This window comes from Lissotriton helveticus, chromosome 2_1 (assembly GCF_964261635.1).
Source record: "Lissotriton helveticus chromosome 2_1, aLisHel1.1, whole genome shotgun sequence".
NCBI lineage: Eukaryota > Metazoa > Chordata > Amphibia > Caudata > Salamandridae > Lissotriton > Lissotriton helveticus.
In genome coordinates, this window is record NC_136059.1 from 408,268,574 (window position 1) to 408,412,752 (window position 144,179).

The following is a 144,179-nucleotide window of genomic DNA, read 5'->3' on the forward strand; positions in this document are numbered from 1 at the left end:
GGTGATCACCAACACAGAGGAGGAAGAGGAAGAACTAGAGGAAGAGGAGAGAGAAGAACCACAGTTCTTGGAAGAGGTGCCCCGGGTTTCCCATAGGAAAGCCAGTTTCATCTGGCAGTTTTATTCAATCCCTCCAGGGCAAAAGAAAGTGAATGCGAGGTATGTCACCTGCCTCATCTGCAAAGAGAAATTATCAAGAGGGACTGATAAAAAGTATAGCTATGGGAACTATACCATGCATAGGCACATGACCAGGAAGCATCCACTTAATTACAGCCGGGCGGAAATACGGGATATGGAACAAAACCCAACAGCAACTCCTGTGGCCAGGTCAACATCGTCAATATCATTGACACCAGCAGAGGCACGGGAAACTGTGCCAAACATCCAAGAGAATTTTGGGCACATGAAACATACTTGTATGCACTGTGGTGCGTTGATATCATGTGGTAACATGAGTATTAATGCCATCAACCTGGCTTATGACAATCATAATTGCCCTAACCGCCCCCAGTAATTTTTTTTTGCTCCTGTTGAGCCCTTTTCAACGCCTGTTTTTTGTTGTTCCCCCCCCCCCAAAAAAACCAAAAAAAATATAAAATCGTTCAAAAAATACAAAAAATGTTCAAAAAATACAAAAAAAATATAAAACAACAAAAATATAAAAAAAAAAGTTCTTTTCAGAACTACCTTCCCTTTCCAAAAAAATTGCTAGAATGTTTAGCACTCTGGCAAGCTCTATTTCTTTTGGTTCGCTTCCGGTTTAGCTTCCCGGTACGCGTACCGGGAGCTAACCAAAAAAAAAACTTTTTTAAAAAAAAAGAGTAAGTATAAGGAAAGTAAACAGAGAGTGATGTTTCAAGAAAGACAGCTATAGGGAGTAAAGAAGAGATACTATTTAATAGATCTATTTACCAAAGAACAGACAGAAGATGGTATAATTGTGAAAAACAAAATAGATAACGAAGTGAAAGAAAAACAAGCATTGGCATAGCCAATAGGTATCGACTTTTGGACCTTCTAAGTCTTTAGTTATGCAGCATAATATCCTTGGTGCAGCAACATCAACTGTTGCATGGCTAAACACGTATAAGGTCCCAAAGGCGAGACCTATTGTCTATGCCAATGCTTGTTTCTTAAGTAGAATTGCAATACGTATGGCTCTTCCATGTAAAAAAATCTTATCTTGTGCTCTAAAGATTGCTAAAGTCTCGACAGAGAACAGGCTAGATTGTAAGTAGGGTAAATTGCGCTTGGTGATCTGTTTGAGGGAGCGTCTGCTTTGCCTGGTGTCTTTGGAGAGCAATTTTGATTGTTATACTGGACAATATAGCCCTAATGTAAATAACATAGGGGCATATTATCAACATAGGCAATAAAAGTTTTGCAGCTTTTATCGGCAGAAATGTGTCGCTAAAGCTGCTTTTGCGGCAGAAAACTGCCGCTAAAGCCGCTTTTGCACCAGTTTTCTGCCAATAAAAAGAGCAATAATTTTATTGGCTGCATTCATAATATGCCCCTTAGTGTGCTTCAACTACACAGAGAAAGCATTATGAACAAATAGTGATACAGTGATCAGTCAAAGACACTAAGAGTAATAGAGACGGAGTGAGTGAACAAGAGTGAGGAACTATGAGAAGAGAGGGACTGAGAAAAAAAGTGGAAGGAGTTGAGTAAGTAGGTAATAGAGAAAGGAATGAGGGAAGTAGCAAAGGCAGGAAACTGAGAATTAAAGAAATGAAGCAGTGGAACTAATAGTAGTTCAATGTGATAGAAATGTAACGAAAAGAGTACAAAATACTAACCTTATAATTGTCGTTAAATTCCTCACTTTTTATTTTTATACTTTCAATCTGTGAAAGAGAGAACAAACATTTGAAAAATATAAAAACATGTATTAAAAAATTACAAAAGACAAGGGCAAAGATTGAAGGACAAACAGTTTTTCAATAACTTTGACACTTACAGAAGCTACACAGTCCTAAAGATATACATTTTAAACTAACACTATCTTGATGCAGATGAAGTGAGGCCTATCTTAAAACATGGTGCATCTTTTGCATTGCTGTTGTCTCAGAAAAGTGTCGCAAGACACTAAAATTTAAAATAATTGCTTCAGGATGCCAATAAGATGTCTACTATCCAGAGTTTTGTTTCAGGTGAGGCCTACTCAGGGTTGCAGATGAAATTTCGAGTTGTTGAAGAGAATAGAGGACATAATACATGTGAAGGTCTACCAATGAAGTGAGTCATGTCCACTGCAATCTTCAACAAAGTCCAAACCTCCTATGTTTCCCTGGACAGACCTAAACTTGATCTGCACAATGTGATTCGTAATGATAGGAAACACACATGATGTAATTGAAATACATGCAATTTATTTTGCTCATTTCACAATCACGTCACTTGTGTTTCCTTTGCTTATTTATCTCATTGTGCAGATGTAGTCTAGCATATCAAAGAATACGCAGAAGTGCAGCACTGCATGCAACAACTTTGACACTTACAGAAGCCTCACCTTCTCCATGCCTCCTACACAGTTCTACATATACATCATAAATGCAAACAGTACAGAATTAATTATACATCTTAAATGGTTTATTTTTGCTGTTCTCAGAATGTATCAAAATTCACTAAAAACAGTGACTTGAAGGTATTCATCATGTAACAGCGGGGAAAAAAAAACACAATCAAAATGATTGTGTTTAAAAAACCCATACAACATCAGAAATAAAAATTCAGAACTCCTTAAAGTTAACTTACTTTCCATGACGTCCAAGGATGTCCTATGAACAGCTTACACTCTTTTGTGCTGTTATTACTTTCAGCCCGCCACTTTCTGAAAGAAAACCTCCATCGTTTTTAAAAACACGTTACATGCAATAAATGACTTCTTGCTCTGTACCACTATTTTCCACAAGGCCAAATCTAGTCAGAGATATTTATAACTCTTGGATTTCTTGTAAGCCAATCCCATCATTTGGCATTTCCGCAACTTTCACAATTAAAATGTTGAAGATCATTTTCACAATCCTGGAATAGTAATATCTTCCCCTTCTTGCTCAGTCATGTTCTACATTTCCTATGACACTGATACTGCTTAATATGAAGCAGACTTACACTACCTCTATGAGTAGTACAATTATTTAATTCTCTACATCACTTTTAATCACAAAGCAATGTAAAACAGTAGACAGCATTGCAGACTTACATTCCCTCTACTCCATGTTTTGATTGGCTGCTTCAATTAGCTTATGAAAAGAAACAGTTTTTCTGAACTCATTCAAAGTGCACTTATTTCTCCATGATGTCCAATCCTATGATTAGAAGTTATGTCTCTGAACTACACTTATCCTCAAGGCCAAATTGTGTAGGAGCCATTAGAACTTCTTGAAATTCCACAGAGCACATCCCGAGATTATTTCCCTAAAATTTTGGTTTTAAAAACACCAGGTAAGAGTTTTTAAGGTCATACGGCAATTTTTTTTTGAAAATTAAAACAGAATCATTGCAGAATGACCAGCCATTTCTAGACTTTAAATAAGCTGTGTAATGTCCTGATGATATTGAAGGGCCGTCATGATATATAATTGCTGTAGTTACAAAAGTCCTTCCTGATATTGACAACTGCGAAGCTACAAAATTTTTTATTAAAGTTGTCAATTTTGTTCCATCAGGCCTACATCGTTGGAACATTAAAATGACGTACTGGCCATATGTTCGTATAAATAATGTGGACATCATTTCAGATTTACATTGGCTACACTCCATGTTGTGATTAGCAGCTTTTACTAGCTTATTAAAGGAGACTGATTTACTGTCTGGCAAAGTTAAATATATAAATCTTTCTGAGTCTACACTAGTAGTACTTGATACCATACAGTTCTCGCAGTCATGCTGCCATTGATAAGAAAGCCCAAACAGCTGATCTACATCTACACCTTCAGCATGTAATACATCAAGCATATACATTAAAAACTCCTGACAATCTTGCTGAATATTTTGAGAGAATTGTGTTTGGCCTGAACATCTATCTAACAGATTTCTAATTTCAGACACACTTTCTATGTTTCTTCTATCAGTGGTACATTTCTCTAACACAGAATTTAACAAACTGCAAAATCTTTGATCAGAATTGACCACAATCTCTTCTTTTACATTTTTTAGAGAAAACAAAACATTAATTACTACATTAGCATAGCAGTTGACACCAGAACTGTTTTCAAACTGAAAACCAACAACATCTTCAACAGAATCCTCTTTGTTTCTGCTTGTAATTTTAGGTTCATCGACTTTTCGTCTTTTTGCTACAACCTCCCCAGTATTGGTCACATTTCTTCGTTTCCGGCCTACCACACGTTTCTCAAACAAAGGATACTGAGGCAAATGTGGCGCATACTCTCTTCTTAACCTATTGTATTCCTTAACACAATCTAGATCCGCACAAATGTTTGTGACATCACACTCAATCAAGTACAATCCCGATAAAGTTCTAACTCGTGACAATGCCACGTATGCCATACCCTCCTTGAACACAGAACTGCCAATATTCACCAATGCACAGTCTACACTTAAACCTTGCGATTTATGGATTGTCACCGCATATGCCAAGCAAACAGGAAACTGCTTACGGCGAACATATAAGTCTTTCACAAGCAAAAATCTAGCAGAGCAACGACCAATTAGCTGTACTTCCTCAATGCCATCAAATTTAATTTTTAAAAATTCAATTCCATCTCTATTTCTGTATTTTACAAAATCAACAACATTACCCATTGACCCATTTACCAGACCTCTTTCAACATGTAAATTCCTTCTTAAAATTATACGGCAGTTCAAGCACACATTCAGAGTCTTTTCAAAACCTGCAGTTTTAGATATAGTCTTCTCTAATGAATCCAATTTTGTTTTCAGATTCTCAGACAAAATAATTGTTGATCCCATATGCTCTACTCTGTCAATAGCTTCCAGTTTCACAATCTCTTGCTTTTCTAAATTCAACATTTTGTTGTTGAATTTGGCACATTCTGCAAGAGTTGGCATCAAACATATTCCAGATTTCTTATCAGTAATTTTCTGAAAAATATTCTCAGGCACAACATCTTGTTCTGGATACAAATTTGACAGTAATCGTGCATGTAAAGCTTCTTTCCCATGCTCGGTCACTTTTCCAATTCTAACATCTTGTAGAATAGTCTTGTAAACTTCATCCTTCGCCTGACGCATATTTTCATGCAGTTCAGCATAATTGAAGTTTAACCATATATTGACGTTGCCAATGCTGCCTAGGCACTTCCTGGTATCTTCATGCGTGAGCATTTTGAACACAGGTTGCCCTTTCACTGGTGTCAGCTGCAGAAGATCTCCGAAAACAATGATGTGTTTGCCACCAAATAACACATCATACTCTGTTTTGAGAACTTCTTGCATCCTCAAATGCACAAAGGCAAGCATGACATTGGAAACCATGCTTACTTCGTCAATGATAAGAAGTTTCATTTTCCTCAAGATTCTTGAAACTTCAAAACAAGCATCTCCAGATAGCTTGTGATATTCTAATTTGTTGTCATGCTCCACTGGCAGCATCAGTAAACGATGTAAAGTAATCCCTTTAATATTATGTGCTGCCAGTCCAGTTGGAGCAGTGACAACACAAGACAGCGATGACTCTGTCCTTTCCTGCAAATAGCATGAAATTGCTTTAATGAGGAAACTTTTTCCAGTTCCCGCTTCTCCACTCACGTACAGTCGGACAGGCTTCAACGACGTACATGAGCACTCTTTCTTATCATGACTTAATCCATGATCAATTTGCATGGTAACTTCGTCATATATTTTCCTCTGCTCAACGTTGAGTTGCCTTTCCAACTCTTCTAAGTTAACCGCATCCTCTTGAGCATGTGCCATGGCTCTTTCCACTTCATTCATAGCAGTGGCAGCTTCATTTTCAATAAGAGGTCCTCCTAGTGGATCCTGACTCAATGAAGCAGAACTCTGACTGTCCTGAGAACTGTCTCTGGCAATCTCGGCTGCAATCGTTGCTTCCTGCTCAATTTCCGCATTCAACATTTCTACATATTTGGGAAAAGCAGGACATTCTATGGTCTCCTTGGCGGCATTGAAAGAGTCTTCGTAACAGAGGAAATCTCCAAGCAGTTCCTCTTCTGCACGCCAAGGCTTGAAAAGTTGCAAAAGTGCTAAATAGAAAAACTCCTTTTTTTCAGGAGATTCGCCACTCAATTTTTCGATGGTTTATCAAGTGGCATTTTCTTTGCTTGACCAGACATCCCTCACTTCCTATTACAGCATACACTCCTTTCTCAGTATCTTCTTTGATGTTCCTCTTGAACATGTAATTTTGCAGAACCTCATACAGACAAACATTCTCTAGGTGACTGCTTCGATTTGGATAATATGTATCCAACATGTTTGTCTTCAAAATGTCGGTACTGTTTGGCTCCTTTTCCGCCAAATACTCAATTTCCCGCACAGGTTTCAGAACTCGATTACGCGTTGCAGCAAGACCAAGACTCGCCCAAACGATACTCCTGGACTTGGCATAGAGACTTGCTGAAGACAACCGGTCAGAACATTCGTACGCTCCGATTTCTCGATGCGACAACATCTTCAGACTGAAACTGTACAACTTCTTGCTGAGGCTCTTTTCATGGGAAATGTCCTCCCACATATCCTTCAATTCTGTCTTCTCTTTTTTGGTGATGTAAGACGTCACATACCGAGCAACAGCCATACAGTTATCAGCCACAAACTGTATATCCATGTTAGCATTCCACATGGACAAAATCACCGGGTTGTAGTCGTTGATGTACTTGGACTCTTCGTTCCTCTTCAAATTGTATGTGTTTTTAGGTGATTTCTTCATCACATTGTGTCGCAGCGAAGACATCAAACTGTTTACTCTTCCTTTAGAAATCACCGGTCGTGGAAAGCCGAAACGACATTTGGTGTAGAACTTGTCTTTGTTTCGGAATTTACGACGGCAGTACTTTCCACATCGATGGCTTTGGAAACGCAGAACTTTTTCTCTTAGGCTTTTCTTCTCCTTTGCGTTTGGAACAGCACACGTAGAATACTGTTGGATGAAACTCATCACTGAGTCTTCTGGATCCGTTCCAAATTTAGGTGCATCCTTGATCCACAGCAACATATGTATATGAGGAGCACCTCTTGCTTGGTACTCCTTTCTCCAGAAGAAATCCAACACCTCTCCAAGAGGTGGATTCTTCTTATTCATGATGAAAGACATCATAGCTTCAAATCTATGATTGAAGTACCTACATACATTGACTGGATCCAAAGAGCACAGTTCTCCGGGTGTCTTGAATTCGATGTTTTCTACGTTAGCATTTGCCTCTCGTAGAAATTGAAGTAAGTCTTCCCAGCCATACTCGGCACAACTCAGAGTGAGGAACCATGTGGGAGTACCTAAGTTCCTCAGCATACATTTTAAATCACCATGACGACGGTACCAGTACTCATTAGTACCACGCTGACACGCCATGAGATTAATCAGGTGAGAATCCAAAATACTATCTTGGACATTCACTTTATCCATAAAATCACTTGCCGAGATGTTTTGCATGTGTATACCACTTTTCAAGATGTGGTTCACTGCATATGACAGTCCAGACAGATCGCTTTCAAACAGGAGATGAAACAAATAAGGAATGCATTGTCGAAACCTAGCATCTCCTGCATACAATCGCAAAGTCCGGTATTCAGAAGCAGGAATTTGATGAGGTCGCTCATCATATCTTCCTCCCTGACCTGTTGGAAAAAGCTGTGGGAAACACCGAGCTTCCAAACTTTCCTCCCAAACACTAATGGGACTCCCTTTGGCTTGTTTCATTTGAAACAACTCAATAGCATTCCCCATGACTTCCTTCGAATGCAAAGGATGAACACTATAATGTTCATATATTTCCTCACTAGTAGAGGGTTCTACTTTCTCAATTTGACCAGCACACAAATCGCTATCCTCTTCCTCACTTACTTCCTCTTCTGCAACATATACATTCTTATAGTATTTATTATTTTTTTTCAAATACAATGTTGCCTTTTTAACTTTCCTTTTTTAAGAAACAATGGTTCAGGGTAGGCCTAATAAGGTCCTAAAAAGAAGGATGAGAATAGCGAGTACTTAATAAACGCTAGGGAGCGAAAAGTGTAGGTACAGGTAGGAACTTTTATTTACTCTTTCTTTTTTATATATATATATACACAAATCTTTATACTGTATTTCAGGTGCTCAAGTGAATAATACGGTGCAGGACGTGACATAAGTGATCAAAGTGAACGGACTGTCACACAACATCAACAAGGTTAAAAACACAACAATTATATACAATGGGACAAGTGAAATTCCTTGGGTGGGTCGACGGCGTTTCGATCTATATAACTCTAGATCATCATCAGGACTGTTGAGCCTCCTGAAACTGCAAGATTATGGATTTTAGTTAAAGAATATTTTCCTACATGTATATTTAAACTTACACAGTTTGTGTGCTCCCGGGGAATAATGGAATAGCATGCACATGTTGACTTCACATGCGCGTTTAAACAAAGTATAGAGGGGGCACGTAGTTACCTCACCTATGGTGTGCAGCGCATAATTAACCAAAAAGGGGGGTGAAGCCAAATCATGCACTAGTTTAATAATCAATTAAATGACTGAATTTTTTACATTACCAGATAAAATCATGGCGCAGGTACATCGATGATGTCCTTATGATCTGGAGTGGTGACGAAGAAGCATTACACAACTTTTGTACATGGTTAAACACCAACCAAACAGACCTCAGATTCACCTACTCACACAGCAGACATCAAATCGACTATTTAGATGTAACCATTAAATGTGAAGAAGAACGATTGTATACTACATTGTTCCGAAAACCTACGGAACGCAACACCCTTCTACAATACCATAGTGCACACCCCAGGGCTCTGAGGGATGGCCTGCCCTATGGCCAATTTCTGAGAATCAGAAGAAATTGTAAATACAAAAACGATTTTTTCACTGAAGCAGAAGTTCTCTGCAAAAAATTAACTGCTAGAGGTTACCCCAGAAAACTTGTAAGAAGGGCTATGAAAAGGGCCTGGTATACACACAGGGAATATTTGCTTGAACCTCACCCTAAAAAAACTTTATCAAAAATTACCTGTGTCACTACCTTCAATACGGCCAGCAATAAACTCACTAAAATGATCAAAAAACACTGGAATGTGCTAGACCCTCTAGAGTTAAACACCGGACTTCCCCTCTTCTCATTTAAAAGAGGTCGTAATCTAAAAGACTATTCTCTTCCATCTACTATTTCTTTTGAAATCAAAAATTGCCTTGTTTAGCTTCCTAATTCTATTGATTATCAAAATAAATAACTTTCGCTTAATTTCGAATGCCTGATCAATAATTTTCTCAACTTTTTTTTTTCTCTTATAAAAAACTAGTTTCTGTTGACCTTTCTTAATATTTTTTAACAAATTGCCAATTATCCTGTTACGGAACATTCGTTTACGAATCTCCCTAAACTGTTGTTTCCTTCTACTATCATGCACAGATTTATCTCTTGCTCTAGCAGTAACATTTTCATTTGTCCTTTTCTTTCCATTTGATTTACTTCTCGTGTTATGGATTGAAACATTTTCTGTAGTAATATTTTTTTTATTACAAATATTTCTTATGAAATATTTAGAGCTCTTACCCGGTGCTTTCTTCGTGGCTTGAGAAATCTTTTTGTTAGAGGACTGCTGCGTTTTTTTTTTCTCCTGCTGTCTTTGACGTTTTGCAGCCTTTATCTGTCTTAGTACTGTAGGCATATTGAAATCTTGAAATGATCTGCAGTTGAATCTGAGGAAAAATATAATAAAAAATGTTAATAAACATTATTATCAAACAGTAAATCAGTAATAGTGATCAAAAACATAACACACTACTTGACATTTTAATTTGAAGATTTTTTAGTCATTGCCATTTTTACAATACAGAAATACCAGAAAAGAAATGACATTTATATTTATGTTACCTATGCTATTTTATATGTGAATCTGATCTAATTTTATGAGCATATTTTAATATTTTATTGAAGACACTACACATAACCTGTTTTTGAAGGTGTCTTTATTTTTAAATTAAACGGTTTACCTTTTTACTTTTTATTGATTATAAATTTTAAAAATAAATGTTTATAATTCCAAAGGCTCAAGCAGGTCAGCTTCCCATCCTATATCATATAGTTCGGACAAATCTGCATCCTCATCACGCTCTTCTTCATCCTCAGGATTTAAATCATCCAATGGATCAACATCCAATGATGTTTCAATTACAAGTTCAATGATGAGGTCAAAATCAACTGATTGCAGATTGTCGCTCATGTTGAGGTTGTCTTTATCTTTAAAGAAAGATAACAACAATGAGATGTTGCAGAGTAAGAGACAAATCTCACAGATTATAATAGTAAAATTATTTAACAAGAGTAACATTTTGCAGCTATTATTTAGCCATGTCCAGCGATGCTGAGCAGGTGAAGCCTATGTCTAATTTTTCACTGAACAGGACTCATCTGTTCTTAACCTTGGAGAAGCCTCAACGACTCTGTGTCCCCTGCACATACTCAAATGTTAAAGTGCAGATTTATATTAAATGGCACATCCCCAGGCATGCACCAGTTAATGTGCACCACTGCTTTACCACCCATGGTGTGCCGCATTTACAATCAGATAGGAGAAAGCTGCTTCAAAACCCTGCGCCTGCTTGAAGCTGGCATAGGTCTTGACGCAGCATTGTAGAGATGGGGCACCCCTGAGCCTTGCTGGAGCTGCATCGCACTTACGATACAACTCCAGCAATGCGCCACCTTTACGGCACAGATGCGTCACGCATCTGTGCCGTTTTTGCCCCATGCTGCGCCGCATTGTAAATGCAGCACAACATGGGTGGCGGAACAGTGGCGCAGGATGACTGTCACATCCCTGGTGATGCGCCACTCATCATAAATCTATCCCTAAGCTTCTTATCTTGTTACAGATGAACTGCCATATGTATCATCAAAATATTTTACATTTTCTAAATAGCGAATTTTAAGGAATAAATAGCGATTCTTTACCATTCCTAATTTGCGAAGAGCAAAATGCTAATTGCAAGTTACCCATTCATTTCCATGGCCTAGGAGGCTAATATGAATGAAGGTTTAATTTGCGATTAGCAATTTGCTCATCACAAAGTAGGAATTTTTCCAAGGGTGCAGGGGTGTCTCAAGAACACCTGCTGCACCCCTGAAAAACAAATTTAGGGGCATATGGCACACATACATGCCTTAAGGGCATGTGTTGGCGTCATATGGCACCTTTTCTTTTTTTGAAAAAAAACTTTTTAAAAAGAATTCACAAATTACCACTAATTTACCACAATAGTTTCCAAATCCTTAATGTCATTTTTTACATAGTTTTTGTTTGATACATTGCATTTAAGTAGTCACAAAATTTACAAATGCTTCAGTGCAATCGCAAAATAAGGAATAGCAAATTTTGCTACTCCTTATTTTGCATTAAAGTTGTTTGATACATACCATTTGTCTAATTAACATTCGCAAAGGCCGAAATTCATAGAATTTTGATCTTTGCAAATGCTAATTAGCTTGATACATATGGCCCCAAGTGAGGCCTGTCTTGCGACATGGTGCATCTTTTGCATTACTGCTGATTGGGTTTTATGTGGTACGTTTTTTTTTTACACTATGACATATCTGCCTAAATGCATCAATTTTTAATGTTGTCACCTCATAGCAAATATTATGCACCACCGCTGCATCATAAAAGTGACGCACAGTGGCAGAAAAAAGGCATACACCTATCATAAATCTATCCCTAGCATTTTAAATGATTAATCCAGGATGACAATAAAGTGTGTCCTATCCAGAGGTTTGTTTAAGGTGAGGCCTACTCAGGATTGCAGATTAAAGTTACGCTTGATGAAGAATACAGAGGAGATAATACATATAAAGGACTACCAATGAAGTAAGTAATGTGCACTTTATTGCGCCAGTCATCATAAATGTATCCCTAAGCTTCTTATCTTGTTACAGATGAACCACCATATGTATCATCAAACTATTTTGCATTTCCTAAATAGCAAATTTTAAGGAATAAATAGCAATTCTTTACTATTCCTATTTGCAATGAGCAAATTGCTAATTGCAAATTACCCATTCATTTCCATAGGCTAGGAGGCTCATAGGAATTAATGTTGCAATTTGTGATTAGCAATTAGCTCATCACAAAATAGGATTTTTTTCAAGCGTGCAGGGGTATCTCAAGAACACCCTGCTGCACCCCTGAAAAAGAAATTTGGGAGCACATGGCACACCTACATGCCCTAATGGCATGTATGGGCGTCATATGGGACCTTTTTTTTTTTTGAAAAAAATGCTTTTTGAAAAGAATTCGCAAATTACCACAAACTAGAAGTTGGTGGTAGTTTCCAAATCCTTAATATCATTTTTTACATATTTTTTTTTTGATACATTGCATTTAAGGAATCACAAATTTTGAATTATTGACATTTTAAGTAATTTCCACATGTGCAGTGTTTTCAAAATATAATTTGAAAATCGTTTTTGGGGAAAAGTAATGGTTTGCAAATTTATGACAAGGACATAATGGTGTATGCTTCTCTATAAGGCATTTCAGTATCTCTAATGTCATTTTTCCCATATTACATTATAAGACCTTTCACCATGAAGCACATTCCTTGTAAATATGCTCCCACCTGTGCATTGCAAATTTAGATTTTGACTGTTTCAGACACATAGCCATGTTGAAAGTGACCCAAAACAATTGCAAACGTTTTAAAATAACACATTCATGTGTCTTAAGGACATTTTAAGTCATTTCCCCATGGACAATGTTTTCTAAGTGGCACAAAAGAGGTATACACCTATCATAAATCTGTCCCTAGCATTTTAAATGATTAATTCAGGATGACAATAAGATGTGGCCTATCCAGAGGTTTGTTTAAGGTGAGGCCTACTCAGGATTGCAGATTAAAGTTACGCTTGATGAAGAATACAGATGAGATAATTTTTTGTAAAGGCCTACCAATGAAGTAAGTGATTTCTACTTCATTGCACCAGTCATCATAAATGTATCCGTAAGCTTCTTATCTTGTTAGACATCAACCGCCATATGTATCATATAACTATTTTGCATTTCCAAAAAAGCGAATTTTAAGGAATAAATAGCGATTCTTTACCATTCCAAATTTGCTTTGAGAAAATAGCTAATTGCAAATTACCCATTCATTTCCATGGGCTAGGAGGCTCATATAAATGAAGGTGCAATTTGCGATTAACAATTTGCTCATCACAAATTAGGAATTTATTCCAAAGGTGCAGGGGTGTCTCAAGAACACCCTGCTGCAACCCTGAAAAAGAAATTTGGGGGCATATGGCGCACATAAATTTTAACAACATTCCTTTACCTCAACAACGATTTTCAAATCATAACTTCAAAACACTACACATGGGAAAATTACTTAAATTGTCCTTAAGACACATAAAAGCGTTTTTTGATTGGCTTTCCTGCATGGTAGGGTCACTTTTAACATGGCTATGTAACACAAACATTCAAAATCAAAATTTTCCATGCACAGGTGGGAGCATATTTACAAGCAATTTGCGCCACAAAGAAAGGTCTTACATTAAAATGGGAAAAATAACATCAGGGACAGTCAATTGCCTTATAAAGAACCATACACCATTATGTCCTTCTCATGAATTTAAAAACAATTCCTTTTTCCCAAAAACGATTTTCAAATCATAATTTCAAAACACTGCACATGAGAAAATGACTTAAAATGTCATTGAAACACATGAAAGCGTTTTTTGATTGGCTTTCCTGCATGGTTGGGTCACTTTTATCATGGCTATGTAACACAAACATTCAAAATTAAAATTTTCATGCACATGTAAGAGCATATTTACAAGCAATTTGCGCCACAGAGAAAGGTCTTACACTAAAATGAGAAAAATAACATCAGGAACAGTCAATTGCCTTATAAAGAACCATACACCATTATGTCCTTGTCATGATTTTATAAACAATTCCTTTTCCCCAAAAACGATTTTAAAATCATAATTTCTAAACACTGCACATGGGAAAATGACTTAAAATGTCATTAAAACACATGAAAGCGTTTTTTGATTGCCTTCCCAGCATGGTTTAGTCACTTTTAACATGGCTATTTAACACAAACATTCAAAATCTAAATTTTCCATGCACATGTGAGAGCATATTTACAAGCAATTTGCGCCACAGAGAAAGGTCTTACACTAAAATGAGAAAAATAACATCAGGGACAGTCAATTGCCTTATAAAGAACCATACACCATTATATCCTTGTCATGAATTTAAAAACAATTCCTTTTCCTCAAAAACGATTTTCAAATCATAATTTCTAAACACTGCACATCAGAAAATGACTTAAAATGTCATTAAAACACATGAAATCATTTTTTGATTGGCTTTCCAGCATGGTTGCGTCACTTTTAACATGGCTATGTAACACAAACATTCAAAATCAAAATTTTCCATGCACATGTGAGAGCATATTTACAATTAATTTGCGCCACATAAATCATAATTTTCTCCTTAAAGCACACTATTCTCTATCTAAAGTAAAGAAATATTTTCTCACCTTAGCAAATACTTTCAGTTTGAAAACAGTCTAAGAAACACACCAATTTGTCTTCAGCAGAGCAAAAGGTATGCACTCCAGAGTCTGCAGCTATCAAAAGCACAGAAATGCTGTAATTCTTCACACATATTTCTCATGTCACCCAATCAAAACTCTTCCCTCACTTTTTTTCAAATGAAAACCCTTCCCCCTCTGCCCTTTCTGCCTATTTTCCATAGCAACCACCTCTTGGAGAAACTCTGGTGTTTGCAAGTTCACACAACAATGTTGCAATTGAACTCTGAACTCTCAGTGCACCTGCATATCCAGTGCTTTCTTTCATTTAATGATTTTTTATTGACCACTCAAAATACATCTTTCAAACAACACATCTGTACACCCTAACTTTCTGTTTTCATCAATCAAAATCCACCAATCACTGTTACTACTTCATGAACACAGAAACTCCACAGTTTTTTTCATTTCAAACTCTCATTTTTTCAACTGCCATTTCATTGCCACACTTCATCTGACTGCAGGAGAACCTTCTCTCACCATGTTTTCTGTCTGGATTGTTGGTCATAGTTATATTCACTGGGCTCAAAGGTACGTTGAAAGCAGGAATTTACCTAACCTCAATTTACAAGATGTGGAAATTAAGTGGTTTGGCCACAGAGGATTAAAATGTCACCAATTGATACCATTGGTGAAAACCTTTATGCATTTGCCAAAACCTGACCTGTTAATTGTGCACTGTGGAGGTAATGACTTGGGCACTTTGACTGGTGTAGGTCTGGAAATGCTTTTAAAGGACACCTTTGAGCAATTAATGGCACTTTTTCCTCAGACTGCCTTGGTATATTCAAATATATGCCAAAGACAGAAATGGAGGTGGTCAAACCAATTTTGTCCACAAATTGAGAAGTCGAGGAAGCATGTAAACAAATCTGTTTCAGCTTACATGAGAGACCATGGAATGGGCTCCCTGTACAACAATAACTTGCGTTACTACATGCAAGATATCTACAGAGGAGATGGAGTTCACTTCTCAGATGAGGGCAACAGAGTTTTCACTCTGAATTTAAGAATGTGCATTGCTACCTTCTTATAAGTACCTAAATGTACCATAAACCCAAAAGCTCTTCTCAGAGCTACCCTACATCTAATCACTCACAATTATTATTTTACTCTAACTTTTTTCACTAATTTTCAACAAAGTACGCTCCCGGGGGCGCTACCCGGTACGCGTACCGGGAGCTAACCTCGCGAAATTTTTTAAAAAAATGTTTTTTTTTCGCACATATAAACCTCCTCAGCCACCCTCAGAAAACCTAGGGGGTCAGGATAAGTCTACCGTGCCCCCTTTTACCCATTCTGAACATTATTTGCCCTCCATCTTGTATCTTAATTCGACCGAAACACAAAATGGTGGACTCCCGGAACGCTTAAGGTACGCGAACCGGGGCGCTCAACCGTTCGCGTACCGGGTCGCTCCCTGGGAAGCGCACCATCAAAAAAGGTGGGAAAGTAGTTCACAGAAAAGCCACTTGAGACAATTTCACCAAATATAGATTAGCTCATACTACATACCAATCCCTACCATTTTCACAAATTTGATTGGAATTCCATTTAGCCATTTAGCCTGTAGACCTCTCTAAATACCGTGAGGTAAATTACTTCACAAAACACATCTGAAATGTTGGAATTGACAACCAATTAAAATGTTACTTTCATTTTCTACTTTTTTTACCTGACATTTGATTGGTTATGTACCCGAATATATATAAAGGAAGAGAAGGAAACACAGCCATTTTGACTACTACTTCCTGGTGTACATTTCAATAGGATTTTCATTAATAACTTCAACTTCTTTTTAAAGGTAAGTTGTTATTTTTAAAACTGAAGTATATTGTGCACTTTAAATTAATATGGCAAACTTTTTCTGTTAGTTATATACTATCCCTCTGTAGTACTTATAAATTTAGATACACTTTTTTATATTCCTACTTCCACTCTGATACTATACACTGCCCAAAGATAAATTCTCTGTTAAAAACTGCCTATCTAAAATTAATCCCAACAGTGCCCTACCTCTACTAATATATATTTTTTTTATGCAAATCTCAGGGAAAATGGAAAGTGAACAAAACATTTCATTTGAAATTGTCCTTCCAGAGTCCAACACAGAAATCATTGATCCAAATGAGATTGAATTTATGGATGAAACTTGGGACCAAGAACTACTGCAATGTGTACAAGCAGTAGATAACCTCCTTGCAAATGAGGACATTTTACAACCTCAGAGACTACAATCTATATTACATGATTATTATGAAATTTCTGACAATGAAATGTTAGAAAGTTTAATAAATTATGAAACACAATAAAAAAAGCTTAAAAAATTAAAAAAAATAAAAAATAATCAACAAAACCAACAATCAATTAACATACAGCATTTGAAAAGTCTATCATTTATTTTTCATTGTGGTACGCTCCCCAGAACGCTTCCCGGTTCGCGTACCGGGCGCTAACCACGAAAAAAAACAAAAAAAATCTTTTTTTTTTTTTGCTTCGCGGGGCCCCTTTAAAACCTCCACATTAAACCTAGGGGGTCAGCGAGGATCTACTATGCCCCCTTATAGTCATTTCCCCCTTTGTTTTGGCCTCCTCTTGTCTCTCGATCCTACCGAGAGACAAGATGGCGGCCGCTCCGGACTGTTTAGAATGTTGACAGACACCGGAGAGCCAATCAGCTTCGCTACGCGAAGTTCCGATACGCTTAAGGTCCGCGAACCGGGGCGCTGCCTGGTCCGCGCTTACAGATATATATCTTTTTTTAAACGTTAATTTCTCAAAATCCACTGGAGCACATATATTGAGACCTACAAAAGGCACATCGGGCTACCAGTCCCTACAATTTTGCCAAGTTTCGTGCAAATCCATTTAGCCGTTCGGGCTAAAAGTGAGGCTAACCGCCCTATGGAAAACTCAATGTTAAAAACACGTTTTGGGACCCCCCTTTTTTCTCGGTCCCCCCTGGACGAACCCCCCCCAAATTTTCAGGGGCTGCTCAGAAACAAAATGTTCCATTTTCCTGAAAATTTCAGCCAATTCCGTCCACAAACGCCAAAGTTATTAGACATAGAATTTTCAAAAATCCCATAGGGAAAAAATCCTAACTATATATACCTACTGGCGACCGCCAGTAGGTAATATATATATATATATATATATATATATATATATATATATATATATATATATATATATATATATATATATATATATTCACTGAAAAAACCATAGGTTATAGACCATATATAGTTAGGAATTAGCATTTAAAAAACCTTATTTTACTCACACAAAACCTTTGAAATTCCATATATAGTTAGTTGTACTAACTATATATCGCGCACCCGCAATCCACTGCTGATCATGTCACATATTACATCATTCATGACATGGTCAGTGACATCACTGATGACATCACTGATGACATCTCAAATGACATCACTGATGACATCACTGATGACATCTCAAATGACATCACTGATGACATCACATCACAACTGAATGAGTGGATGTATAAGTGTCTGAATGAAGGTTTTAGTAGGTGCGTGACTGACTGTATGAGTGAGTGATTAAATGTGTCTCACTGAATGCATAGGTTAGTGACTAAACTGTCTTAATTTGTGCATCATTATGTCTGGTATTCTGTAAACTGCTGCATGTGTTGATCAGTAGCTATATGAGTAACTATATGGGTTATTGATTGATTGTCCAAGTATTTGTATGGGAGACTGAGTGTGTGTGTGGCTGGCTGGGAGATGTGTGACTCTGTGCAGATCAATGTGTTCTTGTATCAATGATTTATAAGAGAGTAAGTATGTGTTAGAATATGTTTGAAAATGTAAGGTACTCTATGTTTAACTGTATAGATTAGAAAATGGAAGTGTGATTGATTCTTTACAGGACTGACTAGGTGTGTGAGTAACTCCAAGGATGAGTGGCAGAGTGTGAGTGTCTGTATACGGTGTATGAGTGCATATGATAGTGTTGTAAAGATGAGTGATTGTATGTATGAATGATTGTATGGGTGAATGAGTGAATGTGTGTGTAGACGTAGGAATCAGTGAGTGCGTATGTAGTAACTAGTATTGGTGTGTCAATTGTTTAAAAAAATATATTCTGTATTTAACACTGGGTGTAACAGAGGTTATATTAAAGTGTGAGGAGATGCATTGTATTGTCACATGAATGATATCATCAGTGATGTGACCATTGATGTCAAATGAGATGTCATCAGTGATGTCATTTGAGATGTTATCAGTGATGTCATTTGAGATGTTATCAGTGATGTCATCAGTGATGTCATTTGAGATGTCATCAGTGATGTCATCAGTGATGTCATTTGAGATGTCATCAGTGATGTCATCAGTGATGTCATTTGAGATGTCATCAGTGATGTCATCAGTGATGTCACTGACCATGTCATGAATGATGTAATATGTGGCATGATCAGCAGTGGATTGCGGGTGCGCGATATATAGTTAGTACAACTAACTATATATGGAATTTCAATGGTTTTGTGTGAGTAAAATAAGGTTTTTTAAATGCTAATTCCTAACTATATATGGTCTATAACCTATGGTTTTTTCAGTGAATTTTCAAGGTTTTGTAAATGCTAATTCCTAACTATATATGGTCTATAACCTATGGTTTTTTCAGTGAATTTCATTGGTTTTTTAAAAGCTAATATCTATAGCTGTAAAATGTATTCTTTAAATCCAAAAATATATTTTATATGTTTATTAATAATTTTTTTTAAATATTTTTTTGGTTTCGCTCCCGGTCCGCGAACCGGGAAGCTTCCCGTTAGCTCAATTTGATTCCGCGACCCGGTCCGCGAACCGGTAAGAAATCAACATAGTGACGGTATCGCGTTGCCGCGTAATGCGTCTTATGACGTACTGCGTTAGCGCACCCGGAAGTGCCCCGGGGCGCGGACCGAGGCGCGAAACGCAGCTCCCCGGAAGCGATCCGCGGCGCGAAAGCGCGACGTATCGCGTTGCCGCGAAATGCGTCTTGTGACGTATCGCGTTAGCGCACCCGGAAGTGTCCCGGGGCGCGGACCGAGGCGCGAAGCGGAGCGACCCGGAAGCTAACCGGGGAGCGTTCCGCAGCGCGTAACATGAGCGTGAGAGGTCATGTGACTTGTTAATAAAACTTTTCATTGGTTCATTTCACTTTTGGTTTCATAATGATGGAAGGCTAGGTCAGGTGACTTAAAAATAACACTTTTCATTGGTTGAGAAGTATTGTTTTTTCCCAAATGATGAAAACCCCTCCTTCTTTCCTCACTCTGACTTTCATCATTGTGAGAGGAAGACCTATTTTGCTTGTTGGAAAATGGCTTCATTGGTAGCTTCAGCTGGTGGACCCCCACCACCACCACCACCTCCTCATGGGAAGAGAGGACCACCTCCCCAGGTCCTGACCAACACTGAAGAGGAAGAGGAAGAAATGGATGAGGAGGGAGAAGAACCACAATTTTTAGAAGAGTTGCCCCGGGTTTCCAGAAAGAAAGCCAGTTTCATCTGGCAGTTTTTTTCAATACCTCGTGGCCAAAAAAAAGTCAATGCGAGGTATGTCACCTGCCTCATATGCAAGGAACAATTGTCCAGAGGGACGGACAAAAAATATAGCTATGGAAATCACACAATGCACAGGCACATGACAAGGAAACATCCCCTAAATTACAGCCGGGCGGAAATAAGAGATATGCACGACAATCCAAGACCAAGTCCTGTGGCCAGACCAACAATACCGATTTCTCTAACACCAGAAGAGGCACGGGAAACTGTGCCAAATATTCAAGAAAATTTTGGGCACATGATTCACTTATGTATGCACTGTCGTGCATTATTAGCTTGTGGCAACATGAGCATCAATGCACTCAACCTGGCGTATGAACACCATGATTGCCCTAACCGCCCCCAGTAATTTTTTTTTGCTCCTGTTGAGCCCTTTTCAACGCCTGTTTTTTGTTGTTTCCCCCCCCCAAAAAAAACCAAAAAATATATAAAATCGTTCAAAAAATACAAAAAAAACAAAAAATGGTAAAAAAATAAAATAAAAATATAAAACAACAAAAATATAAAAAAAAAACGTTCTTTTCAGAACTACCTTCCCTTTCCAAAAAAATTGCTAGAATGTTTAGCACTCTGGCAAGCTCTATTTCTTTTGGTTCGCTTCCGGGTTAGCTTCCCGGTACGCGGACCGGGAGCTAACCAAAAAAATTTAAAAAAAAAAAAGTGTAAGTATAAGGAAAGGAAACAGAGAGTGATGTTAAAAGAAAGACAGCTATAGGGAGTAAAGAAGAGATACTGTTTAATAGATCTATTTACCGAAGATAAGACAGAAGAGGGTATAATTGTGAAAAACAAAATAGATAACGAAGTGAAAGAAAAAAACAAGAGAGTATAACATTAACAAAGAAGAGTTTCTTGGAGAATGTGAGTGAATGTTCAAAATAAGATTAAAACATGAGGAATAACAGAGAGAAAAAATAGAAAACAGAAAACAAAAAATAACAGAAAAAGATTAATTGAAACAGCAAAGAAATGTAATTAACATAGAGCCATATCATCAACATAGGCAATACAAGTTTTGCAGCTTTTATTGGCAGAAATGTGTCGCTAAAGCTGCTTTTGTGGCAGAAAACTGCCACTAAAACCACTTTTGCACCAGTTTTCTGCCAATAAAAAGAGCAATAATTTTATTGGCTGTGTTCATAATATTCCCCTTAGTGTGCTTCAACTACACAGAGAAAGCATTATGAACAAGTAGTGATAGAGTGATCAGTCAAAGACACTAAGAGTAATAGAGACGCAGTGAGTGAACAAGAGTGAGGAACTATGAGAAGAGAGGGACTGAGAAAAAGAGTGGAAGGAGTTGAGTAAGTAGGTAATAGAGAAAGGAATGAGGGAAGTAGCAAAGGCAGGAAACTGAGGGTTAAAGAAATGAAGCAGTGGAACTAATAGTAGTTAAATGTGATAGAAATGTAACGAAAACAGTACAAAATATTTACCTTATAATTGTCGTTAAATTACTCACTTTTTGTTTTTATACTTTCAATCTGTGAAAGAGAGAACAAACATTTGAAAAATATTAAAACATGTATTTAAAAATTAGAAAAGACAAGGGAAAAGATTGAAGGACAAACAGTTTTTCAACAACTTTGACACTTACAGAAGCTTCTGCTTCTCCAGGCCCCCTACACAGTCCTAAAGATATACATTTTAAACTAACAGTATCTTGATGCAGATGAAGTGAGGCCTATCTTAAAACATGGTGCATCTTTTGCATTGCTGTTGTTTCAGAAAAGTGTCGCAAGACACTAAAATTTTAAATAATTGCTTCAGGATGCCAATAAGATGTCTACTATCCAGAGGTTTGTTTCAGGTGAGGCCTACTCAGGGTTGCAGATGAGATTTACACTTGTTGAAGAGTACAGAGAAGATAATACATTTGCAGGCCTATCAATGAAGTGAGTCATGTCCACTGCACTCTTCAACAAAGTCCAAACCTCCTATGTTTCCCTGGACAGACCTAAACTTGATCTGCACAATGTGATTCGTAATGATAGGAAACACAGGTGATGTAATTGAAATACGTGCAATTTATTTTGCTCATTTCACAATCACATCACTTGTGTTTCCTTTGCTTAGGTATCTCATTGTGCAGATGTAGTCTAGCATATGAAAGAATACGCAGAAGTGCAGCACTGCATGCAACAACTTTGACACTTACAGAAGCCTCACCTTCTCCATGCCTCCTACACAGTTCTACATATACATCATAAATGCAAACAGTACAGAATTAATTATACATGTTAAATGGTTTATTTTTGCTGTTCTCAGAATGTATCAAAATTCACTAAAAACAGTGACTTCAAGGTATTCATCATATAACAGCGGGGAAAAAAAAACACAATCAAAATGATTGTGTTTAAAAAACCCATACAACATAAGAAATCAGAATTCAGAACTCCTTAAAGTTAACTTACTTTCCATGACGTCAAAGGATGTCCTATGAACAGCTTACACTCTTTTGTGCTGTTATTACTTTCAGCCCGCCACTTTCTGAAAGAAAATCTCCATCGTTTTTAAAAACACGTTACATGCAATAAATGACTTCTTGCTCTCTACCACAAGTTTCCACAAGGCCAAATCTGGTCAGAGCCATTTATAACTCTTGGATTTCTTGTAAGCCAATCCCGTCATTTGGCATTTCCGCAACTTTCAGAATTAAAATGTTGAAGATCATTTTCACAATCCTGGAATAGTAATATCTTCCCCTTCTTGCTCAGTCATGTTCTACATTTCCTATGACACTGATACTGCTTACTATGAAGCAGACTTACACTACCTCTATGACTACTACAATTATTTAATTCTCTACATCACTTTTAATCACAAAGCAATGTAAAACAGTAGACAGCATTGCAGACTTACATTCCCTCTACTCCATGTTTTGATTGGCTGCTTCAATTAGCTTATAAAAAGAAACAGTTTTTCTGAACTCATTCAAAGTGCACGTATTTCTCCATGACGTCCAGTCCTATGGTTAGAAGTTATGTCTCTGAACTACACTTATCCTCAAGGCCAAATTGTGTAGGAGCCATTAGAACTTCTTGAAATTCCACAGAGCACATCCCGAGATTATTTCCCTAAAATTTTGGTTTTAAAAACACCAGGTAAGAGTTTTTAAGGTCATACGGCAATTTTTTTTTTAAAATTAAAACAGAATCATTGCAGAATGACCAGCCATTTCTAGACTTTAAATAAGCTGTGTAATGTCCTGATGTTATTGAAGGGCCGTCATGATATATAATTGCTGCAGTTACAAAAGTCCTTCCTGATATTGACAACTGCGAAGCTACAAATTTTTTTATTAAAGTTGTCAATTTTGTTCCATCAGGCCTACATCGTTGGAACATTAAAATGACATACTGGCCATATGTTCGTATAAATAATGTGGACATCATTTCAGATTTACATTGGCTACACTCCATGTTGTGATCAGCTGCTTTTACTAGCTTATTAAAGGAGACTGATTTACTGTCTGGCAAAGTTAAATATATAAATCTTTCTGAGTCTACACTAGTAGTACTTGATACCATACAGTTCTCGCAGTCATGCTGCCATTGATAAGAAAGCCCAAACAGCTGATCTACATCTACACCTTCAGCATGTAATACATCAAGCATATACATTAAAAACTCCTGACAATCTTTTGGCCTGAACATCTGTCTAACAGATTTCGAATTTCAGACACACTTTCTATGTTTCTTCTATCAGTGCTACATTTCTCTAACACAGAATTTAACAAACTGCAAAATCTTTGATCAGAATTGACCACAATCTCTTCTTTTACATTTTCTAGAGAAAACAAAACATTAACCACTACATTAGCATAGCAGTTGACACCAGAACTGTTTTCAAATTGAAAACCAACAACATCTTCAACAGAATCCTTTTTGTTTCTGCTAGTAATTTTAGGTTCATCGACTTTTCGTCTTTTTGCTACAACCTCCCCAGTATTGGTCACATTTCTTCGTTTCCGGCCTACCACACGTTTCTCAAACAAAGGATACTGAGGCAAATGTGGCGCATACTCTCTTCTTAACCTATTGTATTCCTTAACACAATCTAGATCAGCACAAATGTTTGTGACATCACACTCAATCAAGTACAATCCCGATAAAGTTCTAACTCGTGACAATGCCACATATGCCATACCCTCCTTGAACACAGAACTGCCAATATTCACCAATGCACTGTCTACACTTAAACCTTGCGATTTATGGATTGTCACCGCATATGCCAAGCAAACAGGAAACTGCTTACGGCGAACATATAAGTCTTTTACAAGCAAAAATCTAGCAGAACAACGAGCAATTAGCTGTACTTCCTCAATGCCATCAAATTTAATTTTTTAAAAATTCAATTCCATCTCTATTTCTGTATTTCACAAAATCAACAACATTACCCATTGATCCATTTACCAGACCTCTTTCAACATGTAAATTCCTTCTTAAAATTATACGGCAGTTCAAGCACACATTCAGAGTCTTTTCAAAACCTGCAGTTTTAGATATACTCTTCTCTAATGAATCCAATTTTGTTTTCAGATTCTCAGACAAAATAATTGTTGATCCCATATGCTCTACTCTGTCAATAGCTTCCAGTTTCACAATCTCTTGCTTTTCTAAATGCAACATTTTGTTGTTAAATTTGGCACATTCTGCAAGAGTTGGCATCAAACATATTCCAGATTTCATCTCAGTAATTTTCTGAAAAATATTCTCAGGCACAACATCTTGTTCTGGATATAAATTTGACAGTAATCGTGCATGTAAAGCTTCTTTCCCATGCTCGGTCACTTTTCCAATTCTAACATCTTGTAGAATAGTCTTGTAAACTTCATCCTTCGCCTGACGCATATTTTCATGCAGTTCAGCATAATTGAAGTTTAACCAATGCTGCCTAGGCACTTCCTGGTATCTTCATGCCTGAGCATTTTGAACACAGGTTGCCCTTTCACTGGTGTCAGCTGCAGAAGATCTCCGAAAACAATGATGTGTTTGCCACCAAATAACACATCATACTCTGTTTTGAGAACTTCTTGCATCCTCAAATGCACAAAGGCAAGCATGACATTGGAAACCATGCTTACTTCGTCAATGATAAGAAGTTTCATTTTCCTCAAGATTCTTGAAACTTCAAAACAAGCATCTCCAGATAGCTTGTGATATTGTAATTTGTTGTCATGCTCCACTGGCAGCATCAGTAAACGATGTAAAGTAATCCCTTTAATATTATGTGCTGCCAGTCCAGTTGGAGCAGTGACAACACAAGACAGCGATGACTCTGTCCTTTCCTGCAAATAGCATGAAATTGCTTTAATGAGGAAACTTTTTCCAGTTCCCGCTTCTCCACTCACGTACAGTCGGACAGGCTTCAACGACGTACATGAGCACTCTTTCTTATCATGACTTAATCCATGATCAATTTGCATGGTAACTTCGTCATATATTTTCCTCTGCTCAACGTTGAGTTGTCTTTCCAACTCTTCTAAGTTAACCGCATCCTCTTGAGCATGTGCCATGGCTCTTTCCACTTCATTCATAGCAGTGGCAGCTTCATTTTCGATAACAGGTCCTCCTAGTGGATCCTGACTCAATGAAGCAGAACTCTGACTGTCCTGAGAACTGTCTCTGGCAATCTCGGCTGCAATCGTTGCTTCCTGCTCAATTTCCGCATTCAACATTTCTACATATTTGGGAAAAGCAGGACATTCTATGGTCTCCTTGGCGGCATTGAAAGAGTCTTCGTAACAGAGGAAATCTCCAAGCAGTTCCTCTTCTGCACGCCAAGGCTTGAAAAGTTGCAAAAGTGCTAAATAGAAAAACTCCTTTTTTTCAGGAGATTCGCCACTCAATTTTCGATGGTTTACCAAGTGGCATTTTCTTTGCTTGACCAGACATCCCTCACTTCCTATTACAGCATACACTCCTTTCTCAGTATCTTCTTTGATGTTCCTCTTGAATATGTAATTTTGAAGAACCTCATACAGACAAACATTCTCGAGGTGAATGCTTCGATTTGGATAATATGTATCCAACATGTTGGTCTTCAAAATGTCGGTACTGTTTGGCTCCTTTTCCGCCAAATACTCAATTTCCCGCACAGGTTTGAGAACTCGATTACGCGTTGCAGCAAGACCAAGACTCGCCCAAACGATACTCCTGGACTTGGCATAGAGACTTGCTGAAGACAACCGGTCAGAACATTCGTACGCTCCGATTTCTCGATGCGACAACATTTTCAGACTGAAACTGTACAACTTCCTGCTGAGGCTCTTTTCATGGGAAATGTCCTCCCACATATCCTTCAATTCTGTCTTCTCTTTTTTGGTGATGTAAGACGTCACATACCGAGCCACAGCCATACAGTTATCAGCCACAAACTGTATATCCATGTTAGCATTCCACATGGACAAAATCACCGGGTTGTAGTCGTTGATGTACTTGGACTCTTCGTTCCTCTTCAAATTGTAAGTGTTTTTAGGTGATTTCTTCATGACATTGTGTCGCAGCGAAGACATCAAACTGTTTACTCTTCCTTTAGAAATCACCGGTCGTGGAAAGCCGAAACGACATTTAGTGTAAAACTTGTCCTTGTTTCGGAATTTACGACGGCAGTACTTTCCACATCGATGGCTTTGGAAACGCAGAACTTTTTCTCTTAGGCTTTTCTTCTCCTTTGCGTTTGGAACAGCACACGTAGAATACTGTTGGATGAAACTCATCACTGAGTCTTCTGGATCCGTTCCAAATTTAGGTGCATCCTTGATCCACAGCAACATATGTATATGAGGAGCACCTCTTGCTTGGTACTCCTTTCTCCAGAAGAAATCCAACACCTCTCCAAGAGGTGGATTCTTCTTATTCATGATGAAAGACATCATAGCTTCAAATCTATGATTGAAGTACCTACATACATTGACTGGATCCAAAGAGCACAGTTCTCCGGGTGTCTTGAATTCGATGTTATCTACGTTAGCATTTGCCTCTCGTAGAAATTCAAGTAAGTCTTCCCAGCCATACTCGGCACAGCTCAGAGTGAGGAACCATGTGGGAGTACCTAAGTTCCTCAACTTACATTTTAAATCACCATGACGACGGTACCAGTACTCATTAGTACCACGCTGACACGCCATGAGATTAATCAGGTGAGAATCCAAAATACTGTCTTGGACATTGACTTTATCCATAAAGTCACTTGCCGAGATGTTTTGCATGTGTATACCACTTTTCAAGATGTGGTTCACTGCATATGACAGTCCAGACAGATCGCTTTCAAACAGGAGATGAAACAAATAAGGAATGCATTGTCGAAACCTAGCATCTCCTGCATACAATCGCAAAGTCCGGTATTCAGAAGCAGGAATTTGATGAGGTCGCTCATCATATCTTCCTCCCTGACCTGTTGGAAAAAGCTGTGGGAAACACCGAGCTTCCAAACTTTCCTCCCAAACACTAATGGGACTCCCTTTGGCTTGTTTCATTTGAAACAACTCAATAGCATTCCCCATGACTTCCTTGGAATGCAAAGGATGAACACTATAATGTTCATATATTTCTTCACTAGTAGAGGGTTCTACTTTCTCAATTTGACCAGCACACAAATCGCTATCCTCTTCCTCACTTACTTCCTCTTCTGCAACATATACATTCTTATAGTATTTATTATTTTTTTTCAAATACAATGTTGCCTTTTTAACTTTCCTAACATCTACTAAATCTTGCCATATTTTCTTATTCTTTGTCGGAACCCCATTAACTAAGATAACCAGAGGTTCCTCTTCCACTTTTTCTACTCCAATTGTGTTAATGTTTTTCTTCAAATCTAGAGGCAAATAAACAACTCTTCCCTTTAATCCTCTCTGTAAATCTGATGGAGGCAATTTCCCTGTCTTTGGCTCCATTCTTGCAATAGCCTGAAAGGGATGGATACTTTGAATCAAAATAGATTCATAAGTATTTAAATCCTTCAATTCAGAAGGAATCTCAACCAATTCCAGATTATTATGAACTGCTCTAGCAGGCATCTGGTTTTGATTTAATTTGCAACAACAATAACTACACACACGTTGATCCAATCCCAAATCAAAACAATTTTCTACCATCAAGTATGTTGCGAAATCCTTCCATTCACTATTATTTTCCCTTTCACTTTTTGCATATAAATCCACTAACTTAGTCTGATTCTTATAATAAGTGCGTCGACAACACACACAAGTGAAATTAGGCCTCTCACTTGATTTCACCTCAAACGTCGCAATTTCCCTCTGGAAATTATCTGTACTGGAAACCTGTACACTATCTTCCACATGACCCTCTTCTTCTTGCTCAATTTCAACATTCTCCTCTTTACTTCCAAAGTAACAAAACTCAATTTCTTCACATATATTCTTCACATCTATTTCAGAACCATGCAAAAGAGCAGCGCATAATTGTTTAAGCATAATTGCTGGACTCTTAGCATAATACAACATTCTAACTAATTTCCTCACTTTATTATGATGCACTGCTAGCATCCTGAAATGATGAAAAACACTCTGGCATACTCTCCTGGAAAGACAAGCCAGTGAATGACCATGCAAACCTGTCACTTCTCTTACTCTGCAAGGATCTAATTCTTACAACAACCTTATTTTCTGCTTCAAACTTTTCTTATTAAATGACCGTACAAAATCACAAAGCAAATTGATGGAATCCTGTCGCACACTGCAAATACTACTACACTTCCAGGTGTACACAGGACCCTTAGCACGTCTTCCTAAAACCTCATTACCTAACACCTCTTCTGCCTCTGTTGTCACAAGTTTTTCTTTTTCAACTGGACAACCATCTTTCACTTCATAAGCACGACCACTGGTGTCAACTGCATGCACCAAATCATTATCCTGGAAATAACTCTCCTCATTAAAAAATGCCTCACAACTTGAACTATGCATCCATTCTCCTGAAAAAACTTCACAAAAATTACTACGATTAACTATTCTCTTCCATCTACTATTTCTTTTGAAATCATAAATTGCCTTGTTTAGCTTCCTAATTCTATTGATTATCAAAATAAATAACTTACGTTTAATTTCAAATGCCTGATCAATAACTTTCTCAACTTTTTTTTTTCTCTTATAAAAAACCATTTTCTGTTGACCTTTCTTAATATTTTTTAACAAATTGCCAATTATCCTGTTGCGGAACATTCGTTTACGAATCTCCCTAAACTGTTGTTTCCTTCTACTATCATGCACAGAGTTATCTCTTGCTCTAGCACTAACATTTTTGATTGGCCTTTCCTTTCCATTTGAATTCCTTCTCGTTTTATGGACTGAAACATTTTCTGTAGTAATATTTTTTTTACTACACATATTTCTTATGAAATATTTTGTGCTCTTACCCGGTGCTTTCTTCGTGACTTGACAAATCTTTTTGTTAGAGGACTGCTGCTTATTTTCTTTCACCTGCTGTCTTTGATGTTTTGCAGCCTTTCTCTGTCTTTCTATTGTTGGCATGGTGAAATCTTGAAATGATCTGCAGTTGAATCTGTGGTAAAATATAATAAAAAATGTTATTAACCATTATTACCAAACAGTAAAACAATAACAGTGATCAAAAACTTAACACACTACTTGACATTTTAAATAGAAGATTTTTTAGTCCTTGCAAATTTACAATACAGAAATAGCAGAAAAGAAATGACATTTATATTTATGTTACCTATGCTATTTTATATGTGAATCTGATCTAATTTTATGAGCATATTTTAATATTTTATTGAAGACACTACACATAACCTGCTTTTGAAGGTGTCTTTATTTTTAAATTAAACGGTTTACCTTTTTACTTTTTTATTAATTATAAATTTTAAAAATAAATGTTTATATTTCCATAGGCTCAAGCAGGTCAGCTTCCCATCCTATGTCATATAATTCGGACAAATCTGCATCCTCATCACGCTCTTCTTCATCCTCAGGATTTAAATCATCCAAGGGATCAACATCCACTGATGTTTCAATTACAAGTTCAATGATGAGGTCAAAATCAACTGATTGCAGATTGTCGCTCATGTTGAGGTTGTCTTTATCTTTAAAGAAAGATAACAACAATGAGATGTTGCAGAGTAAGAGACAAATCTCAGAGATTATAATAGTAAAATTGTTTAACAAGAGTAATATTTTGCAGCTATTATTTAGCCATGTCCAACAATGCTGAGCAGGTGAAGACTATGTCTAAATTTTCAGTGAACAGGACTCATCTCTTCTTAACCTTGGATAAGCCTCACCGACTCTGTGTGTCCTGCACATACTTAAATGTAAAGGGGCAGATTTATGTTAAATGGCACATCCCCAGGCATGCACCAGTTAACGTGCACCACTACTCTGCCACCCATGGTGTGCCGTATTTACAATCAGATATGAGAAAGCTTCGTCAAAACCCTGCGCCTGCTTTAAGCAGGCATAGGTCTTGACGCAACATTGTGGAGATGGGGCACCCCTGAGCCTTGCTTGAGCTGCATCGCACTTGCGATACAACTCCAGCAATCACTACCTTTACAGCACAGATACATCACGCATCTGTGCCATTTTTGCCCCATGATGCCCCGCATTGTAAATGCAGCACACCGTGGGTGGCGGAACAGCGGCGCAGGATGACTGACACATCCCTGGTGATGCACCAGTCATCATAAATCTATCCCTAAGCTTCTTATCTTGTTACAGATGAACCGCCATATGTAGCATGAAACTATTTTGCATTTCCTAAATAGCGAATTTTAAGGAATAAATAGCAATTCTTTACCATTCCTAATTTGCAATGAGCAAATTGCTAATTGCAAGTTACCCATTCATTTCCATGGGCTAGGAGGCTCATAGGAATGAAGGTTTAATTTGCGATTAGCAATTTGCTCATCACAAATTAGGAATTTTTCCAAGGGTGCAGGGGTGTCTCAAGAACACCCTGCTGCACCCCTGAAAAAGAAATTTGGGGGCATATGGCACACATACATGCCCTAAGGGCATGTGTTGGCGTCATATGGGACCTTTTGTTTTTTTGAAAAAAAGCTTTTTGAAAAGAATTCACAAATTACTACCAATTTACCACAATAGTTTCCAAATCCTTAATGTCATTTTTTACATATTTTTTGTTTGATACATTGCATTTAAGTAGTCACAAAATTTGCAAATCCTTCAGTGCAATTGCAAAATAAGGAATAGCAAATTTTGCTACTCCTTATTTTGCATCAAACTTGTTTGATACATACCATTTGTCTAATAAACATTCGCAAAGGCCGAAATTCGTAGAATTTTGATCTTTGCGAATGCTAATTAGCTTGATACATATGGCCCCAAGTGAGGCCTGTCTTGCGACATGGTGCATCTTTTGCATCACTGCTGCATCAGTTTCATGTGGTACGTTTTTTTTACACCATGACATATCTGCCTAAATGCATCAATTTGTAATGTTGTCGCCTCATAGCAAATCTTTTGCACCACCGCTGCATCATAAAAGTGACGCACAGTGGCACAAAAGAGGCATACACCTATCATAAATCTGTCCCTAGCATTTTAAATGATTAATCCAGGATGACGATAAAGTGTGGCCTATCCAGAGGTTTGTTTAAGGTGAGGCCTACTCAGGATTGCAGATTAAAGTTACGCTTGATGAAGAATACAGAGGAGATAATACATGTAAAGGCCTACCAATGAAGTAAGTAATGTGCACTTTATTGCGCCAGTCATCATAAATGTATCCCTAAGCTTCTTATCTTGTTACAGATGAACCACCATATGTACCATCAAACTATTTTGCATTTCCTAAATAGCAAATTTTAAGGAATAAATAGCAATTCTTTACCATTCCTAATTTGCAATAAGCAAATTGCTAATTGCAAATTAGCACCGCCGCTGCATCATAAAAGTGACGCACAGCGGCACAAAAGAGGCATACACCTATCATAAATCTGTCCCTAGCATTTTAAATGATTAATCCAGGATGACAATAAGGTGTGGCCTATCCAAAAGTTTGTTTAAGGTGAGGCCTACTCAGGATTGCAGATTAAAGTTACGCTTGATGAAGAATACAGAGGAGATAATACATGTAAAGGCCTACCAATGAAGTAAGTAATGTCCACTTTATTGCGCCAGTCATCATAAATGTATCCCTAAGCTTCTTATCTTGTTACAGATGAACCACCATATGTACCATCAAACTATTTTGCATTTCCTAAATAGCAAATTTTAAGGAATAAATAGCAATTCTTTACCATTCCTAATTTGCAATGAGCAAATTGCTAATTGCAAATTACCCATTCATTTCCATGTGCTAGGAGGCTCATAGGAATGAAGGTTGCAATTTGCGATTAGCAATTAGCTCATCACAAAATAGGAATTTTTTCAAGCGTGCAGGGGTATCTCAAGAACACCCTGCTGCACCCCTGAAAAAGAAACTTGGGGGCATATGGCACACATACATGCCCTAAGGGCATGTATGGGCGTCATATGGGACCTTTTGTTTTTTGGAAAAAAATGCTTTTTGAAAAGAATTCGCAAATTACCACAAACTAGAAGTTGGTGGTAGTTTCCAAATCCTTAATATCATTTTTTACATATTTTTTGTTTGATACATTGCATTTAAGGAATCGCAAAATTTGCAAATCCTTCAGTGCAATCGCAAAATAAGGAATAGCAAATTTTGAATTAAGGACATTTTAAGTCATTTCCACGTGTGCAGTGTTTTCAAATTATGATTTGAAAATCGTTTTTGGGGAAAAGTAATGGTTTGCAAATTTATGACAAGGACATAATGGTGTATGCTTCTCTATAAGGCATTTCAGTGTCTCTGATGTCATTTTTCCCATATTACATTATAAGACCTTTCCCCATGTAGCACATTCCTTGTAAATATGCTCCCACCTGTGCATGGCGAATTTAGATTTTGACTGTTTGAGTCACATAGCCATGTTAAAAGTGACCCAAAAAAATTGCAAACGTTTTAAAAAAACACATTCATGTGTCTTAAGGACATTTTAAGTCATTTCCCCATGGACAGTGTTTTCTAAGTGGCGCAAAAGAGGCATACACCTATCATAAATCTGTCCCTAGCATTTTAAATGATTAATTCAGGATGACAATAAGATGTGGCCTATCCAGAGGTTTGTTTAAAGTGAGGCCTACTCAGGATTGCAGATTAAAGTTACGCTTGATGAAGAATACAGAGGACATAATACATGTAAAGCTCTACCAATGAAGTAAGTGATGTCCACTTCATTGCGCCAGTCATCATAAATGTATCCCCAAGCTTCTTATCTTGTTAGACATCAACCGCCATATGTATCATATAACTATTTTGCATTTCCAAAATAGCGAATTTTAAGAAATAAATAGCGATTCTTTACCATTCCAAATTTGCGATGAGCAAATTGCTAATTGCAAATTACCCATTCATTTCCATGGGCTAGGAGGCTCATAGGAATGAAGGTTGCAATTTGCGATTAGCAATTAGCTCATCACAAAATAGGAATTTTTCCAAAGGTGCAGGGGTGTCTCAATAACACCCTGCTGCACCCCTGAAAAAGAAATTTGGGGGCATATGGCGCACATAAATTTTAACAACATTCCTTTACCTCAAAAACGATTTTCAAATCATAATTTCAAAACACTGCACATGGGAAAATTACTTAAAATGTCCTTAAGACACATAAAAGCGTTTTTTGATTGCCTTTGCAGCATGTTTGTATCACTTTTAACATGGCTATGTAACACAAACATTCAAAATCTAAATTTGCCATGCACAGGTGGGAGCATATTTACAAGCAATTTGCGCCACAGAGAAAGGTCTTACATTAAAATGGAAAAAATAACATCAGGGACAGTCAATTGCCTTATAAAGAAGCATACACCATTATGTCCTTGTCATAAATTTGAAAACAATTCCTTTTCCCCAAAAACGATTTTCAAATCATAATTTCAAAACACTGCACATGGGAAAATGACTTAAAATGTCCTTAAGACACATGAAAGCGTTTTTTGATTGCCTTTCCAGCATGGTTGGGTCACTTTTAACATGGCTATGTAACACAAACATTTAAAATCTAAATTTACCATGCACAGGTGGGAGCATATTTACAAGCAATTTGCGCCACAGAGAAAGGTCTTACATTAAAATGGGAAAAATAACATCAGGGACAGTCAATTGCCTTATAAAGAAGCATACACCATTATGTCCTTGTCATAAATTTAAAAACAATTCCTTTTCCCCAAAAACGATTTTCAAATCATAATTTCAAAACACTGCACATGGGAAAATTACTTAAAATGTCCTTAAGACACATAAAAGCGTTTTTTGATTGCCTTTGCAGCATGTTTGTATCACTTTTAACATGGCTATGTAACACAAACATTCAAAATCTAAATTTTCCATGCACAGGTGGGAGCATATTTACAAGCAATTTGCGCCACATAATTCATAATTTTCTCCTTAAAGCACACTATTCTCTATCTAAATTAAAGAAATATTTTCTCACCTTAGCAAATACTTTGAGTTTGAAAACAGTCTCAGAAACACACCAATTTGTCTTCAGCAGAGCAAAAGGTATGCACTCCAGAGTCTGCAGCTATCAAAAGCACAGAAATGCTGTAATTCTTCACACATATCTCTCATGTCACCCAATCAAAACTCTTCCCTCACTTTTTTCAAATGAAAACCCTTCCCCCCTCTGCCCCCTCTCTGCTTTTTTTGCATAGCAACCACCTCTTGGAAGACCTCTGGTGTTTGCAAGTTCACACAACAATGTTGCAATTGAACTCTGAACTCTCAGTGCACCTGCATATCCAGTGCATTCTTTCATTTAATGATTTTTTATTGACCACTCAAAATACATCTTTCAAAGAACACATCCGTGCACCCTAACTTTCTGTTTTCAGCAATCAAAATCCACCAATCACTGTTACTGCTTCATGAACACAGAAACTCCACAGTTTTTTTTCATTTTACACTCTCATTTTTTCAACTGCCATTTCATTGCCACACTTCATCTGACTGCAGGAGAACCTTCTCTCACCATGTTTTCTGTCTGGATTGTTGGACATAGTTATATTCACTGGGCTCAAAGGTACGTTGAAAACAGGAATTTACCTAACCTCAATTTACAAGATGTGGAAATTAAGTGGTTTGGCCACAGAGGATTAAAATGTCACCAATTGATACCATTGGTGAAAACCTTTATGCATTTGCCCAAACCTGACCTGTTAATTGTGCACTGTGGAGGTAATGACTTGGGCACTTTGACTGGTGTAGGTCTGGAAATGCTTTTAAAGGACACCTTTGAGCAATTAATGGCACTTTTTCCTCAGACTGCCTTGGTATATTCAAATATATGCCAAAGACAGAAATGGAGGTGGTCAAACCAATTTTGTCCACAAATTGAGAAGTCGAGGAAGCATGTAAACAAATCTGTTTCAGCTTACATGAGAGACCATGGAATGGGCTCCCTGTACAACAATAACTTGCGTTACTACATGCAAGATATCTACAGAGGAGATGGAGTTCACTTCTCAGATGAGGGCAACAGAATTTTCACTCTGAATTTAAGAATGTGCATTGGTACCTACTTATAAGTACCTAAATGTACCATAAATCCAAAAGCTCTTCTCAGAGCTACCCTACATCTAATCACTCACAATTATTATTTTACTCTAACATTTTTCACTAATTTTCAACAAAGTACGCTCCCTGGGGCGCTACCCGGTACGCGAACCGGGAGCTAACCTCGCGAAATTTTTAAAAAAAATGTTTTTTTTCGCACATATAAGCCTCCTCAGCCACCCTCACAAAACCTAGGGGGTCAAGATAACTCTACCGTGCCCCCTTCTACCCATTCTGAACATTATTTGCCCTCCATCTTGTATCTTAATTCGACCGAAACACAAAATGGTGGACTCCCGGAACGCTTAAGGTCCGCGAACCGAGGCGCTCAACGGTTCGCGTACCGGGTCGCTCCCTGGGAAGCGCACCATCAAAAAAGGTGGGAAAGTAGTTCACAGAAAAGCCACTGGAGACAATTTCACCAAATATAGATTAGCTCATACTACATACCAATCCCTACCATTTTCACAAATTTGATTGGAATTCCATTGAGCCATTTAGCCTGTAGACCTCTCTAAATACCCTGAGGTAAATTACTTCACAAAACACATCTGAAGTGTTGGAATTGACAACCAATGAAAATGTTACTTTCATTTTCTACTTTTTTTACCTGACATTTCATTGGTTATATACCTCAATATATATAAAGGAAGAGAAGAAAACACAGCCATTTTGACTACTACTTCTTGGTGTACATTTCAATAGTATTTTCACTAATTCCTTCAACTTCTTTCTAAAGGTAAGTTTTTATTTTTAAAACTGAAGTATATTGTGCACTATAAGTTAATATGGTAAACTTTTTCTGATAGTTATATACTATCCCTCTGTAGTAGTTATAGATTTAGATAGACTTCTCTGTTATAGTTATGGATGGAGTTAGGCTTCTCTTGTATAATTATGAATTTACTTATGTTAAATCACATACACTTTTTTATATTCCTACTTCCACTCTGATACTATACACTGCCCAAAGATAAATTCACTGATAAAAACTGCCTATCTAAAATTAATCCCAACAGTGCCCTATCTCTACTAATATATATTTTTTTAATCTAAATTTCAGGCAAAATGGAAGGCGAACAGAAAGTTGAATTTCAAATTGTCCTGCAAGAGAGCAGCCAAGAAATCATTGATGAAAATGATATTGAATTTTTCGATGAAACTTGGGACAATGAACTACTGCAATGTGTACAAGCAGTAGATAACCTCCTTGCAAATGAGGACATTTTACACCCTCAGAGACTACAATGTATATTCCATGATAATTATGAAATTTCTGACAATGAAATGTTAGAAAGTTTAATAAATTATGAAACACAATCACAATAAAAAAAAAATGCTTAAAAAATAAAGAAAATAAAAAATAATCAACAAAACCAACAATCAATTAACATACAGCATTTGAAAAGTCTATCATTCATTTTTCATTGTAGTACGCTGCCCAGAACGCTTCCCGGTTCGCGGACCGGGCGCTACCCACGCAAAAAAACAACAAAATATATTTTTTTTTTTTTGCCCCGCAGGGCCCTTTTAAAGCCTCCACATTAAACCTAGGGGGTCAGGGAGGATCTACTATGCCCCCTTATGGTTATTTCCCCCTTTGTTTTGGCCTCCTCTTGTCTCTCGATCCTACCGAGAGACAAGATGGCGGACGCTCCGGACTGTTTAGAATGTTGACAAACGCAGGAGAACCAATCAGCTTCGCTACGCGAAGTTCTGGTACGCGCCCCGGTCCGCGAACCGGGGAGCTGCCCGGTCCGCTGTTACAGATATATATCTTTTTTTAAACGTTAATTTCTCAAAACCCACTGGAGCACATATATTGAGACCTACAAAAGGCACATCGGGCTACCAGTCCCTACAATTTTGCCAAGTTTCATGCAAATCCATTCAGCCGTTCGGGCTAAAAGTGAGGCCAACCGCCCTATGGAAAACTCAATGTTAAAAACACGTTTTGGGACCCCCCTTTTTTCTCGGCCTCCCTTGGACGAACCCCCCCCAAATTTTCAGGGGCTGCTCAGAAACAAAATGTTCCATTTTCCAAAAAATTTCAGCCAATTCCGTCCACAAACGCCAAAGTTATTAGACATAGAATTTTCAAAAATCCCATAGGGAAAAAATCCTAACTATATATACCTACTGGCGACCGCCAGTAGGTAATATATATATATATATATATATATATATATATATATATATATATATATAACAGAAGTGCTTTAACTACTTTAACTAAAACTTTTTGGTCAATCATCTTAAAAAGCCTGCTATCCAGCATTATTTATAACACAGCAAACATGCAGACAGACCTTCTATAAAATGCAACAAATAATGCCATTTTAACATCTTCTCTGAGACTGTGCATATTTTAATATTCTAGTTAAAATGCAAAAAAAATTTTTAATCATTAGTATGTATACATGTGACACATTTAAACTTTATACAGCAATGGTTTTATTATTTACGTATTTATTTAGAAACATTTACTTTTTTAAATATGGCAAAGATTGCCAGTTTTTGACTTTGCCTATTCCTATCCTGCCTGTACCTTTTCCAGCACATATTTTCCCATCGCCTTTCCCGGACTAAACCCAGCTTGTGCAAATCTCTCCCTGCATTGCTACTGGCATGCTCTTTTCTTAGTCGTACCTCTACCTGGCTGCACGTCTACCTCCCTGTACTATTCTCGGTCCATATATCTACCTGCCCCTAACTCTATGTACCTGGACCTCTCACTAACCACATCACTCCCAGCCTGCACCCAAGCCACATCTCTTTCACCCTGCCCGTACTACTACTTGCCCACACCTCTCACAGCCTGTACCCATCCTACACATCTCCCATCTGATAACTTTGTTTTCTTTACCACAACTCGTTCTTTCTATGGGGCATATTAGCAAGAACCTCGTTAAAATTATCGCCGTTTTAGCGGCAGGAAACTGCTGCTAAAACGGTGATAATGGGCTTGCTAATATGCGTTACAGAATTCCAATAGAAGCCCAGGCTAGATGTCCTGCACATCTAACTTGGGCTTCTACTGGAATTCTATAATGCATTTTAGCAAGCCCATTATCGCCGTTTTAGCTGCAGTTTCCTCCCACTAAAACGGCGATAATTTTAACGAGGTTCTTGGTAATATGCCCCCATATCTCTCCCAGCAATCACGTCTCTCAGCCACACTCCTTCCCACCTGCATCTCTCCCAGCCCACATCTCCTCTTGCTTACACCTCTCCCTACCTGCACCTCTCCCAGCAGCATCTCTCCTTATTAGTTTTCCTTCCCAGCACCTTTGTCTTCCAATATCTCTACTTGACCATACCTTTCAATTAATTGTGTATATTATTTAAGCCTTAGCATTGACAAAGCCAACAAGTCTTACTTGTAGCTGAAAAGGCCAGCCCGGACCTATTAGCTTTGCCAATGCCCGGTTACTCACCGGTAATAATCATTACTCCGAGTCTTGGTCTCCACGTCCCATTCCTCAACTGTGAGCAGCTTGTCTGCTCTACAGAAACCTATTACCGAGCCGAGCTTTTGCACTTCCCCCAACATGGTGCCACCATCATGTGACAATAAAGGGGGAAGTGCGGTATAGAAACTTCCTGAGAATACCAAAGAAAAAACCCAGAAACGAAACAATCACCCCAAAGCCAAATACAGGGAGGGAGGGAATGGCTCAGGAATAGGACAGGGAGACCAGGACTCGGAATAATGATTATTACCGGTGAGTAACTGGGCATTACCTCCTCGTCCTGTCTCCCCGTCCCATTCCTCAACAGTGAGCCCATACCCAAGCACACAGTGATTGTAAGAAAAAACAGACCAGAAAGTGCAAGAAAACAGGTCCATTTAATCAACAGAAAGCAGTGCACATCATAAACCATGTACCACAGACAGGACATGAGCGCCAAAAGCAGCATAGGCGGCCATCCTCAACTGAGGACCAGAATGTGAAACAAACTTATGGGGAGCAGGCCATGTGGCAGCATTACAAATGTATCTCAAGGAGGCCCCTTTGAACATGGACCAGGAGGAGGAGATGCCCCTGGTCAACCTACCCTGAACAGAAGAGGGGAGAGGACAGCGGGCAAAATTGTAGGCAGAAACCATAGTACCCTTGACCCAATGAGTCAAGGTGGACAAGGAAGGACGAAGACCCTGCCCAGAGAGGCCATAGGTGACAAGCAAGGAATCAACCTTATGGAAACTAGAGGTCCTCTACAAGTATATGCGGAGAGCCCAAGGCACATCCAAAGAATGGAGGACCACCTCCTCAGGAAAGGCACGATCCGGAAAAAAAACAGGGAGAACAATATCCTCCTGACAGTGGAAAGATGACAACACCTTAGGCAGAAAAAACTGACTGGGACGGAGAATGACTGTATCAGCGCAAAAACGCAAAAAGGGGGAGAAGCCATCAAAGCCCCAATCTCACCAATCCGCTGCCCAGAAGTTATGGCCACCAGGAAAAGAACCTTAGCAGAATGGAACTTAAGGTCCACGGAGACCATAGGCTCGAAAGGGGGACCCATCAAGGCCTGGAGAACCAAGGGAAGAGCCCAGGCAGGCACAGGGGAATGAGAAACAGGACGCTGAAGCAAAAAACTCTGCAAAAGGCGAACCACCAACAGAGAGACAGAGGACACAGTGGAACCCCGAAAAGTAAGAATGGCAGCCCACTGCGCACGCAGAGTAGAAACAGCAAGCCCCAAGAGGAAACCATCCCGCAAGAAGTCCAACACCCTCACAGCCTCACAGGAGGCAGTAGAGAGACCCTTCCCAAGACACCAGGATGAGAAATTCTTCCAATGACGGCCATAGGACTTCAAGGTGGAAGGGCGTCGTGATAACTGGAGGCACCGGGCAACCTCAACCAATCAACCCTGACCCAACAAACTCAACCTCTCAAGCGCCAAACCCCAGCCGGAGGCGGCGCAGGGAGGCAATGCCGAGAAGAGGAGCCCGCAGAGGGGAGGGACACAGGGGAAACCTCCAATGGGGGTATACAGACAAAGTCAGCAGCAGGAGGAACCAAGACTGACAAAACCACTCCGGTACAACCAGGAGAACCTCTGCCCGGTCCAACCGAATCTTCCGGAGGACCCATGGAATCAGAGCAAATGGAGGGAAGGCAAACAGGAGCCCCAGCGACCACAGAACAGAGAAAGCATTGGTCGCCCACGCCAAACGGGAGGGAACGAGGCTGCAAAACCGAGGAAGAAGGGCAGAATCCTCTGAGACAAAAAGATCCAGCCAAGGACGGCAGAACCTGAGGACAATCAGATCGAACAGATCCGGGGACAGACACAGAGTCACCGAGGAAAGGAACACCCTGCTCAAAGAGTCCGCAGGCCCATTCTCCTTCCCCGGAAGATAGACCGCCGTCAGAGACAAGAGATTCTGCTCGACCCAAAGCCCAATCTTCCTGGAGAGGAGAAACAGAGACCGACACATGCCCCCTTGCCGATTGACATAAGCCCTAACAACCTGGTTGTCAGTCTGCACCGAGACCGCATGACCTCGAAGGAGAGGAGCGAACCACCAAAGAGCCAACCAAACCGCCCTCAACTCCATCCAGTTCGAGGACTGGAGAGAATCGAAACGGGACCACCGACCCTGAACCTTGGAGGCATCCATCACAGCACCCCAACCCACGGCACTGGCATCCATGGAAAACACAACCACAGCCCAAGGCGGAAGAAGATCAAACCCCCAGTAAAGAAAATAAGGGGACTACCACCATTGGAAAACCACCCGAATCCCCTGAGAGACCGGTATCAGGGCCTTGTAGTCCAGGGAGGCAGGATCCCAGTGCGACAGGACATGATGCAAGATGGGATACAAATGCATCCTGGCCGAAGGAAAGAGATGCAAAGTGAACACCATCTCCCCCTGACTCCTCAACCAGAGAAGGGCGGACATCTGGGACTGGGACAGAAGCCAAGAAACGTGACGAAACAAAGGCAACTGGCACTCCTGGGAGAGGAACACCATGCCTAAATACATGCGGAAGAGAGCACCCAGGAACTTCAGGGACTGGGAGGGCATCAGGGAGGACTTCTAGTGGTTGATGAGGAACCCAAAGGAATGCATGAGATGACAAACCTGGTCCACATCTGACAGAGCCTGAGAAAAAGAAGGAGAAACAATCAACCAGTCATCTGGAATGCAGAATACCCACCAGAGGGGCCAACAGTTTTGTGAAAACCCTGGGCGCCGATGAAAGGCCGAAGGGGAGCCTCCGGAACTGGTAGTGACGGGAACCCACAGCAAACTGGAGATATCTCTGATCCGCCGGATGGATCGCGATGTGTAGATATGCATCCATCAGATCCAGGGACGCCAGGAAGCCCCCTGGAAGCACCGGAGGCAGGATGGAATGCAGAGTCACCATCTTGAATGGACGATGGAGAACAAAGCGATTGACCCATTTCAGATTTAAAACAGGATGCAGATCCGAAGTATCTTTCTTGGAGACCAAAAAAAGGATCGAATAACACCCCTCTCCCCTCTCCAGTGAAGGAACTTCCACGATAGCCTTCTTCTCCAACAGAAGTCGCACACCTGCCAACAATGCCTCCCGTCACAGAGGAAGACGGGGCAGGTGAGTCACAAGGAAGACCGGAGGCGGAGGAGAGGAAAATTCTATCCGACAAACCTCTGATACGGTCTGAACCGCCCAGGCATCTGGAACCGCCAACCACTGGGGCAGGAAAGACTGAAGGCGACCACTAACCGGCAAAGGCAGATAGTCATTGGGAAGAGGAAGAGGCAGCAACACCACCAGAAGGAGGGCGGATCGGAGCCACCAGCTTGTGGTTCTCCGCCTATTGCTTGACCATCTCCTCAAGCTGAGGGCCGAACACTTTGGAACCCACAAAGGGCAACTTAAGGAGGACTGACTTCTGGGAAGACTCAGCCTTCCAGGAACGCATCCAGATATGACACCGTGCAGCATTTGAAGCACCAGAAGCAGCCGCACTCAAATTGTCAAAGGAAAGATCCGACAAGTATTGCACCTGCAATTCCTTCAGAGACAATAGAGGGGTGGCATCCTAACCATCCTGCAACAGAAGGACCAGGGCCTGAAAATCCATGAGGAGGGACTGGACCATGTAATTTAAATAGGCAGTAGCACGGACAAAAAAATTGGAAGCAGCATAGGAACGCTTCAAGGACCCTTCAACACGCTAATCCACAGCGTCCGCAGTAAGGGCGTCATCCGACAGGACGAAACCCCTTGAGAGGAAAGACCAGCCATCAAATTGTCGACCTTCACAGCCTGAGAAAACTCAGTAGCAAAACCCTCCAGAGGGTAACGCCTAGACAAGAAGCTAGGGAAGGCAGACTAATCCACTTCCTTCCACTAGTGATCCAGCACCTTGCGCACGGCACCATGTAACGGGAAGGAGTTAAAGAGCCAGCTGGTGATACTGCTTAAAGAAGTCATCCTCCAAAACATCCGATACTGGAGGAGTTAAACCCAAAATGTCCCGCACATGAGAGAATAAGCCAGAGAGCTCAACACACTGAACAAAGTGCCCCCGGACTCTCATCCTCCTCAGGACCCATCTCATCATCAGGAGCGACCAGCGGATCCACAGACCCACAACCCACCTTGGTAGGAGGCCCAGCAGAGTCCCTGGCCTGGAAAGCAGCAGCCACCGCCTCATTAATCAACAGGTGCAGGGCATCAAGAGGAGCAGCGGTGGAGGAGGCACTCGAGTCCATGTCTGAAAACAGCAACGTCCAAGAAACACCAAAACAGGCACTCACAGAGGACGAGTGCATGAAAAATAAGGACCCAAATTCAAAGCAAACAAAGTCCAGAGGACCCGAGCTCCCGCGGGACAAGGAAAAGGGGCCAGCGCTTTAAAAAGCCCGCCGTCCGCTCGAATTTTGCCCCAAAGAAGCGGGACACAAAGGACACATGCGCTGAACAGAACACCTCCGCAATCCCCGCCCGCTAAAGCAGGGCGCCGCAGGACAGGTAAACAGGAGAAACGGCCGCGAACCGCCAACACAACCGGCACAGCAGGCAGCACAGGAGGGCACTAAGTAGAAACAACAATACAGAAAAGAAAAAAGGGAACTTACCTACAGCTCAGCTAGGCACGAAGGCAAACTGCGAAGGCAGTAAAAAAAGAACAGGAAATTTCTCTACCACACTTCCCCCTTTATTGTCACACTAGCTGCCCGTCCCGACGTTGTCCGGGGATGAAATAGAATGTCTGCAATGGTTGGAATAGGAAAGGCAAATGTATTTTAAAACTAATTTTTTACCTGTGTTGTCTATCCGTGCAGACACGCTAATGCTGGGTGTACCTTGCAGCAGAACATGTGTCTCCGTTTGTCCAGCCACTGCCTGAAAGCACCTCAGGCTGAGCGGGTGTTTGTCTGCTCTGAAATTGACAGTGTGCAAACGCCCCGAGCCGTCCTGGCTTGGTCGGTTCAGGCACTTCCCAAACATGGCGTGGTGCACAAATACACTACACACTGTGGCAACGTCAGATGCCACACCTTACCGAACGCTACCCCCCGCTTTACAATGCAGCAGCGTCTCAGAATGCACACGCCAACAACAATGCTGAATGGCATGCACACCTCACGACGTGCTCGAACGCTATTCTCACGGTGATAGGACGCTATTCTTAGGTTGCAGGCGTCTCCATGCGTTACAATGCTGAATGCTGAACGCACACGCCCACCCTCGCAGAACACACCTCACGGCGTGCTTGAACGCTATTCTCAAGGTGATGGGACGCTATTCTCAGGCTGCAGGTGTCTCCATGCGTTACAATGCTGAATACGGATCACACACACCCACCCACACGCCCACACTCGCAGAATGCACACGCCCACCTCAGAGCTGGTGCTACTTCCAAGGGACTACTTTGTCAAACAACGTGCTTTGTCCCTTCTAAAGTATATGTTGCGATGGTGTACAGCCTATGTCCATCTGCTTAGCCTGAACTTTTTAATGCTGTATGCGGTGTTCCGGTTGGCGCTGTGGATCCGGAGCTTACCCACCTCAACGGTTTGGGCTCTCTCTTTATATTATTAGTATGGATGATGGTGATTCCATATTGGGGGAAGTGCAAAAGCTCGGCTAGGTAATAGGTTTCTGTAGAGCAGACTAGCTGCTCACTGTTGAGGAATGGGATGGGAAGACATGACGAGGAGGTAATGCTTGTTACATTTTGGTATAGCAACACACAGCACCACAAAGTCAAAATACTGGTATGGACAGAGGGATAAGTTCTTTGCAGGAGGAAGATGGACTCATCACATGTTAGAGTCTGCAAAGGATTGCACTGTTTTGTTTATTGCAGCAAGCAAAGCAGATCTGCCCTTCAATTCGCAAATAAAGAGCTGCCAGAAGCAAGGACTTGAAGCGTCGAGTGTTAAACAGTGAACTTTATTGACTTCTATCAGTGGTTTACTTTTTTAAGTCTTACTCTTTTTGCCGAGGGTATGGTGGTTTCAGGTACATCCACATGAAGTTTGACAAGAACCCTGGCTGAATGCTATTAAAGGTTTACTGTTTAACCTTGTACTTTTAGTGTAAAGGGTAAGCCGATTAATTTGTTTCCATGCACGTGTGGGTAAGTGCTAAAGTGACGGATACTTTCGATAAAAAAAAGAAACATTCTCTATTTTTTCTTAATTTTTCCTTTTTTCTTTACAACACTACTGCAACCGGAGGCCGAACTTGAAACACACTGTGTTTGACAATTAAAATCCCTAGAATATATTGTTACCTGAATAGCAAGAAAATAAAGATATCAACCATGATTCAGCTGAATCATGGATTGACATTCCCAACGGCGCGCCGGTGATATGTTGACCCAGTCAACATTGGCAGTGCCTCTACAGGTGGGAGTGTAAAGAAGGGAATATAAAGATTCGTTGTTTATTTTTGTTTTTTACAACATATAACATATAACATGTAATCGTCAACGCTTTGTCGTTAAAGGGGGGCAGCCCAAACTGGCTGTGTTAGTTGTAGTGCAGTTTCAGCTTAAAGCAATCTGGGGCAGATTTACAAGGACTGGCGCATCCCTGCGCCAGGTAAGATGCGTCACACAAGTTTATCCTTGCACCACCACAAATGCGCCGCATTTACAATGCAGGGCATCGTGGCGCAAGGATAAACAGATGCATGACGCATCTGATGGCGTAAGGGCGGCGCATTGCTGGAGTCGTGTCGTAAGCGTGACACAACCCCAAGCAATGCTCAGGGGCTGCCCATACCTAACATGCTGTGTCACGCCTTACGCCTGCAACAAGCAGGCGCAGGGTTTTGACGCAGGGGCGTTGGAAAAGTGACTCAGTGAAATCTTGTAGATTTCACTGCGTCCCTTTTCCAAGGCTTTTTCTGACGGAACGCCCACCCTGCATACATTAAACCTGACGCACGTTTAATGTGGCGCAGGGCTTTACAACGTGACGCATCTCCTTAGATGTGTCACGTTGTAAGTAAGGAGCAACATGGTGCATGGTTTACGCCGCCGGTGTGTCACAAAAGTGACGCAACAGTGGCGTAAACGTGTTGCAAGGGGCTTGTAAATCTGCCCCTCCGTGTTTAAGCAGAGAGAGGCTGCACTAGTATACAGGGGCAGTTCGTCAATTCAACTAATTGGACTCCCCCAAGCCACTACATTCACAGTCATTAGTTTTCAATAAACAGTGCAGCGGTTTATTGCCCTGTTTACTCAAGACTAATGCTCTGTCTGTCACTCGACTCGCCTGCCCCGCCCCCTGAGCTCTGATTCGCACAGCGCAGGGAGAGCTTCCGCGCATGTGCCAGTATGTGGCAGGAGCAGTCCTCATTCATCCCCACATAGCCTACAATAACGTAATAAATACAAAGAACTGAGCGGAATTGGTATATCAGCCTAACTTAATCTACATCTTTCCTGAAAAGGACTGGGAATCTAACTGCCTTGAATAGTTAATTGTTTCAAGAAAACTAAAATATCAGATAAATTAGTTAGGAACGCAAAACGTGCACCTAGGTTTTCTTTTTCCACTGTAATAGTGAGGAATACAAAGGAATGATGTGTGAAATACTTCATTTGATCGTGGCAATAGGTATTTACATGGTGTTGGGAATTAATTAGTCTTGATCCTGTTCCAATAGGAAGAGTCCAGCCCGAACTGCCAGGCCAGGTCCTCAGACGGGACCTGGCTGATTTTCATTTGTCTGATTCCTGCCTGAACTGGCATCGGAACAAAAAAGACACGGACTGGGATGCAGCCCTGAGTGGATGGGATTAATTCAAGCATTTCAGCCATCACTTTTTTAGCATTTTGCACTGTAATAGTAGCAGTGACATGACTCGATTGATCAATATTGTTCTTTTAGCTATCCAAAGTAGCTGTGCACACTTTTCCGCAAGAAGGCTCTTGTGCCATGGACAGGCATGGTTGCTGGAAGTCTCCTTGCTGTATGCTTAAGCCATGCCTTAATTATTATAACTTCCAAATAACTTAGCAAGTTGTGGAGTCTGGCACAGCCAAGTAAATCATCCATCTAGGGTTCAGCATCCCACCTAGCTACATGGGAAACCAATTTGAGAAAGCTTAGAGATGGTAAGTAGAGGAGAGGCCAGGAGTTGCTTTCCAACATATTTCAGAGAGAAGCATACATATGTTAAGAAAGCATTCTGTCAACACGACTGTGAAAAGTAGATTTTCTTGGCACACCACAACAGTATTGTAATATTTCGGTAAAGTCTCTCCAGAATATCTCGAGGTTTAGCCAGTTTTTGATAAAAAGTGTGCTGTAAAATGCAAATTGAAGCCCCATCTGTAAAGGTGTGGCTGATTAAATTTATTGTAAACTTTACGTTTTCTTTACTATTTCACAATACCACCTGAGAACACAACAAAAGACTTTTGGGCTTCCTTTTTATTTTATTTATTTATATCGTTTTTAAATAGCGTTGACTTGACCCTAGTAGGGTATCAGACTGCTTTAGTCAAGTCAAAGTCAAATGATCTTTATTCGGATTGTAAAACATCCATAAAAGTACACATAAAAACCAACAGAATAAAGTGCATGTATAACATTTGGTTACAAATTCATAGCAATACATCATTTTTCATGTGCAAAAATGCAGTCGTTTGTGCAAAATATGCAATGTGCAAAAGCAAAGTGCAAATGTGCTTGATGCCAATTACTCAGTCAGTTAGCATAGAGGCACGGGACCGAACAGCAGCTTTAAAAAAGCAGCTCATTCTAAAGATGGCCTCGTCCGTTTTCAACAATGACAGTTCTTTAAAAGCTAATTTAAAATCCGTCAAAGCATATTTTCGGCATTGCGGCATTATAAAGTGCAAAGTAAGCGTTCTGTAAAAACCACAGAAAAAGACAAAATGAAGCAGACTTTGTTTGCCGCCTGTGTTGCAAGGGCACTTTAATTTTTCAACATTTTTGTTAAAACCTAGGGGAAAGCTGAGTAAGTTTATAATGCTTCCATCCCTAAACCGGAATAGTAAGCTCCTATTCCACCTGCCAAGCTTTAAACGAAGATAGCCCTGGGGCAAAGCAGATCGTTTATCGAATTGCTCCATAAGGGAAATATATCTAACTGTGGACGGCTTGGCCCGATCACACATTAACCTCTCCTTGCGATAACGATCGTAAAGGGCCTTTTTTAATATGTTCTTATGTGTATGGTTAATCGATTGCGGTGATGTAAAAAGATGGCCCAGCCCCACACTTGATAAGCTACTATCCACAGCCTTAAGCCAGGGTATAAGTTTAGCCCTTTCACAATTTAAGCAGTCATTGATAATGTCACGTGACAGGGAGGCAGCAGGGTTACACCAGATTTTTGTCGAAAATAGTGGGGGTCGAGACCTTATAAAGTCCTCAATGTAATGGAGGTTAAGTTCTCTATGACAAATGTGGGTTGGTGCACTAATTACCCCCACCCCCCCCAGAATCTTCCGACAGAATCTATTTTCTTCAGACTGTAGTTGGGTACAGTTGGAATAACCCCATACCTCGGCCCCATATGAGCCGACCGGAAGGCATTGTGTTTTGTAAATTTGCAACAGTGACATAATCACGTCTGCCTGATGGGGTTGGCAAAAGGGAAACTAAAGAATTTATGGCCTTGCTCATCTTGTTCCTTCCTAGCGCTACATGTGGTTGCCAGGAGCCAGTATTCGAAAATAGCACCCCAGGTAGGGGAAAGTGCAAGTGCTTTTTAGGGTGTTGCCCCCTGATTGGATATGGCTTATTTTATAGCTTTTAGGCCCACAGGACATTATAAAAGATTTTTTAAAATTGGTACATAGTCCCAAATCTGCCATGTATTTGACAAAACCCAAAATTAAAATTCGCAGAGCATTAGGTGTGCGGTCCATAAGGACCGCATCGTCCGCATAAAGAAGTGCAGGGACAGGTTTACCTTGGACTTGCGGAACATCATTAGTTATTTTGGCCAAGGAAACACTCAAATCATTTATGTACAAAATAAAAAGCAGGGGGGCCAAGACACAACCCTGTCTGACCCCCCTGTCAATTAAAATATCATTAGAAACTTCACCATCATTGTTAATGCGGACTCGGGCTTTCAAGTTGCTATGAAGATGTGCCAGAAAATAAACTAAAGTTTCGTCTAAACTATAATTCAGCAAGACAGACCATAAGCGGGAACGATTAACATAATCAAAAGCAGAATTTAAATCCATGAAACCAAAATATAGGGGGGATCTTTTGGCGATCGTGTATTTGGCCATGAGTAAATTTAAGTTCAAACACTGCTCCACCGTGCCAACTTTACTTCTAAAGCCTAGTTGGCAAGGGTGTAAGATGGAGTTTTCTTCCGCCCAAGTGCTGATTCTGTTAAAAAGGACCCTACCTAAGACTTTTAATGTGTTGTCAATTAGTGATATAGGTCGATAGCATCCGGGGTCGAGTCTATCACCTTTTTTAAATATAGGGACGATGGTGCTGCAGGACCAAGTTTCCGGGACAGTGGTGGCAGATAAGTTATTAACGACGTTGCATAGCAGGGGAGCCCAAAAATCCGGTAAGGATTTAATTTGGTCAATAGATAGGCCATCAGGGCCAGGGGCTTTGTTCCCCGTGCTATCTGCAATAGCGTCCTCCACCTCCGTCAGCAAGATGTTTAAGGGTTTAATGGCTGGAGTAGGTTCAAACAGCTCACCCGCCGCTGTGGAAAGGTAGGGCCGAATTCGACCAAGAACCCTTCAGTATTTGCCCGGCGTTAGTCGCCTCTCATACCATTCGAGATTACCAAACAAAGAGGCAGGCGCTGGAGACGGAAGGCAGGAAACAGGAGTTTATTCCGACGGAGCAGAACACGTCAAATCAGACAACAGGGTATCTTCTCGAGGTGCTCTAACCGCATCTCTAAGGCCTGGCCTCTTATACACAGGTTTATGGCTTTATTACATACACTGCATCCGTAATGTTTCTTTGAAGGACAGAAAAGACATCCTCGGAATCCCCGGTCCAGGCCCGTTCCCACACACATCTACAGTAGAGTTCCCACCCCGATCTCAGCATGTGGTGGTAATCGCGCAGCTGGACATTCCGCTGGGAACGGGGATGTGTGTGATCAGTCGGACCTTCGGGGTGCGAAAGCATTGATTAATCCCCGCTCCTTTGATGCGAGACGAGGTCCTACTGTAGGGGGCAATAAACTGCATCTGTTAGGCTAGGTGATGGCCTGGGATCTGGCCGGACAATCGGGCAGGGGGGAGAGGTTTATCAAAAGGGCCTGTTCTCTGAATGAGATGAAAGAGTGAGGGGGTTTAGCACGGGATGTGGCTCGGAGACAGGGTTTCGTTAGAGGTGCGCTTTTGGCCCAAGCAGGAGAGACCAGGGGCTGTCGGGCGCGGGGGAATGCTTGCGAGGACGGGGAGTAATGGGGAGAGACGCGCACGCTATTGGCAGTGGGCAGGGAGACCTCGACACACAAAATGGCTGCCATTTACGTGCATGATGGGGCCTAAAAGGGACAAGATGGTGTGGCCACTGTTTCACGATTCACACTTTACTTTCAACAGCGGCTGTGGTGAACATGAATGAACGCCGCTTATATATACCTAATTTTAGTCATTTTCCACAGTCCCCAGTTTTTATCATAAGTTAGTTCATTCCTGTTCATGTCATAGGTGAGGATGTACAAGCTGACATTAGTTATACAATTCGCCTTGGTAGCCCATAAGTATTACAGGCAGATGGAAATAATTCTGCTATCAATGCAAACAGAATCGTACATAACCATATGTAGTCAATGTGGTGTGGGTGGGAAGACAGTGCATACAAAATTACATTAGCCGTGTCATACGTTAGACCTTGGAGGCGGGGATATTACATTAGATGATGTAGGAGATTCGTTCGAATACAAACATGATGTCATACAAAAAATGTTCTGGCAGGATAAGGGCTATTATCACTTGAGGTCTGGACTCCATGGGGGTCAAAACTAGACAGCATGTTCATGTGCATAAATGGTGTTCTACAATCATCAAGATACAGAGTTAACGACTTCTTAGTTATCCATGTACAGTTGAAAGTGACCGATGTAGGGTTTCGAAAGCTCAATTGGGTGGTAATCAATACAAAGCGGTTGGGAGAGAAATTCAACTTAATACAAGGGGCAGTCAAGGGGTGGCAATGTCAAAAAAGGTTCGTCCTTCCAGGGTCTTTTTACAGCGAGCCATCACTGGTAGGCTCTCATTGTTTTTCTTCGTTCGTTGGCACTGTTGAGCACCGGCGGTGGAGCTATACGTCCAGCTCGGATTCAGATTTTGCGTTGCAGGGTGTGGCCACTCTTTGCTCTCGGATCACAGTCCTGTTTGTCCTGTTACCTAACTAATCTACCATAGGTACTTTAGTCGGGGTACCCGTATTCCGTTCTTCTTTCGGGACAAACCCTATTCTATCTTTTGGGCTGTGTTTCTTCTTAAAGTCAAGTTCAAAAACTCCATATGAAAAAAAGGGGGTGATGGGGGCGTGCTTTGGGAGGCCGAGGGAAAAGAGGGTGGAGCGGGATCGGGTCTGAAACGGACCAAGGAGGGCAGAAATTTCAAGCAAGTGGGCCCATTCAATCGGGCACAATGGGCTGGGACTTTCGGCACGAGCTCATCAACATGCAGGGGCTTCTGGACAGCCCTTCTTTCCTTCACTTTCCACGTTGAGAATGGTGCCTTGTCCCGCAACTCTTTGCTCTGTGGCTCCACCTTGGTCGAGGTCATAGATATTCCCCGATCTGCAGCCAGGCTGTGCGTCACGTCCGGCCCCTCTCCTCCGACGACCGCACGTTATCTTTAAATGAGTACAAAAAAACCAAGTCTTAGAAAACTGGCAGGGAAAGATGTTTACACACTTTAATTTCTCTCCCAACCCGAAGTAGTTGGGGAAACGTTTATTGGTCACGATAGGGTGGATGCTTAGTAATCCTTACATCGGTGTATGCTGTTAACTCATGCATCATTGCTGTGGTGCAGGTCTGCAAGTATCTTTCTATTTTCCAACATCACGTCTGTCTGGTGTTTATTCCTGTTATATTCGCGAGCGTGGCAAGAAGTCTGATATCTAACAATTACATGGTTCATTGAATTCAAACCGGCTCCTCCAGCAGAGACTCGTGTTTTTCTAAAACAAATCCTGTTGAGCTATATTTTTCTTCAAGGTCTGTTAATTCATAAAAAGTGTGAAGTGCTTATTATCATGGGCTTACAGCTACTTTTTCCAGGGAAGGACATACGTTAAGCATTTTTTCTTATCTGACAGCAACGGCTAACTTTTATCAGTTTTTGGACGATTTGTCTTTAAAAACAAGGTCATCAGCTACAGTCTTTAAGATTTTCTGGGACGGCTGGTTACAGAACTGGGACCATTCTGGAAAAACGGGGACGTTTCGGACATTCTACTTTGTGCAATGAGCGGTGGTAATCCAAATGATGAGGGTGGTGTTACTAAAGCACTAAAACAAAAGCCACTGACATATAGTTCCCTTAAAGGGTCAGATTAGGGGACATTAGTCGTCTTACCTGTCCTTTCTTTCTCAGCCAATTAAGTTCCATCATTTTACAGAAAGGAGAGGTAGTAATATGGCAAAATACGATCGTTTTGTTTCTGTCAATTTGTTCAAACACTGTCGTGTCCAAAGCCAATTATACCTGTACCGGCGAGGTACAGTGTCGTCATTTTTCAAAAGGGAGCAAGGGAGCCCTCAGAGGGAGAGAGCGTCGTGTGCACAAAATAGGCTATTAGTACACATACAACATAAAGCGAGAGAGCGAGAAACGTGTATAATAATAGGTTATTCAGTGCACACACATACAGGACAGTACAGGTCGGTTTCACGTATAAAACACAAGCTGAGGGAAAACATCAATTCATAGTTTACGTACACACAAATACCAGATAGGGCGCGACAGCACATACATCAAGTACGGAAACCTAAGACAGAACACAGAGCTATTTTGGGCAAAAGGACTTTGTCATGCATGTTGCGTATTCTCAGTATTCCCTTTAATTCATTTTGGGGGTCGAGCTCTTTGTTCTCCTTCCTTCCTAATAGTAGACAATTTTGTTGGTAACCTCGCTTCAAAAATACTTACTCCTTTTTAATTGGTCGGACACTAGTCCAGTCGTGCTTATACTCACGGTGGGGGTCTTCCAACATCTAGCAAATGATGGTCCAAGCTGAGGTAAAGGAGGGGTGTCAGTCGGACGTGTGATGGCACAATTCTGAATTTTCTACGAGGGTGGAAGGAGAAGGGGTAAATCTAAAAAAATAACAATATCCCTAATATCTGGGCTGAGGGGGGTTTTGGATGAACCCCAACCCGGGGTACTCTTAACTTTTCTTATTTAGTCAGCACATAAATTGACTCACTGGTGCGCATTATTTTGGGTGTACGTTTGGGATATCGGTTGGGGTTGGGTTCGTCGTACTGAAATAAGCCTTCAAGTTTCTGGTGTAGGCCACCCTCCCATTTGCTAGTTCCAGAGAGAGTCGTTCCTAAGTAAGGAAAGTGCTTTATGTTTATTCGTCTTTCACATGCAGGTACCATGTTCGGGCTTAATCTTCCTATCCCATTAACCGTTCGATCAACGCCTCAATCATACAAAAAGCATTCTTTTATTGACCCAGACGTGCGCCACACATACGCATTCATACCGTACACATCAGGGCCCATGCGCACATTCATACCATACAATTTGTCATGCTCCCAGAGATAGCTCCTACATATAATGTACAGTCTCACAGAGCTAGCCTATTTTCCTCGCGTGGAACACGGTGCGGTTTTAGGTCTTCTCCATACTTCAGCTGAAATTCCGATGTAACCTGCAAAAAGAAAAAAAAAGGGGGGGGCAACGTTCAAAGCACATCAGAGCGCATAAACACGAAAATGTTTTTACCTACCACGTACTTGACTTATCTCTCTGGGATGCAGTCCCTTATGTCTCGGCATTGAAGCCCAGAGGAGCTGGTAGTGTGGCAAAGATAACCAATGGTAGTCTGTTCATTACATAGATCGCCAGAGGGCGGTAGTACAGACCGCGTGTAGGGGAGGGTCAAAAGCCAGGGGTAGTATAGGAGTACGTAACGAGCGAGCCATTTTTAATTAAAAAAACTAAACGTGACAAAAGGTTGCAGGGTCAGTGAAGGTTGATTTTATAATTGAAAGTATAACAGGATCAGTTACAATAAAATCGTTCATACGCATACCATGGGCGAGTATCATGAGTGACATTACTTCGGAGCTTTAATAATACAATAATCAATAGTAAAAACGACATCAATAGGGTTGTCCGCATGCCCAGTCAGTATTCTTCCCCGCCCGCCACGTGCACAAAGACCGCATACATCCCCCATAACATCAGGGCTAAGTAACTAGAATCGTCATATGGAGTTGCAAGTCCCGCCCATGCTGGCGCCATTTTGGTCGAGGCCGGGCGGGTCCAGAGTATAGTTCAAATGCCTCCAATAACTAGCGGCCGGACCAGAATCCCTTTCGGCAGTTCAAAAAGTTCCATTAACGCCAGCAGAAGGGACAGGCGGCATGAACCGCTACTTAAAGGCGAGGAAGGCAAAAATCTTCCCTACCGGGTCACGCTGAGGTCCCACCGGAACTGATCGAGTTGGCAGTCTACAGTGTCTCTTAGTAATTCGGACAATGGCTGGTGTTAGCATGAGAGCGCCACCATCTTGTGACAACGTTGTGGCCACTCCGGAGAGCGGGACAGCAGGCGTATCCCTCCACAGATGCGTTGAATCAGTCTTTCCCTCGGCACCAGATGTGGACAAGGCGGCGGTCACCCGGGGCAGCGGCATATCCATGGGGGATAGTCGAGCAACAGTGGCGGCTGACCCCACCGGAAGCCCGCGGGAGTCGAGGGCCAGCGATTCTCGTAGAATCTTTAAAACTGAGAGGACGTCTTCAAGAGTGGGGCTCATGCCCGAGCAGGCAAGCATCCGAGCTCCATGGTAGCCCAGAGCCATCCTAGTGGACCAGGCCCAAATCCGGGGTGTCGGCCGCCATCTTGAGAGCCCCCCAGCAGCTGCCCTTCATCATGGTCACCGGAGCGGCCCTTCCCGGTCAGCCAGCCGTGGGGGGGTTCATGAGTGGAACGCGAATGGCAGTCTTGGTGCAGGAGAGGAACCTCCACCTGGGGGGGCGCGGGGGAGAGGGAGTCGTCCGCGCCGCCTCTCCGCGGGCGCCCCACGCCATCTGCGGGCACCCCACGCCATCTCCTGGCGCAGGTATAAGAAATAGCTGGACCAGGCAACAAAAAGGGGGGAGCCATCAGCAAGGCATCCCCCGCACACAACTTGCTGGACATCACCTCTGGATGATCCGGGGACAGGCCTCAGCGCATGGGGTAGCCTCCGGCCTATTCGCACAACGGTCCGCCACCGACGCTACCTCGCCGGCTGATGGCTTTTGTAGACTTTCTTATAGCCCAAAGCCTACTAAAAAGTAGCTCAAAGTAGCCCAACAGGAACAGCGTCAAGCAGACAGCAAATGCATTTGGGTTTGTTGTTGCAGCCGTTTGCCATGTAAATAGTTGTTTAATAATAAAAGTTTTAACATGTTACTTTGCTGGAGTGTTGCATATATTTATAATATTCGCATAGGGTTTGTCGTTATTTGGGCGGGGTGGGCGACGGAGTCGAGCTGTCTTGCGGCCATCATGGCGTCGAGCTCGGTTCTTCTCACTAGTTTCATATTTCTCATGAGGGGTTGTTCCTAATGTTTCTATTTTAGCGGGGTCAAAAAGATCCCATCAGTGGCCTACTGATTTTGTTAGATTCCTTTTGTTTTCCCTAACGATTTTTATGTTATAGTTTGCTAGCATGATACAGCGGCTAATCCGTATTTTTATCTATAAGTCCTTTCTATCAGGGGTGTCCTCCAGTTGAGCCGGATGATCTACCTCTAATAATGGTCCGGGCTGAACCAACTACCAACAAATGGGGCGAAGATAGGCATGACGGGTTACAAAGGGGACAAAAGTCTGCACTACCTATCCTTCACTATCCGCAAAGACTAAACAGAGTATTGCGACTCTGTGCTTATTTGTGAATAGAGAATAACCTAAAGAGAACCAATTCCGCACAATCAATGTGTTCGGATAAACAATCAATCAAATGAGGGATAAAAAATAGGCACGACGGATTACAATGGGGGCAAAAGCCTGCGTTACCTATCCTTCACTATCTGCAAAGACTAAACAGAGTATTGCGACTCTGTGCTTGTTTGCAAATAGAGAATGATCCAAGGAGAACCAATTCCGAACGATCAATGTTCGGATAAACAATCAATCAAATGAGGGATAAAAATAGGCACGACGGATTACAATGGGGGCAAAAGCCTGCGTTACCTATCCTTCACTATCTGCAAAGACTAAACAGAGTATTGCGACTCTGTGCTTGTTTGCAAATAGAGAATCTCTCAGAAACAATCAAATGAGTAATACTAGTATTTTCAAACAATCAAACAATCAATTCGCAATTTGTCGTGTTACACGACCTTACCCGGACTGCATGGACAGTTTCTCGTCTTCCGCTTCCAGCACCTGATCGTCCTCTATTCTCCGTAATTGCTGTGGCACTCCTGATGGTTCCCAGTCAGGACCGCAGATCACTCGGGAGAGGTCTGCTCGGAACCAGTGAAGTTCGGATGATCGGCTGCCAGACGAGGGTCTATCGGGCAGGTGCACTTCCCGATCGTTGCAGTCGTTCACTCTGTCGTTGGGACCTCTCCCACTGGATCCACGTGTCGCTGATGGGCCCCACGTTTGGGACGCCAATTGTGGAAAGGTAGGGCCGAATTCAACCAAGAACCCTTCAGTATTTGCCCAGCGTTAGTCGCCTCTCATACCATTCGAGATTACCAAACAAAGAGGCAGGCGCTGAAGACGGAAGGCAGGAAACAGGAGTTTATTCCGACGGAGCAGAACACGTCAAATCAGACAACAGGGTATCTTCTCGAGGTGCTCTAACCGCATCTCTGAGGCCTGGCCTCTTATACACAGGTTTATGGCTTCCTTACATACACTGCATCCGTAATGTTTCTATGAAGGACAGAAAAGACATCCTCGGAATCCCCGGTCCAGGCCCGTTCCCACACACATCTACAGTAGAGTTCCCACCCGATCTCAGCATGTGGTGGTTATCGCGCAGCTGAACATTCCGCTGGGAACGGGGATGTGTGTGATCAGTCGGACCTTCGGGGTGCGAAAGCATTGATTAATCCCCGCTCCTTTGATGCCAGGCGAGGTCCTACTGTAGGGGGCAATAAACTGCATCTGTTAGGCTAGGTGATGGCCTGGGATCTGGCCGGACAATCGGGCAGGGGGGGAGAGGTTTATCAAAAGGGCCTGTTCTCTGAATGAGATGAAGGAGTGAGGGGGTTTAGCACGGGATGTGGCTCGGAGACAGGGTTGCGTTAGAGGTGCGCTTTTGGCCCAAGCAGGAGAGACCGGGGGCTGTTGGGGCGCGGGGGAATGCTTGCGAGGACGGGGAGTAAGGGGGAGAGACGCGCAGGCTATTGGCAGTGGGCAGGGAGACCTCGACACACAAAATGGCTGCCATTTACGTGCATGATGGGGCCTAAAAGGGACAAGATGGCGTGACCACTGTTTCACGATTCTCACTTTACTTTCAACAGCGGCTGTGGTGAACATGAATGAACGCCGCTTATATATACCTAATTTTAGTCATTTTCCACAACGCTGGGGCATCGTAAATCTTAGAGAAGTGCTCAGTCCACACATCCCCAGTTATGTTACAATTAATGGGGAAGATGTTGGAGCCCAGTGATCAAAGATTCCTGACTTCTCTCCAAAACCCTGCGGTGTCTCGTAGGGTGGCTGTACGAACAAGCGATTCCCAATGTTCTTTTACAAGCTCTTCCGATCTAACTTTCAGACAGTGTTTATATCTGGATCTCAAAATCCTTACTAAGGACGGATCACGGGGGGCAGCAGTTAGAGCAGCTTTTAGATCCCGGTTAGCTTTGGAACATGAGGTATCAAACCACCTGGGGTTAATATTTTTTAGAACGGGAACAGGTTTAGAGATTTCATTTTTTATGGCCTTACAGAGCTCACAGAATGAATTTACGATGTCGAGCCCCGGGCTGGTGGTAGATAGTCAAACCGAGACAGGAGTAGGATGTTTTTTGATGACTCTGGCCAAAACATCCTGGTTGTCAATCCCCTTCCAGGCTACCCTTAACCTGTCCGTTGATGCTGTTAAATTTTTAGCCCCAATTTCGTTTTTCTTCCTCTGGGTTTTAATTGTTTTAAAGCAAATATAAATGGGATAATGGTCGCTGTATGTTGACCTGATAACCTTAGATTTTAGTAAGAGATCCTCAAGAAGAGATGAAATAAACACATAATCTATAGTTGTGGAGTTCCCTCGCCCTATGTAGGTGGGTACAGGTAAATTAATTGCAACTGTGTCTAGATTCTCCATTACATTAACTAGATCACGAGATCCCAACAAATCACGTAATTCATCCCCTCTCCTACATGGTGGGAATCTAGGATGGATATGAGCATTAAAATCACCTCCCAGACATATGCCGTCGAGTTTGCCGTATTTTTGACCCTCCTCAACTTCATCAATGAAGTTAAACAAATTCAAAAAGTTAACATTATGGTGGGTTGTGAAGTCATTGTTATAAAAGTTGATAAAACATAGCTTTAACCGGCCCATGTATTTCAACGCCATGAAACTATTGTTGTTAGTTGGCAATAGTTCCAAGTTGACTCCATCTGTAATTTTGACCCAGATTGATAAACCCCCACTGGGGCGGCCAATGGGAGGGGAGGGAACGATCAGATTATGACAGCTATAGCCCTCAAGAAGTAAGGGTCTTGTGCACCAGGTTTCCTGCAGCAATAAAACATCAAAGCTAGTAACCCAGTCCGTCCAAGACTTGATGTTCATTTTGGCATTAAGGCCAGCAATGTTCCAACTCAGGATTGAGAATTCATCAAAGGATGTAATGGGGCCATGGCCCTTAGCACCACTGGGAGAAACCGATGGCGACCTATGCCTACCTAAAGAATTAGGCGATGTTACAATAGGACAGATGGATGGAACATTAGCCGGAGTTACCTTACTAGTGCAGTTAACAGCTGAAGTGTGGGATGAGTTCACTGATGGTCAGTCCAAACTACAGGTGTCTGCAAGTGCACTGAATCTGTTGAAAAGTGGAAAAGGCGGTGGTGCTGGAAAGATTGGAAAGGGTGGGGCGGGAAGGAGTTGCCTAGGTGGAGGCCTATAAAAATAGGCCAAAGTCAAGGGGGTAACAACAGTGGATGGGGCAGGGTAAATGCAATTACGGTTAAGTATGTGTTTAGCAGTGCCAGGGTACCTGAAATTTAGAACGATGCAGTCCCTGTTGAAATCTTTGCGTAAGGGCCCAACCCAGCTAACACGGCGGGCAGACAAAATTTCACGTGAGATATCATGGCTGACCCCCTTATGTTTAGTTAGCCAGTCAATACACTTGTTGTTTAACTGGACCCATGACTCCCCTTGTCCCTCCTTAAGAGGTGGGACGCCTGCCAGTACTAAAACGTATGGGCAGGCGTCAGGTGGTAAGTGGAGGGCAGATTCATGAGGTTGTCTGGGTCTGCTGACTGCTGGTTGTTCCTTCCTAACGTTATTGCTGCTTTGGGTCACAGATTTCACCGGGATTGTGTTAGAGCCCTCCTGTCGTGTGCCATTAGATGTAGTGGTGGTGATGGAAGAAGCGGCAACAACGACAGGAGTAGGCTTGGGTTTAGGGACAGGTTTAGTTTGCCCTGTATTGGTGTGACTATGTATATTGTCAGCCATGGGGGTACTGCTGACAAGTTTAGGGACTCCCATCGTGCTACTACTAGGACTAGGCGCGCCACACAAAAAAACCTTGCCCGCTGACTCCAGGTCTTTCAGAAGGCGATCGCCCCTCCGCTGATCAAGGCTGATCGCCCCTTTCCTTTCTACCTCTTCCTTTTTTACTAAGTTTTCTAATTTATCTAATCTTTTAAAAACAGCATTAAATTGTTTGATCATTTGACATTCTAGTTGTTTAAAAATAGAGTCCACAATTGTTTCAATAAAATTCCCATTGGGTTTGGGTTGAATAATGCTCTCAGTCAAGAACTCTGTCTGGGTACCCAAAGAGTTGGAGTCATCAGTGGAAAGAGTTATAGGGGTAGCTATAGGGGTGACTGAGTCGATAATCAGGGGCAGTTCAGTATTAGCGGTGTTAGCCTTGGATTGTTGTTGTTTCCCTCTAGTCCACATGCTCTGAGGGGTAGGTTGATTTTTATTGCGCACCGGTTGCTTCCTTTTATTGACAGTCAATTTCAGGGGGCCCCTTTTCCTTTTGCCTTCTCCGGTTTTATTGCCAATTGACAGGGGTGATGTTACAGACTGTGTAGTGCAGTCAGGCTGAGAGGCGATGGTTATAGCCTGACTGCTGTCCCCAAGCGGCATTATCAACTATGGTGCCAGGATAGATGATTTTGTGATGGTAATTGTCGGAGATAGAGGGCAAATGTTTGAGGGACTACTTTGTGATGACTGTATATCAATGGCGCTGCAGCCCAGTGACATCCTTCTTTCGGTATTAGCAATTTCCTCCTGCACCAATGTTAAGGCATTTTCTAGTAAACATTCAAAGGAGGGTGGTGGAAAGGGGGGGCTGGCAAGGGCAGATGTTAAGGACGTGTTGTTATTACGCTTTCCCATAATGTATTGGGCCCAGCTCACCTCTTGTCGTGGATGTCAGAGCTGTGGCCCAGCCCGGCCTCCTCTGGCCTCTGAGGGCCGTAGAGGGCCTGCCCTTTGCCCGGGCTTCTCCCGGGTGCGCCCGCGCGTGTCCCGCGGGACGAGGGACCAAGGGAGCCTTTATGCGCCTCCTGGCGCCCTCGAAGTCACGTCAGCGGCGTCCTTGCCACGCTAGGGCTGCTGGGGGTTGTAGGAACCAGGGTCCCGGCGGAGCCAAGCCCGGCCGGACCCTGAGCGGAGCAAAGCCCGGCTACAGAACACCAAGGAAGGGCACAAGGGCAACAAACAAACAGCGGAACCAAGCCCGGCCGTCCTCCACGCCGCAGGTCATCTTTTTCGGTTCCCCAGGAGCTCCGCACCAAGAGAGCCTTTATGCGCCTCCTGGCGCCCTCGAAGTCACGTCAGCGGCGTCCTTGCCGCGCTAGGGCTGCTGGGGGTTGTAGGAACCAGGGTCCCGGCGGAGCCAAGCCGGCCAGACCCTGAGCGGAGCAAAGCCCGGCTACAGAACACCAAGGAAGGGCACAAGGGCAACAAACAAACAGCGGAGCCAAGCCCGGCCGTCCTCCACGCCGCAGGTCATCTTTTTCGGTTCCCCAGGAGCTCCGCACCAAGAGAGCCTTTATGCGCCTCCTGGCGCCCTCGAAGTCACGTCAGCGGCGTCCTTGCCGCGCTAGGGCTGCTGGGGGTTGTAGGAACCAGGGTCCCGGCGGAGCCAAGCCGGCCAGACCCTGAGCGGAGCAAAGCCCGGCTACAGAACACCAAGGAAGGGGACAAGGGCAACAAACAAACAGCGGAGCCAAGCCCGGCCGTCCTCCACGCCGCAGGTCAGCTTTTTCGGTTCCCCAGGAGCTCCGCACCAAGAGAGCCTTTATGCGCCTCCTGGCGCCCTCGAAGTCACGTCAGCGGCGTCCTTGCCGCGCTAGGGCTGCTGGGGGTTGTAGGAACCAGGGTCCCAGCGGAGCCTAGCCCGGCCGGACCCTGAGCGGAGCAAAGCCCAGCTACAGAACACCAAGGAAGGGCACAAGGGCAACAAACAAACAGCGGTGCCAAGCCCGGCCGACCTCCACGCCGCAGGTCAGCTTTTTCGGTTCCCCAGGAGCTCCGCACCAAGAGAGCCTTTATGCGCCTCCTGGCGCCCTCGAAGTCACGTCAGCGGCATCCTTGCCGCGCTAGGGCTGCTGGGGGTTCTAGGAACCAGGGTCCCGGCGGAGCCAAGCCCGGCCGGACCCTGAGCGGAGTAAAGCCCGGCTACAGAACACCAAGGAAGGGCACAAGGGCAACAAACAAACAGCGGAGCCAAGCCCGGCCGTCCTCCACGCCGCAGGTCAGCTTTTTCGGTTCGGTTCAGACTGCTTTACAATTGGTTAGGCAGGAACACAAATATGACACCCAAATAACACAGATGCTGTCAATACCTGTTGCAAATCAGGAGGCGGTCAATGAGCTAACCACCAAGACGACGAATGGTGAGTGTGAGCCAAGGTTGGGACATTGTGTCAGTTACATTCCATATGCTGAGGCAGAGAGTTCCAGTTTGGTTATTTGTTCATCAGAAACAGTTTGACTTCTTTTTTGAATGAGGTGATTGACAGATTCAGTCTGATATCAGGGGAAAGGGAGATACAGATCTGTGTTTCTAACAGTAAGGTGCTGGCACTCCTACATGATCTGCAGCCTTCGGGCAGTTCCAGTTTGTCAGCTTGGTAGTTCAGTTTGTTGAAGTGAAGTCCTTTATGTTTCAAGCAAGCAATTTTTAGCTGTGTCCTTGCCTCATAAGGGAGCCAGTTTAGTGTCTTCAGATCAGAAGCAATGTGGTTGTTTTTCTTGGACGAGTCTTGCAGCAGAATAAAGGGACGCCTTTAATGGAGCCAGTTTGGATCTAGGCTGACCACATAAGGTAGTACTTCCATATTCTAACCTGGGGATTACTAGTGCTTGTGCAGCTGATTTGAGGTTGTCAAAGGGGAGGAAGGGTTTTACTTTTCTAAGTATGTTGATTTGAAGGTTGGCTCCTTTGAGGGGTGTTTCCATGCTTTAACCCTGATGGAAACCAGATTGGTATTGGTCAATATGGTGGAACTGTTATTTGTGATTGAATAATTGCGTATGCACACATTTCTCCGGTAGCTTTGCCAGGGAAGGAGTGGTGGAGATAGATGTGAAGTTATTTGGGTTCAAATGATTTTTTTTAGAATTGGAGATACTTGTCCTGTTTTTAGGCTGTTTGGAATAACTTGAAAACAAGGAGAGGGGTCAAAATTCCAAAGGGACAGAGCACCAAAACCAACTATATAGTTATAAAGATTCCCTTTGAACCTGTATTTTCTGTTTTTCTCAAGCAACCAATGTCACACCACTCAGTCAGATTTACAACACACTTGGAACGACTCCACTCAAGAAATGAAAGTCCTTACATAATTTTTTTTTTTTAATATATCAATCGGAAATTTATAAAGATAAATCATCACATATAAATTCATCATAAAAACACATCAAAGAGTAACATAATAACCTATAGGGGCTATAAAAAACATTAAAAAATTCATAACTAATACAATTAATATATCATCATTAAAAAGAACAACAAAAGAACACCACATGGAAGGGAATTTTACAAAAAGGCAATTCAAATTATGCCTTTACAGTCTTAATTTGAACCTTGTGTAGACAAGACTTAGCAGAGAACAATTGTCCCTGACTTCTATAATTCTTGTCTCATATCAAGTTTAACCAAACTCTCTCTGTCGACGCGTTTCGGTGGGTATAAAAGAATGAGGCCACCTTCTTCAGGACTAACAATGATTTTCCTTCCTTATTCGATATCAATTAGTGTACCTTCACTCATATTGTAGTATTTTAAATGGCGACAGGCATCTAATTCTCCGGTGATGAATGTCAAAATAGTGGCATATGCCTCAGAGTAATTGAGTAATGGCCTTAATTCACACATTTACATCCACTTTTATATAACGAATCTCAATGTTGAGATGGGCTGGATCATGTCTCGGTATATCTATGCTATTCAAGCTAAAGATAATCAGCCTGATTCATGTAGCCAATAGCGCTCGCAAAAGGGCCAGATTCTGAGAATCTGGCCCTTTGCGAGTGCGATTTTTGCATTTGGTATTCATGATCCCAAATGCAAAAATCGCTATTTAAGAATTAGCAAATATGCGAGGAATAGCATTTAAGGAATCTCTATTAGAGATTCCTCAAATGCTATTCATGACACATCAAGAAATTGCGATTTAGCACTTTTGGGGCCGCTATTTACCGAGAGGTCAGACCTCTCGGTAAATAGCAAAAACTCAGAGAAATGCTTTTAAAAGCATTTTTCTAAGTTGCATGTTGCACACACACATGTCCTTTGGACATGTGTGTGCGCAACACCTGTTCAAATGTGCTTTTTGGGGTGCTACAGGGTGTCCTTTGGACACCCCTGGCACCCTTAAAATCGCTATCTTATTTGCGAGTAGCAAATTGCTACTCGCAATTAAGGGATACTCCCCATTCATTCCTATGGGCCTCTTGGCCCATAGGAATGAATGGGGAGTTTTTGCGAGTAGCAAATTGCTACTCGCAAATAAAGAACATGTAGGAATCGCTATTTAATTAGCAATTCCTACATGAATGCCGTTTTGCGTGTCCTCAATAGCGAGTCGCTATGATTCGCTATTAGGGCCACGCAAAACGGCCTGTACATGAATCAGGCTGTCAATCTTTATCTTGAATAGACAGGAAGATGGACCCTTTGTTTTGTATGGAAATGAATTTCTTAAGTTGTCCTCCCTTTGCCCGGGACGTCTTTGGTACACTCTATAGCTCTAAGCACCGGGTGTACCGGAGACCGTTCACTGCGTTTCTGCTTCAGGTGAAAAATCCAATTTCGCCTGAAGCAGAAACGCAGTCTCCGGTAGACCCATTGCACAATTCATTTCCATACACAACAAAGGGTCCATCCTCCTGTCTATTCAAGCTAAAGATATTACCTCAAGTCATAGATATACCCATACAGGGTATTATGTTACTCTTTGATGTGTTTTTATGATGATTTTTTATGTGATGATTTATCTTTGTGAATTTCACTGTCGATATATTAAAAACTTTTTTTTAATGTAAGGACTTTCATATCTTGAGTGGAGTCGTTCTAAGTGTGTGGTAAATCTGACTGAGTGGTGTGACATTGGTTGCTTGAGAAAAACAGAAAATACAGGTTCAAAGGGAATTTTTATACCTATATAGTCTGGAATAACCCCTTGAAGTAATGAAGCATTCACAATCTTGCTCCAGAATGGAAGTAAAGATGTTTTAAGCTCCATGAAGAGGTCAGATGGTAGTGGATAGCAGTAGTGGTTTGAAGGTTTTAGTGTTGTCAAGATGTTAAAAATGGCATTTTAATCGATGGATTTGAATGTGTTCTATGACACGTTGTTTTTAAGGGTGAGATCTGTGAAGTCCGTGGACTGAGCAATCACAGTTAGGTGGGGGCTATTTAGAGGTATCATCGGGAGGAGATCAAGTGCCGTCTGGAAATCAGTTTCAAATGTACTTGTCTTATCGAGGAAGAAGGAGGCAAATTCATTGATGTTTGGCTGCCTATTTGAATCAACTGAGAAGGGGTTCATTTTTGACTGGATTGTTGCTTGACAATCTCAAACTGTTTTTTTGGGTGATTTCTGGCCATATAAAGTTGAGCTCTAAGGAAATTTGCTTTTGAGTTTCTGTGCTTGTTGTAGGTGCTCCTCAGTGATCTCAGGTGCTTAAGGTGTTCCAGGGATTGTGAGGATCTCCAAACTCATTCGGCTAGTCTCAGATTGTGTCTCTCTACATTTAGGTTCTTGTTGAACTAAGTTTGGAGTCTTTAGTGGAAAGTCATTTTAGTTGTAGGGGTGCAATAGCATCAGAAATGGTTGTCATGGAGTTATTATAGTGGTTTGTCAAGTCACGGACATCAGACATGGCTGCCAGAGGAGGCAAGCTATTATTGCTGAGATATGTCAGATCTTCGGGGTGAATGTTCCTAGTATTCCTTTTCTAGTGTTTGGGCTATTTAGGTTGAAATGTAAGTGTTCTCACTAATTTATTGATTAGGAATGTGATGCAGTGATGGTCAGTCCAGTCGCATGGGACAATAGATTCAAGTTGAATGGAGTAATCACTGGCAATGACTGTGGGTAGGACTGTCACAGATTTGGTTGAGTTTGAGGTTTGCTAGAAAGGTTTTAAGGCTGATAACTTATGGGTAATTCTGATCGTTCCAGTGTAGGTTGAAATCACAGAGGATGTTCTGGGTGTAGTGATGTCCTACATAGGTAGTGATGGTTTCCTTAACTTGTTCGATGAATGATAGGCTATCGCCTGGAGAGTGGTATATCAGATGGAGTTTGCATAGCGGTTTGTTCTTGCTAGTAATGCTTAAGCATAGGTATTCACAAGAGGATAGTTTGGCAGTTGGTGACTGTTGCACTAAGAGGTTACTGTGGTATGTGCAGGCATTGCCTCCTCCCAGTTTCACTGGGCAGTCTGATCTTATAATGTCATAGCTAGGTGGCACTATTATGTCAAGGATTGGATTAGAGGATTCATTTAGCCATGTTTGTGTTAGTAGTAATAGGTCTATCCTGTGACCAAGGATAAGGTCGGCGATATCTGCTGCATGTTTCATAGCTGATCTGCAATTGAGAAGTATGCATTTTAGGTGAGGTTTGGTGTTAGCTGGGGACGTCTGTGTGATGGGGACTAGCATAACGTTGACCTCATTTACATCTATTGTGTTCAGCTTGGGTTCTCTGTGTGGGTTTGAAATGATTGTTTGGATATGAGCTAGATTGTATTGTCATGTTATGACTGATTATATATGTGTAGTAGGGAGTAAATGTCACTGTCTGACAGTGCGTCCTTTAGTCTAATGGGCCTCGTGGAGGCGTGAGGGTAAGATATAGATTGCTATTTTGTGAGAAGCGCTGGCGAAATTGGTGGTTGTGGGTGGTGTTTAGTGGGTGGTGGTGGGCTGAGTCTATTATTTCTTGTAGGTCATTTGGGGCGTTTGGTGTATGTCATCTCAGACATTATATTTATTAGGCTTTTTATATCAGACTTGAGTTGGTGTAGTTCTTGAGTGCTTACTTCTAGCCTGGATTCTATCAAAACATGGGTGTAGGATGTCAAGGTTTGTGACAGAGGGGTGGGAGGGTGTGGGGTAGTCTGGTTGGTATTGTTAGAATTGTGCTTGTCTGTGTGGGTAAGCGGGGCAGGTTTGAAAGGGCACTGTGTCTGGCTTGCGGTGTGAGGGAGTAGAGATAGGGAGCCATTTGACCAGAGGTGGTTGAGACAAATGGTTCATAGACAAGATAGGATTATCTAAGGGGGTGAAAATTGAGGGTGTGGTAGGGGTGGTAGAGATATCTTCAATGCTGTGCATCACTATGGACCTTGCTACAGTAGTGACATGTGGGCGCTGATTTGTTTGGTGGTTTGGTTGGGGTGACTCAACCCTTTCGAAGGGTGTGTAAGTGTCGGTACTGAGTGGGCTGATTGCTATGCTGGAGCGAGGAGGGGACTTAGGGGAACCACTTATTGTGAGTAGCCAGTGAAGTGACACTGGTTTGGGTGTCTCCACGACATATGAAGCGCTAGGATGTACCTGAGAAGGAGCTGAGTCCTTATGATATACTGTATGCTTGATGATAGGGAAAATGTTGTTGAATATGTCTAGACAGCGGTTTGATGCCTGAACAAAGATAATCCCTTTGTTATAGATGGAGATGGTTACTCCAGCATTGAAAGTGGGTGAGGGAGCTATGGATGGCCGAAGAGTGTGCACAGTTATTAGCTGTTGAGATCACCAGCATTGCATAGAGGGCTTTTCTCCATTGAGTTCATCTTTTTGTATAGAAGATAAGATCGTTTATTAATGTTCCTTTTGAAGCGCAGAAGTAGGGGTCAGAGATGAGGGGTTCTGGATGCGCATTGAGAATTCTGTGTTTGAACATCTTGGAGGCCTTTTTTGTTAGTTTGGTTGGGTAATTAATTTTATAGGCGTTGAGACTATGTAATACCAGATCGGTGAGGAGTGAGAGTAGCTGAGCAAGATCAATTTCTGTCTAGTGGGGCTAGACCTAATATGGAGGTAGTAGAGGGACTTGGGCGATGGGCAGAAAAATCTGGGGCCTGCACTACTGTGGAAATGTTGGGGTATCAGTGAAACCAATGAAGATGGCTCCTCTTATAGTGTCTGGGTTCTTGCCAGGGTAGGGTGCAGGGAGATCTTCTTTAAGTTCGGTTATAATGCTGGTATATGGATTTGTAATGCTTTCTAGGTGTTAGGTGGGGGAACACTTAAATACTGTTCAAATATGGCCGACCTTTTGATTGGGATAGTTTCTTCCTTGATGTGGAGTCTGGAGTCCTCTTTCAATTTCAATGTGTCTGCTTAGAAAACATAGTCCTACTTTACTTTCATGGACCTTTGCATAGAAGTCCCTTTCACTTACTTAGGATATGTGCAGAGCAAATCCTCTGTTCCTTGCACACTTGGGAGGAGGATCACCATCTTAGGATAGTTCAGCATTTAGTTTTTAGGGGCTGAGATGTACATCAAAATGGACGACTGGTTATGTCCCAAAATGGAGGGGTCTATCAAAGGTCAAGTACGATGAACACGCCGGGCACTGTGTGACTTCGCTGCAAACAGGCCACTGTGCATGTTCCCATCAGGGATAGACCAGCGCTGGGCCACATGGGGGATCTGCAGAGCTCCCAAACCTGAGAAAGGGGAGGGCTGGTCACACCCCTTCCTTGGCTTGTGCAACCGCTGTCACAGTCCAGCTCTCAGGAAGCATTGGGTGCAGACACTGCAGATCGCCAGATCGAAGCCATGTTGCAGCCGATCTGTAAGATTCCTTGCAGTCTTACCTGTTGAGTGTAGAGGAAGCAAGGTGATGTACTGTGTCTGTCTATCTTTCTGATACTAAGATTCAGAGTGCAGAGACCCGGAAAGAACAACTGTGAGTTTTCAATGGCACATTCACTGCTTTTGCAGGGGAATTAAATTAGAACAATGGAGGAAAGGCTAAATTATTAAGGAAGGCCCACTGGTTCAAGACTGTGCTGGAAATACAAGCATGTTATCTGGAGTGGTCTGTCTTTGTTAACAGATATGGAATGTACAAGCTTCCATCTAAAGTCTCTGTGTGTAATTACTAACGATATTACATGCTGCTTTTCATTATTTTCTTTAGTAAGTTTGAACTTCACAATAAAATATATATATATATATATGTAAAAAGCACCAATTAGCACTGTTCTGTCCCAAAACATTAAATGGGAAAAATCAACTCTTTCAAAAATAGGTCAGTCTTACTGTTTCCGCTCACTTGCACCAAGTGGAGGTAAGCAGGGCTGTATTGGACAGACTAGGCATTGGGCATTTTCCGGGGAGGCTGGAAGTCTGGGAGCTGGTGGCTGAGTAGCAATTCATTTATGCTTCACAGGATTCTCTCGAACTGCCCTTTACCAGCCTCTGTCTCAAAGTATAGTACCATGACATTGGAGCAGTCTAATCAGGCATTTATGCAACGAAAATCTGGATCGCCTTTCGACCCCTGCCCCACGCAGGTGCTAAAGAAGGGTATTGACATTTTCAATCAATTTTGAATGCTTTAATTAATCAGTCACATTTCTTGGCTCTTGTGCTGGATAATTGGAAATTAGTCATGGTTAAGCCTTTGCTTAAGAAACCCACTGCTGGCCCCAAGGCCCTGTCTAACTATAGGCACATTACTTTACTTCTGGCGCCAGTAAAAATATTAGAAAAACTAGTTAATGCCCATCTGGCCAATTTCTTATAATCACATACCCTTCTTCCCTGCTTCCAAGCTGGTTTCAGACCTAGACACTCCACTGAATTTGCAGTCTTCGAAGTAACCGAATCCATTAGGCTTATGCTAGATAGGTGAAATAATGAGGTACCAATTCCTCTAAAAATGTTGGTGGCCTTTGACATGAATAATCATGATATTTTCCTTCCACTTTTGGCAGATATAGAGATTTGTGGTCGTGTTTTGGCATGACTTCAATCTTTTTTAGAAAATTGAAAGCAAGTTATCACATTGTGGTCGTTTAGATTAAAGGAGAAATTGGTTAAATATGGTGTCCCAAGGGCTTGTAACTTGGCTGAACGTTATTCAGTGTGTATGTGTCCCCCCCTTATAACTCTCATCTAATAATTTGGTATCTCCGAAATGTCTTAGGCGGTGAACTGCTATTGATTCTTAGACTACTGAGGCGGATTGGGCGATATAGGGTTTGAATTGGTCACCCTGCAGGGAAATTTTGCAAAATAATGTCTAATGGATACGCTCAACCCTCTTCAGAGGTACCGCCAACCTCCCCACAACCAAGTTAAATTGGAAAAAACAAGGAAGGAGCGTACTAATCACATGTGCGCGAAACCAAATATATGTAACAACAAATCACAATGATTTATATTCCATAGAGACGTCTTCTCAGTTTTTTCAATGATTTCTTTAATTCTTTTCGACAGATTTTCATAATTCACAGTATACTTTCGACATCAACATCTTTTGTTATCTTGTTTAACCGCCTTCTGAAACTGTACCAACGAAGTATTATTGAACAGTCATACAATATATTGTGGTGTATCAGAACTTTGAAAGGTGAGCAATACAGCCATGTTTAGCTTGCTTAATCTTATCAATCGGTATAGGAATGAGGTTTAGTTTAATGATTATAACCAATGCATGTTTAAATCGTTTTAAGACTTTTGCAATGTTCATCAGGGACACTGTTTTGGACAAATTGTTATTCCAGAGTGTGGTTAAACAAGATAACAAAAGATGTGATCACGTTGCGTTAAGCTATTGATGATACAGGTTATTTGTCTGTATAGCCAGAGTAAAAAATGGCTTTTGTATGTTTTCCTTTTTTTTAAAAAAAACAAGAACTATCGTTTGATTATTTTTCTGTATATGTTTTCTCACAGCCCTGAGGACGTCCCATCACGGGACGAAACGCGTCGGCTGTCGAAAGTATACTGTGAATTATGAAAATCTGTTGAAAAGAAATAAAGAAATCATTGACGAAACTGAGAAGACGTTTCTATGGAATATAAATCATTGTGATTTGTTGCTATTGATTCTTACCCTTGACAACAATTTCACTAGCTCTGAATAAAATTAAAAAATTGCCTTTCGGAAACTATTACATGGATGAAGGAACATTTCCAAAAGTGCAGTGCTGATATAGCGGAAATTTTACCTTTTGGGAAGAACAACCAGTTTTCTATCTTGGATAGGTGACCAGACAATCATGATAGGCCTCCTCCTGCCTACTAAGGTGGTGAAGAACTTGGGAGTCAAGTATGAGAAGGATTTTTCTTTTGACCCCCATGTAAATACCGTGTTGGGTATGTTTTTCTGTGATTAAGTCTCTAAAAATTTTTGTTGACTTTCAACTGTTTTCAGCAAAGTAGTCAGTTGTTCATACCCTGATCACCTTAAAGCTTGACTATTGCAATGATTCTTCTCTCAGGTCTGCCTAATTATCTGATCCAGAAGCTACAGGTGGTACAAAATGCTGCAGGGAGATTGATACTTAACTCTCTGGTCAAAGCTCCATTGCAGAGTGTTTGCAGGAGCTCCATTGGTTACCATCTGGTAAATACATTATGTTCAAACTATATATACAGGGCTTATTATCAAACTGGCCCCGAATTCCTCTCTGGTCGTTTTGTTCCAGATTGGCCAACAAGAACGTTACCTGTAATAATATCCTTGCAATCCCAAACTCGGAAGGGCCAGATCTATATCTGTTCATGGGACAAAGGCATGGAGCAGTCTTTCACTTACTCTAAAGCAAGATGCCAACCTTGCTACTTTCAGAGAGCTTCTGAAAAGTTGGCTGTTCCCTCAATCTTAAGTGTATATTTTCTGGAGGGACAAGTTTCTTTATTTTGTTTCAGTGTTGTTAGCGCTGAGATACCTCTCAATGTGGTTGTTGCTCTTTACAAATGCTAAATTCATTCATTCATTCCATGCAGGTCTTTGTTCAATGTTCAGACAAGCTACAGCTCACAACATATGTCAGCATTCAAATGTAAGAGTCTAGCCCCAAACCATTTATTCTCGGATTACATATTGCTATAACCTTCATGGTAATTAATGGATAATAACAATAGCAAAATTATTTATGGCTCCAATAGTTTATATATACAAGTAACGTTTTCCTTTGGTGGTACCTGGCATGCAACTTAAAAGCTCTTGAGTAGATAGCTATCTTATCAACATGCTACCTTTGACTAGTGATGCACACCCAAGAGAAAGGGATAGAAGGTTTGAACCAAGACGTAACACTGACATTACAATGAAGAACATACAACTTGTGCTAGTGGGCTGCAAGCTACCATTGTATCCAGAAGGAAATACCTTCAGGGGACATGACACAAAAACATTGCACATAGGTGAGGAAACAGGACACACTCAAATGTTGTTCTCCTGGTGTAATATGTATCAGAAATGTCTTCATGTCCCCGGTGTTAACAACTAATCAGGTAAGTGGAGACATATTCTGTTTATGCTATGAAACCGTGGTGACTTTTGGTTATTTGGGAGAGTGATTGACTTTGACTGGCTAAGTAAAACCTTTTTGGATGTTCACTGGCTGTTGGCGATCCAGGTGCCTCATTAAGATTAATCAATCAGCGCAAACTGACAAAATAAAACAAATTTCACATCTTGGTATGTTTCCCCTGGATCTTGGCTGCATGCACTTGCTTCTACAGGCATCATTAGTTTCATGCACAGAACATGCCAGTCTGCTCGAACAAATATAACAAAATAACGTGCATGCTGTAGAGCCTGACTTCTAGGGCTGACTGCAGCCCTCCCTCCAACCAGTCCTCTGACTTTCAGGCGGGTGTAAATGGTGCCATGAGCCCTGCAAACACCAATGACCAGGTCATAACCTTACTGTTACGGCACTGCAGCCTAAATCAGCTGACCTGGAAGAAGCATTTTTCTCGTATGTGTGATCTTTTTGCTGCTGGCTTTAGAGCTCTCATATTTTAGTCAGTGACAATGGTAGTTCAGTCGCCAGGGATCCTCCTGTGGGCTATCCTCCGCTCCTGATTTGGTCGAGTCCATTCTAGATGTTGCACAATTACCCCTTAAAACCTTGGGATAAGAGTTAGATTTAGAAAAGGTATGGGGGCGTGGCTTGGAGAGGCATCATGCTCTGCACGTCCACACCATAATCCAATAGATATCCTACATATATCCTACTCAGAGGTGCTCAACCAGCAAGGGTTGTGACCCTGATCGTGTGGTGAGCCTTATTTTCCATTGCCGGCGGCTGCCGAGCTGTGGAGGAGTGGCATCCGGTGGGCCAAAACCGGCGAGGTGCCAAGCGAGTCTCCCTTCTGGCGCCTGGGCCGCAGAGCAGAGTCAACGCAGTTGGGCTTGGGGCTGGGACTTGGCCCGGAGGTGAGCGGTGCAGCGGAGGAGAGGGCGACATGACACCCGGAGCCCCTGCACTCATGAGCCTTTGATAGGTTTGGCCTGGCGGCGGGGTGGAGCCTGCCCCACCCGAAGCTCCACCATTAGCCACCATCACTTGCGGGACGGTACGGTTGGGATCCCACTGTGGGGTTCTGCTGCCGGGACCCTGAGTTCCAACTGCTCCTCTGGCCTGGCAGCTGCCATCGCTTTGTGGGCTCCTGGCAAACTGACCTGGGTGTGGCCTCCTTGCACAGACCGCATATGGTACACGGTACTGAAGCTATGCAGCCGCATTGGCCGTCAGCATGTGGTGTATCTGAGCTGGCCAGGGATGGGCCGCAGCCCCAGAGGTGAGAGCTCTGTGGCGGCATCGATCCGCATTATTAACCGGCGCCCTCGCATAGATACCCACGGCCCTCTTGGCCATGACCTGCAAGCAGTGCACCCCTCCCCTCAGCCTGGAAGCGGTGTTGTCATTGCGTGCGGGCCTGGGCCTTGCGGCCGATCCCTGCTCCTGGATCCCATGGCTCGGTGTGCCGCTTACTCTCGTCAACCCCCGGAGGCCTGGATAACGGTGTCTCTCGCCTCAGTGCTACATAAATGGATGACGTGGCCTTGATCAGCGTATATTCCCCTGTGTGCTGCGCCCAGCCGGAGGTGGCCTGAAGGGGGGCCTAAAAAGAAGGCATTGACTACAGTGTGGCTCACCCCGTGCGACGCATTAACCCCAAGGCCCATAGCATCATCTAGCTTGTGGCCATTCTACGAGCCGAGGTACGCCTGGGGTGCCCATTGCAACCCACACGGAGGGGGTGGGATGATCCGTCATGGGCCGGACTCTGTCACCGTCTCCGGAGCATATTAAGGGAAGTGTGAGTGTGAGGTGGCTGGCCCCTGGTGGATCATGCCCTGTCGGGCCGGCGGCCCCCTTTGTCGGGCCGACGGCCCCCTTTTTCAACGCATCCGGTCTGAGACACTTGGTTGCGGCATTTCAAGTTCCACAAAACTTTCTCCCGCATTGTGGCAACACCTCCCTCGACGCATATATACGGCTATGTGACGGCAGCCCATACTCCCTGAATGGCTGTAGTCATCTTGATCTCCTCCACGATGAGTAAGGACAAACCCAGCGGAGCTGGCCCCAAGCAGGGCACCCTGGACCAGTTCACTGCACCCACTGGGGGCTCCATGGGTGGTGAGGGGGCGAGCTCGACACCTGACAACACAGCCCTCCTAGCGGCGATAAATAGTGCCAGAGACATGCTTGATGCCAAGATTGGTGCAGTAGGGTCGGAGGTTTCATTCTTGCGCCAGGATCTCCGTAAGGCTGTTGATCGCATCACAGAGGTGGAGACAATGGTCTCAACAGTTGAGGACACAGTTTACACCCTTCAGAAAAACATCAATAAACTTACTGTGATATCGCAGGAGCTGGCCTCCAGGGTGGAAGATGCAGAAGGTTGAGCACGATGCAACAATCTGCGCTTTGAGGGCCTACCAGAGGGGTGTGAGGGCGCATTCATGACCTGCTTCAATCAATCAATCAATCAATTACATTTGTAGAGCACACTACATACCCGTGAGGGTCTCAACGTGCTGGGGTTGGGGGTGGGGGGCCGCTACTGATCAAACAGCCAGATCTTGAGTAGCCTCCTGAAGGTCAGCAGGTCTTGGGTCTGTCGAAGGTTCAGTGGGAGGGTGTTCCAGGTTTTGGCGGTGAGGTGGGAGAAGGACCTCCCGTCGGTGGTTTTCCTTTGGAAGAGAGGGACGGTGGCGAGTGCGAGGTAGGTGGAGTGGAGCTAGCGGTTGGGGGTATAGAAGGAAAGTCGTTTGTTCAGGTAGGCTGGGCTTGTCTTGTGGAGTGCCTTGTGTGCGTGAATGAGGAGTTTGGAGGATATCCTCTTGTTGACGGGGAGCCAGTGCAGGGTTCTCAGGTGGGGTGATGTGGCTGTGGCGTGGTACGTCGATGATCAGTCGTTCCGAGGCGTTTTGGATGCGTTGCAGTCGTTTGATGAGCTTGGTGTGGGCTCCTGCATAGAGGGTGTTTCCGTAGTCGAGTCTGCTACTGACGAGGACCTGGGTGACTGTTCTTCTTGTTTCTGCCTCATCACTTAGTGGCTCACAGATCTCATGCCAAGAGACCTTTTGTCTTCTGTCTTTATGGTACAGCCTTAACTCGAAAAAAACCCACCTGGCGAAAATGCAAGACCAGTTATTGCAAAAAAACTGAACTACGCCAACCAGAATGCACTCTTGCGGTATGCCAGGATACACAAAGACCACATTCAACACGAGTTGCGGTCCAATGTTGTTCCCGGATTATGCCCGCTTGGTCCAGCAATAACGCCAGTCTTTCTCAGTTGCGAAGCGCAAGTTGCGTGACATGAACCTACAATATGTGCTTTTATATCCAGCCAGGATGAGAGTGATTTTCAACTCCAAATCGTTTTTCTTTGACACTCCAGAAGCCGTCTTTGCATGGGCGGATGAATGCTCCCAACTCCCGCCAGGTTTCCCGCCGTTACTGGACTTAGACTCATCACGCGGATCATGGCGGAATAGGTCTCGGAGGACCAAATCCAAGCAATGACATAGATCCGGATCAGACAAGCAATCCACGATTCCGGAGCGGCCCCCTGACCTAAGTTAACACTGATTGCGGTTCACTAAGATTCTCCGACTGTATATTCCTCTGAGTGGGTGTGGATGCTAGGCCATGAGACTACCAGGCCAGAGACTTTTTGTTCCCCCCTTGTTCTCATGTTTTCTGGGTGGGCAGGGTGCCTTTGGTATGGGGACTCTTGTTTCCCCTTTTGGGATCCTGGTGTGCCTCACACCGCGACAAAAGCTCCTAGTTTATGGCAGTGACGGGTGGGGGAAGCGGGTCATTAGGGGATTATAGTTTTAGGTTGTTTTTTATGTTATGTGCAGACATTCTGTCTAGATTTCGGGCTCCTGCTGCAATGCCTTTCGAGATGAGGGATAATGGCGCAAGGTGATGCAGCTACTCTCTGGGACCTTACTGTGGTTTCATGGAATGTCTGGTGCCTCCTGAATAAAGTGAAACGGGGCCCTGTCTTGCATCATGGTAAGAGGCACAGGGCTGATAACCTTCTTTTGCAAGAAACCCACCTCCTAGGCACCAAAGCCCCATGTCTAGCCTTATTTGGTTTTCACCATATTTATCACTCAGGGTTCACCAGGGCTTCCCAGGGGGATGGCCATTTTTTTTTTATATTTCTTTTTATTGAAATTTAAAACATAAACAACAAACAACAAAGAAACAAGGCAATACAATTGTTACAAATGGTGAAGCGTCCTGCGGGAAGGAAGGCACACAACCCTAGTACAATCAACAATATAGGATGGGGGAAAGCGAGGGGGAGCTGCAAGTCAGGAGGCAAATTAGCAGAAACAGTAGTGGGAATGTCGGGTCAGGGGGAAGGTGGAGTGGTCTCGACATGTGTGGAGGGAGGTGTACATATTTCACCCCGATAGGAGTTCCACTAGCCCCAGACTTTCCCCCATTTTCGGGGCCTGCCTAGTGCCATGTATGTTGTCTTCTCTCTAAACATACACCAGTCCATGTTTTCCTTCCACACCAGAACAGTGGGCGGCCTCTGAGAACCCCACAACTGCGCAATATCTCTCTTGGCTATCATATTCCCGAGGGTCACCCACTGAGTCTGAGCCACATCATAGTCAGTCGGCTCCCAGACATTCAACAAACATCTCCTAGCTTCAGGCAACAACGCAACACCTGTGACCTCTTCCATAACCGCATGCACTCGGTTCCAGTAAAGCACAACCGCCGGGCACTCCCAGAGTATGTGAAGAAAGGTGCCCAGTAGACCGCATCCATGCCTGCACATCCCGTCCGAGGAATACCCCATACTAATAAGGCGAGGACCAGTCACATAGATCCGGTGGAGGATTTTAAGCTGCACAAACCGGAGACGAGCCGGAATTGCAACCTCCTTCGGCGAAGATACCGCCGACTGCCAGTCTTCATCGTCCAACTCCAGACCATCGCCGGTCCAGGCCTCTCTGAGTCGGTCTAAGAGGCCAACCCGATTATTTATCAACTTTTTATAAATCAGCGAAATTGTACTGTCGGGGACGTGCCCGTCCAGTATCCGGTCTTCAAGTGGGGATGCCTCCGGGATGGTAGTACCCGACGGAAAGACCGAGGTCAACGCGTGGCGAATCTGAACATAACGGAAAAACTCCCTGTCACTCAACTTGTATTCCGCCTTCAACTCCTCAAAAGTCTTGACCCTGTCCTTGACCCAGACATCATTCACTCTGCAAATACCAACCACTTCCCACCTATCAAAGCCTTTTGTCCTCCACAGGGAGCCAAGCCTCTCGGATGCATAAAGTGGAGTCGCTCGAGTCAACCTATCCCTCCATCCCATTGCAGCATTTGCACGATACCATGCTTGCACCGCTATCTTAGTTGGACCCGTTAGCATCTTCCCAGCAGATTTTGTATAGAGCGCCCTGTTGTAATCCCCGCCAGGCAGCAGCCACTTGTCCATTTCGAACGCGGGGTTCGACGCAGGACCATACGTGCCATGATTGATTGCCCCCAGCTGGGAGGCCCAATAATAGCGCCTAATATCTGGGAGTGTGATTCCACCATCGTACCAGGGGAGTGTCAGCTTGGCAAGGGCAATGCGGGACCGCCCGCCCCATATCAGTTGCCTCTGTAGACCTTCCACCTCTCAAAAGTAGCTCGCTGGGATAACGTCAAATGTGTTTTGTAACGCATATAAAAATCGGGGCAGTGACATCATCTTAAACAATGCTGCTCATCCGAAGGGGGACAACGGAAGCTTGCGCCATGCCACAACATCAGTCCTTAGGCGTTGAAGCGGGGGGAGCAAGTTACGTTCATAGCGGACCACAGGATCTAGGGCAATAAAGACCCCCAATTACTTGAATCCCGCCTGCACTACCAGTATGGGACAACTACGCGGCAAGAGAGGAGATTCACCGGAGAGGACATATACACAAGACTTAGACCAGTTAATTACGAGGCCGGAATTCATCCCGAAAGAATTTAAAACATCAAACAACACTATCAGCGTCTTCCGAGGTGACGTGAGGTACAACAGGATATCATCCGCGTAAAGTGACACTCGGTCCTCAAAATCCGGGGTCCACCTAATACCCTTCATCGATGGCTCCCACCTCAGCCAGGCTGCCAAGGGTTCCAAGGCGAGGGCAAAAAGAAGTGGAGACAACGGACACCCCTGGCGCGTACCCCTTCCGAGGGTAAACGGCCCAGAAACTCGACCATTCACGACTACCTGAGCCAATGGTTCCTCGTATAGCCATCTCACCCAGCCGATAAAAACAGGGCCAAAACCAAACTTCGCGAGGGCCGCCCATAGGTACGGCCATCCTAGCGTATCGAACGCCATCGTGGCATCCAAGGAGGCCAATATGGCCGGCTCACGTAGCGACGCAGGCCTCGCAAGGGCGCCATGTAAGCGCCGCAGATTCAATGCCGTGTTACGATGTGGAATGAAGACGGACTGATCTGGATGGATCAGGTTGCCAATTACAGTTATCAAGCGGTTTGCGAGCACTTTCGCGAGGATCTTGGGCTCAGCATTTAAAAGCGAAATAGGTCTGTACGATACACAACGATCTTGTGGCTTCCCCTCCTTATGAATCACGACAATAGATGCAAGTCGTTGATCAAAAGGGAGGGAGCCCACATCTAACGACTCCAAAAACATAGACTGAAGATACGGCGCTAATTTATCAGGGCGCAATTTGTAGAGCTCAATGGGGAGTCCGTTAGGGCCCATGGCCTTCCCAGATCGCACGGAGCGAATAACAGTCGCCACCTCCTCGACAGAAAGCGTCGCATCCATCGATTCCCTGTCGAGATCCGACAAGCGGGGCAGCGCAATGTCTCTTAACAGCAAATGCTAGTCCTGCTCCGACCTGTCAGAGACAGGGGAGTACACAGTTTGGAAGTGGTCCGCAAAACACTCCACAATCTCAACAGGGTCAGTCACTCTCACTCCATCCACTCTCTCAATCAAGGGGACCACACGACTCGCCCTCTCCTTCTTGTCCAGCCAGGCAATCAACTTTCCCGCCTTATCCCCCACATCATACAAACGTCCATTCTGCTCTCTACTCATCACTTTGGGGGCGTCCATTACCAGTGCCCTATAAGCAAGTTGCTTGAGACTGAGGAGGTGGAGCCTGTCCTGAGTGACACCAAGCTCCAGTTCCCCTTCCAAGTCAGTTATTTCAGTCTCAAGTCGGACCACAGCCTCGCATCTACGTTTCTTAGCGCCAATGATTAATGACAGTGCCTGGCCACGGATAACAGTCTTGAAGGCTTCCCACAGCGAGACAGAAGATGACACAGATCCCACATTTTCCGTATAGTATCGATCCAATGAGTTGATCAACTCCGCACGGGTCCTAGGGTCGCGGAGATACCAAGGGTTAATAGGGGCTACCCGACCCTCAGTTCCCTGCCTCGCTTCCATCACAAGCCATAACGGGGAGTGGTCCGAAATACCCCTAGCCAAGTGTCTGATCTCCCTGACAGAAGAGGCCTGTGTCGCGGGCATCAGAATGTAATCAAGTCTCGAGAGACTACCGTGTGCACCAGAGTAAAGCGTATATTGTAACTGCCCAGGGTGAAGAAGCCTCCAGCAATCTATTAATCCCAACGTATCCAAGAAGTCACCCAGCCAGGACCGTGATCTTATGAGTTCCCTGGGGGGGTAGCGATCGTCGCCTCCGGAAACAACCGAGTTGAAATCACCACCCACCACCAGGATACCCTCGGGTAGCTCCAAAATCATTCTCCCCAATCGGCAAAGGTCGTAGTCTGAAGGCCAGGTGGGACATAGACAGAAAGCAAATTGATAGTCCTCCCCTCCCATCTTCCAGTGATGGCGGCATACCGCCCCTATCATCAAGGACGATATCATCCACCTCCAGAGGGAGGGAATTCCTGACCAGTATGCCCGCCCCCCTAGAGCCAGTGGTGAATCCAGAATGTGCCAGAAGACGGTAGCCCCGCCGATTCATAGCATGGCATATATTTCCTATCAGATGTGTCTCCTGCAGTAATACAACATCGGGGGAGAGGCGTCTCAACAGTTGTAACACAACACCCCTCTTTATCCTATCGCCCAACCCATTAACATTCCAGCATAATAATTTTAATCCCCTACCCCCATCCCAGAAATAATTGCTGCATCCACCCCACAACGAACGCGACATCTAAATCCAGAAGTTAATCAATACATTGCCTTGAAATAAACGAAACACCAACAACTTCCGCCCCCTCCACCCCCGACAAACACCCGAAACCCGACTCACCACCCTGGACCCCTGCGTTAGACTCAAAAGCCACCCCAACTTGCAGTGTGCCTGTCGCCCTAACATATAACTAATCTACGAAAAGAAACCCCAGAGGAGGGAGAGTCCCACCACCCCTGGGTAATCACTACTATCAAGCCAGTTTAAGAGTCAGCAAACCACAGCTGGATGATCTATATGTAATCCAGGAAAGCAGGTCCATTTCTCATTCCTGCTCCATCGGGCCACCTTCAGCTCCACCAGAATGATCAGAGTTTTCCTGCTGCCTGAGCAGCGTGTCGAGCCAGTCACTAGCGGCCTCAGGGTGATCAAAGAAAAACGTCTGAACTCCATATTCCACACGCAGCCGAGCTGGAAAGAGCATTGCGTATTTCATGTCCCCGTCCCTCAATCGTCTCTTCACCCCCGGGAACCCGATCCGTTGCTTCTGCACGAGCTGGGTGAAATCCGGGTAGAAGCTCACTGTGGTATTTTCGAATTTCGTGGGGCCACCCAGCCGTGACGCCTGCAGGATAGCATCTCTATCTCGAAAGTTGAAGATCCTGGCAATTATGGGTCGTGGGGTAGCGCCTAGCTTAGGCTTTCCTCCCGGCACCCTGTGAGCACGTTCAACGGCAAAGAAGTTGCTTAAGCCTTTTAGGTGCAAAATGGTTGATGATGAGGTCCTCAACGAGGAGATCCACAGTTGGGCTTTCTGGTTTTTCAGGGACCCCAACAATACGAACGTTGTTTCGTCTTGCCCGACCTTCAAAATCCTCCAGTCGGCGAGAAAAGAAATCGTTGGAAGACCGTTGATTGCGGACCTCCGTTTGTAGATTGGAGACATCAGTTGTGAGGCTGGAGGTCTTCAAATCCAATGATTTAACTTTTTCATTGGTCTTAGCCAAATCCACCCTGATCAGGTTGACATCGATTGCCACAGTGTCAAGTTTTAGAGCCAGAGTCTCATATTGTTGGCCAATAGAGGTCTTCATGCTGGCAATGGCGCCCATGACATCACGTAGGGTCAAATCGTCTCCCGCCGTCGAGTCATCTCCCACCTCACCCAGGGACTTACTCACACCACCGGGGGATCCCTTAGGATGCGTGTATCGGTCCATAACATTCGATTGTACGGTACCCCCAAGGTGGACGGACTTGGTCTTTCGCTTCTCGATCCCCGGTTTTCCGGCCATCTTAGAAGTTGCGCCACTGAGGGGTCCTCGAGACCTGGTGAAAATGGCTACGTTCAGCTCACCCAAAGGGGTCCGCTAGAAGGGCAGGTCACAACTTGCCCTATGACGACCAGTGACATGCGATCACGATACTGGAGCGAAGTTGCGAAGTTGATTACGCCATGGGCGGTAGGAGCGAGACCTAGGCGGGAGAGGGTCCAAGACCAAAAGCGAAACCGAAAGCTAAGACCTGGGTAGAAAGCAGGATCAGGCAGGCCGATGTTGTTCAATTACTATCCGGGCACGCCATTGACTCGAGCCCGGGGCAGTTCTGTGGAGCAGACCACAAAAATTCAGAGTATCATAAGATCGGTTCCCGGAGTCCAAATCTAGTTCTGAAAACAGCTATTATATCAGCTGGGTTGCATCTTCAATGACCCGTCGTCATAACCAGGATAGTATTCAGGATAAGTGCAGGAGGGGGCGAAGGTCCGGGAGCCCTGTGCTCACGCGGCCATCACGGTTGCGCGCAAAGCTTCTCCTCCCCTGGGGTGGCCATTTTTAATACAACGCAGTGTCCAGTTTCAACACAAAGCTCAAAGGACAGATCCTGGGGGCAGATTCCTATTAGTCACGGATACGCTGCATGGTGAACAGGTTACTATAGGAAGCTTATACACCCCTCCCCCACTGCGGGCGGCTTTGATAGACAAGATTTTGGAAGTCTGGGGGGATTTGCCAGAGGGTTTGACCCTTCTGGGGGACGACTGGAATGATACAATGGGGTCACTGGACCGGCCACACAGTGCTGACTGCCAACCATTACTAGGTCCTATCACCCCACAGAGCATAGTTACACATACCTGTCCGCAGTCCATGGGTCACAATCTCAATTAGATTACTTCTTCGTCCCTCGCATATTCCTTCACAGATTCTCACAGATAACTCACCATCCTCATAAGCTCTATGATCACTCCCCAGTCACCCTACAATTTCATACATGCTCTTGCAAGTCCCCCTTTTGCTGGTGCATGTCCCCCTGGCTTTTTCGGTGTCCAGACTATCAGGATATGCTCCGCATGGCTATCTCCACGTACCTAGATCCAAATGGCCCCTCTGCCCCATCCTGAAGTATCTTGTAGGAAGCCCTCTAGTCCACCGTTCGTGGCGCAAAATTAGCTATCGCACCAAGGAAAAACACGCACAGCGAGAGCAGCTGGTGCTTCTGGAGTTGCGCCAGACGGCCCAAGCATTACAGCTTAACCGAGACCCCAGCCCTATTACACGGCGCAACCTGCTACAGGTGCAACAAGAACTACAGCAATATGTTAGAAGCCAAGGAAATTTGGGAGGCATCACAACACCGGGTTTATCAATGGGGTGACAAATCAAGTTGAATGCTCCACCGGCTTTGCCAGGCTGACAAATCTCCAGCGATTGTCCCCACTATTCGCCACGCGGACGGGTCCTTATGTACGTCACCAGAGGGCGTTGCCAGAGAATTCACACAACACTTCACGGCCCTATATGTACGACGCAAATAAATCTTGGGTGATCTTACTTCGGAATTCCTGACAGATATTCCACAGCAGAAGCTTCCTGACCACCTGCGCCAACAATAGGAGGCCCCAATTACAGTGGACGAACTGACTGCAGCCCTCACTGCGTTACCCCCTTCGGCGGGCTCCAGGTCCCGATGGATTCCCTATGGAGTTTTTGCAGCCGAACATACACCTATTAGGCCCCCATTTGTTGGCGGCATTCCAGGAGGCTGAGGACTTAACATGTTGCCCCAGGATTGATGACATGCGGTAATAGTTCTATTTCTCAAGCCCAGCCACCCTCCGGAAGATCCCTCCTTATACCGCCCCATTTCCCTCATCAACTTTGAGCCTAAACTGTTGGGGAAAGTCCTTGTTGATCGCCTACGTACGTGCATTTTAGATTTGATCCATTCTGACCAGTCGGGATTGATGACCCAAAGGGCTACCTGTCATAACATCTGGAGAGTACATATTGCTATGGCAGCCGCCCCAGCGCTGGGTCGACCAGCTGCTATGCTGAAGGCCGATATTGACAATGCCCTCGACTCACTTAGTTGGGTATACCTCTTTCAAGTGCTCGAGGCAATTAATTTTGGTCCATGCTTCATTGCATATGTACGCCTGCACTATACAAACTTAATGGCGTCTGTACGCAAAGCCGGGCACCACTCAAACCCCTTCCCTATCCAAAGAGGCACTAAACAGGGCTGCCCCTTGTCCCCACTGTTGTTCCCCCTTGCGGTTAAGCCATTAGAGGCGTGGGCTAGGAGTGACCAGGTGCTCCGTGGCTTTGAATGGTCTCAGTCGAGATCAGACCGTATCGCGTAATACGTGGAAGATGTCCTATTTTTTATGACAGACCCATGGTTTTCTAGGCCTGCATACTGGAAATCCTCAGAGTTTTCGAGGAAACTACCGGTTTACAAATGAACCCTGCTAAATATGTGCTGTTTCCAGTAAGCTGTCATGAAGGATGCAATGCTTGGGCATCGCAGCTATCCCGTGCGACAGACGGTTTTAAATATCTCAGTGGACGAACTGACTGCAGCCCTCACTGCGTTACCCCCTTCGGCGAGCTCCAGGTCCCGATGGATTCCCTATGGAATTTCTGCGGCCGAACATACACCTATTAGGCCCCCATTTGTTGGCGGCATTCCAGGAGGCTGAGGACTTAACATGTTGCCCCAGGATTGATGACATGCGGTAATAGTTCTATTTCTCAAGCCCAGCCACCCTCCGGAAGATCCCTCCTTATACCACCCCATTTCCCTCATCAACTTTGAGCCTAAACTGTTGGGGAAAGTCCTTGTTGATCGCCTACGTAGGTGCGTTTTAGATTTGATCCATTCTGACCAGTCCGGATTGATGACCCAAATAGCTACCTGTCATACCATCCGGAGAGTACATATTGCTATGGCAGCAGCCCCAGCGCTGGGTCGACCAGCTGCTATGCTGAAGGCCGATATTGACAAAGCCTTCGACTCACTTAGTTGGGTATACCTCTTTCAAGTGCTTGAGGCAATTAATTTTGGTCCACGCTTCATTGCATATGTATGCCTGCACTATACAAACCTGATGGCGTCTGTACGCCAAGCCGGGCACCGATCAAACCCCTTCCCTATCCAAAGAGGCACTAAACAGGCCTGCCCCTTGTCCCCACTGTTGTTCCCCCTTGCGGTTGAGCCATTAGAGGCGTGGGATAGGAGTGACCAGATGCTCCGTGGCTTTGAATGGTCTCAGTCGAGATCAGACCGTATCGCGTAATACGTGGAAGATGTCCTATTTTTTATGACAGACCCATGGTTTTCTAGGCCTGCGTACTGGAAATCCTCAGACTGTTCGAGGAAACAACCGGTTTACAAATGAACCCTGCTAAATATGTGCTGTTTCCAGTATGCTGTCATGAAGGACGCAATGCTTGGGCATCGCAGCTATCCCGTGCGACAGACGGTTTTAAATATCTCAGTGGACGAACTGACTGCAGCCCTCACTGCGTTACCCCCTTCGGCGGGCTCCAGGTCCCGATGGATTCCCTATGGAATTTCTGTGGCCGAACATACACCTATTAGGCCCCCATTTGTTGGCGGCATTCCAGGAGGCTGAGGACTTAACGGAAGATCCCTCCTTATACCGCCCCATTTCCCTCATCAACTTTGAGCCTAAACTGTTGGGGAAAGTCCTTGTTGATCGCCTACGTACGTGCGTTTTAGATTTGTTCCATTCTGACCAGTCGGGATTGATGACCCAAAGAGCTACCTGTCATAACATCCGGAGAGTACATATTGCTATGGCAACAGCCCCAGCGCTGGGTCGACCAGCTGCTATGCTGAAGGCCGATATTGGCAAAGCCTTCGACTCACTTAGTGTCACTATGCCCCAAAGTCTCATGGGTGCATAATATCACTCTATTGGTAGCAAGTCTGAATGGTGAAGCAGCAATATGATCCTCCCTTCCCTTGTCCTTATATGGGCAATTGGCCATCTTTAAGATTGTATCGCTGCCCCAGATTTTATATTGTCTCCAAAACTTCCCATACCATATTCCGCGCTCCTGGTTTGCACAGGTCAACGCCATCCAAAACAAATTTCTCTGGAATGGTGGGGCGGTCAGAGTCGCTCTCCGCACATGTGTGAAATCCACATACTGTGGGGGGATTGCAGCAGCTGACATCTTCATATGATGTAGCATCTCATATACTTGTGGTGAGTGAATGGTGGTATAACTCACCCACAGACCCGGCATATGCAATTGAGCATGCAGCAATGGAACAGACTCCCCTCCTTCAACTCCTATATAGTGCCACACTCCTGGATTTTTTGCCTCCAGCAGGTAAAGTCCGACAGATGAGTTGGAGCAGAAAGATAACCTAGACAACCCCACTATGGCAGGGTACGTACCTCTGCCCAGTGGCTGCCTTGGGGGATTCCGGGGATGGGACCCAGGGGGGATATCGACCCTCGGCGATGTGATGCGGGGTACTAAACTGAAATCCTTCCAGAAATTACAGGAGGATTATAAACTACACAAAACACAATTCTACAAATTTCTTCAACTCCGTCATGCACTGTCTCCCCTGATCCACACTCTTGAGACCCTTCCGGAATTCCGTCTGCTGATGGGAGATCCTGGCCTACACAAGATCAGGCAAATGTACCAGACCCTGACGACCCACACACAGACAACCCTCGACAAGACACGGCTTGCGTGGCAAACTGACATTCCTGACCTGACAGACGACGACTGGGCTGAGGCTATTGCTAGCCCACGGGGTGCGGTGGTCTCTACACGATACCCCCTGATACAATTTAAATATTTGCACTGGGCTTACTCAGCACGGACCACACTGTGGCAAATGGGAGCTATCCAGTCTCTTGCATGTCTTTGGTGTGACCGAGAGGACGGTACATTCTTGCATAAAGTATGGAACTGCACAGCGTTGCAACCCTTTTGGTGTGGAATTCGGTCCTACCTAAGTGAGGTACTTTTGTGGGAGCTCCCGCTTGACCCGCGACTTTTCCTTTTACACAGCACAGACGACATTGGGGAAAAAAGTATAAGCGACATTTACTGTTTTTAGCTCTCACTATCGCTAAGCGAGACATCGCACAACTGTGGAAAGGTACATCTCCCCCAACACTGGGCAAATGAAACACCGAACTGGACAGATGTATGGGGGCCAAAATAGCAGTATTTCTAGCTCGTGGTTGCCCCGCTAAAAATAGGAAAGTTTTGACCCAATGGGCGTCTTATCGAGGAATCAAGCTTCCTCCCCTGCCACCCGCAGACTCCTGATTAGTGCCCCATGTCTTGAGATCTAGTACTGTCTGCAGTTTGTTTCAGTTGTATCACCTGTGTGTTTGGCAGGTGTTGGAAAATGGTCAAAATGTCGGACCTTTAGTGATGTCAATCTTTTTTCTCCTGCAGGTTATTGTAGGGCTTTTGCCCATCTTTTCAATGAATATTCAAATAAAATTTGTTGTTAAAAAAAAGAAACGGTATGGCTGACATCACTGTCCTGAGTACTGCCTCACAGAGCTTTGAGTAGTTGAAAAACCTGGGCAGCAGCACGTTTCTGCATATGAAGGACCAAGATAATGGGAGCTAATTCACCAACATGCAGGGAGTAGCAGAAATGTCAAATCACACTCTTTGCACTCACTGACATCACTGGAAGTGATGTCACATTATCTTGATCCTGATATCACACTGATTGACATCAGTGAAGCCTAATTTATACCGCAAAGAGAAAATGCATTAATACATCACAAGGAGATTCACCAAAAGAGAGATTTCAAAACATACTGGTGGTCGTGTGTCTGTGTGTAAGTGTGTGCATGCATACTTTTTTGTTCTACACATGGCTTAGTAATTTGGGTTGGGCTATACTTTTTAGGGTAAAGGCAGGACTAAATTGCAAATGATTGGTCCTTGTCTGTAGAGACACAGTGAGCCAGATTAATTGAGTAGGACCCAGGCCATATGAACCGCACCAATGATGTCTGATGTCATGCAGGCCAAGCAGGAAACCTGACCAATGTGCCAGATAGCCTAATTAAACGTCCTGTGAGTAACTACTCAGCTTTGTATGTTTGTATGAGTGAAGCTTGTACTACTTACACCCATGAAGAATCAGCTTTTTGGATCGGAGGTAATAATGACTTTCTGCTGCATGTGCTATAGCAGTTCTGAGTCCGTGAGAAGTATATTTTGCTGATGCTGATGTGATAAATATTCTGTCTATGAGAGAAGATAAGCTTGCATTGCTGATGTACATCATTACTGGTTCTTTCTGTGTTTGTGCAGCAAAAAATGTATTGATCCAGCCTGCACTGTATGCGCATGTAAAGGTAGGTTGCATTGTTGATGCCCATGTGGTACCCATTCCTTTTGAGTTTGGGACAATTATGTACTGCTGCTTTTTCTGAAAATTGACGATACATGGAAAGCAAGAAGTAGTAAGCTTGCTCAAAAGTATAAATTACTCAAACGTGTAAGTTACCTTAGCGACTTGTCTGTGCGTCTGTCGGCTAATCACCCTGCCTCAGCTGAAATGCAAACAGTAAATACAGAAAGGGTCATTCCTTTCAGCTTTGCATATAACTGTGCCAAAGAAGTACGATTCATATGTATGAAATTTCGAAATTGTGGCTCCCAAATTGTGGATTCCGTAGAAATCGCTATTTGTGAATCGCAACACGAAATGCATTTTACCTGCAATTTCCTATTAGCGATTCCCACGGATATGTATACACTATTAGAAAATTGCAAAATAGCAAATTGCAAAATTGCCCATTTCTTGATAGGAATTCACAAAATAGGAAACTGTTCTTTCTGGTGCAGAATAATGATGTCAGACCAGGAAGTTTATAAATATAGGGTGTGCCACAACCCAGAGCCCAGGCTGGAAGTAAGGAGTGCTCCTGCATCACCACTGCCACTGAAGACACCATACCAGGAGAAGACCATGGCCACAGAAGATGGAAGCAATTATTCAGGTCAAGAAACTGGAAAGCTAAGCTTACTAAGAAGGAGCTAGAGCACCTAACAGAGGTATATGTGACCCATATGAACCAAATATTTGGAAAGGCCTCCTTCTCTGTGCCAGAGTGCCAAAATACCTGGATCTGGACCAGTGGAGAAGGTGAACGCCCTAGGTGTGACCCAGAGGACCATTTCTGAAATCCGCAAAAGGTGGTATGATCTGAGGTCTTTATGAAGGAGAAGGTGGCCAGCAGGATGGCAGAGGGATGTGTAACTGTTGGAGGACACTTAAAACACCCCCTGTCTCCCATCAAGACACTCATTGAGGGTACCCTGGAGCCAGAGAATGTGGTGGGATTCAGGACACAACACCACCAACCCCTCTACCCATCACCCCAACTGGCAGGAGAGCAACCATCTCACTGCTGCCAGAGCTTGTGGACAGTGATGAGAATCAATCACAGAGCAGGGAGCCCACACACATTGGAGGCCAGACACACAGACAGTAGAGAGGTCAAAGATCAGCAGTGCATACTCAGAGTGTCTCAGACAATATGTTGGATAGTGCTCCTGTGTATGGTGGATTAAAGAGGTCCATCATCCCTGAACTGTGCCTGCAGACAAAACAGAAACGGACTGTGAGGCAGCTGCAACATATGTCTAAGTCACTGCAGAACTTGGAGAAAGGGTGGTACCAGTGGTTAGCAGCAATGGAGAGAGATCACCATGTGGAGAAACTTAGGACCAGGCAGTACATGGCAAGGTTTGATTCTTTCACCCTGGTCTATCAACCGCCTGGCAGTAGGCACAACAATGCTAGCAGGACAGACTGTGAACATTCAGACTGACATGGGGCACTGCTGTCAGTACATTGTGTGTGGGCTTGTGCAAGTGACCACAGCTCTAGAGAACATCCAGACCCACAACCTCTGTGTCCCTAATATCCTGTCTCTACCTGAGAGTGAAAAGGACTCTAACCTCAGTGCCACGTCCGTTCATGAGGCATACAATAAAAGGCAGTCATGCAGACACACTTCCAGAACTCATATGTCACCAGTCCCACAGCTAATGCCGTTGACAAAGCACCCAACCTCAGAGGCTGAAAGAAGTGAAATATGGTACACTCAGAGGAATGAGTTACTTTTGTTTTGTTTGGCATTAGTTACTTTGTTGTTAAATTTCTAACAATGTTACCACCACAAGGAAACAGTTTATCCTTGAGAGTAACAATGCTGTTGCTACCTGAATAAAAGGTGGTGTCTCAGTAATGCACCAAGCATTACCATCATGTGTGATGTCTCATTATTTGAAATTCTAACTCAGAAATAGTTGTTGGTGATCTCTATGTGTAGTGCATGTCCCTCTGCAGCATATGGGCCCTCCTGCTGCATCCGCTGTGGTGGTAACTCTTTATGAGAGTCGAAATCTGGCTCCTGGGGATGTCGTGTAGATCCTTCCTAATTGGTATATTGTTTCATATTGCACAAGTGGTGATTATCTTGTAGCATGTATCTGGTCTGTATAGTAGTGCCCCGACGGACTTGTGGAGGCAGCTAAAGCGGGACTTAAGGATCACAAAGTTGTGTTCAGTGAGTAGCTAGGTATGTAAGGCACATGCACTGTCTCCTTAAGAGTATGAGAAGTGAAACAATTAGGTTACATTACACACACCATTCTGGCCACTGTGTTAATTGAAAATGTGATTCTCTTCCTTAGTAGGAAACCATCACCAAATTCACCCTGTGCCAGTCAATTTTGTATTTCACTGTGGTGGAACATGAACGAGTCATGGGTGCTGCCTAGGAACCAGGCCCCTAGATCAGTTATGATTCAGAAAGCTTTATACACTAACTGCACATTAAGTGATTGTAAGCTTCTTTTCTGTTCCTGTATATGGATCCAGTTGCTGAAGGGGAACATATGGCCATATGTGTGCCATCTATACAGCCAATGACATTGGGGAACTGTGCTAACATCAATTTGGTTTGCTGCTATTGTTTGGGAGGTATTGGGGAATGAGAAATATTGGTTCACCTTGCTCACCAGGATGTCAAGGAACTTGCTAAATAAGTTGGAAAAGTCACTTTGTGACACCCTCCCGTCCACTGGTATGACCCACTGGGAACTACCCAATGCTAAGAGGCATATGCAACACAATACCTGCATATGTGGTGGTATTGCTTTGCTTCTGAGTGTTGGGGTCAGAAGCTGAAGTCGTAACTCAGCTTTTAAACCAAGTATTACCTGACTACTCAATCTGAGCCTCTCAATAATCTCATACTCTGTTCAAACAGGGTTATCCTCATGCTATATAACCTCTCTTGTCTCCTCCCCTTGCTCTGCCTCTCCACCAAAACCCTCATCCTCCTTGCCAAAACACACAGGGCTGCCATTCTGAAATAGCCTAATGCATTTTCAGTGCTTTTTTATAGTTTGCACCTGGTTACCACCTGATCCGATTCAATGGTAATTGCATTTCCTGAATAACCATTTTGCAAATAGTCACAATTAGGAAATCAGTTGTACATGTGGTTTGCACTTTGCAATTAGGACTTTGCTATTTCCTATTTTGCAATTTCCAAAATTGCACCACTGTGAATGCATTTCATACATAGTAAAATGGCATTATGCTTTTAGCAACGCCCCAGAAAAAGCGATTCGCACCATTAAGAAATGTAAAATGCCTTCGTACACATGGACCCATGCCTCTGCAGATACATTACCACCAATACAACAGAAGGAAAATATTCAACACCATCAACAAATCCACTACCTAGTTTCCTATAGAACCAATGGATTTGTCTTATGATCCTTTAAACTTTTAGTCAGCTATCCAGTCGACAACATCTGGGCCAAACTAAATATTATAGCCAGGGAAATTGTTTAATTCATGACAGGTCTTCAATCTACAATTGGCACAACTCCACAGATCAAAAAGTTGCTTCCTTCCCCATTTACTTGGTCACAAGACAAGAGTTCCTAATCATCCAGGGCCATGATAACCTAGGAACACCAACAAATACCGCCCACAGAGAGCTTGGAATTATGCCTCAAAAGAGGATATTAATTTACTGTTAGAAGTTGACAGCTCAGCCAAATTGATCCACTAGTTCCAAGACAACTACCAATCCGAGTCACAGAGGGCAAAAGGAAGTAAACATTCCACCTATCCAAGAAAAAGTCAGATCCCAGCAATCTAGTTAATGCCTTGAATAACCCTTAACAAACAACAAAATCTATACAAAAATATCTGAAATGCATGCCACATAGCTGCAGATTTTCAGCAAACCACTACAGAAATTGTTAAAACTATCAAAGCCTACAATATTGGCTGACTATTCCTCCTAGAGACTTGGCTCAAGTGAAACACCATACCAGTGGATACCTTTTTGATCAAACATTTAAGGCTGTTTTGAAGAACGGAGTGCAGTCATCCACAGAAACTCAATTCAACTCAAGTGTTTCAGAGTAGAGAATTGCTTTACTCACAACCACGCTTACACATACTCACTCTTTCACAATCACTCACAACTAGTGCTATACAGGGGCTTTGATTTGTACTCCTGTATACAGGTGATGTGATTTTCAGCAGGCTAGTCAGGCCTCTGGACCCTGGTGTGGCTGCACCTGCAGCACCATTAATAGCGGTTCTCCTGACTGACTCCCAATTCCTCTCACAATCTCCCCTCAGTCACTTATTCTAACTCACTCATACTTCGTTACTCAGTGTCTCGCCCTTGATTTCACTTATTCATACTCAATTATTTCTCACACTTTTTCATTCTAATTGACACTCTCAAACACATTAAGTTAACCCATGCAATCTTTCCCAATTTAATTCTCCATCTATCACTCAACAACACAGTTTTACTCACAAATGCACAGAGAAACAACATTGTATTTTATTTACTTACCTTTCTTCCTTTGCTGGCAACTCCAAGGGTCCATGGCAGCCACAGAGCAGGAATCCAGTGCTGTACATTGAAACCAGCAAGCCATGATTCCGGACAAGATGTCAGGCAGAACAGTAGGGCTAGGATTAAAGTGAAGTTCCATCTCCAGTCCTCTAGTAGCTTTTTCATTGGACTGGAAGCACATCCCTATAAGAAGATGGAACAGAGCTGAGTATCCTCTCCCTGCTGTTCTTTGGGGCTCATCACTGGCCTCAGGGATGGACTGAGTTGCACCCTGACAGCCACATTCTAGCAGATGTATTGTATTGCCTGAGGCATTCACAGTATGCATGCTAATTAAAATGGAATATGTGTGAGGTGATCATGGTTGAACTACGCCCCTCACAAGCAGAATCCAGGTAATCATCTACAGAGTGCACTAATTTAAATAATACTTTGCAGATGGATCGTTGATCAGCACCCTCAGCCCACTCCTTCTTCTTCTGTCATCAGGAGCTTAGAACAGAGGGCACAAGGGCTGACCTTCACACTGGCAGTGTTTATGAAAACATGCAAATTGTGTGTCCATGAACACGGCTGAGTTAAATAATTAGCATTTCAGGCAAAGGCTCAGACTATTACGTGGCGCCTCACAGGTGGCAGGGCCCTGAAATCCCTGCAGACAACACTGCCAATTCTAGTTACATCGGTGAAACCGGTGTGAGGCCTTGACAGGGCACAGGAGAATAAGAGGGCCTGTGTACTAGAGAAAACTCATTCTCCTAACATCCTGGCTTGTAGCCAGGTGCCAGCCTATATGGCAGATTAAGTAATAAAAAGCCAACAAGATGCCTAAAGCGATGTCCTGTGCATATTGGTGCTGGAATAGGGTATCATCTGCAGAGACAGCAAGGCAAACAATTTGGAGGAGCTAGGGAGGCCTTCATTAGCAGTGGGTTGGTGCAGGGGTGGCCATTCTCCAATCCCTCTGTCTATGAGAGAGTAGCCCAGAGGGGGAAGTTGAGGCTGGAGGAGAATTCTTTTTAGTCTATACCTGATTGCCTACCTGATTCCCTTGTGAGAGGAAAGTGGAAGGGTCCAGAACAGTTGGCCGTGTTTGGTGGGTAGCACAGAAAGCCACAGAAGGAAGGGCCATGAGGGGAACCACCAAAAGAATTGAGAGACCATAAGAGAGGAGGAGGTCGTGAGTGGGCCTGAATGGGAAAGACAGAGACATGGAGAGCACAAGCTGAGAGGTGAGCCACTTGGATATGACAGTCCTTTCTTGTTATGTGCAGAGAATATGCAGTCATACGGCTAAAACTACTAATCCTTTGTGAATAGCAAATAATCATAAACATACACAAAATCGTAAGTTCACCTTTGTGAATCAGGCTCTCGGTTGTTAACACATGGCAGGTGAACACATACCTTCACCAGAAATGTTCTATCCAATCAAAAACCAATTATAATCCCTCTGCACGCCCAGAGAGGATGTCTTTGGATTATGCAGTTTCAGCAGAAAACCAGTGTAGTAGCAAATGGCACAATAATGAATAACACTTTTGGGTAACATACAAGAAAGTATAAAGAAGAGAAGGTGGGATAGACCCATCAGGTACTTTGGAAGAGATAACCATAATGAGTGCTGAAGGCACCAGGAAACACCCTGAGGCCCAGAAGCACCCTGTAGGCAATTTGTCAGCAGGCAGTTCTAGTGATGGACACATTCAGCTTAAAGTTCTTGAAGAGCAGGAAAAAATTGAGGAAAGGTGATAAGACACTAAAGAAACATAATATCCATGATCTGGAGAAGGAACAAACAGCAGACGTGAAGGACGCAATGCACAGACAAACTGAGCAGGAGCTGGACCATAAAACAAACTGAAAGTTGCTAGGTGTCATCTTATTCGTTTACAGATCTTTCATTGGAATTAGAAGCTGTACGTCTAGCTGTACTGGCCTAGACCTGGAAATGACTGTTCTTGATTCTCGGAGTCTGATCTAAGCAGTCCCCAATAGTCAGTCCTCATAAATCTCCAAGCCTATCTATCTTTTGGTATATTTCTAATCCAGAATCAAACTGTCATTAATTCTGGAGGCTAAGCCCATTAAGACTGACTAAAACTAATGAAAACTCCCAAACAGACCTCTGGAAAGTATACAAATTGGTCATAAGTGGCCAAATGGCTATCACATCTTCATATCTGAAACACAAGAGAGCTCAAAAGATTGAATAACTCTAAAGAGCAGTATAGGATTCTAAAAATAAACTAAAAGAAAATTCTACAAAGGCAAATCTACAAATAAAGAAGCAATCAAAATTCAAAAACTAACAATTTCGATTGGACTTTGCAAAGAAGACATGGCTGGCCTGTCATTCCAGACTCTGTGACCAAGGCTACAAAACATGGAAATTATTACACAGGCTCAGTCATAGGAAACACAAGGTCAAACATTTTTGTCACATACACAATTGTGAAGAAAATCCTCCTATTCATCCTTAACAATATCACCAATTTGTTTACACACTTTTATGACAACTTGTATTGCCGAACCCAGTACAAACAACATGATAATCTAGGCACCTATTTAGCCACAATGAAATTGCCTTTTGTTTCCACCAATGGTTATCTAATGCTAGATGAAATACTAACACCTGAGGGCTTCTCAGATGAAATAAAACAAGTATCAGCTAGCAAAACACCAGTCTTCAAATATTCCCTGAAGGGGTTTTCAAAGGCTCTCATGCACCTTGATAGAACCCTTATATGATTTTTCCACAGATGCACAGGAGTTAAGTGCTGTCCCCTAAGTCCTTGCTGCGACTCACAACACTGTAGACTTTAGGACCCAATGATTGTATTAATAGACATTGAAAAAACCTTAAAAGGCTATCCTGGAACTAGCTATGTCCCCTTCTGACACTCACAGGATTTAGCCCCAGCTTCATTTCTTATACTCACCTCCTGTATCATGGACTGACAGCATAGATGATGTTGTGAGGGCCATATTGGATCCCTTTCCAATTCAGCAGGGGACAAGGCAGGGAGTCCATTCATGCTCCTGCTTTTCATCTTAACAAATTAAACTTTGGTGCAAAGAACAAGACAGGACACATAAATCACAGAATTTAGATGGGTCAACACTATATTAGATAAAGTATACCTAAATGCAGAATACCTTCTTACTCATTTCAGTTACCCTATATTTACCAGAGCTAGGGCAATGCAAACACTGAACATATTTGGAATATACTTCAGGCTAAAGGTGAACTGGAAAAAAAGCAGACTCTTCTCAGCACAAATCTTAATTATCTCTGTATGCCCACACAGCCAGCCCGTCATACAGGTCAATAGTCAAGGTATTAAATAACTAGGTATCCAATAAGGAAGCAGTAATCATGCAGATAATATACAAACAATGCTAGATCATATGCTGAAGGATAACTAGCAATTTTCAAAGCTTCCATAATTCAAAATATGGAGAATAGCTATGAGTAAAATGTTCTCTCCTTTAAAATCCCATATATTTTGCAAATCCATATTCACTGGCTACCTAAATCCTTTTTCAAAACCCTCAATTCTCAACCTTTTATGTGTAAGGACATTCATCCCAGAGTCATCATGAATAAAAGTATGATTGTGGTTTTGGCATGGCTGACACGTTTTCATGCTACAAAGCTACGCAGGTGTATGCAATCAATTATTGGATATATGGACCAACCTAAAACATAGATCCTAGATGACATCTCCAACAAGATATCTCCAACAAGATATCTGTATAAGTTATATTCCCCCTAACGTATTTCTCCCACAACCAGTGTGGTATTGGTCCCGGTCAGTAATATTAATGTGTCCAGTGGAGCTGAAAGTTGACATACAAGCCTGTTGCACCTACAGGACATGTTATGTAATACGACAACTGGAAGGCCTCAGTCTCTGAAATACAAAGGGCTGAATGAGGTGAGGCCCCACTTTGGTATAGAAATATGTTCCACCAAGTTGCAGCATTGAAGGGATTTAGGGATTGGGACCAACTCAGAATTTTGTCCCTAAAATATTTTGTTGTGTCCATTACATTGACATCCTTTGAGGACCTACAGGAGGAATTTGGTATTATACACTCAAAATTCTGCAGGTGTTTTACAATTGAGACACAGAATTTACGCCATTTTACAATTGAGACCTTGCAAATATCATATAGGTCCCTGAATTGGACCCAATGGAAGCCATCATTTTAATGCCCTAACTGATGCTAAAGGGACTGGATATCCATCATATCTAAATGCGACATCATACATACACCTGACACCATGAATGAATTAAGACACCTGGTAGACAGACTTAGGTACCCTAAAGGATGAGGAATAGACATCAGCATTAAAGGCACCCAGAGAAGCCACAATGTAGATGCCACCTGAATCAATTGAAATTTTTTCATAGACCATACACCATATCTGACCTCACTACAATGAATATGTCTCGTTACAGTGCATGTGGTTACCACGCGGTAGGTAACAACGCGGTTGTTACAACGACCGCATCGTTACCACGCATAGCTTTACATCGCAAGTTGTTTTTACGACTTGCGCTAGATGGCGCACTGGACTTAGGAATAGTATAAATTACTATTCCTACTCCAGTTAGCGCAACATCAGAGAATGTGTTGGATTTTAAATCCAAAACATTCCCTGGTGTTGCACGCCACCTAGCGCAAATCGAAGAAATGACTTGCGATGTAAAGCCATGCATGGTAAGAATGCATCGCTGTAATGACCGCGCTATTACCTACCTACGTGGTAACACATGCGTTGAAACCGCTGTTTCTCCAGTACAATACTATGAAACGATGAATGAAACGTAGCCCTAACCTTCATGTATAAGATGCAAACAAAAGAGGGAGGCTTTATACATATGACTTGGGCCTGTCAGATTACCTTCCCCTTCTTGAGGGTAATGATTAACACAATGCAACTAGTCCTAGGTCACCCAAATGTTTTGAACTGCAAAATGGCCCTATAAAACATTTTGACTAGAATGAGACATAGCCAAAAACTGAAGGAGTTCAGTTACCTCTTGTATTATGTAGATGGAAAACTAATCTGGACATATTTTAGATTCTTAAGCTGCCTTTCTAAATAGCCAAGGCATATCACTAAAGACATTAAAAAAATGATGGGTAGAATGGTCCCAATATATAGACTCTCGCAGGGTGTGATCTACTTGTTTCAGGAGCTGGAGGAGTCAAAAAGGGATGCTGCAGGAGCGAGCTCGACCCTTTGGTGGAGCAGCCAGCTACTTCTCAGTTTATGTCTCGTATTTGACTTGACCGCATTAAAGGAGTGCTTGTTTGGCACAGAATTTGTAGGAGCGTTTTTAATCATATGCTGAATTTAAAAAAAAAATTGTGGGAATTTAACCAACATTTGTGGGGAAATTGATTTGTGTATGGGAACCTGAAAGCTGGGGGGTGAGAACCGAGAGCTAGACTTGCACTACCTGAATTACTCTCGCAGGGTGCGGTCTAGTTGTTTCAGGAGCTGGAGGAGTCAAAAAGGGACGCTGCGCAAGCATGCTCGACCCATTGATGGAGAAGTCAGCTGCTTCTCAGATTATGTCTCGTATTTGACTCGACCGCGTTAAAGGAATGCTTGTTTAGCACAGAATTTGTAGGAGCGTTTTTATTCATATGCTGAATCTTTTTTTCAAATTGTGGGAATTTTACCAACACTTGTGGGGGAATTGATTTGTGTATGGGAACTTTAAAGCCGGGGGTGAGAACCGAGAGCTAGACTTGCACTTCCTGTATTACTCTTGCAGGGTCTGGTCTAGTTGTTTCAGGAGCTGGAGGAGTCAAAAAGGGACGCTGCGTGAGTGCGCAGCCGAGGCGCCGCTGGCACGCCAAAGGCAAACCCGTCTGCGCCCTTCAGCGTCCCAGAGGCGACCGGCGCAGGAGATGATGCCCGTCGCCCATTAGGCAAAACTATTGCTCAATAGATACATCTGAGATACAGCTGAGAGAGGCTGCTAGCACTGGATGTGAGGGGGAACTGTAGCACTCATTCTACTTTATCTGTAGACACTAACAATCTTTCATGTGCAAACTGTAACTGGGATGCCCAGCCATATAATAAGGATAATTTCCCCTTCAATATCGCAGGAGACACAGCATGCACTTACCAACGGAGGCCGGTGATGAATGGAGGCAACTTGAAGGCAATCCTTTTGAACGCTAGATCTATGAAAAAACATGAGTTGGAACTATATGTTCTCCTTAACCGCATGCGTGCGGGCGGAATTCCGCCCGTACGCTGGGTTTTTCGTAATCGCACTTTACGTGACGAGCTGGGCTCGTCATGAGCGTGCGAGGAGGCTACGCCATGACGAGCCCAGCTCGTCATGAGCGTCGAAGGGGTTAATGATACAAAGCCCGATATAATGTACATCACTGAAACTTGGCTCCATGAGGGATCTAACCCGAACATTGAAAATGCAATTCCCTCTGATTAGCCGGGCTGGTGGCTCAGTGGACTAATGCTTCAACTTCAGGGGCCTCTGTTTGACCTCATGGTCACAGGTTCAAATCCCGGCGGGTCCACTCAGCCTTTCATCAATCTGAGGTCGATAAAATGAGTACCATTGAGTTGGGTAACAAGAAACATCTGTTATTCAGCGCCAAGATCCCTACTGGTGAACGTGCGCTTTACAAATACACATGTTATGTTATTACCTAGTTATTAGGATGGACAGGGTTAGCGGGGGGCGTGGCCATTATTTATGAAAACTCTCTCTCTTGTGTCTCTCTACATATGTCAGAGATTGAGGGGGCGGAGAGCCTTGCTTTTCACCTGAGGATATTTGCTCAGCAATCAATGGCCGGTGTAGTAATTATCAACCACCTGGATGAGCTGGCCAATTTTTGGAGTCCCTTGGACCCGCTTTGTCCCCTATCGCAGCTAGATACAATCATTGTGTAGTTCTGGGGTATTTTAACATACACATGGATCAAGTGGCAGATCATGAGTCCATAAAGTTATATGAATCTCTCAGCATCCTGAACCTTACCCCTTATGTCTCGTTACCCACCCATGAAAAACGTCACATACTGGATCAGATCTTTTTCTCTAGTATGATTGTAATAGACCCTCCCCTTCCCATCATCTTGCCTGACCACTTCCTGCTTACCTTTTATATTGGTAAAGAATCAGGGAGTGCCTCCTACCAATGTAAACCGAGGGCCAGTAGTTTTAGATCCTCCGCTGAGTTTACGCCGGAGGCAGTAGCTACTATATTGAGGCAGCCAGCAAACCATATGGTCCCCCCCTTTCTCCGCCCCTATTCCTCCGATGAGGGTTGGAGTGCCTCAGGGTTCGGTCCTGAGCCTGACCCTGTTCAATCTGTTTATGGTTCGGTTGGCACTACTAGCTGAGCATCACAGGGCAAAAATTTTATCATACGCAGACGATGCACAACTGTTGTTTACCTATGAGAAAAATGTGACGTTGAGAGGAGAGGATATCAACAACTGCCTGTCCAAGGTGTTCTCTTGGTTCAAGCTTAACCAATTATTATGTAACTCCGATAAGTCAGAAATCATTTGCTTCGGCCACAGTCCTGATGTGGAATGGCATAACTGATGGCCCCAGGACATACCCCCCCACCTGGCCAGTTATCACTGTGCGTTCGGTGGCCGCCACATGCTTCGGACTATTGAAAATGATAAGGAACTTTCTTCCTCTCCTCTCAGTACCTCATAGGAAAACAGTGGTCAAAGGGTGATTTCCAAGGCGTTGGTATTAGTCTTTAAAGCCCTTCATAATATTGGAGCCCCCTATATCAGGAGGAGAATACAGCCAACTGCTCCAGTTAGAACCCTGAGATCCTCAACGCAGAAGCTGTCAGTCATGCCAACATTTGTTCTTTCTCGTTTGGGTGGGAGCACGTTCCAGGTGGCCGCCACAAAGTTGTGGAACAACCTGCAGCCTCTCTTAAGACAGGAACAAGCTCTCCGCAGTTTTAGAAGGAAATAATTAAAAACATGGTTGTTTCAATGAGAAGCGTAGTTCCTGCAGCTCAATCTGTTCTGTTAAAAGGGATAGGCCAGCGCCCGGACACTCGCCTGAGTAGCTGCGCGCTTTACAAATACCCCCTGTAACATAACATAAATAGATGATGCAAATGAGCCAATTGATTAAGGGGACACTACTATAGAGCCATTATTGGAAACTTACATGATTAAGAGATTGAAATATATTGGATCTAGATTGCTACAGGGATATGTATCATCCCTTCATACAAAACTTTCAAGAAGAACGTAAAACTCCTACTGATGCAGAAATACCTAATAAATGTACTCTTCCTATTCCCTGTTGCTCTACAAATAGAATCTGGCTTTTTAATCTCACATTGTTGCATACTGACAGAATCTCAGCAGCTAAGAACATCTCTCTGTTGTAACATTTTAAGTAATATAGCACTCCGATACTCCTGGGCCTAGTGTACACTATATACAAATGCAAATAAATAAACATAAATGAATAAATAAGGTAGCTCAGTTAAAACCAGGTGTACTAAAAACTTTTGGCAAAAATGTGGTGACAATTTTCAACCAGTATCTATGCCAACAGTAAAGAATTGTGCTAACTAACCTATGTTTTATTAATTTGGTTTGTAAAATTGCGATCCAGAGTGGGTTGCAATCTGACCTACCGTATTTTAATGTATTTTTGTTATTGATATTTTTAAACAATCTCCTAAACATTACAAACAAGGTGCCAGTTGCTAATCAATACATCAAGTTTTGTACATCCATGTATGTCTATCATAACAGTAAGTAATACAGACGTGCATTGATCTCCACAAAGCAGGTGATAGGTCATCAACTCAACGACAGTCCCCATACCACAGTACAGTTAAAATACACACTAATCAAAAAGAGACGCATCTTGAAGCTCGATTCATCATTCCCGTTCTATCTTATTCCTGCCATTAAGTATGTTACATTTGTCTATATTACCCCTCATGCAAAATTCCCTATCTCATTGGCCTCCATTTATTGCGGTATCCATAGTGCCTGTCAGTGTGGACACTGCTGACTCCTGTACCTCTCCACTCTCCTCCTGCTATTCCTGAGCCCATAACACAAATGGCTCCCATATATATTTAAGTCTGGACGCTGATGGCATTAATTCCCAAAACGCAGTTAATTGTGAATGCCCGAATGTTACATCTCGTAGCCATTCTTTAACGCTAGGAGTCCCTTTCCTCTCCAATGTACTGCCACACATCTTCTAGCGAATAGAAGCAGATTGGCATGCAGCTTCCTACTCCTGACTGGCATCTCTTTTGTAAAATGTAGTGGTCCAGATGAAACAATCTGTGGACAGCTCCGCACCATGTGTAGAAATGAGGCGTATGCAGTGCCACATTTCCAGACACCCTCATCATCCTTTAGGTCTATACGATGTAAGATGACAGGGGTCCTATAAAACCAGTGCAGATATTTAAAGTGTATAGTTTGTAGATGGGCGATAGAGCCGTGAGTTGGCTATAGCAGTAGGCCCATTTTTCTTCCATGAGCGACACTGGCAGTTCCTCGTTCCATGCCTGATGTGCCTTTGGTTGCCTCAGTGGGGCTGAATGTTGCATATTATTGTAAATGCGTGTGATTCATCTGCGCGGGGATTCCAACTTAATGATATTTTTTAGAGCAAGCAATGTGGGCGGCGGACTTGGAAAAGTGTTGTGCAGTGCTCTGCATGTAGCCCTAAGTTTAAGATACAAGATCAGTTCTGAGAAGGGCACAACTTTATCTTCCAACGCTTGTGGTGGGACTCTGAACGTGTCTTCTGGATATAAATCCGCAAACGTTCAGATCACCATTCTTTCTGCTAATTCCCTGCTGGCACCGTCTTCCATCGTTGGCAACAAAGGACTATGTGCCAAATATATTGATGGGGCGTAGAGGACGGAATGGTTTGCTCTTTTCTTTAGTCCATCCCACACCCAACTCAGTGTGTTGACGTGTCTATATCGTCATGGGGTCATTTTGCCAGTTTGGTAAAATGCCTCTTGAAGAGGGCTGAGTGCCGTTGCATCTGTCTCTGCCGCTGTATGGGGTAAAAATGGGGTCAGATGCACCAAATAGTGTAGGAATTGCGCCTGTGCACTGAAGGCATACAATTGTATGTCCGGTGCACCCAGCCACCCTGGTGCAGTGGAAGGGTAAGTAGGTCCCACGAGACTCAAGCCTGCCTGCCTGCCCAGATCAGCGACACAAACAAGGATCTAACTGTTTTATAAAAAGCTTGAGTGAGGGGGAGTGGTATAGTGATAAATAGGTAAAGTAATTTAGGTAGCACCACCATCTTAGCTAAAGATATTCTTCCAGCTAAAGAGAGTGGGAGTCCGGCCCACACAGTGACTTTTCTTTCCAGTCAATTTATGGCTCACCCGTAGTTCATTTCCCATATGCCCTGTAATTTCCTGCTGAGCCATATCCCAAATACTTTATCAGTTTATTAGCCCACTGCAGGGCAAATTCGGTGGGAGTAGGGGTGGTGTTTTCCGTCAAGGGGAAAATGACTGATTTGTTCCAATTAATGGAGATCCCGGATAGGCCTCCAAATTTGATAAAATTGCGCACTAGTGGATCTAGGTTTATCGCTGGGTCGATGACATGCAGTGTGACATTGTCAGAAGTAGTGATATTAAAAGGGTTCTAGTGCTGAAACAAATTCCTCTGGCGGTGTGATGCTGTCTAATGTGGGCCGCAAGGGGTTCCATTGCTATTGCAAAAAGTAATGGGGAAAGGGGAGAGCCCTGCCATGTTCCCAGTGAAATGGCAAATGGCTCTGACATCCCATTCACTCTTATACGAGCAGATGGCTTCATATAAAGCAAATGTATGAGGCAAAAAAATAGGGGGCTGAACCCCATTCACTCCAACACTCGAAGAAAATAAGGCCATTTAAGTGTGTCAAACGTTTTAGAAGCATCAAGGAATGCTGCTGCTGCTTGCCCATCACAGTGAAGAAGGTTCTGAGGTTGTGGGATGTAGACCTCCCGGGGATAAATCCCTTTGATCCGGGCATGCAATGAGCGGAAGTAGGGGTTGTAGCCTGTTCGCAACCAATTTTGCCAATATTTGTACGTCTACGTTTATTAGTGACATAGGCCTATAGTAATCCAATTTGTTTTCAGGGTTCACGGATTTCAGCAATATTATTATTATTGCCTCTCTCATTTTAGGTGGTAAAATGCCCGTGGGCAAAGCCTCTTCATACAGTACAGTCAAACGTGGTGCTAATTCCTCCACGTACGTCTTGTAGAACGCCGTGGTTGAACCATTCAAACCCCGGGCTTTATTTAGTGGCAAGCTTTTAATAACCTGGGCTACATCCTCCACCATGAATGGGTTGCCTAAGCATTCCCTGTGCCCCCGTCCCAGCCAGAGAAGTTCTAGTGACTCCAGGAAGGGTTGCAGGTATTCCAGAGTTGCAGGCTGCCGGGAAGTGTATAGTTCAGAGTAAAAGTGGGAGAAGGCATCTAGTATATGCTTTTGGCCTCTAATTATTATATTTGGTGTGCTGTTTAGTTCAGTTACATAAGCATTGGTATGAGACGCAAGTAGCATTGATGCCAAAGTCCTACCTGGCCTGTCCCGTACCCATATCTCCTGGACTGGGCATGTTTCCCTAAAATGTTTACCTCCCGCTGTGCCTCCTTCTCAAATTCCAACAACTTCACTTTCAATTGAGCCATTGTCTTACAGTCGCCCGTTGCATATAACTCTGTCTCTAACTCTCTTTTTTGTGTTTCTACCATTGCAATTGTGCCTCATATTGACTTTAGGACTCTTGCCTCACGGGCTATGCTGTTACCCCTTATTATTGTCTTGAATGCCTCCCATAACAAGTCCTGATTGGCAAACAAGCCCTCATTCAGGGTGAAAAAGTCAGTTATATCACTTCTGATTTCTTCTCTGAACACATCGTGTAGGAGGGCTTCCTGTGGCAGTCACCAGGTTAACATATATTTACTGCTGATGGCTCCTTTTGGTAACTAACCTATATGAAGAAGTCTGCGCCCTGACAAAGGAAACCTCAAACAGTGGCACTTCCGAAATGCGTGTAGGCAACTTTCAGCTTTGTCGTTATATGTGTGATTTGTGATGTATTGTGTATTTCCTGTATTATGCTTTTTCATTTTTGTCTTGTAAAGACAGCTGTTTAGTTTTCTATATTTTGTATGTTTGTCATCCAGTCATTATTTTGTTAGTGAGGTGATCCTTTGTATAGTGTTGTTTATGTTTCTCTTTTTTAGGGCTCATTTTGTTTTGTGATCTTTTTCTTGTTTTATATATATATATATTCACTGAAAAAACCATAGGTTATAGACCATATATAGTTAGGAATTAGCATTTAAAAATCTTATTTTACTCACACAAAACCATTGAAATTCCATATATAGTTAGTTGCACTAACTATATATCGCGCACCCGCAATCCACTGCTGATCATGTCACATATTACATCATTCATGACATGGTCAGTGACATCACTGATGACATCACTGATGACATCTCAAATGACATCACTGATGACATCACTGATGACAACATCCAGTGACTGTATGTTTCTGTAAAGTTAAAATATGTCTTACATATTGAAGAATGAGTGGATGTATAAGTGTCTGGATGAAGGATTTAGTAGGTGCGTGACTGACTGTATGAGTGAGTGATTAAATGTGTCTCACTGAATGCATGGGTTAGTGACTAAACTGTCTTAATTTGTGCATCATTATGTCTGTTGTGATGTAAACTGCTGCATGTGTTGATCATTAGCTATACGAGAGGCTATATGTGTTATTAATTGGTTGCCCAAGTATTTCTATGGGAGATTGAGTTTGTGTGGGGGTGGCTGGAAGGTGTGTGACTCTGTGCATAGATGTGTGAGCAGTTTATTCACTAGGTGTATGAGTTCAAGAGTGCATGTGGAAACAGCTACATGGGCAGTTGACTGTGTGCATGAGTGTATTGATGAGTGAATGGATATCTCAATGCTACATGTCATAGTAAGTACATATGTAAAACACAGTACATGTGAGAGTTGGCATATATAAATAACTGTGCATGAGAGCCACTGAATGAGTGAGTGGTTGTATCGATCATTGTGAACTTGTATCAGGGATTGTATAAGAGAGTAAATATGTGTTAGTATATATTTCAATAAGTAAGGTGTGTATAACTGTATAGTTGAAGAAATGGAGGTGAGATTGTTTCTTTGCATGACTGACTGGGTGTGTGAGTAACTCCATGGATGAGTGGCAGTGTGTGAGTGTCTGTATACACTGAGTGTATCTAAGGTTATATTAGAGTCTGAAGAGGTTTATCGTATTAGCACAAGAATGATGTCAAATGAGACGTCATCAGTGATGTCATCAGTGATGTCATTTGAGATGTCATCAGTGATGTCATCAGTGATGTCACTGACCATGTCATGAATGATGTAATATGTGACATGATCAGCAGTGGATTGCGGGTGCGCGATATATAGTTAGTGCAACTAACTATATATGGAATTTCAATGGTTTTGTGTGAGTAAAATAAGATTTTTAAATGCTAATTCCTAACTATATATGGTCTATAACCTATGGTTTTTTCAGTGAATTTTCAAGGTTTTGTAAATGCTAATTCCTAACTATATATGGTCTATAACCTATGGTTTTTTCAGTGAATTTCAATGGTTTTTTAATAGCAAATATCATAAGCTGTCGAATGTCAAGTACGTGGTAAGTAAAAACATTTTCGTGTTTATGCACACTGATCTGCTTTGAATGCTGCCCCCCACCCCTCATTTCTATTAGGAGTACTCTCTCTTTGCAGATATTGAAGGGTAGTTAACGCAGGCCTTTGCCCCCGTTGTAATCCGTCGTGCCTGCTTCTCTCTCCATTTGATTGATTGTTCTCTTTGGTTCATTCTCTATTTACAAACAAGCACAGAGTCGCAATACTCTGTTTAGTCTTTGCAGATAGCGAATAATCGTGTAAAAAAACAAAAGGAATCGAGCAAATCAGTAGGCCACTAATGGGATCTCTTTTTGACCTCCCTAAAATAGAAACATTAGGAACAACCTGTTGATAGTACCAATGTGTATGTACATAAGCGGCGTTCATTTGTTTTCACAGTACCCCTTGTTGATTGTTTGAATCGACCATTGAATTGTTCGAAGTTGGTTCTCTTAAGAATCTTCTCTGCCTGCAAACGAGGAAGAATAGGAATATTCTCTCTCCCTTTGCAGATAGTGAAGGGTAGGTAACGCAAACCTTTAACACGTCGTGCCTATTTCGTTCCTCATTGATTGATTGTTTCCCCAAACATTGACTGTTTGGGAATTGGTTCTTTTTGGAGGTATTCCCTGTTTGCAAATATACGTAGGAAAATCTTTGCAAATAGTGAAAGGGTACGTAATGCGGACCTTTCTCCCCCGTTGTAATCTGTCATGCCTATCTACTCCCCACTGATTGATGCACCTGTTTCACCCGGACCATTTACTAGAGATATGTCATCTGGCCCGACCAGAGAGCACCCCTAGTGAAAAGGACATATGCAATAATAACGAAGTGATCACTGTATCCTGTTAACAGAAACTTTAGCATGAAACAACCTGGAAAGAAAAGAATAGGAAAACGAAAATCAGTAGGCCACTGATGAACATGAACTTTTATTAAACAACGAACAAAGAAACGATAACATAACATAATGATAAAACCTATTAATGTCCTAGAAACAAGAAAACGTTAGAAATATGCCAGTGGTGAGAGACCAGAAAAACAGTAAGAGAAACCAAATCACCCCTCGCTGTCCCACCGCCTGCCACGCCAAAAAAATCGATAGAGTAGGGAAAATGCAAGTCAGTAGAACATCCGCCCCCACTCTGGAAACTTCCAAGGTGGGGCAGGGTTGCGGCTACGCCCAGCCGTGAGCAGCCCATATAAGGCGGGTCCTGCTGCCACGCCTCGGCCAGGAGATCCTAACGTAGGGTGTAGCCGGAGGAGAGGCCGAGGCCAGCGGGACCCGGCCAGGGGATTGCCTTTACAACGCTGAAGAGTTGCAGGGGGGGGAATGTCTCCTCGACCCTCCCCTCTCTCTCCCAGTCCGGCCGCGGTGGCCCTTGAGAGTTTCAGGTAGTCCCGCCACATGCTCTTCCGGTCCGGCCACCAATGGTCGGGGGGCCGAGGCCGACGGGATCCGGCTGCAGCCGATAAACCAAGGAACCCGTTCATGGGGCCAGAGCCAGGGGCGTCCGGCCGACATCCACCGGAAGCCCGGCCCAAAGACGGACGGGACATTTTTTCTTTTCTCCTTCGTAATAGCAGCGGCAACACGCCAGGCACCACTTCTTTCTTCAAAAATGGCTTTGACAACACTGGGGGGGATGTCTTGCACATGCATCCGACCCCCCCCCCCGTCCTCATCGCCACCGGCCATAACAAATGTCAAGCGGGGCGCCGTGGGGTGCACTGGGAGGGAGAGACGGTGCGAACAGGCCTCTCCCGCCTCCTCAGGTGAAGGCTTCCCAGCTGCACCCTCAGCGCTCCAGGCGCCCCGAAAAGGGTTCGTCCACTGTGGCGATGCTGCAACGTCTCGCCCGGCAGGGTGGAGCCCGTCCGCTCATGTGACCCCGCGATCGCCGGTAGCTGCCGAACTCTCAAAATGGCGATCGACCTGGCAAGAGCGGGCCCAGCATGAAGAAATGGCCCGGTCACTGGTTGACTCCACCACCGTAGTCCTCCACGACCTTGAAGATTCTACAGGAGCCGCGGGAGTCTCCGACCCCCGATGGGGAATGACTGCCATGATCGCCCGTGGAGTGACGAAACTGTATCCGCGGGACGTCGGCGCTCCCATGCTGGCGCCAGCCTCACTTTGAATTACTAGAATCCTGCAGACCTCAGTTCCAATGAAAGCACAGTGTGACCCGGTAGGAAAAATTGTTGCACCCCCTCCCCTTTTGAAGTGATAGTTCAAACCACCGATCCTTTTCTTTGCCCTTTTAACGGAACTTTGGAATGCCTCCCCCTCTTTTACATTTTCTAGAGAAAACAAAACATTAACCACTACATTACCATAGCAGTTGACACCAGAACTGTTTTCAAATTGAAAACCAACAACATCTTCAACAGAATCCTTTTTGTTTCTGCTGTGACCCTGCTACAGCACAGGCATTGTCCCCAGCAGTAATTCTGCAATGCCGGTAAGAATAGCTGTGGTGCCTACTGGACTCACTCACCCCCGCGGCGCCCCACGCCGTTATTTGCTGGGCGGCAACTTACTAGACATCACTTTCGTGCCATCTAGATTTCAGCGCGTTCTGCTGCCTTGGAACTATTCGCACAACAGACTGCTACTGACGACCCACCCCCAGCAACATCTTCTGAATTTTCATAATTTGAAAGAACTAGTAACATGTCCTCATCAGGAATTCAAAAGAAATTGCCACGGTCTCTTCGTTGTTTAAATGTTTTTACTGTTTTTGTTTTGTTGTATATATTTATATGTTATTAAAGTTTTATATTCCTACTACTTTGTTGGAGTGCTATATATTTTTAATGTGACACATAATTGTAAAAACTTTGATGTACAAAGAGTCATTCCTAGAATCTTCCGCTTCAGGCTCGGTCCCCTCCCCAATCACAATACAGGATGGTTTTCAGATAGTAGGAACACGTGTGGTGTGACGGATCTCATCGGGTGTGGGCCTTGATCTACTATAACTTCTTTGAAGAGGGGTGATTCTTTACAGCTGGAGCCATAAACTACATCTGCAGGGCTAGCTGATAGCCTGGACAATCGGACACAGAGGAAGAGCAGTGTCAGAGGGTGCGGTAGTGAATAGGGCGAAAGGGAGGTGTCGGGCGGGCACAGAGTGTGATTCTCAGGGAAGAGCAGCGCAGATGGAAGGAGGTTTATTGCCCATGCATAAGACAGAGAGCGGGGGTGACCAGTGCCTGGGGAAGATGCTTGCGAGGGTGGGGAGCCATGCTACGAATCGACAGCGTGCAGAGAGTGGGTCTGGTCAAGGCATCTAAAATGGCTGCCGTGCACGACAAAAGTGTGGCATTTCAAAAAAGGCAAGATGGCGCAAACAATGTTTTTCAACACTTCCTCATTTCCTTCGAATCGAACGTTAACAGACGTTGGTGCATATTACCAAAGTTAAGCGATATTTATCGCTAACGATGCTTACCAACGAATTTTTTACCGCTAAGCATCGTCAGAAATTATCGAAGATAAACCTTGCTATTATCAAGGTTTATCGCAAATGCGATAAAAAACGGCCGCAATGCATGAATATCGCTAAAAAGTCAGCGATATTCATGCATTACCGAGCTAATGCTCTTAGCCATGTTATCCACCTCCCATTGGATAACATGGCTAAGAACTGCTCAGGGCAGGTGTTACTTTTTGGAGATATTCGCGCTTAGCGCGAATATCTCCAAAAGTTGGTAATAGGAGATATATATCTTGCATGTTGTAATGCAAATTATTGTGGTATATGGAACTCATACCATAATCTCTCAGGAAAGCAGAAACTGATCCTTTTGGGACCGCCTGAGAAGGCCTAGGGGGTGAGGGGTACTCTACTTTGCCCCCTTTTCACGTTCCGAACTATTTTATTTTACTCTCTTCTGTAATTACACAAAATAGCAGCGATAAGATGCATCAGAGACACACAGTGAGAGAAAGGAGGCCGGAGATGAAGAAGAGATGTCAAATACACATTGGAGATAATATAGTGGGAGAAGGGAAGTAAATATGAGTAAACTTACCATGTAACATAAAAATGTTGCAGTCTATACTATAAGTCTCATTTTATACTACAATCACTTCGCTACAACCTCATAAATTAAAAATAAAAATGAATAATGTCTCAAACAATTTTTGATTTCTAAATATAAATTTATTCTTCAGAATTTTCTAAATTTGAAAGAACTAGTAACATGTCCTCATCAGCAATTTCCTCTTCAATCATCTCATCTGGAATCTCCTCATTAAAAGTCTGCAATGATGATTCTTGTAACTCTATGGTCTCCAAACATTCGATAAATTCGCCATCAACAGATTGATCAAAAAAATCATTCAAGTCATCTCCTCCTTGTGACAATATTTCATTATTGGTGCTGTCAATTTCAATCAATGTAGTGGAATCATTCAAGTCATCTCCTCCTTGTGACAATATTTCATTATTGGTGCTGTCAATTTCAATCAATGTAGTGGAATCATTCAAGTCATCTCCTCCTGACAATATTTCATTATTGGTGCTCTCAATTTCAATCAATGTAGTGGAATCATTCAAGTCATCTCCTCCTTGTGACAATATTTCATTATTGGTGCTCTCAATTTCAATCAATGTAGTGGACAATGCAAAAGAAATTGCCACGGTCTCTTCATTGTGAGCCATTTTATTTTGAAATTGCTTGCTGTAAATTGCAGAAAAAAATAATCACTTTCATTTATCGTTTTTAGTAATACATAATATAAAACTAACTTTATCAAGTATTTAGTATAACAGAAGGACTGCAAATAAATAACAGAAAACATTTTTCAAATTATCTTCAAGTGTACAACATAGTTCCCCTTACAAATTAACAACTCACCTTTTTAAAAGTAGGAGAAGTGTTAGTACTGTGTAAATCAAACACCAGAAATTCACCACCAAAAATTCCTCACAAATGTACCTCAGACAGTAGTATCACAAAATGGCTGTGATTTCCTCTCATTTGAGATATATACATAACCAATTAACTTTCATCACACACAAATACAAAACCAAAGTAACATTTTAATTGGTTCTAAATTTCAACACTTTCAAATGTGTTTTCCCCATGCAATTTTCCATAGGACATTTACATACGTCTACAGCCTGAATGGCTGAACGGAATTACACCAAACTTGGCAAAATGGTACATCAAACCTAAGAGGTCAGGAAGGATCTACTATGTCCCCTTATGGTCATTTGCCCCTTCGCTTTGGCCTCCTCTTGTCTCTCGATCCTACCGAGAGACAAGATGGCGGCCGCTACGGACTGTTTGTAATGTTGACAGACGCCGGAGAACCAATCAGCTTCGCAAAGCTCCGTACCGGAGAACCAATCAGCTTCGCAAAGCTCCGTAACGCGAAAAGTACGCGAAGCGGAGCGCTGTTACAGATATATATCTTTTTTTGAACGTTAATTTCTCAAAATCCACTGGAGCACATATATTGAGACCTAGCAAAGGCACATCGGGCTACCAGTCCCTAATATTTTGCCAAGTTTCGTGCAAATCCATTCAGCCGTTCGATTATTGACATTTAGATACGTCTACAGCCTGAATGGCTGAACGGAATTACACCAAACTTGGCAAAATGGTACATCAAACCTAAGAGGTCAGGGAGGATCTACTATGCCCCCTTATGGTCATTTGCCCCTTCGCTTTGGCCTCCTCTTGTCTCTCGATCCTACCGAGAGACAAGATGGCAGCCGCTACGGACTGTTTGGAATGTTTACAGACGCCGGAGAACCAATCAGCTTCGCTTCACAAAGCTCCGTTGCGCGAAAAGTACGCGAACTGGAGCGCTGCCCGGTCCGCTGTTACAGATATATATCTTTTTTTAAACGTTAATTTCTCAAAATCCACTGTAGCACATATATTGAGACCTACAAAAGGCACATCGGGCTACCAGTCCCTACAATTTTGCCAAGTTTCGTGCAAATCCATTCAGCCGTTCGGGCTAAAAGTGAGGCCAACCGCCCTATGGAAAGCTCAATGTTAAAAACACGTTTTAGGACCCCCCTTTTTTCTCGACCCCCCCTGGACGAACCCCCCCCCAATTTTCAGGGGCTGCTCAGAAACAACATTTGCCATTTTCCTGAAAATTTCAGCCAATTCCGTCCACAAACGCCAAAGTTATTAGACATAGAATTTTCAAAAATCCCATGGAGAAAAAATCCTAACTATATATACCTACTGGCGACCGCCAGTAGGTAATATATATATATATATATATATATATATATATATATATATATATATATTTATTTTTTTGTGTATTCACATTTCTTCACAAAAAAAGAATTCTATGTGAAAAAAAGAAACTTTTTATGGAAAAACATGTTTTGTACAAAAAATTTATGAATTTTAATATGAAGAATAAATAACTGTGACTTCAGTTGTTCTGTGGGTGACATGGTCATTATATATGGAGCTACTGCCCACTAATATTTAGGATTGTGGGGGGTTTTCCATCATGCTCTTTACTGTACTTTTCCTGGTTGGAATCTCCCCCAGAACTAGCATTCTCAGGCTCCCTCTTATGTTTTTTTCCCCAGAGTTCTAGTGCCAGAAAAAATCTGGTCCAGTAAAAGGTGAAAAGCCTTGGATGACCATGCAGAAAAGGCAGATTTTCTACACAGCAACTCATATTTTCGACATGTGCCATCTCTTAACTTTGCTCACTAGTGCATGCTTACTATTCTGCCTATTAGCAGGAGCATGTCACACTGCCTACAGTTTCCACTACTTACACTGTCCACTAGTGCCTGTTTCGCGCATTGCCCACTAATGCAAGGCTTTCAAACCACCTACCAGTGATAACTTGTCACAGCAGCCATAAGAATGAGAATCTGACACTGCCCTCAATTAGAAACTCATCACATTGCATTACAGTGTCATAACCTGACACTGCTAACCATTTACAGATCTTAAAGCTGCCCTCTAGTGTCAGTCACTACCGTTCAAGAACATTTCCACAAACAATGAGTCCAAATACCGGACTGTTCTGTTTCCATATGGGTCCTAGAGCCATATCATAAAATGTACACTTGTTCTGTGGAATGTTTCATGGGTTTTCAGAAATGTGCAAATATTCTAAGCAACTTTACACTTATTCTAAGCAATGTAGCCCTTGTGCCAGGCACGACCACACTAAACTATCCTCTGATGCCTAGTGCAAAACATCATTGAACCATGGTCGGTTTGAAACCAGTGCAAATATGCCCATTAGCACTGCAAATTGCATTGGTCCAGTTTACATGTTCTTGTCTGCCAATATACTATCTGTAAGGGTAGCTGATCTATACATAATTCTTTTTTGTGTATTCATTTATTATGTAATTGTAACTGTAATTAGACTTCTGCTCCTATTGAAAGTAATGAAAAGCCTTGCAGATGCCATCTTCAAATGCTGTCACATTCTGTTAGAATTGATCAAATTCCATATGGATACTTATCACCATTAATTATAAAGAAAGAATAGGAAACTTGTCAGCAAAACCTTGGCATTAAATCTTAAATTACGAATGTTTTGTTGACCATATACAAAATAATACTAAAAATGTATATTTTGATTACAATTTTTCAAACGCAATAAGGGATGGAGTCTGTGTATGTCGGGATTGTGACATGGACCATAGATAGATTAACCTTGAAGTTACATATTTTAAGTCTTACTGTAAAATCAAGCACCACTTTCGAAGCTGACGCCCTCTATCCTATCTCAAATGCTCCATCCAGCTTCCCCTGTTTCCCATTTCGTCTCTTCACAGAAAGGAAGGCACAATCCTGTTATTACGCGTGTAAGTACTACCTCCAGAAGTTAAAACACAAGATCTTCCTGGAACAAGATTACAGTTCAGGAAAGGCTAATTTCCTGGCAGTTTAAGCATTTCCAGAAGTGCCACCTTTATGAGACAGCACATCCAGGAATGAAGGACATTGCAGAGCACCGCGTCAGCCGGTTCTGCACGAGAGCAGGCCAAAGCTTATTCAGAGTGTGTGATGAGTGAATGTCAAAGGGCGGTGCAAATCCTCCAAAGGCTTTACACTGTAACATCCGGACTCAAATTTTTATTGGCGCGGGATCCGTTTCACATTTTTTCTGGCTCACTTTAAACGCGTGAGTGATCCGACAGAAGACGGAAGTAAGGGTGTGTGAATGAAAATTATGGGAAATTCGAGAGAATGAATGTAACCTGTACGCTCATAGGCAGATCAGATGAACTTCACCTCAATTTGGTGAGAAGCACTTTCTGTACCCAAAGTTGCATTTCCCGCCTTTCCCTTTACACGAACCTTATGAGGGCGCATTCACGGTCTTGCAAGCAGTGACTGAGAGTAATGTCTCACTTCCCATGCAATGTGCAATTAGGCGTGTGGTGTAGACTGCTAATTCCAGAGTCTTTCATCTTGGGGGCCACCATTAGCCGCCATTCTGCCTTTGATCCCAGGCTTCATAATAGACTTAGTGTTCGCTCAAGAAGACATAGTACCCCGAGCTACCAAGTTAGTGCTCAAACACTCTGCCATTGTCTTTAAGCATGGTCCGCCTAATAAACATCAATATACAAGTCACTAGACTTCACGCAAAACTAATATTAAAAAAAAAAATGTGAGGTAGAGACACATTTTTTCTCTTTTCCAATCTGAAATATAGGACTGTGTTTGCAACAATATTAACTTGTTTAAGATGTTTACTAAATAGGTAGCAAAACCAACGCTAAACAAGTGTTCTCTGTTTTTAAAAGAAGGAGTTGTTGTGTGCCATAGAGATTTAAATCTCTATGGCACACGTCAAATCATTTATCAGCAAAAAGACTGTGTTCACTAATGGTAGCACAATATGCTTTCCGATTTTGCAACAAATGTGGAGTGCATTGCGTCCCCTTTTTTGTCGCAACGGCGGCACAAACAAGGTAGCAAATTTACAATGTGATGCATCTGGGGAGATGCGTCACATTGTAAAGCGCTGCGTCACATTATATCTGCACCAGGTATTATGTATGCAGAGTGATCCCCTGACAATTTTCAATCATACTCAGGAAGGGATCAATAAACAGAGCAAATAGTAGGGGGGAACAGGGACAACCCTGTCTAGTCCCCCTGCTAATAGAAAAATAGGCAGATTCTCGCCCTGAGATACGATTTGCAGCGGTTGGGGCCAAATAGAGCGCCTGAAGGGCCTGGATGAACTCGGGAGAAAGTCCCTTCCAACACATTACCGCCCAGAGATACCCCCAGGAGACCCTGTCGAACGCCTTCTCGGCGTCCAACAGGATCACCCTGAGGGGAGAGCTAGTAGCCTGAGCCCAATCAAGGAGGGCAATGACGCGACGGATGTGATCTGTTGTATCCCTTCTGGGAATGAAACCATGCTGCCGGATTGAAACTAAGGGGGACTATAATTTGGGCTAATCTAAAAGCTAGAATTCTAGAATAAATCTTGCTATCCGTGTTGATAAGTGCAATCGGCCGATATGAGGCAGTGTTTAGCTCATCTTTGCCCTTTTTTTTAAACAGCATAATGATGGCCCGGCGCCACAAATCAGGAATAACCCCAAGTTGGGCGGCCCTAAAAACCCCTAACATTTCTTGTCTGAACAGTGGTGAGAAGGTCTTGTAAAACTCGAGATGGATAAGGTCGGGGCCAGCGGCCTTACCATTGGAGAGAGATTTAATAGCAGTTGTTACCTCCTCCCAACTGATGGGTGCTGAGAGAACTTCATTCTGTTCCATAGTTACCCGCATGGTATTTAAGGGGTAAAAGAAGTCATCTAAGCCAAGTTGATTTTGAACCATGCTAGGGTCTTCTGTATATAATTTAGTATAGAAGCTCACAAAAGCATCAAGGACACCCGCCGGGGTCTCTTGCAGGCAGCCCTGTTGGTCTGTGATTCGGACAATTCGGTTCGCAATAGCCCTCTGCTGTAGTCTTTGCGCAAGTAACTTGCTTGAATTTTCGCCGAACTCATACATTAAAGTGCGAAATTGAACATATTTGGCTGCTATGTCTTGATAAAGAGGTTCTAACAAATTAGACTTAGCTATAGTAACCTCCTTCTGAGTGTTTGATACATCATGGCCCAGACAAATATTGTTACATAATTCAAGTTCAGCTTGCTGCAGTTCTTTGAGTCTATCTTTAGTATGTTGCTGTGCTTGTTTCCAACGGTAGGAGGCAAAGTTTTTAGTTTCCCCACGTAAGGCCGCTTTAAATGTATCCCAGATGATAGAGTCGGAAGAGGTACCCCTATTAATATCGAAGAATTCTGGGATCCAGGTAGCCATACGCTCCCGATATTGCTGATCTATAAGGAGCTTTCTGTTGAAAGACCACGGCCTAATCTGATTAGTGGGGCGGTCCCATAAAAGATCAATAATTATGGGATTATGATCAGCTATGGTCCTAGGGGCGACTTCAATGTGTGCCGAGGAGGTATTTTGATCAGAAAGGAAGGCATAGTCAAGGCGTACCATTTTATTGTGTGGGGCAGAATAGAATGTATATCCATCCAGATCTTGATGGTGGAAGTGCCATAGATCTATAAGACCGTGGTCCAGCACAAGAATTTGGAGAGCCTTGAATACTTGAGGCTTTTCGGCCCACATAGTTACGATATGTTGGAAGGTTAATTTGGCTAGAAAGGTTAATATTAAAGTCTCCAGTAAATAATATTGGATGGGGCCATCCCACTAATTCCAAATTTAGGCTCCTGAGGACCTGCGGATCATCTAAATTGGAAGCGTATATTGAGCAAACTGATAATGGAGATCTATTCACCAGAAGTTTGATAATTGCCCATCTTCCAAGACTATCCACCTTGACCCCTTTAATAGATCCAACCCCATTCTTTAGTAGAATAGTTACACCCCCAATAGTAGGCGTTTGTCTAGAACAAGCAGCCAGCTCATATCCAGGAAATCTTAACCAGCTACATTTAGTCCACGGGATATGGTACTCCTGTAAACAAATTAGATCAACCTATAGAATTCGGAGAATCTTATAAAACATCCTACGCTTCTTAGGATCATTTAAACCACAAATATTAGATGTGGCACAACGTAGCCTACCCCCCCATTCAGAAAATAAGAAAACTAATAGCCTGCAAAGCTGAATTTACTGATAATGCTGTATACAAAAATTACCAGACCTCTAAACAGCGATATACATAGTATAGAGAACATTTGAGTCAGTAGCGCATCAATCATGTTTCCCAAGCAAAAAAGAACTACTAGAGACAAAATCAGCCTCCTGAGCCCCCACCACCAAAACACCACCCCCCCAGCCCCTCCCAACCTCCCCACAAAGCCACCCCCCACCTTTTGAACCCCCCTCGCCCTCCACCCCCCATATAGTCCTTTTGATGGTCAGGTTGGTGAGACCCACTGCCTCCCGAAGCCCGAAACCACCCCGCGTTGAAACTCTGAAGGAGACCTGACCACCAGATAGACAAGAAAAAAAGCCAAAAAACAACCCCTAACAAACTATCAGTCAGGTCTTCTAAAGTCAATGAACTTGAAAATAAACAAGTATCCCATCCCGAGTTAGTCCAAATTTTGGTGACACAATTTAAATTTAATAAGGCAGTTCAAATTAGATGGTCCCCAGAAACTCCTTGGCCAAGACCTCTGATGTAAAGTACTTAGTCTGCCCCTTACATATCACTTTCAGCTTGGAGGGAGAGAGTAGAAAAACTTGAGCGCCCTTAGCCTGAAAGAGGGGGATCAGCTGACGAAGGTGCCAACGTCTCTCAACGGTGGCTGGACAGAAATCAGGCCGGACAAAAAATTGACATCCCTTCGCAGACCGCTTTTTATCAGATCTGGCGAGATCAAATATTTTCTCACGTGCAAGAAAATTGTTGAAACATATCAGGATAGCACGCGGGAAGGTTTTACTAGAGCCAGAAGCCGAAATACGCCGTTGCTGAAATGGAAACCGGTGTGCTCGCTGTATTTCTAAATTCCAGTCCCATTGTGTAACTTCTGGGAATGCCTCCGAAAAAAGTTCAACTATGATCTGCCGAGGGTCTTTGCCTTTTTAAATTTTCTTCAATTCCTAAGACTCTTAAATTGTTTCTTCTCGCTCGGTTTTCTAAGTCCGTGAGCTTCCATAAAATATCAGTGCGCTGTTCCTTAATCTCAGTTGTCAGTTCTTTCTGGGCCACTACTGCATCCTCTAGCGCAGAGATCCATTCCTCAGCCTACCCAACTCTGGAGGCAATGTCGGTGCATGTTTTCACCACTCGGCGCAAGGAATTCTGCATTCTACGGCAGGCCCCCTGTGTACGGATGTTCTCCTGTCTTGTAGCCTCTCTATGGGAGATAATAGTCTGGTAGATTATTGAGAGGGTAATATCCTCAGGGGCTTCTGATGATGTTCCAGAGGGGTTAGTGTAGCCCCATTGTTGATTACAGATTGGTCTAACACTATATTCTGTAGGCCAGCAGTGTTTATCAATCCTTTAGGATATGGGACTTTACGAACTGTATTAACAACGCTCACATCGTTCAAATCTTTGGAAGCCTCACTAAGGCGCCAATCCCCTGCTTCGCTATCGTAGTCAGACCATTCAAGTTCTACATTAAACTCTGGATCCTCCTCAGCTGAAGAATGATCCAAAGCTGAGTAAAATTTATCCGGGGGCTCAGTGCTCTCTGACCCCCTTGAATCGAGACCAGACTCTGGGATAATAACTGTATCATTTATAAATGACAAATTAGAACCCTGGTCGAGAAGGGAAGCCAGATGAACATCGGATAAAATAGATGGCTGAACTACAGTTCCCAGCATGCATTGAGATGGCGGTATTGATGCAATACTAGACATATCGCTTGATTTTTGTATAAGAGCAGCAGGTGAATTGTTATATCCCAACGTGTGAGCCGGTGCCTGTGCCCCCTTATCTAATTCGTTATTAATTAGATGTTGGGACAACAATAAGTCAACCTGCTGGGAATCAGGGTGCAGATCAGAATCCAGAGTTTCAATGGCACTAACAAGCGCTGAATCTGAAGTTAACTTTGATAACTGTAACTGCGATGTTAGAGACAAAGTATCTGTCTCAATATTCGACTCCTTACCGGCCAGGGTCTTCGTTATCTGTTTTCCTCTGGAAGAAGTCTTCTGTTTTTGAAGAGAGAGATTAAACATATCTGGAAGTGTCTGCCCCTTCTTTTCCATCGTGTTCTGCCCTTTCTTTGATGCTGGAAGTAGAGGGATGTCGATGGAGGAAGGCGGGGATTTCGAAGCACTCCGTTTTGCAGAGGTCACGGCCAAATCAGACGCCGGGTTTTTCAGCTCTCCTTCAGGTGCATTCCGCGTGGAGACGCGAGGTTTCAGTGCGGCCGCTGCGACTTTCGCTGTAGTTTTCGGCGCCATTCCTGCCATTTGGTTCTGGCTGCCACGACTCGCCGGACGATAGCCCTGCCAGATAGAGCCTGACGAAAGCAGCGCGGGAGGGTGAAGGACAACACGGCAGCTCCACAGCGACTTGGCAGAGAGTCTGGGTCTGAGGTGCTCCAGACGGAAGATGAGCGCCATGCAGGTAGGAAGAGCAAAGCACGTCGTTTTTTATGGAAGTTCGGTTAAGACTTCGAGTAGCCCGGGGATGGGATAGCCAGAGCGAAGGTGTTAGGGATCCGGGAGGCACCGCACCAGCCTACTCAGCCGAGGTCACGGCCGCCATCTTATTGATCCCTTCCTAAGTATGATTGAAAATTGTCAGGGGATCACTCCAGTCAGGGTTCGCGGGGTGGACTACAAGGCATTGGCGTATGCCGATGATATTGTTGTACTAACTGACAGTGTTGGCTCATCTTTTACAGCATTAGAAAGGCTTGCGGCTCAATTCAGTGCTTTGTCCGGGTATAAGCTTAACATCTCAAAGACTCAAATAATTAAATCCTCAGCTATGCCCCTCTCGCATGTTCCTATAATTAATGAGGCTACATACCTCGGTGTTCAAATCTCCCCCGAAGTTGATCAGATCCCAGACCTAAATTACCTCCCGGTAATTGATTCCTTACATAGGAAACTTGAGAGAATGGACCATCTGCATCTTTCGTTATATGGACGCTGTAATATCCTGAAAATGCTTGTTCTTCCAAAGTTCTTATATCTTTTTAGGTCCATTCCACTCCTTATTTCTAATACAACACTAGGAAGAGCTGATAGAATATGTCAACGGTTTCTTTGGGGATATCGCAGGACGAGAAGGGCTGCTAAATGGACATGTCTTCCCCGGGAACGGGGCGGTTGGACTGTTCCTAATTTGTTATATTACTATTGGTCTGCTCTGATCCAGCACTTTGGTCTCCCTCTTCTTGGGGATAATGTTGAGATTCCAACCTATATGTCCCCATCCATTTATGAAATAGCACTTGGGGATGCTGCCAAAGGGGTATTAACACGTGTATTGGAACCAAGTTATTTTAAAAAAACTAAATTTAAGATCTGCTGGGCCTTATTTTCTGTATGGCAGAAAATCCGTTCCCGTCTGACTATTTCAAAACTCAATTATTATACCACATTAGACGCCTCTGCCTTGCTTCCTCCAATATTTTATGATGGTGTGATGGTAAAATGGAGGTCTCTAGGGTTGAAGGAAATTGGTGATTTAGTCTACTCTGACCAATTGGCCCCTTTCTCTTTTTTGAAGGAGAAGTTCCATTTACAATCTAACTATTTTTTTTAAATATTTACAGATTAGAAGCTTTCTTGATAAGAACTTGTCCAGGAACCCCAATCTGTATGTAAAGATCAACTTAATTGAACTAATTCGGAAGGAGTCTAGAATTAGTTCTCTATACCAAAGTCTTCTGTCAGAGCTGGCGGACGACCTATCTGCTCAGAATGTAAAGTGGGCTGCTAAATTTGGTGTCCCAATACTAGACCTGGAATTACCGCTTGAATTAGCTAGATCTGTTCTTGTCTCGGGCTCACTGCGCACGCAAAGTTATATGGCCATGTTTAATCTGTACCATACCCCTGCAAAAATAGCGAGTTGGGGGACTTTCAGCTCAACTACCGGGGGCTCTTGCCCTAGATGTAAAATGGGCTCCGCTGATGCCATGCACATGTTCTACTCATGTCCTAATTTAACTCTTTTCTTAAGCGAGGTGGAAGCTTTTCTTAATCAATCACTTCTACTACCGGTTAAAATTTCAGCGGAATTAATAATAATTGGATATGAATATTCAACCGGTTCTTAAAGAACACAACATCTATCAGCGTTTCTGTTTATTGTAACGGCTATGATCAGACTGTGTATTACATCGCAATGGCTAAATCCTGAAACTCCTACCTTTATCCATTGGAAAGCTAGGATGCTTGCATGGTACAAATTAGAATCATTAGTACTGTCGTTAAGGGAGAGGAGAAAGCGTCTATTGGCATCTAAGAACTGGGCTCCTTTGGCGGACTGGCTCTCTCAATAACTGTGTCACTCTATATTTAACTATGTTGTGTACTTGTTTGGTCATGTATAATCCATGTTCTCTTCTTCTGTATCAACATGTCTCCTAAATTATGTACTTTGTTTTTTCTGTCTCCTGATGCCCTGTTTTTTTCTTTTGAAAATGTAAATACAGCAAAAAAAAAGATATTATGTATGCGGGCTAGGCGTTCCCACGCAAAAAGCCATGTAGAACTGATGCAGTGAAATTTACAACATTTCACTGCATCACTCTATGCCTTCACTGAATCAAAATCCCTACACCTGCTCAGACCAGGCGTAAGGAATGACGCTGGGCTTTTTAAATGGGACTCACCTATCTGTTGTGGCACATTGCTGTAGTTGCGTCACTTTCATGAGCAACTCCAGCAATGCGTCACTTTTGGGCCAACAGATGCATCAGAATTTCTGACGCATCTGTTAATCCTTGCGCCATGGATCACTGTATTGTAAATACAGCACAACAATGGTGGCGCACACACATTTGGCGCTGGCGCAAGGACACTGACGCAACTATGCAAAGGCGTCCGTTCCTTGAAAATCTACCCCTTAAAGTTTGGAATATGCATACCCTGTTACAAACGTGATGAATAGCTGGTCCAGCTCATTACAAGTGCATTATATCACTTGTAGTAAGGCAGGTGGCATACTGTTCCCCTGGTCAATGGTACTTGTTTTTATCAGCCTCACAAGAATGACACCTATGGACATATTTGCATTTAAGCATTTGATCATGAGGTCCGAAGATCTGGAGTGGATGCATTAGTCCAGTGAGTCCCCAGACTAGGCATGGATTAGTGAATAGGTCCGACCATGTATGACATTGTTCACGTTCCTCCTTGCTACTATGTCTAAAACTAAAGATGTCCAAAAAGTAGTTGTAAAGGACACTTTCTGTTCTACAACTCTTTAATGTCAATCACAATGTACACACTGGCCTCTCAGAGTGTCCCCTGTAAAGCTCAAGTTCACACCATGAAGGTGCCGGACCTGTCAGCCTTAGGGTGCTCTTCCCCAAACTTTTTGACTGCTTACCTCCACTTTTTGGCTTTATTCTTTTTGTTGGTATTAGGACTCTGAGAACTTTACCACTGCTAACCAGTGCTACAGGGCATGTGCTTTTCCTCTAAACATGGTTTCATTGACTTTTCCACAAATGGTATATTTCATGTATCTGTAAATCCCTACAAGAGTGTACTACCGGTGACCATGGCCGGTAAATTAAGTGCTAAGAGTAAGCCTGCAGCAGTGATGGTGCCACCCACACAAGTAACCCTTTAAACATGTTTCAGACCTGCCACTGCAGATCTTGTGTCTGCAGTTTTTACTGCCATGTCAACCTAGCATTTTTGACCCCTTGTAAAGCCTTAAACTCCCCTTTTAATACATATGTCACCCCCTAAGGTAGGCTCTATGTAGCCCATAAGGTAGAGTGCTGTGGAAGTGAAAGAGAGGATATGTACTATTATGTTTTACATGTCCTGGTTGTGACAAACAACACCAAAATGTGTTTTTTGCTACTGTGAGGCCTACCCTCTCATATATTAACATTGGGAATTCCTTATTACACTCTTAAGCTGCAATTCCTGATTGGGAAGGAGTAGCTCCGTCATGTTTAATATCATTGGAAAAGTAATGATACATTTTCTTTGCTGACAAAGTTGGATTTAACATTCCTATTTTAGAAATGCCACTTTTAGAAAGATGGGATTTCTCTGCTCTGAGTGCCTGCAGCCTGTATCCAATATCCATCTGGGGTGAGCAACAGCTGGACTTTGTGAATTCCCTATACGCAGCCACACGCAAACAAAGGTTAGGTGTGACTCAGCGGACAACTGCATCCTGATGGTTCATCCGGGGTAAGATGGGAGGGAGGAGCTGGCACTTACACCTGAATGGACAGTTCCCTGTCTATACACAAAGGGTTGCATACCCCCCTGTAGTGAGTCTGGAGCCAGGCTGAGAAGGGAGGGCCTCTGCGCACTTCAAATCCCCTCTTTTCAGTTACCTCCCTTTCAAAGGCACAGATGGGTAAGAGGTCTCTGACACCACCAAATCAGACACTTCTGGACCTGTAAATAAATTCTGCCAGGAAGGACTGCTGTGCTGCTACAAGGATCGCAACTGGAAGAACTGCTTTTCTTCTGTGCTGCCTTGCTGACTGCTACCTTCTGCCCCTGTTGATGAAGAACTGGACTTTCGGTTAAACCCAGAGTGATCTCCAAGAACATACTGGCTTGCCTCCTGTTTTTAGACTAAGGAATATCAAAGTCTCCCCTCCTGCTCCTGTGCATGGTCCATTGGAAGTTGATCCATGTGCTTGATCCACTTGAACTGATGCATCCTCTACTGTGTGAAGCAGAATCAATACATTGACACTGTTGTGGGAGCAGAACCAGTGCATCACTCTCTGAACCATCACCTCCAGAACTGATGCATCAGAACTGCTGCATTGCCGGTGCTGCAGTGAGAGACAATCAATGCATCCCCTCGACTGCTCGGAGATGCCCGATGCGTCAGCTTCAGAACCAACATATCTTGGCTTCGGTGTTTCATCCTCATAATCGTTGCATGGAGAAAATCGATGCATCACCTTGACTGAGGGATCGACACCAACGCATCACTCGGTTGCACCATGCATCTTGCTGTTGCAACTAGGATCAAGGTACTTTGTTCAGCATGACTTGCTTGGCTCCTGTACTCGGCCCACGTACCATCACGGTTGGCATGAACTTTTGACTTTGCAGCAGTCTAGTGCAACCAGATATTCCCCAATAGGAGCTGAGCTTATTGTTTCTAATCACTGTGGACACTTTTATTCTTTAAAAATTCATATCTTGAACTTTTACTTATTTGATTTTTGTCATTTTGGTCTTGTTTTATTAATAAAATCATAATCTATTTTTCTACACTGGTGTGGAGTCTTTTCGTGGTGTTTCCATTGTTCTACTGTTTGAAGTGTTGCACAAATACTTTACACATTACACCTTAATTTAAGCCTGACTGCACGTTGCAAAGCTACCACAGGGTGAGCACAGGTTAATTTAAAATGTGTTCCTAACTTACCATGACTAGGATTGTTGTTCCTGCTTGGACAGGGTGCATAGCTCTGCCAACCAGAAACCCAATATTTAATGCTGGTGATCAGCGGTCAAGATAGGACTTGTGCTTGTGCAGTACCATGCAGTGACTTAGGGCCGGATTTAGATCTTGGCCTACAGGTTACTCTGTCACAACAGTGACGGTTATCCCGTTTGCCAACATATACATCCCATTATATCCTGTGGAATTTATATTTCGGCGGATGAGATATCTATCACCATTGTGACAGAGTAACCCATCTGCCAAGCTCTACATCAGTCCATTAGTTTACAATTCTCCGTAATTTACATTTCTGGGTTTTCCAAAGTCTTTTTCCCAATTCCCATTGTTTCTTCTGTGTCTGTGACCTTACCTGACAAGATAGAATTCAAGCTGGCTAATATAGAGAGCTACACAGTGGCCCGGCTCACGGAATTCTGCCAGAAGGACAGGTTGTTCACTAAGGGTAGTGCCAAGAAGGCAGATCTCCAAAGAGTCTTAAGAGTATGGGCATAAGCCTACAAGACCAATTCAGATGATGAAGAGGAAGGATCAGAGTCTAAGGAGAAGTAGGAAAAGGCATGTCTGGAGTTCTTGTCATGCAACCTGTTGAGAAGGGGGGGTAACATTCTACCCTGCCTGGAAGTCCATCCAACAGCAGGCAGCAGTGTCTCTTCTAGAAACATGACCCCAGAGGAACTAAAGGACAGGAGGGCAGCGAGAGCCCCAGCAGGAGCGGGAGACTCTCGAACTGAATTGTAACCCATTTGTGACTACGGAGGGTACTCTTACCTCAGAGGGAGTACTTTGGTTTGCCTGGGGTTTCTTGGAAGCCGCCACCGCCAGGAGTCAACTACATTTTCCAGCGTCCCTGGTGGCGTGGGTCACGCTACCGCGCCAGGACGCCCGAGGAGGCGCTCAAAAGGCAGTGAGAGCCCCAGCAGGAGCGGGAGACTCTCAAACTGAATTGTAACCCATTTGAGACTACTGAGGGCACTCTTACCTCAGAGGGAGTACTTTGGTTTGCGGGGGTTTCTTGGAAGCCGCCACCGCTAGGAGTCAACTACATTTCCCAGCGTCCCGGCGGCGTGAGACACGCTACCGCGAAAGGATGCCCGAGACGCGGGAAGTGCCGGGCGAAGCCCAGGCAAAGGGCGGGCCATCTGTGGCCATCAGGGGCAAGAAGAGGCCGGGCTGTGTCAGCCCCCTAATTCCTCCAACACGGACTGGGACTCAAGCTTATTGAAGTAAGCTGCAAGACGTTTATATGTTTGCTAGCCCCAGTGTAGGAGAGATATTATATCCTGGCACCCATATATAATCTGTACAATCTGTATAACTATATAACATACCCAAATTTTAAAGTAGATTAAGCAGGGGTGCTGTGTTTTTATTCTTAAAGTTGTACCCTATCTTGTACTATGAGCAAAATCACCCATAAGGGGGGATAGGGGTAGGGGCAGGGGTTGTGGGGACCTTAGATGCTTTTCTCCAATAGGCTGAATCAGCGTTGATCAAGGAGATAGAGCTCACAGAGGCTCTCACTTGACCCACTTAATCTGATTCCAAATCTGGTATCAGCGACAGAGTCAATTGGAGTTAAACAAGTCTGTCCCCTAACCCCTCATGTGTTAATATCCTCTCCTCATGAGGATTCTATGCAGCCTACAGAAATGGCCAATACCCCATGTTCATCTTCCTCTGGTTCCCCTCCTTCACCTCCCTCCACACGCACAAGACAGTCAAAGGCTCCACTGGATAGTAAAGGTAAAGGACCACCTGGGAAAAGGAAAGCACCTAGTGCTCCTAAAGGAAGTCGCCAGAACGCGAAACAGGCAAGGAATAAAAATCCTGCTCTTGGGTTGGGGACACAAACAGAAAAAGTTGTGGATTTGGTAAACGGCCCTAGGGCGCAGGGAGGGACTAAGCACATGGGACCTATGCCAGGTCCTAGCTCCGTGGGTAACAATTCTGATTTTATTAGGCTATTGGAGGAAAAACTTCGGCCATTTATTGACCCAGTCTTGGCGAAACTTGATTTAATTGACCGTAGACTAAATACTTTAGAAAGGCATTTACTTAAAGAGCACCCCTCTATCAATGGGACACAATCTACTGATGAACGTTCCACCAATCATCATACTACTCCTTCTATTGGTCTGAGTAGGCCCCCTGGGGTCCCAACGGCCAACATAGCGGCCCCTGCATTATGTAAAGATTCTGGAGTGAAGTTGGGACCCCGGGGTCCCGTAGGGAGATTATACGGAGTGGGTAATAGCTCTCCTTAGGAAGTGTTCCTTCATCTCCCTCCGGAGGCATGTCCCTACTCCATTATTTTGGCAAACGTCCCGAAAATCACAGATGGTGAGGAGGAGCATTGGTCCTCTCTTAAAAATAAGCCACTTTACTTCTTGAACAAAAAAACTGTGCTAGGAGATCATCTCTTCAAAGAGTTTATGGTGAGAAGGGTTGCCTGGGTAGGACAATCACGAAAGAGCATGGAAGGAGACTGTGTAGTCTTGAGTTTTGGGTCTCCGGAGATGGTGGGGCATATCCTGAGGCAGGCAGGATCCTTCAGGATTCACCCAGACAGTATTAATTTACTACCCCTGGGTTATTTTTATCATCCACGTATTCTTTCAGGAGCTAATATAAGAAGAGATTACCCAATTCAGGAAGGCCTCACCACTAGTTTTGTTCCAGTGAGTAACAGATATGAGGTTTTAAGTACGCTGGATGTCAATGATTGACAGCCATGCAAACGAGATAAGAATCTTCCTGGATTAAGCCCTGCTCATGTCCAAAGAGTGTGTTCACCCCTATGTCTCAGCTCACCTGAAGTGAAATCCCTGGCCCTGGCAAAGGATGTACCATTGGGTAGTTCCTCTAACAATAGCCTGATCCAAGAGTCTTCTCAATTGGGCAAAGAGCATCAAATAGAGAGTCAGGTGATAGTGAGCTTCAGGGTCATTATAAAATTGGTATTGGTCCTGATGTAACATCCTTGGTCTCATGGAATGTGGCTGGATTAAGAAGCAAGGTAACTTCACAAGACTGGCTGTCTTTTTCAGATAGTAAGGATTTAGTGTTGCTCCAGGAAACTTGGCTTGTTGCCCCAGAATATAGACCAGGTTATCTTAACTTTTTTAAACCAGCGATTCCTAGTCGGCGGGGGAGACCTAAATGGAGTTTAATAACTTGGGTAAGACAGGATAGTAGATATACAGTTAAACAATTGGGTACCAATAGTAATGATATTCTACAAATACAAATTCAGTGTCCCGAGTCTAAGGTTCTTTTTATTTTTAATATTTATTCAAGGGGCATGCAGGGGGGTAAACCCTCGAATATTATTGAATAGTTAGATGCACTCCTTGCATTTTATAATGGGAAAGGTAACATTTTAGTTGCGGGAGATTTCAATTGTTGTTTTGAACCCCTCGACAGTAACCTCATAGATCTTACCTTGGATGAAGATTGTTCATGGAATATTCCACAGCTGTCGCTATCGCCTATTAAAAAGTGGCCAGAGGCCGCGCTCCAGCTCAAAATGTTATGCGTTGGACAAGGGCTACGGGCGATTAACAGCAGAATAGCTGCTGATAAATTAGGGGCTTTTACTTTTAACAATGGTATACGTAAGAGCCGTATTGATTATATCCTCACTAACAAAGAGAATTGGCCCAACATTAAGGATATGATGGTAGTTGAAAGGGTGGAAAGTGACCACAACCCACTGCTCCTATTTTTTCAGCTCTTCACATCTAATTTTCAAGCGGCAACCCCAGATGGTGTCGATATTGTCCTTTCAAATGACACAAGGAGAATTAAATGGGAAAATTGTTTAGTGAAGGAGGATAACATAGTGGCAATGAGGGAACTGACAATACAGGCAACAATTGATCTCCAAAAATGCAATACACAGGAGGATGTGGTAGCAAACGTCATTCCGATCCATACTAAATTTTTTAATCAATTAAGGGAATTTTTTATAAAAAAGTTTTCTATGAGACAGAAGAGGCCTGTAAAAAAGGAAGAACAATGGTATGGGAAGTCATGCAGGGCTGCATATGAAGCCTTAGCAGAGGCAGTAAAAGCAAACGATAGGGACAGAATTAAGAATGCCCGTGCCCTCTACAAAAAAGGCCCAATACGATGCAAATCGAGCTTGGGATGAAGAGTACTGGAGGGAGTTGTATTGTGCTAGTAAAGAACGATCCATGGGCACTTTTTGGTATATGGTCAAATGGGGTCGGGGGATCCAAAGGGAAGAACCAACTAACTATGTCCGGCCCAACCTCTAGGTCTCTCACTATGCGTCACAGTTTGCCTCCTTGGAAGCTACTAGCGTGATGAATGAAGATCTTGTCCTCTCCAACAAGGATATTATTCCACTACATTTTGAAAGAACCGAGGTTGTAAAAATATTGAAAGTTATCCCGAAGGGAAGAGCCCCAGGTCTGGATCAAGTACCAGATGAAGTTTGTATGCACTATAAGGAGGTTTGGGCACCATATATTCAATCCCTAGCAAACGGCATTGCAAAAGGCTCACCCATACCTGATACCTGGAAGGGTGCCGAGATCATTCCGATTTTTAAAAAGGGGGAGCGCTCAGATCCAGGAAATTATAGGCCGATAAGCCTAATAGATTGTATACAGAAGGTGATAGCAAGGCTTGTTCTGCAGAGAATTCAAGGGTGGATCGACGAGGAAGAAATATTGTCACCTCTCCAAGCAGGGTTCCGCAGTCATACAAGCACTATATACCAAGTTTTCAGATTTGTTTTAATCTATTGGTGTGTGGTATTGCTGGGGGGGGGGCATGCTCTTTGCGGCATTTATTGATCTCAAGTCAGCTTTTGACTTGGTACCACGGGCCAAAATGTGGAATGTCTTTGCAGATCAGGGCACGCCACCAGATATTCTGTCCTTTCTAATGAAATTACATGAGGACAATTTTGCCCAAGTCAGCTGGAATCAGCAGGGGAGTGTAACAGACAAGTTTCCGATTGCTAGGGGAGTACGCCAAGGGTGCGTACAGGCCCGACCCTCTTTTCACTTTACATTAACAGGGTGATCAAGTATTATGAGCACCACCCCACTGATGCCCCCAAGTTGGATGGTAAATTGATTCCCCTGCTGATGTTTGCAGATGACACCTTATTAATTTCTAAAACACAGCAAGGCCTGCAAAAGGCTGTAGATCTATTTGAGGTATTCTGCAAGGACCATGGACTTTCCATTGACCTGAATAAGACCAAGTTTTTGGGTCTCCATAAGTTTAAGTATGTGAGAGGGAGAGTGGTCATGAATGGGGTTCAGTTGGAACAGTCCCGGGTTTTTTCGTATCTGGGTATAACCCTTGCCTCGAAACTAGATTGGAAACATCACACTACCCAGTTGGTCACGAAGCATGCCCAGTTAGCAGGTTCCCTAACAAAAGAGTTATTTCTCTCCCACACACGTCCAATTGCCCCAACACTTAAGATCTACGATGCAAAGGTTGGTGCTGCGGTTCTTTACGGGGTTGAACTGTGGGGGTACAGTAACCTTGCCCTATCGACTAATGCCCAAAATACATTTTTAAGGGGCGTAACAGGCCTTCCAGCATCCACTCCCTTGATTCCCCTCTTTTACGATTTGGATGCCAACGCTTAGAGGATTTGGCTCGGTACAGACCGGTGGCATACTGGAGGAGACTATGGGTTACTCCTGATCTCGCCCAGTATGCACGGGCATTCCTCGAAGTAAGAGATGCTGACAGGGCATATCAAATCCCATGGATGAGGGAGACAAGGGCAACATATATTGCCATGGGTCTGGGCTGTCTGTGGGAAGATCCAACAGCTAATTCATTTCCACCTAGGAAAGTTTTTAGAGAATTGTACTGGAGCATGGTTTCATTGAGAAGGTTTAGTAATTGTACTAGCCCGTCACTCACAGCGGATTTCTTGGAACTAAAACACTCAACTGCTCTAGAGAGTTATTGGGATTACATCACCGTTCCAGGGGATAGGAAGAGGTACAATCAATTTAGAGTCGGGACGCTTCCTATAAATTCCTTCACCACCAAATGGAACAGTGGTTATAAACCCAGCTGTCCCTTCTGTCTCACACAACGGGAAAGTATCGCCCACATTCTATTTATCTGCCAAGAATATAAAGCCCCAAGGCAGACGTGGCTGAAGCCTATCTGCTTGCAGATGGTCTCACCACTGGCTGTGAGTCTTTAAGAGTTCTTAAAACAAATAGCTCTCAGCCGTGGTCAAAGCTGTTGCAAAGTTTCTACACTGGATGTGGACAATTCAAGCACACAAATTAAGTTCACAATGATTTTTTATGGTTTTAAAAATACCCTATGATCTTGCTGCTAAAAACATTAATTCCGACATTAACTGCATATGGACCTTCTCCTTTCCTTTTTCTTTTAATCTTTTTAATGTATTTAAATGTGTACATAAATGATGTCTAAATGAATGTTATACACAATTCAATGCACGTAAATTATTTTGTTTAAAAGATGGATGGACTGACTTAAATTACCATATCCCCCTATGGTTTTTGGTGTAATGTAATTGGGTAAATGAAACGTTATGTTATCGGTTTTAAGTTGTCATTTTAAGATATATAATGTTTGTCTTTTATGATACAAAAATAGAAATAAAGACTTTTTGAATGACAGGAGGGAGGAGAGGAAGATCAAACTAGAGATTGCCAAATTGTAGATGAAGAAAGAGCAGGCTGTTGGGGAGAGGAGGATGGCCTATGAGCTGAACCTTGGAGAGCTGGACATCAGACCTATGCAAGTGGAGCACAGTAGTAGTGGTTGCAGCGCACCTACAAATCCTGCTGAGGATGGGAAAGTTTGCATCCCAAAGTATTCATTACCCAGTTTTGTTGTGGAGAGTGCGATAGACAAGTGGTTCCCAAGGTTCCTGAGGAGCCCTGTCGGGCTGGGAGGATAGCTTGTGGAGTTGCATGCCCAAGTTGGGGAGAGACACTCTACTTATACTGGAGATAGAGAATCAGATCCAGCAAACCCCCATGAAAGCCATTTTACTTAGTAAGTTTGGGCTGACCCCTGAGACGTATAGCTAGAGGTTCAGGGGAAGCCACAATATCTCTTCATAGACATGGGTGGACTTTCTTGACTATGCAAGCACAGCACTTAAGGGCTAGTGAGGGGCAGCAAGGTTGATAAATATTCTGGGCTTTACAACTTAGTTTTGAAGGATCACATGCTAGATATTTGTTTTTCAGAGCTGCACCCACACCTAGTGGACAGCAATTTGAATGAACCCAGGAACCTTGCTGTGAAGGCAGACATCAAGGTCAGCACCAGAGTGTCAAAGAAGGCATCTGGGGGGGGGAGCTACCAGAAGGGTGGTCAGGGTTCTCACCAGAAGATGGAGCAGGAGGAAAAGAAATTGTTCTCTCAAAGGCCCCCAAAATAACTCACAGGAGAAAGGGTCCCACTCCATATCTGGCCACCAGAAAAAGAGCTTCCCTGACAAGAGTCAGCCAAAGAATCCCAAAAGCTATGAATGTTTTGAGTATGGGCACTACAAGGAGATCCCATGTGCCCAAAAAGAGCACAATCTCCCTCTGGAGGTAAGACACCAGGGTGTTGTGTAGTTCCTATATAACCTATACAGGATCTGCTCATTTGGATAACATAAACTGTGGGATTGTGGCAGACTGATTCCATGCACCCCGCCGGATATGTTAGCCTGTCTGTATCAGCTTGCTCTCAGTGACACTTTAATCTCCGCTTGTCGGGGAGAGAATAGTTCTTGGCAACCTCAGAACATGACAACCCTGATCCCTCAGGATCTTCGAAACAATGTACTAACTTTTGCTCAGTCACTCGTACTCACTTAGTTTGATTCAGAAAGATACACAGAATAAACAGGCTGGGCGTTTTCAATAAGAATTTATTGAACAGTTGTTATTCTAGTGTAGAATGGATGAACTGCAATGGCCATTGGATAGTAGCAGAGATATATGATTAGAAGTACTATGAAAGTAAAAGGATGGTACAGTTCTACCATCTTGCAGTAATCAAGAATATATACAAGTACATAAAATACATGATAAAAAGCGTGTACTTCTATGATGCCTACCTAACTAGATGCACCTAAATGTACCTGGCATCGGTGTAGGTGTTATGCCAAGAATCCCTCTAGGATCTAGTCATCCCCATTACCTGAGAATGAGAGAATATGGGACCCCGTCTTGGTCTCGAGTTGGACACCCCGCGAGGGTTGTTAGTAGGGGTGGGCGGAATTTGCGGAATCGCGTAACACAAATCTCCGCGAAACAATGAAAAATCTCCTCGAACACGCAGAAATTACGCAAACACGCAGAATTACTTGTTCGCAATGCTTTTTTTCTGTTCGCAATTGCTGTTTGCATGCTCGAGGGGAAATATCTTGCGAACAGGCATTTTGAGAATGCGAACAAGCAAAACATTTCGCGAAGTTGAGGAATGCAGAATTTTGGGCAATATTGCGTTCTCCGCGGAACGCGAAATTACCCAAATTACCCAAATTCCGCTAGCGGAATGGAATTTACCGCCCAGGCCTAGTTGTTAGACCACTGCCAGCTGGAGCGTCTGCATGCAGGAACCTCAGTGTCTCTGGTCAGTATGTCAGCCAGGAAGTGCCGGTCTCCTCTGTCCTTCTAAGCAAGATGTGATGAATATATACCCATAGGTCTCCCCGGGGTCCTACCTAGCTGTGTTACTGTGTCAGACTAAAGGAAGACGTCGGACCTCAACTTTATACAGAGATATTATACAGGAGATGGTAGTCCTCCTGTGCTTCCAAGAAACCTCATCCATAATGTATGAGATTCAAACCAGGGGAAAACCTGCGTTCTGAATACAGTGTTGTATCTAGGTAAAAGGTCAGTCCCTAAGAACCGTTATATACGTAATGTTGGGAAGAATATAGGTGTAAGGTTGCAATATTACCTGCGCCTATATAGGGTATATAGGTATATAACAAGGGGTGGCTATGTTTATGTTTATGTTTATAGGATTTATAGAGCGTGTGACTACCCTTGGGCATCTCAGCGCTAATGAGGCAGTTAGCGGGAGTAGGTACTAATCCTGTGGAAAGAGCCAGGTCTTAAGTTTTTTCCTGAACTGTGCTTCTTCTTAGGTGGATCGGATGTCTGAATCTAGGCTGTTCCAGAGCATAAGTATCAGATGGGAAAAAGACCTTCCACCCCATCTGGCTCTTTTTGTTACGGTATCCTTCATGAGAAACTTTGAACTTGACCTGAGCTGTTGTTGGGGTGTATAGTGAGTGATCAGGTTTTGAATGAGTATCGGACCCCTTCCGTGCATGGCACGATGAGCCAGATTGAGGGATTTAAACTTAATTCTGGCTTGAACCGGAAGCCAGTGCAGTTCCTTCAGTCTTGATTTAATTGGTTGACGTCTGGGTACGTTCAGTAGTAGTCGTGCTGCTGCGATTTGAACAATTTGAAGACGGTTGATTACATATTTAGGAGAGCCCAAGAAGAGGGAGTTGCCTCGAGATCACCCGGGCCTGAACCACTGTTCTCCTTGCGTCTTCCGGGAGTAGGGACATAATCTTCCTAAGCAGACGTAGTGTCCCAAAGCAGGTGCCAGATAGCTTTTTGGCCTGTGTCTCCATTGTGAGATTCTGATCTAGCCACATGCCAAGATTTTTTATGGCAGGTTTGGGGGAAGGCGGTAGTCCCCAACTGATTGGCCAAGGAACTTCCGCGCGGGGATTGAGTGTGTTTCCCAAAATCATCAGATCTGTTTTGTCACCATTTAACTTGAGTTTACAGTCCGCCGTCCAAGATCCGATTTTCTCAAGGCAGGGAACAAGCTGTCGATGATCAGAGTTAAGGGAGTCTGAGATTGAAAAGACTAATTGTGTGTCATCCGCGTATGACACGTTGGAGATGCCGAATTCTTGGATGATATGGGCCAATGGACTGAAGTCGATATTAAAAAGGGTTAGGCTCAGGAATGAGCCCTGAGGCACTCCCCAGGGTGCAGGGAAGGGGTCTGACTTAAACCCGGCCTCCACACATTGGAAGGACCTGTCATTCAAAAAAGAGGCCACCCATTCCTTAGCTGTTCCACTAATGCCCACTTTTTCCAGTCTCTGGATCAGTACTGTGTGGTCTACCGTATCGAATGCGGCGCTCAGATCTAGGAGCACCACCACAGCCATTTTTCCTTGGTATAGGATGGCTTTTAATTTTTCAGTGAGCACTAGCAGTGCTGACTCGGTACTATGCTTGAGTCTGAACCCCATCTGTGTCTGATGGATGATTGTTGTTCTCGAGATTGGAGATTGTGGTGTTCACATGATTTTCTACCATTTTGCCCACTATGGGCAGGAGTGATATTGGGCGGTAATTAGATAGCTCAACTGGGTCCAGGTGTGGCTTTTTCAACAGAGGTTTGATGATGGCGTGTTTCCATTCCTTTAGAACATAGACATTTCTAAACGAGAGGTTGATGAGATTCCTAGTTGAGTAATAACGGGTTCCCCTCCTTGGGCGAGAATGTTGGGAGGGGCTGGGTCCAGAGGAGAGCATGACTTGATTTCTCTTAGTAGTGCCGATATCTGATCAGGCTTTATGGGAGGGATGGTCATGAGAGCTGATCTGCCCATCGGTACTTTGATCTGAGATTCGTGTTGTGGAGGAGAGGTGTTTCCTAAGAACCCTGGGGGCTTGGGTTGGAAAGAGTTGTAGATAATTTCAATTTTATTTTTAAAGAAGGTGGCCAACCCATTGTACCTCTCTTTGGAGTGTTCTGGGCTGTTGGCCTCTTGAACTGTGGTAGTGAGGGATTTTACAATCTTAAAGAGCTCCCTCGGAGAGTTGCAGGATTTGGCAATTTTTTCTCCATAAAAGGCGTCCTGGGCTTTCCGGACGCTTACTTGATAGCGCCGTATGGCAGCTCTGTAGGTCATTTTTAGTTCAGGGTCATACGACTTCCTCCACTCTCGTTCTAGTTTTTTTACAGTCCTTTATCTGCTGAACTAGCATAGTAGAGAACCAGGAGGATCTGTTGGTGTTTTAGTAGGATAAGGGGACTGGCTTCCTGAAGTTCCTATTGATGGAACTGTTTGTCCATGTTAGCCAGTTACTGTGGGCTTCGTTCAGATCTTTAGTGTCGGGGGGTGTTGAGGATTCCAGATCACGGATCCAGGCCTCCGTCACTATTTGAGGCCATTTCCGTCCCATTACTATGGGGGCTTTGTTTGGTCCTGCTATGGAAATCTGGATTCGCAGTGGAATCAGGGCATGGTCAGTCCACGGTATCCAGACTGGGTCCAATACCTTCAGTCTTTGATCATTTGAGAAAATGGGGTCTAAAAGGTGGCCTTTCTCATGTGTAGCGGAGGGAACCAGTTGTGGGAGCTGTAGGGCTTCCATGTCAGTTAGGCACCTCTTAGCGCAGGAGTCATTGGAGTCCTCCAGATGGATGTTAAAATCGCCTAACACTGTTATGGCATATTTCTCTATGAGCATACTAGCCAGTTGGTCTGGGACTGAATCCAGGAACCAGGTGCAGGGTCCCGGGGGTCAATAGATTAGCCCTCCTGCGAACGAGCATGTTGCAGAGAAGGATAATCTGAAACCGCAGGCTTCGGAATTGTTAATGTTAAGGGGGGATATTGTGCATTCTAGTTGGGCCTGGTATATAATGGCCAATCTTCTGCCCATCGCTCCTGCCCTGTCAAGGCGGACAATTTTATAGCCAGGGGGTAGTGCTTCTACGATATCTGGGGCTGAGCTTTCTCTAAGCCAACTTTTGGTGATGAAAAGAGCCTCCAGGCGCTCTTCTTCGAGTAATAGCTTGAGTTCCAGCGCGTGTTTGGGTAGGGATCTGCTGTTAATTAATCCCATTTTGGCTATTCTCCATTTGGTCCTTCCCGCTTCTTTTTCCTGCCTATTATAGTTTCTAGTGTTTCCCTTAAACCCACATACCGGACAATACAGTGCTTGTTCTACACTTAATGAGTGCTGACATTGCGGGTGGGCTGTAACCTTTGATTTCATTAGTCCTGATCTGGTATAGGTGAGTATTCTTCTTGGGGGTATGGGCGTAAGGACAGGGTTTCTGGCCCCTTGTCCTGGATGGTCGCGGACGGGCGCAGACGGGCTAGCATAGGGTTTGGGGAGGAGTTTGTCCCAGTAAGTGGTTGGCAGTGAGGTTACCCTAGTGTCCCTGGGTGACAGTGAGGTGGTTTCTATAATCTCTGTCCCCTCAAATACTGCAAAGTATAGACAATGTGTTACCATTAATGGACAAGGTGCTGAGGCTCCTAGGGACACAGGTGCCAACATGACTTTGGTAAGGAGTCATCTAGTAGCCCCCAGGCTATTTATATCTGATGCAGTTCACCAGGTTGCGGTGGCTGACAACCAGGAAGGTCACTACCAAGTGGCACTTGTTCCATTTGAATGAGGGGGTCTCAGATCTTCTGAAAGTTGCTGTGAGCCCTGCCATTTCTGTTTATTAGGGAATAACCTTGAGCACACTACCTAGAGGGAAGTGGAGCATAAGTCACACCTGGAAATGATAGGGTTGCCTCAGTGGATATGTGCTACCACCAGGTCCATGTCTACCCAGAAAGGGAGTCAAGGGGGCTGGAGCCTGTAAGAATGGCCCACCCATCTGCCAAAAGAGGATAGGACAAGGGGCGTTGGCATGGGAAACCAGCCCCTGAAAGTCTCCCAGCTGAGTATGGGGCACCAGAAGAGGCTGCCCCTGAGCCCACTGAGGAAGACATTGCCTCTCTTGGTGACCTGCTTGAGCTTGGTGGATGGTACGTGGAGAAGTTCTGAAAGGCACAGAAAGAGTGTCCAGCCCTGGAGGGCATGAGGCAACAGGCTGAAGCCCAGAGAGCAAGTGATACATAACCACATTTACTGGGAGGGAAACATCCTGTATAGTGAGCCCTCAACACCTGGGCATGAGGCAACAAGGGTACTGGTTGCACCCCATTACTACAGGGCATTCCTACTGGAGTTGGCTCATGAAATAGACTACTGGCAGGACATGTGGGACAGCACAAGACCTTTGCCAAGCTTGTCCTCCACTTTCATTGGCCCCAGATGAAGATTTCCTAGATTCATTTTGTAGGACTTTCGTGACCTGCAAGGCCAGTGGAAAGTCAGGGCCAAGGTTGAAATCCCTCCTTAATGCCTTGTCTGTCGTTGGCATCCCCATTGAATGTTGGTGATCAACATAATAGCGCCTATAGATCCTCAGACAGCTTCCTTCAAAGAGATATATGCTGGTACTGGTGGACCATGCCACAAGATACCCAGAGGCCATGCCTCCGAGGACTGCACCTGCAGTGGCTAAGACCCTAATGAGGATTTTCACTAGAGTGGATTTCCCCAAGGAAGTGGTGCCTGACTGGGGCACTAATGTGATGTCTGCTTAAATGCAGTCACTGTGGAAGGAGTGTGGAGTGACTTTTAAGTTCTCCACCACCTGCCATCCACAAACTAATGGTTTTGTTGAAAGGTTCAACAAGACCCTGAAAGGCAGGATTAAAGGTCAGCCTGAGGCTTTGAGGCGTAAGTGGGACATCCTCTTGTCATGCTTTCTCTTTGCTTACAGAGAGGTGCCACAGAAGGGGGTTGGCTTTAGCCCCTTTGAGCTATTGTATGGACACCCTGTAAGAAGACCTCTCAGTTTGGTATCGGAAGGGTGGGACCAAGCTAACAGGAAAACTCCCCAGGATGTAGTTAGCTATTTGTTGGCCTTCAGATGCCAAATGATCAAGTTATGGAAGCAAGCTTCTGGCAGCCAGGAAGTAATGAAGAAGTGGTATTACCAAACAAGTACTCCTGTGTGGAATTACAACCTTGGCAGAAAGTGTGCTTTATGGAACCCATGGAGCCCAGCACCCTCCAAGCCTGTTTGATAGAGCCCTATGAGGTAGGTTAGAAGAAGGAGGAGGTCACCTACCTGGTTGACCTCATGACCCCCCCAGGCATCCACACAGGGTGCTCCACATCAACCGTCTCAAACCACAGTTTGAGACTTCTGAGCTCACCAAGCTGTCGGTAACAGATTGGGGAGGAAGGAGGAAAGGGAACCTCTTCCTGACCTCATAAAATCCAAGAAGAAGGATGGGTCAGTAGAAGGTATGAACGTTTCTCCTACTCTGACTTCTGAAGAGCAGAGTGACTGTCACTAGTTGCTGGGGAAGTACTCCTCTCTGTTTTCCCTCACGCCTGGGACTACCCACCTGTGTACCCATGATTCGATGATGTGGACACAGGAGACAGCTTCCTTATCAAGAATAAAACTTACAGGCTGTCTGATAAGGTGAGGGTCAGCATCAAAGATGAGGTTTTTAAGATGCCGGTCTGCCTCCTGTTTTGAGACTCAGGGAAATCAAAATCTCACCTCATGCTCCTGTGCCTGGTCCATTGGTAGTGGATCCAGGCGCTTGCCCCAGTGTAACTGACACAAACTCTGCTGTATGAAGCAGAATTAATGCATCACTGCTGTTGCAGAAACAGTACTGCTATATCACACTCCTAACCATCACATCACCTCCATATCTGATGCATTGGTACCGCCACTTCACTACCACGCAGTGAGAGACGATTAATGTATTCCCTAGACTGCATGGAGAAACCCCACGCATTGGCTTCAGTAACCAATGCATCTTGGCTTTGGTGTTTCCTCTTCTAGAACCGGCACATCACCTTTATTGGATTAGGAAAATCAACGCATCACCTTGACTGCGAGATCGACACTGATGCATTGCTCAGTGTAGGAAGCTGGCCCTGAATATATTATACCAAAGTGAGTTATAGTGTACACAGAGTCGAGAGGAACAAAAAAGGTAGGCAGAGGTAAAGTAGATAGCACATCACTCTCTATTTGTGGAAGTGCAGTCGAGCAGTATGTCTTTATCAGAGGACAGTGTTAAGCATTTGTTGTACACACTCAGTCAGCAAATGAATTCCCACTCTCAAAGACTGAACTTCTGACCAATTGTTTTTGTATAAAAATATTCTTTTAGTTATTTTATTTTCTTTAACCAAGCAAGCCTGGCACAGGTAAGCAATACATACTTCACAGTAGTAATGCAGCTGTTACACAGTTTGGATTGCAATTGTAGATGCACTTTGTTTTGATTACAGTATTGTTACTGAAAATGCAATGCTTCATAAATATAGTACATGTACTTTGTATCAACTTTTTTGTAAAATAACCAGTAAATTACTTTACAGATTACTTTTCTTACACAGTACAGTATACCTGGAAACTGCACTGGGATGTTTCCTGTAAACAGGTGAGTAGAAGTATTTTGTTATTTAGTCTAATGTTAAAAGGATTTCTTAAGTTTTCCAACTCCACACTTTTCATAGTCAATGTTATCCTATGGAGAAAAATAGTGTTATTGGTTAGCAGGTAAGTACTTTGTTATGGGAGTTTGTATTCTGGGGTTAGACTCAGGGGTCCCCTAGGGTCAAGGATGCACTCTTGTTACACCCTCAGTTGCACTAAGGCGGCCGGGTGCAGAGTGCTGAGGCCCAATGTTATCCAATTGGGGATAGGGGGCCTACAGTTGGTGGCTGCTGACGAGCAGGCCACTGGGTTGTGGGAGCAAAGCTCCTAGACTTAAGCTCAGGGCAAATAGGGGTTAGAGCCATCTCAAAAAGTGCACCCTCAGCAGCACTGGAGTGGCCGGTGCAGAACGCTGTTTTGGCGTCGGGTACCCTGTAGCTTTCAATGGGGAGTCGACGGTTTGCAAACACACTGCAGGCTCTGGGACGAAGGGCTTCTGGTTGCAAGCACCACTTGGAGAGGGAAGTTCAGATGCTGGGGGTTGGCTAGGCAGCTTTGGTTGGGCCACCCAAGCCATGTGGTGTCGGGTGCCTTTTAGGGTCGGATCTTCTTACCAGTTCCTGGTCGGGGTTGGGGGGACCTTCTGGTTTGAGGCTGCAGGCATCGGCTGGAGGCTTGAGGCAGGTCAGTGATCACCAGATCTCAGGTCAGGATCACCGGGGAGACCTCCTCTTTGTGTTGGGCCACTCAAACTCAGGCCGTGGTTATCGGGTGCAGAGTGGGGCAGACCCATGCATCCTTGCTGAGCTGGAGTCTGTTGATAACCATATCTGGTATTCACTGGAGACAGAGTCTTTGGAATGGAAGGCAGGCAGATCCTCCAGGTTTCTGGAAGTTGCTGGCTGCAGGACACACTAGGATTTCGCTGGAGCAGGTTCGAGGTGGGGCCAGGCTGGCACGGCTGGGGTCAAGTCAGTGAGTGTCATCCTTTTGTGAGCTTCGGCACGGCTGTTTGGTCCTTCTTCTGGTTTCTTGTCTAAGGAAGCAAGATTCAGGGGTGCCCCTAAATACTCGATGAAGGGGCATTACTGGTAGGTAAAACGTTGGGACCAATGGGTTACTTTCCTGGGGTGGGGACACCCCCTATTATGCCACCCTCCAGTGGGAGGGGGCGTGAGCCTTTCCTTGGTTGGCTGGGTCCCCTCATCTGCAACATGGCGGGACTGTGAGTTGTGCTTCACCTCGCCTCCCTCACCTGAGGGTCGGAGTTGGCAGAGGTGGGCACACCTCTCTTCCTCACTTTTTTTACCTACCAGTTCTCCTGCCCAAAGTGGGGGTCAGAACCAGTAGGGACCAGTTGCTGAAAGCAGCAAGTGGCCTGGGGAAGCTCAGAAAGGCAGCAAGCCTTTGAAGCTTCCCCTTTGGGGACACTGCCCATCCTGGGGAAGGAGGCTTGGCAACTCGTCCCAGGATGTGCATTGTTTCAGGCCCTCGAGAGCAGCAGGCTCTCGACCCAAATGTTCAGAAACATGTCTGGTGGTGGCAGCTGGAAGCAGCCACTCAGCCTGGACACTAGTGGTAGGTCGTTTTTTCTGGGGCATCTCTAAGATGCCCGCTGTGTGCATTTTTCATTAAATCCCACACAGGCAACAATGTGGGTTTCATGTGGTAAGAAGTTTGATACCAAACTTCTCAGTTTTCAGTGTAGCCATTGTGGTGCTGTGGAGTTCGTGATGTCAAACTCCCAGCACCATATACTCTTAATGGCAGCACTGCACTTACAATGTCTAAGAATGGACATAGACACTGTAGGGGTTCAGGGCTCATGCACCTGTACTCTCACCACTGGTATAGGGCACCCATCTAGAGGGGTGACTGATCTATGCCAGGGCAGTGGCTTGTAGGCATGGCACACAGCCATGTTGACTCTTCCCTTTGTTCTGCACCAAGACACGCAGCCTGCAAAGGCAGTGTGTGAGTGTAAAGATACAGGACCTCTAAGGGTGGCACAATAAGTGCTGCAGCCATTAGAGGCATTCCCTGGTCACAGTGCCTTGGGTACCTGTGGTACCAATTCCCATGGGCTGACCTGTGGCCAGAGATGCCAATTGTGTTTTGTTTTCAATGCAGTTTTAGGGAAAGAACATAGGCCTTGGGTACCTGATTGGCAGGAGACCAGGGCACACTCAGTCAAAGCACATCAGCAGTTCAGCATAAAGTGGGGGCAACCATGCAGAAAGAGGGCACTTTCTCGCACTCGGAGCCACCCCTTATATCGCAGTTGCGACAAGGATCAAGGTACTTTGTTAAGCGTGCTTTACGCAGCTCCTGTATCCAGCCCGCTCTTCATCAAGGTCGGCCTGAACTCTTGAGTTTGTCCCAGTCAAGCATGACCAGGTAAGTTCCAATTGGATCTTATTGCTTCTAAACCCAATTGACACTTTTATTCTTTAAAAATTCATAACTCGACTTCTACTTATTGGATGTTTGTTGCTCTGGTCTAGTTTTATTTATAAAATTATAATCTATTTTTCTAAACTGGTGTGAAGTCTTTTTGAGGTGTTACTGTTTGAAGTGTTGCAAAAATGCCTTACACATTAAGTTAAGCCTGACTGATCCGTGCCAAGCAACCAAAGGGTGAGCACAGGTTAATTTAAAGTATGTGTCTGACTTACTCTGACTAGGACTGTGGTTACTGCATGTACAGAGTGCATACCTCTTCCAACCAGAAACCCAAGGGCTCACAGAAGGGCTCACTGTTTGACATTCCACTAGGCTGCTCTAATCATAGCCTTCTCCCTGCACACAGCCATAGCTGAAATATGGAAACAGACCTTGAACATGCCTGGTTCAACAGTAACTAGAGTGGAAGACATTGGTAATTTCCCCACACTGGAAGACTGTAGCAGTTCTTGATTTCAGAATATCAAACAGTAGCTCTTTAATAACAAGGACACTCAGTAGAGTTTGAAAAAAGTGAGAGGTACAGGCTTCTGAAAAGGCCCCATTGTAAGGTGGAGGTCTATAGGCAGTATCCAGGAGGGTGCTAATAATTACTAATAGTGCATCTGTGCCTTGGGTATTATTATATACTGTGAGGTAGAAGTCCCATATGAGGTTTTGCAAAATATTATTACCACGCCTTTTGTTAAAGTATGAATGGGTAGAACAGCTAAAGTAAGACACTTAAAAGAAACACAGAAAGTCTTATCACAATCTGGACCTGAGCTGTAACTCAAACATAATTTGAGTGCTTACCCATGAAGGTGCAA